Source organism: Cinclus cinclus, unplaced genomic scaffold (assembly GCF_963662255.1).
Source record: "Cinclus cinclus unplaced genomic scaffold, bCinCin1.1 SCAFFOLD_44, whole genome shotgun sequence".
Taxonomy (NCBI): Eukaryota; Metazoa; Chordata; class Aves; order Passeriformes; family Cinclidae; genus Cinclus; species Cinclus cinclus.
The window spans coordinates 355,380-498,069 of NW_026912222.1; the positions used below are offsets into that span (position 1 = coordinate 355,380).

The following is a 142,690-nucleotide window of genomic DNA, read 5'->3' on the forward strand; positions in this document are numbered from 1 at the left end:
AAAAAGGAACTCCCTGGATGTGCCACTCAGAACAGAACTCCCTCCACACCCCCCACACCCCCCTCCTAAATCTGGCTTTCAGCACTAACGGCCTCTTCCTTCTGCTGCAGGAAAGACAAAGTGAAAGTGTTGGGGTAGCACAGCTGGACACACCCATCCCTCAAAGCAGAGAACTGGAATCTTCTGGGGGCTTTCTGTGGTCCCCCCCATCCCAAACCACAGCCACTCCAGGGGCCTGCACTGGACCCTGGGTCTCCCCAAAATCTGGGGCACCCAGGAAAGGAGATGTGACCCACATGCCCACCCAGTCCTGGGACCCCCATTCCACTGTGAACCCAAACACAGGACTCCAATTCTTTAGGGTCCCCCTCTCCCTAGGATCCTCATCCTGGCACTCTCATTCCTTAGGACCTCCATTGCCCAGGATCCACTTTCCCTTCATCCCATGCCATCCCATGGGGCCCCATTCCCCAAGCACTCCAACTCCCACGGGCCCCCATTCAACTGGCACCCCATTCCAGGGACTTGCATGCCAACATCCAAAGTCCCTGGGGCCCATGTGTTGCGATCCACCAATACAAGCGGGGGGTTGTGATGGTTCATTTGATCTCGGGGTACAAAAGACACAACAGGGGACTACAGTATACTTGTCAGAATACTCACAGCAGAGCACTTTTTATTTTGTGCTAACAACACAGTTATGCAATAGAGGGGAAAGATAAAGGAAACAAAGTAAAGAGAGAGAAAGAAAGATGGTGTGGGAAATAGCTACAGAGGGATGGGATGATGTCCTCATGGCCTTCTGCCAATAGACGTGTCTTCCTTCCCAGGGGAGATCTCAAAAGGTTTCTCCAAAGAGTCACTTTTTATAGTTGTTGGGGGTTGGTTCTCTCCCTTTTTCCCTCTGTGGAATTTTCCCCATTGTCATGCTGAGATACCTGTTAACTGGGCCCTGGTGACAAGGCGGGGGGGGGGGGGGGGGGGGGGGGGGGGGGGAGGTGGGTGGGAGATGAGAGAGGGAAGAGGGAAACTCCGCGAGATTCAAACAGCCAGAAGAGGAAGCGGAAGGCTGGGCCTCAGCCCATTTTCCCCCGCGGAGTTTGGACAAGAAGGACGATCGCCACCTCCTGCCTCTCTCTCCCATCCCAGCATCAGGAAACCACTATTGGACCCTGCCCTGCTGTCTTCTCGCTGTGAACTACCACCATCCAGCACTCTGCTGAGCACCAGGACCCACACCGTGAGCGGAGGGCTCTCTCCGTCTCTCTCTCTCCCCCTGGGACAGCGCTGCCACCACCCCCAGCCCTCCTGCAGCTCTGCAGGATCTGCCCGCCCCCAGCACCGGGAACTGCAGCTCAGGGAAAAGGTGCCTGCAGCCAAAAAATACTGGGATTGACTTACTGTTCTGTTTGTGGGTAATTTCATAGCTGTTGTTGTTCTTGTTTGTCTTGTTAGATATACTAGTAAAGAACTGTTATTCCTACCCCCATATCTTTGCCTGAGAGCTCTCTTAATTCCAAAATTATAATAATCGAAAGAATCACTTTTTTTTTTTCAGTCCAAAGGGAAGCTTCTGCTTTCCTTGGCAAACACCTGTCTTTCAAACCAGGACAGATTTTGGCGCCCAACATGGGGCCCGAGGGTATTGAGAGAAAAGGGTGAAAAAGGAATAATAGTTCTTGAGTTACCTCAGTTTTGTGTTAGGTGGCATCATGTTGTCCAGCTTACCGTGGTTTGGGCTCCATGTGGCCACAGCTTTATCTCTCCCATTTGCAATCCCTTACTTGAACATGGGTCCTATAACTCAGGTTGCTGTAACTATTATCCAGTTCCTTTTGTGGGCTGATAACGTGAGAAATTCATGGATTTTTAACTTCCTCTGGAAGGTGAGCACATGGATTCAGAGCTATCACACTCTAACTGTATGTTTTTGGGGTTACTTTAATAATGGTACATACTGTGAGGATATGACACCAGGGAAAATTTTGTCCCAACCCCTTACACAGTTTTTTGGGTCTGCTACACCAGCTTTTGAGGGGTTCAAATCTCTTCTAAGCAGTCATGATATCATACAGTGGCTGACATTGCTAATGGGCCTTGTAAACCTGTTCTATTTAACATTCCGAGATGAGAGGAGATTGACTTGGATGAAAACCCTGATACTTCCCCCAAGGAACAGGGATTCTGCCCCAGAGCCTGGCCCTGCCCCAGAGCCTGGCTCTGCCCCAGAGACTAAGGACTCTGCCCCAGAGCCTGCCCCTGCCCCTGCCCCAGAGACTAAGGATTCTCCCCCAGAGACTAAGGATTCTGCCCCAGAGGTTAAGGATGTTGCCCCTGAGCCTGATTCTGCCCCAGAGCTCACCTCAGAAAGGAACCATCCAGAGTGGGTGGGGTTTCTAGTGAAGAAGATGGGCCAAATGCTGAAGGAGTACCTTTCCCCAGCTCTTGAGAAACTCTCCCTCTGCCTTAAAGAGGGAGAACCTGATGGTGCAGCAGTGGAACCCACAAATGTTACATCTCTCCAGGCTCCAGCTGAACTGCAAGGGCACTCACAGCCAGCAGCAGTTGCCCCCGTGGAAACTAGAAAGTCTAAGGTGAAAACAAAGCACCTAGATAATAATGATCAGAAAGCAGGGCCCTCACAACCAGCAGGGGAGCCAGAGGTTGAGATCGTCACGGAGTCCCTGTCATACGAGAGTCTCCGTAATCTGCGTAAAGATGTTGTACGAAGGGGCCGTGAGGCTTTTACAACGTGGTTACTGCGGGTCTGGGACCTTATGGGTACAGGTGTGCAGCTGGATGGCACTGAGGCAAGGAATTTGGGACCCCTGACCCAGGACTCAGGTGTGGATCATATATTCGTAAGGGAACGAGGCCCCCTTTCCCTCTGGGAGCGGCTTTTAATGAGTGTAAGAGAGAGGTTTGTCCATAGAGAGAGAATGCAGGAGCACCACCATAGAATGCGCTGGAAGATGGCTGAGGAGGGGATCCAACAGCTGAGAGAAGTGGCAATACTGGAGGTACTCTTTGGGAGGGGTGGACAACATGACAATGACCCCGACAAGGTCAGGTGTACAGGGCAGATGTTGTGGAATCTCGCACACCTGGGGCCATCTCAATACACCACATTCATTGCAGCCATTAATGCTGACACCAACCACGAGACAGTGGGTTCTGTTGCCAATAAGCTCAGAAATTTTGAGAGTATAATGAATGGCCCAATGCAGGCTCAGGTCTCTGCCGTGATTAGGGAACTCAGAGAGGAGTTCAAGGAGGAGATAAGAGGGGTGAGGGAGGAGATGAGGAAGGTCAATGCAGCACCAGTGCGAGTCACAGATCCCAGAGTTAGAGCCCAACGTCCCCCAGCTAGGGATAGAGGGTACACCCCACGAGCTGACCTGTGGTTCTTTCTGCGTGACCATGGGGAAGACATGAGGAGGTGGGATGGGAAACCCACTTCTGCCCTGGCAGCGCGGGTGCGTCAACTCAAGGAGGGAAACACTAACCAAAAGAGCTCCACTAAAGTGAAGGTAGCCTCAACTTCCCATAACCAAGATGCAGGGTATTACAAAAGGGAGGATGATTTGTCAGATCCCCTTGAGGGAACCTCCAACATGTATGCCCAGGAAGGAAATAATAACCAGTGCTAGAGGGGCCCTGCCTCTATCCAGGGAGAGGCACGGGAAAACCGGGTCTTTTGGACGGTGTGGATCCGATGGCCTGGCACATCAGAGCCACAAAAACATAGGGCATTAGTTGACACTGGTTCACAGGTCACCCTAATACCATCAGAACATGTTGGGGAAGAGCCTGTTTCTATTGCTGGGGTGACAGGGGGATCACAGGAATTGACTTTGATGGAGGCTGAGGTGAGCCTGACTGGGAAAGAGTGGCAGAAGCATCCAATTGTGACTGGCCCAGAGGCACCGTGTATTCTAGGCATAGACTTCCTCAGGAATGGCTATTACAAAGAGCCAAAGGGACTCAGGTGGGCTTTTGGAATAGCTGCTGTAGAGGCAGAAAACATTAAGCAATTGAACACCTTGCTTGGACTGTCAGAGAACCCATCTGTAGTGGGACTCCTGAAGGTGAAGGAGCAGCAAGTGCCAATTGCCACCTCCACAGTGCACCACCGGCAGTACAGGACAAATCGAGATGCCGTGATCCCCATCCACAAGATGATCCGTGAGCTGGAGGGCCAAGGGGTGGTCAGCAGAACCCACTCACCCTTCAACAGCCCCATCTGGCCTGTGCGCAAGTCTGACGGAGAATGGAGATTGACTGTGGACTATCGTGCATTGAATGAAGTGACTCCACCGCTGAGCGCTGCCGTGCCGGACATGCCGGAACTCCAGTACGAGCTGGAGTCCAAGGCAGCAAAGTGGTACGCCACCATTGACATTGCCAATGCATTTTTCTCCATTCCTCTGGCAGCAGAGTGCAGGCCTCAGTTTGCTTTCACCTGGAGGGGCGTGCAGTACACCTGGAACCGACTGCCCCAGGGGTGGAAACACAGCCCCACCATCTGCCATGGACTGATCCAGGCTGCATTGGAAAAGGGTGAAGCTCCAGAACATCTGCAATACATTGATGACATCATTGTGTGGGGGAACACGGCAATGGAAGTATTTGAGAAAGGAGAAAAGATCATCCAGATTCTGCTGGGAGCCGGTTTTGCCATCAAGAGGAGCAAAGTCAAAGGTCCTGCCCGAGAGATCCAGTTCCTGGGAGTAAAGTGGCAACACGGGCGGCGCCAAATCCCCACTGAGGTCATCAATAAGATCACCGCGATGTCTCCACCAACCAACAAGAAGGAAACACAAGCTTTCCTAGGTGCCATAGGCTTTTGGAGAATGCACATTCCTAAGTACAGCCAGATCGTGAGCCCTCTCTACCTGGTCACCCGGAAGAAGAACAAATTCCACTGGGGCCCTGAGCAGCAGCAAGCCTTTGCCCAGATCAAGCAGGAGATCGCTCATGCTGTAGCCCTCGGCCCAGTCAGGACGGGACCAGAGGTGAAGAATGTGCTCTACTCTGCAGCCGGGAACAAGGGCTTGTCCTGGAGCCTTTGGCAGAAGGTACCTGGTGAGACCCGAGGCCGACCTCTGGGATTCTGGAGCCGAAGTTACAGAGGGTCTGAAGCCAATTACACCCTAACAGAGAAGGAGATCTTGGCTGCTTATGAAGGAGTTCAAGCTGCCTCAGAGGTGATTGGCACAGAAGCACAGCTCCTCCTGGCACCCCGACTACCAGTGCTGGGGTGGATGTTTAAAGGGAAGGTCCCCTCTACCCACCATGCCACCGATGCCACATGGAGCAAGTGGATTGCCCTCATCACACAGCGCGCCCGTATCGGAAACCCAAATCGCCCTGGGATTTTGGAAATAATTACAAACTGGCCAGAAAGTGAAAATTTTGGTCTTCCCAATGAAGAGGAGCAAGAACAAGTGACCCGGGCTGATGAAGCCCCGCCATACAACCAACTGCCAGCAGATGAAACTCGCTACGCTCTTTTCACTGACGGTTCCTGTCGCATCGTGGGGATGAACCGGAAGTGGAAAGCAGCCGTATGGAGCCCCACACGACAGGTTGCACAAGCTACTGAAGGAGAAGGTGGATCAAGTCAACTTGCTGAACTCAAAGCCGTTCAGCTGGCCCTGGACATTGCTGAAAGAGAGAAGTGGCCAAAGCTTTACCTTTACACTGATTCGTGGATGGTAGCCAATGCTCTGTGGGGCTGGCTGGAAAGATGGAAAAAAGCTAACTGGCAGCGTAGGGGAAAACCAATCTGGGCTGCTGATGAGTGGAAAGACATTGCCAGTCGGGTAGAGAAGCTACCCATAAAGGTCCGTCATGTAGATGCCCATGTCCACAACAGTCGGGCTAATGAGGAGCACCAACACAATGAGCAAGTAGATCAGGCTGCAAGGATAGAGGTGTCACAGATAGACTTAGACTGGCAACACAAGGGAGAGTTGTTCCTGGCTTGATGGGCCCACGATGCCTCAGGTCACCAAGGTAGAGATGCTACCTATAAGTGGGCACGAGACCGAGGGGTGGATCTCACCATGGACAGTATTTCCCAGGTTATCCATGACTGTGAGACATGTGCTGCCATCAGGCAATCCAAGCGAGTGAAGCCCCTCTGGTATGGGGGGCGGTGGTCCAAATATAAGTATGGGGAGGCCTGGCAGATTGACTACATCACACTGCCTCAGACACACCAAGGCAAGCACTACGTGCTGACCATGGTGGAAGCCACCACTGGATGGTTGAAGACCTACCCTGTGCCTCATGCCACTGCCCGCAACACCATCCTGGGCCTGGAAAAACAAGTCCTTTGGAGACATGGTACCCCTGAGAGAATTGAGTCAGACAATGGGACTCATTTCAAGAACAGCCTCATAAAAACCTGGGCCAGAGAACACAGCATCGAGTGGGTGTACCACATTCCTTATCATGCACCAGCGGCTGGGAAAGTGGAACGGTGCAATGGGCTGCTTAAAACCACCTTGAAGGCACTGGGTGGGGGGACTTTCAAAAACTGGGAGATTAATCTACCAAAGGCCACATGGTTAGTGAACACCCGAGGTTCCACTAATCGAGCAGGCCCTGCCCAGTCTGAGCCCTTGAGAACACCAGATGGGGACAAGGTTCCAGTGGTGCATATGAGAGGTATGCTAGGAAAAACTGTTTGGGTGAACCCTGCCTCCAGCAAAGACAATCCAATTCGGGGGGTGGTTTTTGCTCAAGGGCCAGGTTGTACCTGGTGGATCATGCAAAGGGATGGAAAGACCAGATGCATACCCCAAGGAGACCTTGTTTTAGGGTGAACTACCTACAATACTGTGCCTGTATCTGTAACTGTATGGATGTCTATAATTTGAAGATTTTAATTTGATTTAGCATGATGGTAGGGGAAAATTCGGGGTGGATAATGTTGGTGGTTGGTTCTCTCCCTTTTCCCTCTGTGGAATTTTCCCCATTGTCATGCTAAGATACCTGTTGACTGGGCCCTGGTGACAAGGGGGAGGGGACGGGAGGGAAGAAGCAAGCCCCGCGAGATTCAAACAGCCAGAAGAAGAAGCGGAAGGCTGGGCCTCGGCCCATTTTCCCCCGCGGAGTTCGGACAAGAAGGACGATCGCCGCCTCCTGCCTCTCTCTCCCATCCCAGCATCGGGAAACCACCATCGGACCCTGCCCTGCTGTCTCCTCGCTGTGAACTACCACCATCCAGCACTCTGCTGAGCACCAGGACCCACACCGTGAGCGGAGAGCTCTCTCCGTCTCTCTCTCTCCCCCTGGGACAGCGCTGCCATCACCCCCAGCCCTCCTGCAGCTCTGCGGGACCCGCCCGCCCCCAGCACCGGGAACTGCAGCTCAGGGAAAAGGTGCCTGCAGCCAAAAAACACTGGGATTGAGTTACTGTTCTGTTTGTGGGTAATTTCATAGCTGTTGTTGTTCTTGTTTGTCGTGTTAGGTATACTAGTAAAGAACTGTTATTCCTACCCCCATATCTTTGCCTGAGAGCTCTCTTAATTCCAAAATTATAATAATCGGAAGAATCACATTTTTTTTCAGTCCAAAGGGAAGCTTCTGCTTTCCTTGGCAAACACCTGTATTTCAAACCAGGACAATAGTCTTTTCCTAAAGCAAGTGGCATCTGGCCAAGAGGTGGGGAGATTTATGGACTATTGTGAGGCACTCCAAGAAGCAGGTGCAAACGTGCCTGGTCCAGAGCACTGTACTGTGATGGTACAGTACAGCACGCATAATACACCTGCAAACAGTTACCTGGCAGCATCCACCTCAGCAAGGCCAGAACTGTCCAAACCCAACCAGGCCAGAACTCCTGTCTGAAGCGAGTGGGGTCCACAGGGGTCTTCTTGCGACAGTCGTGAGGCAAATGAGGGAATCTTCAGACCATCTCTTGCACCATGCTCTCCCTGGGAACTCCATTCATGGGCCCCCCATTGAATGGGGACCCCCATTCCCAGGTACACCAATCTCCTGGGCCCGACTCCTCAGGATCCCCATTTCTGAACCCCGATTCCCTTGGGACAACCCTCCCAGGAGCCCATTCCTGGGCTACTCCTTTCCCTGGGATTCCCATCCTTCACTCCCCACATTCCCTGATTGCCCCAGCCCTGGGAACACCTAACTGTGCCCCCACCCTGCCCCCACCACATGCCACCAACACAATGAGATGAGACCTGAGCTCGCTTCCTGTCCCTTCATCCAAAGAGCCGCCAGCAAGGGGACAGGTGGCCCTGGCAGGGAGTGACAGCCAGTGCCCATGGCAAGGGACACCGGGATGGCCGGGAAGGTGGCACTGCTCCTGTGGGGTGAGTGCCCCGGGCACGGGCCTGACGTGCCGGGGATGGGCCCTGGAGAAGCAGAGACCAGTGGGGAGAGGGCAAAGGGGGGCTGTGGGGTCCCCTGAGGTCCCCAAGGCCAGCAGAGCCACTGCATGGGCATGGACCCCAGTGTGACCAGAATCTTGAGGTGTCCCTGGGGACAGGAGCAGGGGGACAGGAACAGGGGAATTGGGAGGTGGGGGTGGGAAGAGGGGAACAGAGATTTGGGGACAAGGATGTGGCAAAAGCAACCTTGTGGCTGGGGCAGCTCTGGGGACAGGGACTGGAACACAGGAACAGGAGAACTGCGATATGGGAATGGGATTCAGGGAGAGGAATGGAGGGAAGGGGATGTGATGAATGGGATGTGGGATAGGGATGTGGGAACAGGAATAGGGGGATAGGGATGTGGGGACAAGGAAATGGCAACAGCTACTTTGGAGTGGGGGCACCTGGGGGGACAGGGACAGGTAAACCTGTGTCTTGCAGAGGGGCTATGGAGACAGGTACCATTGGAATGGGATCATGGGCACAGGGCTATGGGAATGTGGCCATAGGGATAGGTTCTGCAGGGCTAGTGGCGATGATCCATACGAGCATCAAGTGTCAGTGGTGTTGCCATGTCCAGCCTCAACTCAGGATAGCCACACTGTCCCCGTCCCCAGGGAATCGTTCACAAGAGGTGTGGCTGTGGACAGACGTGACATAGAGCTCTCCCCTAGCCTCTCCAGGCCTGTTGGGGATCATCCCTGAGCATTTTCCCATGAGAACTGCTGTCCTGTGGGGACAGTTTGGCCCACACACCCCAGGTCCCCCCTATGCCACTGTCCCTGCAGGGCCACCCCCACTCAGCCCTGTCCCTTCTCCCTTCCAGCCCAGACCCTCGGTCTCGCTGGTGAGTCCTCGGGGGATGCCATGTCCCCGCCCCACTGTCCCCAGCCCCGCGCTGGCCCTGGCAGTCTGGTGTCCCCTGTCACCGCAGGTGCCCAGACCACCCAGCTCCTCGTGCAGCCCCCCTGGACGCCAGCGGTGCTGTGGGACCGGGTGACACTGACCTGCCAGGGCTCAGGCACCGCCGGTGCCACCACCTGGTACAAGGACGGGCGGCGCTGGGGGCAGGAGGGACGCGACAGCTTCCTTGTCACCGAGAGTGGCACCTACACGTGTGACAGACCCGGCAGTGGGCTCAGCCCCCCCATGCACGTTGTAAATGGTGAGTGGTCTTTGTGCCCCCACCCTGGCACCTGCAGGAGCCCCGAGAGCTCTGGGTGAGCTCAGCTTTGTGGGTCACACCTCTCGTGTGACCAGAGCCTGTGCCCTGCACACGGGGACATCCCAGAGCAGCACTGGAGCATCCCCTGTACACACCAGTGCATCCCAGTTCGACGAGACCACCCTGTTGCAATGGGGGACCCCTGGTTCCTTCTGTTGCCTCCTGTCCCACAGCCACCCCAGTGCTGCAGGTGCCGGCGAGGGCGCTGCTGGAAGGGGACACGGTGACACTGCGCTGCCGGCTCAGGCAGAAGGAGTCGGTCCCTCTAGTGCGCTTCTACCACGATGAGGGGCAGTCACTGTGGTGGCAGCACCGTGGGACCGAGCTGTTCCTGTCTCCCCTGGAGCTGCAGCACAGCGGCCACTATCGCTGCAGCGTCGGGAGGAGCTCATCACTGTCAGTGTGGGATGTGTCTGAACAGGTGACAGTGACAGTGCATGGTAAGCACCCTCACACCCCACACCTAAGTACTCCCACAGCCCCTTCACAGCAGACTCAGGGTCAATTCCTGCACACCCAATCTCCTTCCCAGAGCTCTTCACGGTACTGGTGATGGAGGGTCCCCCCGAGCTCACCGAGGGGTCCTCCCTCAATCTCAGCTGCCTCAGCACCCCCAGCCCCCTGCAGCTCCCAGTCCCTCTCCTGTACATCTTCTACCAGGACAGGCAGTGCCCGCATGTCCTGGTGCCCGCCTTGGGGGTCTCCCACTTGGGGAATTACAGCTGCGATGTGAGCTTTGAGGTGGGAAGAGCAGCAACTGGACCACCGTCACAGTGTGCAGTGAGTGCAGGGATGGGCACAGGAAGCCCCCACAGCCCTCCCACGGGAACCCCTGTCCTGCCTGGGGACACCCATCCCTGACACCCTCCCCATGTCCTTCATCCATTCCTGTTTCCCTCCCTGGGTGTCACCAGTCCTCTCCACATGCCTGCCATCTCCCCCTGGCATACCACAGCCTTTTCCATGTTGCTGCTTCGTTTTCTGGTCTCATTTCTGTACCTGGCCTTCAAACCCCCCTTCCTGCACCCCTCTCTGAACCTCCCACATCCCTCTCGGAGGTTCTGCTCTCTCTCCTCAGTCTCTCCCTGAGGTCCCTCCATGGTCTCTGAGTACCTGCACTCCTCCTTTGGTCACCTTCTTTGACCCTGGATCCCCATCCCTCTCCTATCCCACCTCACCTGTGTCGCCCCACAGGGGTCCCACTCTCAAGTGTGCCCCTGTCGGTGCAGCCCCCCCGGGGGACAGGTGGCACTGGGGGACCACCTGGTGTTCAGCTGCACGGTGGCCATGGGGACAGATCCCCTGTCCTTCTCCTGGCACCAGGAGGGCTCGGGGGCACCACTGGGGACCAGCCCCCGCCTGGAACCACGGCATGTTGGGGAGAGTGACAGCGACCACTACCAGTGCCAGGCCAGCAAGGCGGACAGCATGGCTGAAAGCGTCCCCCTGAATGTGACAATCCTGGGTAAGTGGGACCCTTGGGCTGAGGGTGGCCCCACCCACAGCATCCACATCCTCCCCCACCAGGTCCCAGCCTGGTCTCTGTCCCTACAGTGCCCATGGCCAATGCCACCACCACCCCCGGTCCCCCGGCACTCCAGGTGCACCCAGGTGACCCCATGACCCTGTGCTGCTCGGTGCAGGTGGGCTCAGCCCCTGTCACCTTCACCTGGCTGCATGATGGGCAGGAGGTAGCCTGGGGTCCCCTCCTGGAGCTTGGGGACATCAATGTGGGACATTCGGGCACCTATCAGTGCATGGCCACCAACCAGCTGGATGGGCACCAGGTACTCAGCCCAGAGCTGGCCCTGGAGGTGACACCACAGGGACACTGGCTAACAGGTGGGGGGCAACACAGAGTCACTGGGGTATTCAGGACCCCCAGGTTCAGGGTGACCCCGGTGTGTTCCCCTCTGTCCCCAGCAGTGACTGTGAATGTCAACAGGACCCTCCTGTTCCTGCTCCTGTTCCTGGCTGTCATTGGGGGCTGTCGCTGGTGGTACCGCCGGGGTGGGTGACAATGGAAGTGGACAAGATCCTGCAGGAATTGGGGGGAAAACCCACAGACCGGGGGGACCATTGGGCATCACCTAAAGCCCCTGACCTGGGGGAAGCTGAGCCCCCAGTGACCTTTGCTTGGGGTGCTCACATGTTTGGGGACATTTTTGAGGGTCCTGGGGTGTCCTAAGAAGTGCCTTGAGGAATACTGGGATGTCATTGAAAGCTCCTAGGGGTTTTAGGGAGGTGTTGGAGAGTCATGCAGGGATCCTGGAGGAGTTTGGAGGGTTCCCTGCATTCCATTAATGGGGTTCTTTGGGGCTTGAGAGGTGCCCAGGGGCCCTGTGAAGATTCAGGGGTCCCATGGTTTGTTGCAGGGTCCTGGGGGGGGTTGGAGTACCTGGGTGGCTCAGGTATTCTAGGGCTCCTCAGGGCTGGTTTTGGGTGCAGGGGGCCTGGGAGCACAGTCGAAATCAGTGTCTGGTGGGAGCTATGGGGACCAGCGGCCATTTAAAGGTCCCAGGTGGGGTTGGGTTCCCCAGGGACCCCATGCTCACCCCCTCCCCTTTTTCTTGCAGCTGCCATGAAATCCCAGGACAGGTGTGTGGGGGCTCCAGCTGTGACTCTGTTTCCCCCTCCCCAGACACCCCTCCACACACCCTTATCCCCACAGGGCCCCCCCAGAGCCCCCAGCTCCCCTGGAAGAGGGGGAGGTGCTGGACACTGAGCAGGCAGGTGAGTATAGGGGATGGGTTGGGACATGGACATGGCACCCACAAGTGTCACCCCAAGTCAGCTCCCCAGAACCAATGTCTCTTACAGGCCCCCCCCTCACTGTCCCCTCAAGGAATCCCAGGTGACCCACATGGAACTGCCAGGACCCCACGGGTGACTTCAGGACACCAGTGGCACCTGTGAGAGCATGCTGTGACACTGGGGACACTGGGAGTCCCCATGCCATGGCTCCCGTGGTTGCCCATCCTGCCTGGGGTGATGATCACAAGCTGGGGCAGGGCTACACAGGGTACCCAGTGCTCCCCTTTCCCCCTCCTAGTGCTCCCAGTATACTCATGGCTCCCCACCTCTCCTCCCAGTGCCAGGAGAACACAGGACTTGTTGCCCTCTTCCTGGCACCAAAATGCAGCTTTTTGGTTCAACTGCCAGAGATGATGTTTCTTTGTTCAGCTCTGTCGGGCTTTAGGAATGAGATTCTCCAATTTTGGGCTGCCACTAAAAACCAGGGGCTGCTGACCCTCCTCCTGCCAGTGGAGGCACAAAAGGTAAAGGTCCCAAAGGGCTGAAAGAAGAACAATTTCCTGTAAACAGCAACAAGAGAACAAAAACAACAGCAACAAGGGTCAGAATTCAAAAGGTCACAAAAGGAACAATTTCCAGGGAAATCTCCCCAACAAGGAACAAACCTCAGACATTTCCCCCAGCTCAGTTCTTCCACTAGAGGAAGCTGGCAGGGTCCTGGATCTTCATTGCTCTGATGGCCAAAGTGGCCTTCAGGAGGCTCTGGATTTTAGTTTCATCTTTCCCAAACCTCTCCTCTGTGGTGTTCCCCACACGATGATGTCACAAAGGCCCTGGGCCAGGGGTGGGGGGGCAGGTGTCCAGAGCCTCCCCATTTTCCAGGGCAGTCAGGATCAGGCCATGGCAGTTGAATTCCTTCTGTCTCCACAGCAGCTCTGCCAAAGCCCAGCAATGTCCTTTAGCTCCCTGAAATCCCCTCTCCTCAGAGAATCAGTGCCAAGGATTCCTGGGGCCTCAGGGCCAGTCCCAACGGGCTGTTTTGGCCATTCCCAGCATTTTAAATGCTCAAAAAGGAGGGAAAATTTCCTCCCAATGCTCACAAAACCCTCCCCCCTCAGCCTAGGAACACTGCTCCCCCAGTTGGCTCATCCAGGTACAGAATTCGCCTCGCTCCCAGAGCTTCTACCACACGGGCAAATCAAAGAATTGGGAACTTGGGTCAGCTGGGACAGAGCCAAATCCCAGTCGGGATTTCTGCAGGATTCACCAGCCACCAGCAGGTCCTGACAGCCCCTCACACCCCTTGCACTTTGCTGCAGCTCAGAAATCCCTGGAATTAATCAGACTTCGCCAACCCAGAGCAAAGTGCAACAACAGGAGGATCCAGAGGGATCCCTGAAAACCAACACCCACGTTGAGATTTGAGGGATTTCAGCCCAAAAATAGCCACAAAATTTGAGGATATTTGGTTTTGAGAGAGAAGATGAGTTCCAACACAGCAGGAATATCAGGAATATTCCCATGGGGTCAAAGTTACAATTTTGGGTGTCAAAAAGCAGTAGCTGGAGAACACTGGGTCCAGGAATTGGAAGAAGCATCTCCAGGTTGAAATCCAAGTTTATCCCTAAAAATGCCCTTCTGGCCTCCCCAGGATGGTCCTTACATTGAAATCCAATGGGTTTATCCATAAAAATGCCCTTCTGGCCTCCCCAGCAGGGACCCCATGCTGAAATCCAAGGATTCCCCCTTTAGAGGCTCCTGTAAGATCCCCCCAAAATCCCCAGTGAGGGGTGGGAGGTTCAGTCCCCTTACTTTGGGACACCTCCCCCACAAATCCCAGTGAGGCTCAGCCCTCTCAGGACCCCTCAAAATCCCAATGAGGGGTGGGGGGCTCAGTCTGGGCTCACCCGCCTCAGGACCCCCCCCTCCTGGGCCCCCACACAACCCTCCTGAAGTCCCCATCAAGGCTGGGGGTCTCATTCCCCCATCACCACACCCTCACCAAGGGACCCTCAGCCCCTTCAGGACCCCCCAACACCTTCCAAAACTACCAAAGAACCCTCATAACCCCCTCAGGACCCCTCAAACCCTATCAAGGGCCAGGAGTCTCAACCTCTCCTCACCACTCCCTCAGCAAGGGACCCTCAGCCCCCCCAAGACCCCCAAATTCCCAGCAAGGGCTGGGGGTCTCAACCCCCCTCATGAAACCCTCAGCAAGGGACTCCCCAAACCCCTCCAAGGAGTCCTCTCCCTAATCCAAATGAATTCATTGAACTGTTAAAGTACTCATTCATTCTGATGCACAAAGAGGCTGGCCTGGAACAGAGGCTGGACAGAGTTCAAGGAATAAAACAGGAATTTATTAAAAGAATTCCAATTATACATTTTGGGCAGTACAAGAGGCTATACCCAAGATGGACCCAAGTCACGACTTTTCACACTTTTTAAAGTTTTGTTCCATTCATATATTGGGTTGTCCAATTCCAGCTCCAGGTTATGCAGTCCCATCCTCCCAGATTGCTCTCCTCAATTTGCAATTTATACTTTTTGTATAAATTACACTTTTTGGGTCTGAAGCTGCAGTGGCTTCCTTGGTTCTGGGACTGGAAAAGGATTGTTTTGTCTGACTGAACAGTGACGAGAACTTGCTAACGCTTTACATGAAGTTCAGAGTTACACACTAAGGCAGTACAGAATCTGGAAAATATTAAGCTAAAACTTAAGGCATTAATTCTGATCTCGGGAATGTGCTAAGGGTGTCGCTCCATGAACACGGTTCCATCAGGCACTGTTCCCTCGACTTTACAGACATCGTGATAGTCACGAGACTTCCCGAACTGCTCCCAAAAAATCCCTCCCCATTTCGCACGCAGAGAGTTATGTCACTCAGAATTTCTTGGATTCTTGTCTTTCATGTTTTCCGTGGAGTAAGACTGCCACCCTCCACTCGCTATTTTGAACTGCAGAGCGTGCTTTTGGGGGCTTGCTTCGATTTTATGCAATTCCATCATTGTTATAAGTATATATTATAATATTGGCCTTTCACAAACATTAAAACAAATGCTATATGTATAATGTTGGAAAATTTTGCTGTATTAATACAGTTTCTTTTAGTTCTGCTATTAACAAAACTTAGAAATAGTAGTGTGATAAATATATTTTTCTTGGAATATAACATGGTGATGCAAAAACCTTTTGTTCATGTAACTAACTCAGAGAATGGTAAAAAAAAAGATAATCAGGAAATTCTTCACATTTTTAGATTATTGGTGACACACCAGAACCCCGAGAAAATAATTTAATGATCTTCCATTATTGGAGGTGCAAAGCAAGATGGAGGCCAAAAAAAAATTAAAGAGAAAAAAGTTTATTTACAGGTTGGGGGGAATGATTTTAGTAAAGCATGAAGGTCTATGAACATGCAACAGGTTGATGCATTTAAAGAAGTGTTTTCTGAGATAGTGTGTGCTCTTGGCTGAATGTCAAGCACCCAGCCCTTATAATGTTTTGTTTTATTGTTTGCCTCTTACTGTCTTTTATTAAACCGTTTAAAATTTATCAGGAAAGCAATCCTCGTTTTTCACAGACGCCTGGAGGAAAAGGACGTTTCTTTTCCATAGGAACAAAAGCACAGAGCCCCAGTGCTTTAGGGGCAGATGAGAAGCAGCTCTCAACATGGCAAGGTCAGCTAGATCTGTCAGGCAGCCCACAGGAGCCCAAGCCAGCCAGACATGTTCCATGTTCCCTTGATTCTGTGAAAAATGAAGTCGTTTCCTGGCAGACTTTAAAAAGTTTAATAAAAGACAATAACAATAAAACAAAATGTTACAATGGCCAGATGCTTGGCATTCAGCCAAGAGCACACACTAACTCAGAGAACACTTCTATAAATGCATCAACATGTTGCATATTCATAGACTTTCATGCATTATTCAAAATAATCCCCTCCCCCCCCCCAACCTAGAAATCAACATTTTTACTTTTTTATTATTTTTCTTTGTGACTCCTTCTTGTCAGTGCACTCCCTGATAACAGAGATCAATAAATCCTTTCCCTGGAGTTCTGTTGTTCATCACCCCTGTCTTCATCCAGATAGGATGTGAAGAATTTTCTGATTATCTTTTTACTATTTTCTGAGTTAGTTACATGAACAAAAGCTTTTTACATCACCATGTTATAGTCCAAGAAAAATATATTTATCACACTACTATTTCTAAGTTTTGTTAATAGCAGAACTAAAAGAACCTATTAATACAGCAAAGTTTTCCAACATTATACATATAGCATTTGTTTTAATGTTTGTGAAAGGCCAATATTATAATATATACTTATAACAACGATGGAATTGCATAAAATCGAAGCAAGCCCCCAAAAGCACGCTCTGCAGTTCAAAATAGCGAGTGGAGGGTGGCAGTCTTACTCCACGGAAAACATGAAAGACAAGAATACAAGAAATTCTGAGTGACATAATTCTCTGCGTGCGAAATGGGGATATGATACCTTTTGATACCTTAAAGCTAAGGCATTGGTCTTACCTTTTTTTCCTGGAAATTCCAGCAAGTCCCAAAAATTTCTGCAGGCTTATGGTCACTTTTAAGAAGGTTTGTTCCTTGTCAGCTCCAATTAGGATGTCATCTACACATTCTAAAAGAAAAACACTGTTACCTTTTTCCCATTGTTCTACTTTTGCCAAAACCACCAAATAAAGTGGGCTTATTTTTGAATCCTTGAGGGAGCACTATGCAACTGCAACTTTCTTCCAGCCACAGGATTCTCTCATTCATAGGCAAAGATGGTTTGGCTCTGCTCATCTCTTGGGATATAAGAGAAAGCATTTTAAAGCCAAAATGGTAAAATAAGGGTTTGTTTCCAGCACTGAGGTTGACAAGCCATAAGGATTTGGTACAGCTGGGTGTATATCTGTGCATATTTGATTGATTGCTCCTAAACTTGTGCTAATCTGCACTCTCAAGAACAAGGCTTCTTTACCTGGAGAAAGGCATCTAAAAGCCAGATTGACATTGTCTGAGTATGCCAAATTGTAAGAATGTGTATGTCAGTGGTTCCAGACCTTTTTGTGCTTCTGTCTTTATGGGATATTTATTAATTCTTAATGGTTTAACTTTTGGTTCTGAGCTTTTTCTCTTAACTGGAGACACATTCTTTGCTTTGCCTCATTTTCCTGTGGCCCATGGGGACCACTGCATTTGAAATGGCATCCAGAATATTTTCTCCAATGTCCTCCAATGGTTTACACATTAACAGACAGATCTGAGATTTCCAGCCTATCTCAGGTGGAATGTGAAGCTGCATGGTATTCTCAGAAAAGGTTTATGGTTTTGTGCATTTAAGCTACAAAATATATCTCATCCCAGAAAGGGAAGGGGGCATTATGGCATATATAGAAATTGATGAGTTGTTTTAGTGTCACCAGCTATACATGCCATGGGTGGTAGGAGTGGCTACAAAGCTTATTTTCCTGCTGCCCCAAAAATCTGTACTGGAACTTTCCTCAGCAGGCCTTTTCAGCAAGTTACTTCTGAAAGTGTGGCTCCACTATAGATAAAAAAATCTAGTGTTTCATTCCCCAGCTTTACTGGAACCAGAATATCAGCTGGGTTTTTTCCTTATCAACTGATATTTTCCCCTGATCCCCCTCCCTCACTGTCAAAATCCTCCACCATCATAACATCTAACTCTTATAACTAACCCCTCCTCTCAACAAATAACACATTCAGGCTAAGAGTCCAAAACTCCAGACCATTCCTCTTCTTCCTCCTTCTCTAACATCTTTCTTTTTTCTTCTATGGTAAAAAAGTTTGGCCCTTAAGTAGCTACACTGCTCCCATCCCATTGATTGATTAAGGCCCACTGCCCAGTGTTTCCTTGTGACTTACATGGAGATTGATCCCAATGATCAGTTACACTGATAAATCTACACCTTTTGCAAAAGCAGTATGAAAAAGGAGCAACAGGGCACTTGCCAATCCAAGAATTCAATCCACCCATCCACCGTTGTTTGAATATCTCTGGAGCATTTTGGATTTGCTCACTGCCATAATGATGAAGAAGATTTGGAGGAATCCCTGATCATCTGGCTGGTGCCTGCAATGTGAGAGTTGGAAAAGGAAGTCAGGACTTTACAAGATGCAGAGGCAATCACACAAGATCTAATTATACTCCAGCACAGAGGTGCTATGAGCAGCAATGCAGTGTAGAATGACTGTAGAACAGCAATATGTGGTGGCACAAACAAAAGTACAGATAGGGGCAAAACAAGATTTCCATTTCCCAGTCATATTCACAGGATCCTGGGGAATGGGATGGAAATATTTTGAATGAGTCCTCAGACTCCAAGGTTGAGCTTTAGTCAGATTTAGCAGAAAGGGAGGTGGTAGAAGCACAACCCCTCCTACAAATGGAAGGGCAGAGGGATCTGTTAGATGGCGGGGTGCACTTATATTCCAAAATGGAATTTTTGGAGATCTATCAGCAGAAGAGAGGAGAAGACAAACTGATATGGATTTTGCAATCTTGGAATAGTGGGCCTGTCTCTGTCCACTTATTAACTGGTGAAAAAAATCTATTAAGCCCTACAGGCAGTTAAGGATCAGATATACCAGGGATGTGCTCAGTGACAAAGTATCAGGGGTCCTGTTTGGCAGGATATTGCCACCCCTATGTGGTATCAACAGTTGTGTGCAGCAGTTTTAACAGCATATACAGACACTGATGAATTAGTGCCATCCCTCAGAAGTTGATGTTCAAGGCAGAAGGTTTTAGTTTCCTGCAGCAGGTGGGGATGGCTCACGCTTTTAATTACAAGATCTAGTCTAGATGGGGCAGCAGTAACTAAAAGTATCAAAATACACCTTTTGAGAGAGGTGCCTGTTTCACTGAAGACCTTGATTACACCAGCCATCACAGAGCTACTAGTAATACAGGAGAGTCCTAGCAAATACCTTAGGGGAAATCTGGGCTGTAATTTCAGAACCAGCTGTGCAGGTGCTGAATGAAAATCACATGGCAAAACTGAAAACTTACCTCTTGTGTGATGAGGAAACAAATGTAGACTGATCTTGTGAAAGTCAGTGTCCCATGATCAGAAATAAATAGGAACTTAACAGCAAAATTTTTTCATCATTGACAAAGTCAATACCTATGCAAAAAAATTCTTCTCTTTCAACTCCCCTGTTACCTCACACCAAGACACTATCTGGAAAATGCTATAAAAGCAGAAATGTACCAGGAAGAAAGTTGTTTGGCAATGAAACAAGAAGAAGCCTCTGATACTTGAAAAAATGTTTTGATTGAGCAAGCCAAATTACACACTCCTAGGCAAGGAAACCCTTTCGAATTGAAAGTAACAATTATAGGCAATAAAATCTTATGGGGATTGCGGCAAACAACTGGGCTGAAAAGCCAGAAAAAAATCTCTAGGATTTTGGTTCAAGGCATTACAAGGCTCTGCTATATATTGTAACCCAACGAAAAAAATGAATTAAAGCTGTATTTTGGGCATTGCAGGAAACAGAAATAATTACAAGCCAAAATACTGTGACTATAACCCAAATATAAAACATGGTGAGGACTGAAATTCTTCCAGATGGTGTCCCTTCCAAAATGTTAGAATAAGTGGAATTGTTTACACCAATGGATTCTGTGGTGGGACTGCAACCTATTAACCATAGAAATGACCATTTATATAACAACCCCTGACAATGCAGTATAGTTCTGTACTCTGCATTTTCCCCTTCTACATCCTCTGCTAGTATCATATTCTCAAGTTCCTGTATTTTAGGTATATTTGATGATTTTTCTGTGCCTTATTTAGGGGGGATAGCACTGGAACTCTGTTACTGGTGTCACAAACCAAACATGAAATTGAAGTCCAATCTGTAAAAGGCAATTCATAGCCCTTCAATCTCTGTTGGCAATTATCCCATATCAAGTCCCCGAGCAATATCAGAACAACATTATGGAACAATATTAGCTGAAGGAACTGGGACAAAACTGTATGTATTACTGGACAGAGATGACACTCCTGTTTACCTCCCTTAAAACAAGCTGGTTCCTTGTGCTTTGTAGGCCACACAGCAAACACATACCATGAATACATTTCTGCAAGTACAGTATGTAAGAACTTGTGTGTAGGTTTTTACTGTAACTAATGTATTATTATTCTTTCAGAGTAGTGACTATGGAGCAGCTAGCATGTCATGTACCTTCACAGAAGGTTTAACTTGGACATCCAGGGCAGCTTGCCTTAAATTTGAGAGTAACTGCTCTGAGTAACTTTATAACACTGAGTACACTAACTAACTAACTAACTAACTAACTAACTAACTCCCACTTTGTCTCAGGCAGGATGGGAGCTTCAGACAAAATTTATTAGAGAAGCCCTCACCTTGTGTCACGAGGTTTAGAAATGATGCCCTGGCTTTCTAAACTCCTTCTCATAGAGGAGTCTGGGTGTGGCTAAATCAAATTCCTGGCCCAGATGTGGTCAAAGGTTTATGTCTGAAGGATCTAAAGCTGTAACCCCATCTTTATACAACTTTGTCTCACGGGATTAAGAAGGGCTAACCAAATATATAAATAAAATAAATTATTTCTTTAATTCTATTACAATAGTGATAATGCTTAGACAAAAATACCTTAGTCAGAATTATCTAGTACACTGGATAGATAGCTGTAACTTCTAGCATAATGCTCTGTTTTTGAAACAATATTGAAACAATTTCATTAAAGCTAGAAAAACCCCAATTTTAAAGTAGAGATTGATATTCCTTGCCTCGATCAGCAACTGTGGGCAAATCTCTTTTATGAGCCTCAAGGTGTAACCTTGAGGGGCATCCCCATTCATGGGAAAGGTCTTCACACACACCTTAGAGGGGTGCGCTACAAGTCCTTGCTGTGAAAATGTGTGACTGGCCTTTTATAGCATGTGACTGTCAGTCACATTCATTTTTAGATTATGCTTTGCTAGGCTTACTCAGCAAAATATGCTTTGCTGCTGAAAAAGGTGTGATCAGCTCTTTGATTTCTTTTGCTTGACAATTCTGCCTCTAACTTCCATACCAGGACCTGCACATCCCTGCTGCTCCTGCACTCAGGCAGGGAGCACCTGTTGTGTATATCCTTGTGTACTCTGTGCTTTCCTTCTTGGCTACATCAACTATCAGGTTCTCTGGATCCCAGAGTCTAAAGCTACATGGAATTGCTTTCACATAGGGCTGAGTTAGGAATATGTGTCAGCACAGGTAGCTGTGGCAGACCTTCCCCCTTACAACTGATAACTGGAATTTGGCAGGCAGCCGAGTGGCAGCCACGCTCCTCTTGCAGGCTGTACAATACACTGCACACACAGCCATGGTGCTCTGCAGGTTCCTTCTTCACCTTATACAACATCATACATTTTCATTCTCCCAGAGGGTGAAATGTCCATCAACTCCTCGCACAGAACAATGAGCCAGCACAGGAGCCATTGAGCACACTGCTTCTGTCAAGATACGCCAGTGCCATGCACTTTCCTTCTCAGATCTATGTACCATCACATTCTGTCACTACTGTAGACCTATTTGAAACCAAAAAGTTCTCAGCTGCTTCTCACACAGATAAATGTGGGCCAGGAAAAGAAGCTTTCTTGGGCCTTGCCCCTTATGTGTGGAAACTTGTATTCCCACCACAAGAGGCAACAAATTATGGTGTCCTTTAACATCCTGAGGGAATGCAACATTCTCAAAAAGATGGGTCAGACCTGAAGGGTGAGAAGAAGGTGAAAGGCTTGGAAAAATCATCCTCTCCCATTCTCCCAGTAGGCTGGATGGAGTCATTAACAAAGCCCCAGAAGTAGCATCCCAGACCTGGACAGGCAAACACATCCAAAATGATCTTCGTTGCCACTGATGTTGATTTTCCATAAACCAATATCACAAAGTGCATCCACAAAGCAATCTTGATTTTTGTCTCTCCCTGATCTAAAAAGGGACATCCACCATGGTGGGCAAATGGCTCCACATATAGGGGCACAAAGGTGCCACACCCACATGAATAGACCCAGAAGCATAGTGACCAGGGAGTTCTGTACCCAATATACAAATATTTTGGACAATATTGCTATTTTGTCACTTTTTCTTTCAAGCCCCTTCAGTTGTGTGCTAAATTTGTCTTAGTTTAAGACTATTAACAGGGTGGAGACTGAGAAACAAGCTACCTCTCCTTTAGTTTTAAGAACTTCCCTTTCAGTAGAACAAGAGACAACTGTGAGAAGATAAAAGTGAAAAAAATAGCAGCTTACTAAAAACCAAAACATCAATTAATAAGGAAACAGCAGTAACCAAAAATACAAAGGCTCTAAAGCAAAGACGGAAGCAGTCACCCAGGAAAAAGGCAACCAAAATGTCAGAGAAGCCCCTCTGCCAAAATGGGGCTGCCATACCCGACTGCATGGCCCAAGGGCAAAGACAATGGGACAGGGAAGTCCCCTCCCCCTGTATGGCAGTGTCCTGGTTTGAAAGACAGGTGTTTGCTAAGGAAAGCAGAAGCTTCCCTTTGGACTGAAAAAAATATGTGATTCTTCCGATTATTATAATTTTGGAATTAAGAGAGCTCTCAGGCAAAGATATGGGGGTAGGAATAACAGTTCTTTACTAGTATACCTAACACGACAAACAAGAACAACAACAACTATGAAATTACCCACAAAGAGAACAGTAACTCAGTCCCAGTGTTTTTTGGCTGCAGGCACCTTTTCCCTGAGCTGCAGTTCCCGGTGCTGGGGGCGGGCGGGTCCCGCAGAGCCGCAGGAGGGCTGGGGGTGATGGCAGCGCTGTCCCAGGGGGAGAGAGAGATGGAGAGAGAGCCCTCCGCTCACGGTGTGGGTCCCGGTGCTCAGCAGAGTGCTGGATGGTGGTAGTTCACAGCGAGGAGACAGCAGGGCAGGGTCCGATGGTGGTTTCCCGACGCTGGGATGGCAGGGATGGGACACAGACGGCGATCGTCCTTCTCGTCCGCACTCCACGGGGGAAATGGGGCCGAGACCCAGCCTTCCGCTTCCTCTTCTGGCTGTTTGAATCTCGCGGGGTTTCCCTCTTCCCTCCCGTCCCCTCCCCCTTGTCACCAGGGCCCAGTCAACAGGTATCTTAGCATGACAATGGGGAAAATTCCACAGAGGGAAAAGGGAGAGAACCAACCCCCAACAGGCAGCCTCAGTAAAAGACCATGCAGCCCAGGGGACAAAAGCAAGACGGAGGAGAAGTCCACTTCTGACAATGTAGTGGAGAGGGGGAAGAAAGGAAAAACAACACAGCAAAGGACTTTCCAGGTTTACAGAACTCCCTCTTCCCCCCAGAAAAAAACAACCAATGTGAAACAGGGACAAGAGTAAAACCTGGAAGAACCCCTTTCTTGTCAAGTTTGGGAGATGGGTGAGCAAGGCAGTGCAAGGCAATGGAGAGGAGGAAGGGCAAAGGAAGAACACAGAGGGGTCCATAAAGAAATGCAAGGTTGAGGTAGACACCGGAAGGCAAATCAAAGGAGGGGTAAGCCTTGCAAGAGAAGGCCAGGAATGAAAGCAGTGGACAGGTCAAGGGGAGGGATGGGTATGCAAGGTAGTACAAGGCAAGTAAGGGGTTGGGTTTACAAGGCAAAGCAAGCAAGAAGTATGTCCAAGGATTGCTTCCAGACAAAAGCTGCCAGGACAGACTGGTCTGCCTAGCACTGATCTCTTCTGGGCTTCCTCTCATCTGCACCTGAAACACTGGGCCTATGTGCTTTACTTCCTGTGGAAAAGAACTGTCATTCTTGACCAGGAGCTCATGGCCGAAATTTTGATTCCACCTCCAAAATGCAATGCATCCAAGGATTGCTCCCAGATGAAAGCTGCCCAAGCTGCCAGGACAGATGGTCTAGTGGCCTTGGCCACCCCTGGACAGCTTCTCATCTACACGTGAAACTTTGGGCCTATGTGATCTCCTTCCATAGCAGGGCATCTCACCCTCCCACAAGGGCTAATCCATTGCTTGTTAACCAGTCAGATAACTCAAACAGGACAAGCTGTCTTGTAGGGAGTTATTCTGGCACCATGGGTTTAACACTGGTCTGGCATCTCCCAACTGCCAATAAACATCTTACTGTTGAAGTGAGACCTGGCAATGTAAGCCAGATTTTTAACTGACAGACACCTCAATTTACAAATTTTAAAAGCCACACCAAGCTTTCACAAGGCAGAAATCTTCTATACATTTCCATGGAAATGTGTGGAGTTTCTCTTGTGAATAGGGACATCTGCTTCACAGTTACTCCCCAGGGGTTAAGTGAAGGAATCTGTGTACATTATTGTCATTTTGGTGGTAAGTTACATTTGCCTTCTAATCAATACTATTTCTTTTGCTAGCTATAATATCATTACCTTGTTATAGTACACTGTTTTATGTTATGTTACAATCTACTAGTAGGTCTTTAGTTTTCTGTTGTCAATTGAATTGACAAATTGTCTATTTCTATTGTCTGATTAGGATCTTTCATCTGTTGTCTCTTGTCTGTTTAATAAATAACTAATTTTTATAAATAGATCTGATTTGCCATCATTAAAACTTGCAGTTCAGAGTGATCCCTTAAATTTAAACTGTTACCAGAATCTGAGGCTAAGGCAGGACTTGTCTGAAGCTCCCACTCGTCACAGGAAGCCTTTCTATGATGTCATTATCATTCAGGAGCCCATAGCCAAAATTGGATTCCACCTCCAAAATTCTATATAACCAAGGATTACTCCCAGACAAAAGCCAGATTCGTTCTCTGCGAGGTAACCACCCTTGAAATTTTGATCCCACCTCCAAAATTCATTATGTCCAAGAATTACTCCCAGACAAGAGGAGTAAGGACAGAAAGATCTTCCTGTGGGGCCAGGGGTACAGTTTTCAGTGCCTGGCTTCCCCCACCAGGCATTCCTTCCTCCCCTGAGTGCAGAAGAGACCAAATCCAGCAGAGTCAATACCAGCTGAGTCCAACCAAGCCAACGGAGAACTCAGCTGATGTCAAAAGGGCCCACTGGGAAGAAGCAGTGAAAAGCCAAAACTGACCTATACAGACACTGTTGCTGTCACTGAGAGGGAGCAGGGCAACTGATACTGCAGGTCTGCAGCTCACTAGGCAATGCCAGCACATCCCCATCTGTCATCAGAAACACTCCATAAGCCCCTGACATCCCGGGTTTTTTAGTTCCAGGAGGGAAGAGTTGAGCCAAGAGAACCTCACCAACATCTTGTCTTTGTTCTCCTGGGCCACATGAGCTGTTAAGGGAAGCAGCAGCTATTTTATCTTTGTTACAAGGGGCTACTTAACACCTTGATTTTTGCTGTTTAAAACATTTTGCTTTATTTTGAACAAATGTGTTTCCATCCTGTATATCTCATTCCATTGCTTTGTGATTTTATTTTTTAATAAATTGTTGTCTTTAAGTCATCATCTGTGATTTACTGTCCCTCCCTTGACAGCAGGAGGGGAAGGACAGTGGCTTGTTTGGAGTTTAGCTCCTCGTTGGTTGTTGAAACCAACACAGACACCTTTTGGGGGTGTAAATCCTCTGTGACTCCCTCATCCTCCTCACACCTGCTCTTCTGCTGCACCACTGCCTACCCCCCACTCTGACATTTGGATGTCCCAATAGACATGATCTCACCCCAACCTCCCAAAGAGGCACAAAACAAGACAAAGAGCTCTGACCACCAGATCATTCTTTTCAACAATGCCATTCAAAATGGACAAACTCCCCCCCCTACAAAAGAAGGAGAGGAGGTATCATCCCCCTAACAGCTCGAGTCATTGCACTGCTGCTGCACACCACACTTGCTTGGTCAATAAAACTGGAACTGAAGTGTAAAACTTTAAAGAGTAAAATAAAAAGAACAAATCACAGTAATTCACTTCATCCTGAGGAGGGGTGTGTGTGGTTATACACATCCAGTAAAATACTTCTATGACAGAAATTTTTGATTGTCCTTTTGCATTAACTGAACTTGCACAACTGTAAACTGGTACCAATAAATTTTCCATCCCCAAAATACACGGTTTTACCCTGACTAGGGGTTTTTGTGTTACAGAGTTAGGAGGGATATCTGGCCAGCTGCACTGCCCAAGAGAGGTGCTGCTGGGACACACACTATTGGAAGTGAGACCATTAATGCAGAAGAAATGCCAGCAATTTTTGGAAGACGTGCTACGCTGGGGTCTCTTTCCAACCAAAGTTAAAACTCCACACTGGAGGGCAGCGGTCTTCAATCCCTCAATGGAGCTTTCAGAGGGCAGAGGAGTCATCCTCAACAGAAGCCCCATCGGCTAACTGTACAATTTCTGCAGCTGGCAGGTCACTCTCCATCATGTGCAAGAAAACTCCCCAGTCAGAATCACACTGGATACCACAGAGGTCTTCCACAACCCTACCCTCAAAAGCTCCACAGCCTTCCCACAGCCTTCTGCAGGAGAGCAGAAGGCTGCAGCCATCATTGCTCGTGGTATTAGTTACCAGAAGACAGAAAACTACCACTGCACTTGTGAGAAATCACCAGCCCTGAGCTACTCTTTGTTATGGCCCAGAACAGCTCAAATACTCATCCAGTTGAAAAGGCTGCCCACACAGCACCTACAAAGCCAAAGGTAAATACTTAACACAGATGTCACACATATCTCTGCTCTTAGATACTGACCCAGCCAACAAGCACATCACCTTCTTGGAACCCCTCGTAAAAGCGTGTGGCTTCAACCCTCCTTAAACCAAGTCAGAGTCTTCCAGAATACAGTTATGTGGGTGGCAATGGAGCTGTGTGATCTCCTCTTCTGGCCTGAAAGCCATCACACCAAGATAGGTGCTTACTGGGGAGAATGAAACATTTTCCAAAAATGCTCTTGCTTCACAGAAAAAGGTCTGAGGTTCTAAGAGCCAGGACAGGTGTTGTATCAGTCTTTCAAGACTGTGAACAGCCTGCCCTGGCTGCAGCAAACCACTCAGAGAGATGGGGTGGGGCGGGGTGGGGTGGGAGAGAGAATAGTTAAGTGGCCTCAGTGGCCACCAGGGATTGGACCTCTGTCTTGCTTTTCATGGTCTGCAGCTTGGAGAATTTCTTCCCGAGGCAGCAGGAAAAGAAAAAAGTGGTGGTAGGAAGAGGTGTTGGAACAGGCTGGGAGTGGGGACCTCCAATGAAAGGCTTTGAGGCAGAACACGCAGCCAGTGAGAGGGGCCTGGACTGGTGCTCACTGGCTGCACATCTATCTATGTGTAAGGGGCTAAATGTGTACAGAAGAGGACCCAGGGATCTTTTCCCACCAGTGGCAGCTGCCAGAGAAACAAGTGCACAGGGAAGGTCTCAAGGCCTCCTGCTTCCTGGACATGCCAGAAGGTTTATTACTGACTTTGCACAAGAGAATTCATTTTTGCTTAACTTCTGCAGCATGTGAAGCACTAGGGACTCCTTGAATTTCAGGCCTAGAGAGATTGCTTTGTCTCACCAAAATGTAAAGGTAGTTACACACAATAAGAAGTTCAGAGTTATATACCAAAGCAGCAGAGCATTCGAAACATATAACAGCTAAAATCTGCAGGAGTCCCATAAATCAGCCGCTTACCACAACCTGTGCACCCTCCTGTGCAAGGTACGTGATGGTGGCAGAGGTGAAGTTGAAGTACCCAGCTTTGAGAGGCCGTAGGACCACGGTGTGGGACACGTTGCTCGCTCTGGGAGCCGGGCGTTAAGGGAAACACTTGTATTTCATCCCAGGAAGAAAAGTGAGGAGACGGGAAAGAGCAGCCCTGAGTCAGGTGCAAAAGTCAGTGCTGCTGACAAATCTGAGTGCTCGTGGTCACAGACAGCCAGACCCACCTGAGGCTGACACAGCTGCTCCTCACATATGTGTGTGAGGAGCAGTATTTGTACAGAGGAGGGTCCTGAGGCACTTCTCCCACCAGAAGCACCTGCCTGAGAGACACTGGCACAGGGGAGCTCTCAGGGCTTCCTGCAGCGTTGGAGACGCCCAGAGTTTTGTTATGCTCCCGGCTTCGCACTAGCGAGGTCGGGACACGTCCTGTTCCGCGGGCAGCAGAAGGCGGCAGCCTGTCTCGGGGGAATGACTCAAGCAGGAAGGGACACTCTGGGGTTCTGTGCACCTGCTTCTTGAGGAATTGAGCCCTGCTCCTTCTCCTTCACTCCTCCTTCACCGCTTTGCACATCCACCACGGACCTGGGCAGGCTGCTGGCGCGTGCAGAGCAACTTGTCGCGCCGAGACACACCCGCTGCTCTTCTCCAGACCCTCACGAGAGCCCCGGCCCAGCACGATGCGCCGCCCGCCTCCTTCCCCGCACTGTGCCACCAGTGGGCGACGGGGCAGCGCAGGAGGCGTGCTTGCGCAGGCGCGGAGTCCCTACGTGTGCACGGCTCTGGACTGCATTTCCCAGGGGGCATAGGGCGTCCCTGAGGCGTGGTTCACGTGAGTCATTTCCGCCGCGGCTGGGCTGACTCGTCTTTGCGGCGTTGGCGGCGGGAGAGACGGTGAGGAGTGGGAGGTCCGGGGTATCTCGAGGCGGTGTCCTCGGGCCTCTGGACCGAGTGGGGGGCGCTGGGAGGGTCTGTAGGAGACGTCCGGTCGAGGGTTCTGAGGGGCCGGGAAGGACCGGCCGGTTTGTGGCACTGCAGCGTCAGACTCGGGGTCTTCCATGGGGCAGCGGTGGGTGAAACCGGGCGGTTCCCTCTTGAGAGGTGTCCCTGAGCCCCTCTGGGCCCCTGGGCTTCGCGAGCGGACAGCGAGGAGCAACCTGGGCTGCATGTGCTGGTGTGCGGCTGCAGCAGGGCAGGGCAGGGCTGGACTGAGGGGAAGGAAGGGGCTTCTGGCACCCGCACTGGGACGGGCTGGGCAGGCGGGTCCGTGCCAAGCCCACGAGATTCAGCGAGGCCAAAGGCAGGTGCTGCACCTGCAGTGAAATACAACCAGACTGGGGGAGAATGGATGGAGAGCGGCCCTGAGGACAGTTTTGGGGGGATGGGTTGACAAGAAGCTCAGCATGCCGTGGCTGAGCTAATGTGCACTGGGGACCCAGAAAGCCAACGCGGTCCTGGGCACATCCCCAGCAGCTTGGGCAGCATGTGAAGGGGGGGACTGTGCCCCTCAGCAGAGCACTGCTGAGACCCTGCCCTGCAGAGCTGCCTCCAGCTCTGGACCCCTAGCACAGGAAGGACGTGGAGCTGCTGGAATGAGTCCAGAGGAAGCCACGAAGATGATCTGGGGGCTGCTCTAGATGATCTAGATCCTCTGCTCTGGAGACAGGTTGGGAGAGCTGGGAGTGTTCAGCTTAGAGAAGTAAAGGCTCCAGGGAGACCTCAGAGCTCCATCCACTGCCTAAAAGAGCTGCAAGAGAGCTGGTGAGGAACTTTGGACGAGGGGCTGGAGTGACAGAACAAGGCTTCCCCCTGCCAGAGGGCAGAGTCAGATGGGATAGTGGGAAGCAATTGGTCCCTGAGGGGGAGGTAAGTCACCGGCACAGGTTGTCCAGAGAAGCTGTAGCTGCCCCATCCCTGGAAGTGTTGAAGACCAGTTTGGATGGGTCTTGGAGCGACCTGGTCTAGTGGAAGGTGTCCTTGCCTGTGACAGGGGGGTGCAAATGGATGGTCTTTACAATCCTGTCCAACCTGTGGAGGGCGGAGGCCCTGATACTGAAGCAGATTTTGCATTTAAAAGCCCCATCAAGTGTCCTCCCTGGTCACATCTGTAGCATTCCTGTTTCCTTTTGTCCTCTCAACTCAGAGGCACTGTGTTTGGGTAAGTCAGGCCACGTGGACTGAAGCAGGGATTTGTGCAGGGGATCATAAAAGCCACTGGAGGGAGTTGGTGGTTCTTCAGTGGCTGGAAAGAGGAAAGAATAAACGTTGGAAGTGAGGAGCTGGTGCTTTCTGAAAAGAACTAACTCTGGTGTGTAAGACAGGGCTGGAAAGATGCCAGGACAGTTAACAGTTAGTTGCTAAAACGGATTAAATTGTTAATTGCCACAGCTTTTGCTCTGGAAGTTACTGGAAGAGGCTTAGTGATCTGACAGTTTTGCCCATTACTGAGATGTGCAGGGCTGGAGGGTTGGACTCGATGATCCTTGTGGGTCTCTTTCAACTGAGGATGTTCCATGATTGAGTAAAGGGGAGTGATACTGGCCAGGGCTTTGAAAGGGGAGAAGACCATTGGCTTGTTTTCCAAGGCTGCAGATGTGGGACACTGCTGTGCCAATTCTTACATCCCCACAGGCAAGTGTTCAGAGGTTTCGAATGATCAGTGCCATTCCATTTCCATGTGTTTGTAGATGAAGCTTGTGCTTCTTGCCGTGTTTGCCCTGGTGTCTGTGGCTCACTGCGAGGATGGTGCCAGGCTCCTGGCCTCCAAATCCTTGTTAAACAGATACGCAGTGGAGGGCAAGGACTTGACTTTGCAGTACAACATCTACAACGTTGGCTCCAGGTAAGCCCTGTGGAGGCTTCAGTACTGACCACGAGCAAATGTTCTCTGTGTGGCTGCAGGGTACAAGGTGATTTCTGAGCTCCATGATGTGCTGTTGCTTTTGCTCCCTCTAACTCTGAGCTTTCCAGCAGGATTGACCCTGAAATTTGCCTTTTCCTTCCTCTTCTGTCGCCCCTGCTTTTACCTCGTGGCTGCTCAAGCTGTCAGTCCAGCATGGTATAGTTCCTGTGGTGTCCTGGTGACACTCTGCTCCCCACGCATGCAGCTCCCTTTCTTGGCTTTGTGAGCTCTTTTTCACCTTTATTCTTTTTAATGAAAATTCCTTTTTGCTATCAGGACTTAACTAAGGACCTGACAAAGATAAAACAGAACTTCCACGATGCTGGTAAAAAGCTTCATTCACAGAATGAAAAGCTGATTGGACAAAATTAGACACTGTTAAAGAGCTTTGCGGTTTTGTTCTTTAGTTTTTTGGGGGTTTTTTTTTAGGCAGAATAACGCATGCTGAGTATAGTACTGCTAAGAGAAGAATATATGGGGCTGTAATGTTGGATTCATACACCATTAATGAGATACTGTGATTTTATATGTGGGATTTGGTTATTATTTAGGCCACCATGTGTAGCCATGGCATGGTATCAGAAGTTCAGCAAACTGCCAAATCCTGTTGTGGAAAAAGCAGTGGTTTTCCTGTCCTTGTGGTTGTTTCTCTCAGCTTTGTCTTCCTCTTTGTGCAGTCTCCCCGTAGGACACCTCAGCCCTCCTCCCCGTCTTCTACTGGTGACATTTCATCTTTCAAAAAGCAGTTCTTCCATTTGGTCAGGATGGAACTGTCAGCGCACTTTGCTGCAGAGCCTGTGAGCAGATGGCAAATCTTAAGATTCCTGTCTCACCCTTCTCTTTGTTGTGTTTAGCGCTGCCCTAGATGTGGAGCTGTCGGATGATTCCTTCCCCCCAGAAGATTTTGGCATCGTCTCTGGCATGCTTAATGTCAAGTGGGACAGGATTGCTCCGTATCTTTCAATGTTTTGAAATGTCCCCCAACTCTCTTTCTTGCCCCTGAGCATCCTGCAGCTTCAGGCATATCTTCACCTGCTGTCTCTGAAATTGCTTCCAGAGCCTGGACAGGGTGCCAAGTCCAAACCCCTGCCCTTCTGGATGGCACAGTGTAAAATTAAAGTTCCTTGCAGACAGGACCAGGTCCTGGGGCAGATGCTCTGCCTGTGGAGGAGCAGCTGTGTCAGCCTCAGGTGGGTCTGGCTGTCTGTGACCACGAGCACTCAGATTTGTCAGCAGCACTGACTTTTGCACCTGACTCAGGGCTGCTCTTTCCCGTCTCCTCACTTTTCTTCCTGGGATGAAATACAAGTGTTTCCCTTAACGCCCGGCTCCCAGAGCGAGCAACGTGTCCCACACCGTGGTCCTACGGCCTCTCAAAGCTGGGTACTTCAACTTCACCTCTGCCACCATCACGTACCTTGCACAGGAGGGTGCACAGGTTGTGGTAAGTGGCTGATTTATGGGACCCCTGCAGACAGACCAGAGCGCGCTCCTGGAGCTGCGTGGTTGGGGATGATGCGTGTCCGCGTGCTCTCACCCTGCCCGGGTTCGGAGTGAGGAGGAAAGGTGGCAAAGCCTGTCTTTTCCCTGCCTTTTCCAGGTTGGCTTCACTAGTGCTCCCGGGCAGGGAGGAATCCTGGCTCAGCGTGACTTCGACAGGAGGTTCTCCCCTCACTTTGTAAGTACCTGTCAATTGATAATGGAAAAATGCTGCGCGGCAGCTGCAGCCCAGTGCGGTGGCTTCCCGCTCGCACGTGGTGTGTGTGGCTTGCTCTGCAGTCACCTGGAGAGTTCCAGCTGGAGCTGGAGTCAATTCCTGTCAGTTCTCCAGAGGACTGTCACAGAAGCAGCTGAGTTTCCATCTCAGCTCCCTGTGTCAAGGAGCTGCACTGTGGGATTTGAGCCAGAAAATCTGAGAGTAGAATCTTAGAACCTCCTAGGCTGAAAGGGACCCACATTAGGGTCGTGGAGTCCAACTCCTGGCCCTGCAGAGGACAACCCCAGGAATCCCAACCATGCGCCTGTTGGCCCTGTCCAGACTCCTTGAGCTCTTGTCCAGCTCGGTGCTGAGACAGCTTTCATGTGAAGCCTTTTCCAGTGCCTGAGAGACCATCCTCTGGGAGAAGAGCCTTTTCTTAATATCCAGCCTAATCCTGCCCTGACACTGCTGCGGGTGCTCCCTCGGGTCCTGTCACTGGCCACTGAGGGCAGAGGTCAGCGCCTGCCCCTGCGCTTCCTCGCATGATGAAGCTGCAGACAGTGTGAGGTCTCCCCTCACTGTCCTCCTCTGACCTTACTGCTCTAAGACTCCTGTGGCCTGGACTGTTTTGACTTTTCTCCAACGCTTAATTTCTCCTTCTAGCTGGACTGGGCGGCATTTGGCGTGATGACCCTGCCGTCCATCGGGATCCCCCTGCTGCTCTGGTACTCGAGCAAGAGGAAGTACGACACCCCCAAGACCAAAAAGAACTGAGCAGAGTCAAATGCCACCAGCAGCCCAGAGCTCAGGAAAGGACAACCCTGAACCGCCAAGAACAGCGGCTGGATCGGGATGGCACCGTCCCCTGAGAGGAGCTGCCTGTGCCCCGCTTTCAGCCCTCTCGGCAAAGGATTCCGTGGCTGCAGCAGCAGCAGCAGCAGCAGCGATGAGGTGTTCTCTGTGTTCTAGTGGAGAAACAAGCAAACAGAAAAAAGAGCAACCAAAAGTCCCAGACTGCCTTGTCCAGCCCCTTTGGAGGCGGAACCCCTCTCTCCCCTGCAGCTGCAGCAATCCATACCTAGGAGCAGTGTGTCAGTGCCCAGGGGGGCCTGTCTGTGGGGCTCTGGCCCCTGTGCTGCCTCCAGCTCTCATTTGCCTGCTGCAGGTTTCTGCAGGGTGTCATATCTCGGGGTCCTCTCCGGGTGCTGCCTGCCCTGTGGGACGGAGCTTGCTCTGGTCCCACCACAGACCTGATTCGATAGAGCATGTCAGAGCTGCTGCTTTGCCCAAATGGCGCACTAAGGGAGGTCCCTGTTATGGTGTTCTTAGGGTAGCTTTTATGTGTTTTGTTGAGCAGAGAACTGTTTTTTGTTGTTCTGCACAAAGTTGAGCTATGTCAAGGTATTGATAATTTTGTAATAATATAAAAGGAACACCATGACAGAAGCCTTCCTTGTACCACCTTGTGTTGTTTTAAAGAGAAATTCCAGAAGAAAAACTCTAATAGAAGTCTTTTTCTCAAAAGGGAGAGGGCTTCAAGTAGTCCTCTTTTTTCTCCCAATGAGAATGAAAAAAACCCGTTTATTAAGAAAATGAAATCAAAAATAAGAACAATAAAAAGGGTGCCTGCAAGGCACAGGGAAAAATGAAAGGAAATAAAAGGAAAAAAAATTAGAAACTTATACCCCACTTTGCTACCTTGCTGAGAGGCAGAGGTGGTGACTGTCCTTCAGTGTTTATGGGGATGGGAGGAGAAAAAGAGTCCAAAGCAGTTGTGAACGTTTTGGATTTCTGGTGTGGGTGTTCTTGCAGCAGCTAGGGTTTGTCGATTTTAATGTCCTTTCTCATGTTGGTTCAGGGCTGTCCTGCTGGGCTCCCAGCCCAATCAAAAAAGAAAAAAAAAAAAGCCAAAACTGTTGAAATTTTAAAAAAACCAAAAACAATATGCTGAGAGGCTAGGGCATGGGAAAAAAACTTTTTGCTTCCTCACCCTATCCCCCAGATCCATCTTAAAGCAACAGCATTCATTTTCTGGTCATAAAGCTGACAATAAGGGAATAAAACATCATCATAAAATCACCCCAAGACACCTTGTTTGTACCATTGTGCTCGCAAAGCCAGGTTGCCTGAGGAATGCAGCGAGCTGTAAATCTCTTCAGCCAGGCTCACAACAGATTTCTGCTTCCATGGGTTCTTGTAGAATCAGAGTAAAGTGATAATGGAGTAAAAGCATAACAGACTGCTTTTGTTCAGAAGGGACCTTAAAGACTAAGTCCAGCCCCCTTCCACTAAACCAGGTTGCTCTAAGCCTTCTCCCAGCAGGCCTTGAACACTGCCAGGAAATGAGGAGTGTTCACAGCGTCTCTGGGCCACTTTGTGTCAGTTCCTCACCACCTTCACAGGGAGGAATTTCTCCCCAGTATCTCATTCTCTGGACTTGCCCCAGAGCTGGAGGCAGCTCTGCAGGGCAGGGTCTCAGCAGTGCTCTGCTGAGGGGCACAGTCCCCCCCTTCACATGCTGCCCAAGCTGCTGGGGATGTGCCCAGGACCGCGTTGGCTTTCTGGGTCCCCAGTGCACATTAGCTCAGCCACGGCATGCTGAGCTTCTTGTCAACCCATCCCCCCAAAACTGTCCTCAGGGCCGCTCTCCATCCATTCTCCCCCAGTCTGGTTGTATTTCACTGCAGGTGCAGCACCTGCCTTTGGCCTCGCTGAATCTCGTGGGCTTGGCACGGACCCGCCTGCCCAGCCCGTCCCAGTGCGGGTGCCAGAAGCCCCTTCCTTCCCCTCAGTCCAGCCCTGCCCTGCCCTGCTGCAGCCGCACACCAGCACATGCAGCCCAGGTTGCTCCTCGCTGTCCGCTCGCGAAGCCCAGGGGCCCAGAGGGGCTCAGGGACACCTCTCAAGAGGGAACCGCCCGGTTTCACCCACCTACTGCTGCGCCCACAGGAGATCCCAACCGTTGGAGGGATTGTGAGGACAGAGAGAAGCTGATTGCAGCAAACCTGGCAGGGTCCTGGCCCCTCCAGACCACCCCCACAACGGGACTCTGCCCCAAAACCTTGCCCCACTCCTGGGCAGAGCTTTTCTGTCACACCCTCCTACTCTAAGAGATTAAACACAGAAAGAGCCTGAAACAATGTATTTATTTTGAGGAAAAGGGAACTTTCATTCTGGAACCCATCCTCCAGTGCAGGAACCCCCAACAGCCACTGCCTTCTCCCCATGGCCAGGGTATTTTCCATCCCTCACAGATTTTAAACAATCTTTTCCAGACTCAGCCTTGAGATCAGGTGACTGCAGTGAGCTCTTCCGCCTGTCAAGGTCAAGGCAGCTGGTTCTCCCCTGCGAAGATTCAACATCTTACTCCTGGGCTGCCTCTGGTGCCGCAGACTGCTTGCTTTGGTTGTCACCCTTCTTTTTGTGTCCCGAAACAATGTCGTCAATGCGGAGGAGGAGAACTGCAGTCTGCAGAGAAACCCACACCCAGTGCTCATCTGGAGCTCATCACAAAAGACAAAACCCAACCTGCCCTGCTTTCACACCACACAACCATCAGCCTGGGTTAAAATGGTTCAGTACAGGAGAGGGACCAGTGCCTTACAGGCTTGTGGGAGCAGCAAGGGGCTGCTTTCCCACCACCATGGAAACAAGGACACCCATTTTTTCTTGTCGACTGACATAGAACGGACACAGTATCCCTTCGATGAGCAGCCTTTTATCTAATGCCAGCAGAGTACCGGCAGGATCTATAAGGAGAAGGGCAGCTGAGACATTGCAGCACAAGCCAGCAAAAGGCATAAAGCTCCCACGACCACTGATGATTCCAGCATGCTGCTTGCACGGGATTGCTCAGGCACAACTCCATCTGGCATTGGAAGCACTGAAAATACTCTGCACCAGTTGCAGGAAAAGGTGGGATGAAACATGATGAAATTTAGCTGCAGGATCAAAAACCCTGGGAAAGCCTGAGTCTGGGCTCCCACATCCCTCATTACCCCACCTCCAGCAACAAGCTCAGACACCCGCATGCCCTGCACTGGGTGTGTGATGCCCACCCAAATACCCCAGCATACAGGGAAGGATGTCTTCCTCTCCCAAGTGATACCCACAGAGGCTCTGAAGTTTCCCCACCTCTGCTTACCTCCACGGCTGTTTTGTAGGTCTGAAGTTTGACAGCCAAGGGCTCCCAGATCCCCAGCTCCTTCATGTCAACCAGGGCTCCAGTCTCCCCATTCACCCCCCATGTCTGGCTCCCTTCCTGTGCGTGCTTGGCCTGGAAGCAGAAAGACAGGTCATCACCACCAGTGGGGTGAGATGGTAAATTCCCCTCAGCAGTCTCAAATTGACCACGGGTTCAGGAATATTCATTAGAATATTCTTGATTTTGGAGTTTATACAAGAACACGTTACTGATAGCACGACAAGGGCACTGTTCTGAATGGTGACTGATCCGAGAGTGAGCTAGGAAAGGGCTGGCTCTCTCCTGGAGCCCCTGCCACATGCCTTACCCTGAGTGAAGTCAGAACACGGATTGTACTAGCGCCACAGTTCTGGATCAGCGTCCGGGGAATGACTTCCAGAGCCTGGGCCACTGCACGGTAGGGCCACTGCTCCACACCTGTCATGCCCTTGGACCTCTCTGTCAGTGCATGGGAAACGGCCATTTCAGTGGCTCCCCCACCTGGCACCAGCTGTGGGTCCATAAGGACATTGCGGCACACCTGCATGGCATCCTGCAGGTTGCGCTCCACCTCCTGTAATAGATACAGAATCACAAAATTGTTGAGGCTGTAAAGCCCTCTAACATCACGTCAGAAAATTCCCCCAGCACTGCCAAGGCTCCCACTAACCCAAGTTCTAAAGTGCCACATCCATACATCTGATAAATGTCTCCAGGGATGGTGGTTTCACTACTGCCCTGGGTACCTTGTGCCAGTGCCTGACCACTCTTTCCATGAAGAAATTTCCCCTAATTTCCAATCTAAACCTCCCTTGGTGCAACTTGAAGCCACTTCCTCTTGCCATGTCTCTTGTTACTAGGGTGAAGAGCCTGACTCCCAGTGACCTAGACCCTTCTGTCAGGTAGGACTAAACAGGGAGCAATAAGGTCCTTGCTGAGCCCCCCAGCTCCCTCAGCTGCTCCTTGTGCTCTAGACCTTTCCTCAGCTCCACCACCCTTCTCATTATTAACTCAACCACCACACTAGCTGAAAGCCCAGCCCACAGTCTGCTGGCCATGACTCACCACAAAGGTGGCTGGCTCCACAGGAGGTGAAGCAGCCCATGCACTCGCTTACCGCAAGGATTTCCTTGCTGGCTCCCCGCAGGATGATGGTGCAAGCCTTAGGATCTTTGCAATCAGTGATGAAAGCAAAATATTCGTCTCCTATTTTTTTCACTTCAAAGAGCCTAGCACCAGTTCCCACATCCTCCTGCCGGAGCTCATCTGTGCGACTGACGATGCGAGCTCCACAGGCCCTAGGACACCAAAGCATGACATCAGACATTCACAAATCAGAACTGAGAAAGAGATCAGAACAATTCCATGTCATGCACAGTAGGAATGGGCTCCAGACAGGAGCCAACACCTACCTGGCAATCCGGTTGTTGTCAGTCTTCCGCACCCTGCGGATGGCGGTGATGTTGGCTCTCATCAGGTAGTGCTGGGCCAGGTCTGAAACCAGGTTTGTGCAATTTCAGTAATGACTCAGCAGTATCATGTTAAACTTCATCTGTTTATCAGTGAACAATCCCAGCTATTTTATTTCCAGTCTTTGAAGCAAAAGGAATTACAGGAAAAAAGCATCTAAAGTATAGCTTTTTAAACCAGGCTGCAAGGCAAAATGGTAACACAGCTCTCCAGGGGTTAAGACTCAGCTTCATTTGTTTTGGTATCTTTCCCAAATGCTGAAAAAGCAAAATATTATTGTAAGGGTCTACTTTCACAAAGCAACATCAAGGATGAACTTAATGCCTGCAGTAAACACCTATTCACTATAAAGCTAAAATAAAACCCAAACCCAGTTCAGCACCAGGTTTGGGAGGAGTTGTATTGGTTTGTTGTCATGGGGTTTTTTGTAGTTTTGGTTGGGTTTTTATCAGGCTCCTGAGCAGTGCATTTAACACCATTAACCTCACTGAAATGAATTCAGCACCAAGGATGACATGTGCTATTACCAGAAACTCCTTTTTCTGTGATGACCAGATCTGGCTTGACTCTTATCAGATCCTCACACATCTGCTGAATGTACTCTTCCTCCATCTGCAGGATACGGGCAAAGTCTTCCTCCCGAGTAATTTCAATATCAGTCTGTACAAAAGAGGTGTAAACAGCTTAAGAGTGTTCATTCCAACTTTCACTGTATTAAAAATACCTCCCCCAGCTTCAAGCAGCTCAACTCTTTCAGATAGTCAGGGAAAGAGTCAGGGATGGAAAAACACTGATCAAATAAACTGTGACATTGTGTCTGTTGAGCATTAACCTTAGTTCAAGCTCAGAAATATTTCTTTGGCTCTTGACCAGTACTTAGATGCACAAATCACTGTAGCTGTTTCAATGAGTCAAAACGCTGTAGCCTCACTCCTATTTTTCTGAACCCCACAGCAGAATTAAGCCTCACATTCAACAGGGCTTTGAAAGGTAGAACACAGAAAACCTTTCAGCACTTGCACTTTTAACAAGACACCTGCATTTGTTCATTTTACTCACTGTAAATCAAGACTGGCAGATGTCTCCAACAGGACTCACTTTACCTGGCTCTCTCCTTTCTTGTACTCCAGTGAACAATCCAGAAGGACAATGCGTGGATTCTTAATAAGGCGACGCATTCTGGGATGGGTTACATCTTTATTCACCATGATTCCACGCAAAACGCATGAGTCTTCACTAAAACCACCTGGAATCTGACAGACACAAGGAGGGGAGAAAATGAGGGGAGGTCAATGCAGTCTACAAAAACTTGTGTATCTGAAAGTATCTCCTGAAGCTGTCTCACATACAGAAAAGGGAAAATGTCTCCCAAGTAATCATGGTGCATCCAGACCACTATACAAGTATAATTTTAAGCAAATGCTGACTTAGATTTTAGGTGAGAAGCCATGAAAGAACTTCAGAAACTTCTAACATCCTACTGTCTGGCAACATTTCGTTTTCCATCTTCCAAATCCAATTGAAATTATCTTCTTAACAGGTACTCTAAAACAGTTGAAATAGCAGCCTCTGTTGGCATTATAAATGAGCATGGATGATGCGACTGACTAAAATATCTTCAAGGATTATGTCTGTGGACTGCAGAGAAGTAACACAAAATTCCTCCCAATGCATTCTGCAATAAACTAGTTCAGAAACAAGAAAGGGGTACAAGAATAAGAAACAGTTCAGGACAAACTCACCTTTTCTACTTTTGCATATTTCTTAATATCGATTTCCTTTCTACCATTTTCTTCAAACTCCACAGTCTTAACAGCTTCAAGAGCAATGCTACAGGCCAAGTCAGACCAGCAGTTTATTGCCTTGGTGTTTATCGCACTCTTAATTATTTTAAGCATCATCTCTTTATTGTTCACATCCACTGGAGTGCTGAGATGAAGGAAAAACCAAAGAGCAAACTGAGTGTTAATTCCAAGCAACAAAAATCTAACCCTTTTGACTCCTCCTCCAATTTTCCTAAGTTGTATTTGACTAACACAACTGCCTGAAGGAGCAGCTTGAAGCAGTACAGAAAGTCCACATCCCTCCTCTCTAACTTCTGTCAGCCCATACTTACCCAATCTTCTTTAGAATACTGATCATGTCATCAAGAGCCTTACGATAAGCCCAGATGATCACAGTTGGGTGCATCTGCTGTTCAAGAAAGTGTTCAGCAACAGAGAGCATCTCTCCAGCTAAAAAGAATTAAAAATACCCCCAAGTAAGTTAGCAGGATAATCAGTAGTCAAGAAAAGAGAGCATATACCAGAGAAAATATAACTTCTATCCATGCAGAGAGCTCTAACATCACTTGTACCTTTCTTTACACTTAACAGTGTTTATCACGGGGAAAGAACACCTTCCCAAAGTGTGCAGCTGATCATATCAGGGTCTTATGAACCTAGCATGCTCTTACATAGTAAAAAAAAACCTCTCCATCTCAAGATTAGTAAATAACTAAGATGTGTCTCATCATGGGCCCTGGTTAGGAAAAAAACAGGTGAACTTCAGCCTTTATGCAAAGTGTCTGAGTCAGTCTCCTTACCAAGGATAATGACAGATGTGGTCCCATCTCCAACTTCTTCATCCTGAGTGCGGCTGATCTCTATCATTGATTTTGCAGCTGGATGCTGGACTTGAATCTATGTAGAAGCAAGGGGTATGGATTTGTCCCAGAATATTAAAGCCAAAACATCTCATGTAACTCAATGGAACAAATATCAAACATTTAATACAATCAAAGGCATTCTGCCAACCACAGCAAGGCTTTTCCTTCCCAATTGAGACCAAAACCAATCCCTTGTAATTGACAGTAATGGGTCTCTTTACTGCTTTTCAGGCATTACAGTTTTTAGAATGTTCTTTTAACAGCTCTTGCACCAGACAGATGACGTGATTTCTAGGTCTCATCATGTGGCACTGTGAACACCACTATCTACTCAAAAGGTCTCAATGCAGTTGATAATAGCTCCAATTACTAAAGAATTTGCATCAGTCTTGTAGACACTCCGTGAAAACTTCCCACTCTAGGATCAAACCTACATTTCTGCAGAGCAAGAACACTTGCTGGATATGTTCATTTCTCCTCAGAAAGAACCTTTCTAGGTGCAGATAGTTAGCACTTGCTGTCTCTCAGGACAGGTAAGGAGATCACACAGCTCCACTGTCACCCAATATTCAGACACATACTGACTTAATGTTAAACAAGACAATCCTTTAGGAAACACTTACTTCTCTGAGAATAGCATTGCCATCATTAGTCATCACAATCCCACCCATGGGGTCCAAAAGCATCTGCAAGCACGAAGAGAACCAATGATTGACTGCTCTGTCCCATGTCTGTCTCACTTCTAGTCAGCTGCAGCACAGGTGTTGCAGCACAAATTCTTACCTTCATCATTGCTCTCGGTCCTAAACATGTTCGGATAATGTCAGCAATAGTCTAGGAGGAATCAAAGAAATTACATAATACAGGAGGGCATCAAAAAGTCTAAAAAACCCCATAGTGACATCAGCAGCCCCCACAAAATTTAGGTGATCCAACAACTGTGCTGTGGTTGAGATGCAGCCAAGGTTAAGAATTGTGTGGAAATCAGAATATGGGGATTACCAAGACACGGAAACACACTAAATTATCTTAATCAGATGTCAAAACTGAGACACTTTCAGACTTTTTGGAGAAAGGGAGTTTGGTTGGTTAAATCTCTCCATGGTTATTTATATGGTACCCATTACATGAACAATGCAGATACTTTATTTCTATACAGAATTTTTATGTAATACTAAAAAAATCTTCTGCTAACATAGAAAATTGTTGCTTCTTCTTCTACTCCATATTCATACAGAACAGAGAAAATATGCTTCACATTCAGTTTTCCCTTTGAAATATATAAATACCCCCCCCCCCCCCCCCGAAAAAAAAAAAAAAAAAAAAACAGAAAAATAACAGCCTGAGAATTTGGTACCTTTGCAGCAGTGATGTTTCCAGTCTGGACTTTTCTTCCAGACTCACGTTTTGTATTCTGACCTAAAGCATACAGAAAAAAAATAAAATTAATCAAGTACAAAGCAACAAGAATCAGTAAGTCACCTCTTAGTCACACATTCAACATGTGACCAGTTCGAAATTCAGAGTTTAACTACAAATACTGCAGCAATGATGAGAAATACATTGATAGATTGTCAGTGAAAAACAACATTCCCTATTATAACAGAACTCCTCAATAGCATCCTGAGACAAAGCTTTGCAACTCTGAAACAGGACCTATTACTCCAGAAAATCAAACTGCTGTGACTCACTAAGATCTGTCAGATCTCTCAAAGCCAAGGAGCTGCTACTGTACAGTAGTGTTCAGTAAAAAAAGTTACAGAGGCTCATGCACAGCAAGCGGAACTGAGTGAACATAAAGTCAATACATCCATGTTGCCTTGTACATGAGGGTGACCAAGTGGCTCACAACCACAGCTGGAGACCAGCTGTCAACAAACTCAGCCCTAGAGCATATTTGGGCTCAGGGATACTTTTCTGGCATTACAAGCCAGGCCCAAGCATGCCCAGATTTACTCAGGAGCAGATGCATGCACACACAAAGGTGTAAGACAGAACAAAAGGAACCAACAGTACAAGAGCAGTACCAAGTCTCAGGCAAGCAGGCTTATAGAAAAGGGGCATTGAGCTACCAGTCTGCCTACTGCGTTAATAGAGTACAGAACGGATGAAGAGAATGAGATACAGAAAAAAAAAAAAAAATCCTTGAGAGCACCTCATGTTGATAGATATGACAGAACCATAGAATGCTTTGGGCTGGAGGGGACCTTAAAAGACTACCTTGTTCCAAAGCCCTCTCACGAGCAGGGACACCTATCCTATCACTACAGGCCCTTGTCCAAAGTCCCTCTACCTCTTTTGGAGCCCCTTTCGGCAGTCGAGGAAGGTCTGAGGTCCCTCTGGAGCCTTTAGTTCTTCAGGCTCCACACCCCCAGGTCTCCCAGTCTGACTCCAGAGCAGAAAGGCTTCAGCCCCTGGAGCATCACAGTGGACTCCGTTAGACTCGCTCCAGTAGTTCCATGTTCTTAACATATTAGAGTCCCAAGAACTGGGGTGCACATGGGGTTCAAACGAGGCAGTACAAAGCAACATGCTGAGAAAGACGCGAAAACAGCCGAGAGCACGAAATGCCGCCAGAAAAGGCCTCAATGCAGCGGGGTTCTTAGATCTCCCGCACAGAGGCTGTGGGCAGGGAGCTGCGAGGGGAAGCTCGGGCCGCGCCGGTGGCGGCAGCGATCCCCACTGGATCCCCGGCAGGACAGGAGGCCCTGGCCGGAACGGCCCGGCCATGAGGAGACCCAACATGGCGGCGAAATCAAGCGAGCGGCAAAGCGAGGCGGGGGTCCGAAACGCTCATACCGTCGCCCTCCGACCCAGAAGTCCGGGCCGGGCCGGTGGAACTTACTGAGAACCAGGACGGGGCGCGGGCCCATCATCGCGGCGGCTCGAGTGCGGCGGAACCTTCTGGAGCCTCGGAAGTGTCCCTTCGCAAAGCCGCAACGCCGCGCAATGCCTCCCACCCCGCGGTCAATGGCGCGTGAGCGCCCCGCCCGATCAGAGTAAACGCCCAGCGAGTTCCGGCCGGGAAGTGACGCTAAACACGGGTGCGGTGCACGCCGGGCCCGCGGCCGTGGGGAGGAGACGCGGCAGGGCCCGCGGGGCGGCGCTGTGTCGCTGCCGCCTCCCCGTCCCATCAGGAACGCACTGGGTCCGACATACCACGGGAGACCTCGGCTCCGAAAAGCGGATCTCAGTGCCCTCCCCCTCGGTCAGTACGGTGGTCTCGCACAGCCCGCACTACAGGACGCCAGAAAAAAGACAGATATTGAGGAGGCAGCGCCTGCCTGATAGGGCCAGCCGTGCCCGGGTCCCGGCGCAGCAGCACCTCCTACTAGAACAAGCTAAGCCCGTGCCCCAGGCTCCCGTGTCTGCTCCAAGCAAGGCTCTTAGCGCTCTTCAGGCGCCGGCGGCCATTTTGTATCCTGCGCGGTTCATTGTCATCCAAAAAACCTGAGGGTCATATAATGCCATGGGGAAAGAGTTGGTGTCATAGGACACAACCTGAGCCACTATCAGCAGAAAGCTGAAGCAGGTCTAGGGGAGGGGGGAGTGGGTGCGTGTAGTTAAACAGAGCATCCCCAGTGCAGGAAGTTTTCCCCCAGCCTCGGCACCTGATTATTGAGGAATTTACCTGATCCTCCTCCCTGCCCTCCACCCTCATTGCTTTACAAGCCCACCATGGACCTGGGCAGGCTGGTGGGTCAGAGAACAGCATCAACAGGGCAAAGCAGCAGCTCTGACATGCTCTATCGAATCAGGTCTGTGGTGGGACCAGAGCAAGCTCCGTCCCACAGGGCAGGCAGCACCCGGAGAGGACCCCGAGATATGACACCCTGCAGAAACCTGCAGCAGGCAAATGAGAGCTGGAGGCAGCACAGGGGCCAGAGCCCCACAGACAGGCCCCCCTGGGCACTGACACACTGCTCCTAGGTATGGATTGCTGCAGCTGCAGGGGAGAGAGGGGTTCCGCCTCCAAAGGGGCTGGACAAGGCAGTCTGGGACTTTTGGTTGCTCTTTTTTCTGTTTGCTTGTTTCTCCATTAGAACACAGAGAACACCTCATCGCTGCTGCTGCTGCTGCTGCTGCAGCCACGGAATCCTTTGCCGAGAGGGCTGAAAGCGGGGCACAGGCAGCTCCTCTCAGGGGACGGTGCCATCCCGATCCAGCCGCTGTTCTTGGCGGTTCAGGGTTGTCCTTTCCTGAGCTCTGGGCTGCTGGTGGCATTTGACTCTGCTCAGTTCTTTTTGGTCTTGGGGGTGTCGTACTTCCTCTTGCTCGAGTACCAGAGCAGCAGGGGGATCCCGATGGACGGCAGGGTCATCACGCCAAATGCCGCCCAGTCCAGCTAGAAGGAGAAATTAAGCGTTGGAGAAAAGTCAAAACAGTCCAGGCCACAGGAGTCTTAGAGCAGTAAGGTCAGAGGAGGACAGTGAGGGGAGACCTCACATTGTCTGCAGCTTCATCATGCGAGGAAGCGCAGGGGCAGGCGCTGACCTCTGCCCTCAGTGGCCAGTGACAGGACCCGAGGGAGCACCCGCAGCAGTGTCAGGGCAGGATTAGGCTGGATATTAAGAAAAGGCTCTTCTCCCAGAGGATGGTCTCTCAGGCACTGGAAAAGGCTTCACATGAAAGCTGTCTCAGCACCGAGCTGGACAAGAGCTCAAGGAGTCTGGACAGGGCCAACAGGCGCATGGTTGGGATTCCTGGGGTTGTCCTCTGCAGGGCCAGGAGTTGGACTCCACGACCCTAATGTGGGTCCCTTTCAGCCTAGGAGGTTCTAAGATTCTACTCTCAGATTTTCTGGCTCAAATCCCACAGTGCAGCTCCTTGACACAGGGAGCTGAGATGGAAACTCAGCTGCTTCTGTGACAGTCCTCTGGAGAACTGACAGGAATTGACTCCAGCTCCAGCTGGAACTCTCCAGGTGACTGCAGAGCAAGCCACACACACCACGTGCGAGCGGGAAGCCACCGCACTGGGCTGCAGCTGCCGCGCAGCATTTTTCCATTATCAATTGACAGGTACTTACAAAGTGAGGGGAGAACCTCCTGTCGAAGTCACGCTGAGCCAGGATTCCTCCCTGCCCGGGAGCACTAGTGAAGCCAACCTGGAAAAGGCAGGGAAAAGACAGGCTTTGCCACCTTTCCTCCTCACTCCGAACCCGGGCAGGGTGAGAGCACGCGGACACGCATCATCCCCAACCACGCAGCTCCAGGAGCGCGCTCTGGTCTGTCTGCAGGGGTCCCATAAATCAGCCACTTACCACAACCTGTGCACCCTCCTGTGCAAGGTACGTGATGGTGGCAGAGGTGAAGTTGAAGTACCCAGCTTTGAGAGGCCGTAGGACCACGGTGTGGGACACGTTGCTCGCTCTGGGAGCCGGGCGTTAAGGGAAACACTTGTATTTCATCCCAGGAAGAAAAGTGAGGAGACGGGAAAGAGCAGCCCTGAGTCAGGTGCAAAAGTCAGTGCTGCTGACAAATCTGAGTGCTCGTGGTCACAGACAGCCAGACCCACCTGAGGCTGACACAGCTGCTCCTCCACAGGCAGAGCATCTGCCCCAGGACCTGGTCCTGTCTGCAAGGAACTTTAATTTTACACTGTGCCATCCAGAAGGGCAGGGGTTTGGACTTGGCACCCTGTCCAGGCTCTGGAAGCAATTTCAGAGACAGCAGGTGAAGATATGCCTGAAGCTGCAGGATGCTCAGGGGCAAGAAAGAGAGTTGGGGGACATTTCAAAACATTGAAAGATACGGAGCAATCCTGTCCCACTTGACATTAAGCATGCCAGAGACGATGCCAAAATCTTCTGGGGGGAAGGAATCATCCGACAGCTCCACATCTAGGGCAGCGCTAAACACAACAAAGAGAAGGGTGAGACAGGAATCTTAAGATTTGCCATCTGCTCACAGGCTCTGCAGCAAAGTGCGCTGACAGTTCCATCCTGACCAAATGGAAGAACTGCTTTTTGAAAGATGAAATGTCACCAGTAGAAGACGGGGAGGAGGGCTGAGGTGTCCTACGGGGAGACTGCACAAAGAGGAAGACAAAGCTGAGAGAAACAACCACAAGGACAGGAAAACCACTGCTTTTTCCACAACAGGATTTGGCAGTTTGCTGAACTTCTGATACCATGCCATGGCTACACATGGTGGCCTAAATAATAACCAAATCCCACATATAAAATCACAGTATCTCATTAATGGTGTATGAATCCAACATTACAGCCCCATATATTCTTCTCTTAGCAGTACTATACTCAGCATGCGTTATTCTGCCTAAAAAAAAACCCCCAAAAAACTAAAGAACAAAACCGCAAAGCTCTTTAACAGTGTCTAATTTTGTCCAATCAGCTTTTCATTCTGTGAATGAAGCTTTTTACCAGCATCGTGGAAGTTCTGTTTTATCTTTGTCAGGTCCTTAGTTAAGTCCTGATAGCAAAAAGGAATTTTCATTAAAAAGAATAAAGGTGAAAAAGAGCTCACAAAGCCAAGAAAGGGAGCTGCATGCGTGGGGAGCAGAGTGTCACCAGGACACCACAGGAACTATACCATGCTGGACTGACAGCTTGAGCAGCCACGAGGTAAAAGCAGGGGCGACAGAAGAGGAAGGAAAAGGCAAATTTCAGGGTCAATCCTGCTGGAAAGCTCAGAGTTAGAGGGAGCAAAAGCAACAGCACATCATGGAGCTCAGAAATCACCTTGTACCCTGCAGCCACACAGAGAACATTTGCTCGTGGTCAGTACTGAAGCCTCCACAGGGCTTACCTGGAGCCAACGTTGTAGATGTTGTACTGCAAAGTCAAGTCCTTGCCCTCCACTGCGTATCTGTTTAACAAGGATTTGGAGGCCAGGAGCCTGGCACCATCCTCGCAGTGAGCCACAGACACCAGGGCAAACACGGCAAGAAGCACAAGCTTCATCTACAAACACATGGAAATGGAATGGCACTGATCATTCGAAACCTCTGAACACTTGCCTGTGGGGATGTAAGAATTGGCACAGCAGTGTCCCACATCTGCAGCCTTGGAAAACAAGCCAATGGTCTTCTCCCCTTTCAAAGCCCTGGCCAGTATCACTCCCCTTTACTCAATCATGGAACATCCTCAGTTGAAAGAGACCCACAAGGATCATCGAGTCCAACCCTCCAGCCCTGCACATCTCAGTAATGGGCAAAACTGTCAGATCACTAAGCCTCTTCCAGTAACTTCCAGAGCAAAAGCTGTGGCAATTAACAATTTAATCCGTTTTAGCAACTAACTGTTAACTGTCCTGGCATCTTTCCAGCCCTGTCTTACACACCAGAGTTAGTTCTTTTCAGAAAGCACCAGCTCCTCACTTCCAACGTTTATTCTTTCCTCTTTCCAGCCACTGAAGAGCCACCAACTCCCTCCAGTGGCTTTTATGATCCCCTGCACAAATCCCTGCTTCAGTCCACGTGGCCTGACTTACCCAAACACAGTGCCTCTGAGTTGAGAGGACAAAAGGAAACAGGAATGCTACAGATGTGACCAGGGAGGACACTTGATGGGGCTTTTAAATGCAAAATCTGCTTCAGTATCAGGGCCTCCGCCCTCCACAGGTTGGACAGGATTGTAAAGACCATCCATTTGCACCCCCCTGTCACAGGCAAGGACACCTTCCACTAGACCAGGTCGCTCCAAGACCCATCCAAACTGGTCTTCAACACTTCCAGGGATGGGGCAGCTACAGCTTCTCTGGACAACCTGTGCCGGTGACTTACCTCCCCCTCAGGGACCAATTGCTTCCCACTATCCCATCTGACTCTGCCCTCTGGCAGGGGGAAGCCTTGTTCTGTCACTCCAGCCCCTCGTCCAAAGTTCCTCACCAGCTCTCTTGCAGCTCTTTTAGGCAGTGGATGGAGCTCTGAGGTCTCCCTGGAGCCTTTACTTCTCTAAGCTGAACACTCCCAGCTCTCCCAACCTGTCTCCAGAGCAGAGGATCTAGATCATCTAGAGCAGCCCCCAGATCATCTTCGTGGCTTCCTCTGGACTCATTCCAGCAGCTCCACGTCCTTCCTGTGCTAGGGGTCCAGAGCTGGAGGCAGCTCTGCAGGGCAGGGTCTCAGCAGTGCTCTGCTGAGGGGCACAGTCCCCCCCTTCACATGCTGCCCAAGCTGCTGGGGATGTGCCCAGGACCGCGTTGGCTTTCTGGGTCCCCAGTGCACATTAGCTCAGCCACGGCATGCTGAGCTTCTTGTCAACCCATCCCCCCAAAACTGTCCTCAGGGCCGCTCTCCATCCATTCTCCCCCAGTCTGGTTGTATTTCACTGCAGGTGCAGCACCTGCCTTTGGCCTCGCTGAATCTCGTGGGCTTGGCACGGACCCGCCTGCCCAGCCCGTCCCAGTGCGGGTGCCAGAAGCCCCTTCCTTCCCCTCAGTCCAGCCCTGCCCTGCCCTGCCCTGCTGCAGCCGCACACCAGCACATGCAGCCCAGGTTGCTCCTCGCTGTCCGCTCGCGAAGCCCAGGGGCCCAGAGGGGCTCAGGGACACCTCTCAAGAGGGAACCGCCCGGTTTCACCCACCGCTGCCCCATGGAAGACCCCGAGTCTGACGCTGCAGTGCCACAAACCGGCCGGTCCTTCCCGGCCCCTCAGAACCCTCGACCGGACGTCTCCTACAGACCCTCCCAGCGCCCCCCACTCGGTCCAGAGGCCCGAGGACACCGCCTCGAGATACCCCGGACCTCCCACTCCTCACCGTCTCTCCCGCCGCCAACGCCGCAAAGACGAGTCAGCCCAGCCGCGGCGGAAATGACTCACGTGAACCACGCCTCAGGGACGCCCTATGCCCCCTGGGAAATGCAGTCCAGAGCCGTGCACACGTAGGGACTCCGCGCCTGCGCAAGCACGCCTCCTGCGCTGCCCCGCCGCCCACTGGTGGCACAGTGCGGGGAAGGAGGCGGGCGGCGCATCGTGCTGGGCCGGGGCTCTCGTGAGGGTCTGGAGAAGAGCAGCGGGTGTGTCTCGGCGCGACAAGTTGCTCTGCACGCGCCAGCAGCCTGCCCAGGTCCGTGGTGGATGTGCAAAGCGGTGAAGGAGGAGTGAAGGAGAAGGAGCAGGGCTCAATTCCTCAAGAAGCAGGTGCACAGAACCCCCGAGTGTCCCTTCCTGCTTGAGTCATTCCCCCGAGACAGGCTGCCGCCTTCTGCTGCCCGCGGAACAGGACGTGTCCCGACCTCGCTAGTGCGAAGCCGGGAGCATAACAAAACTCTGGGCGTCTCCAACGCTGCAGGAAGCCCTGAGAGCTCCCCTGTGCCAGTGTCTCTCAGGCAGGTGCTTCTGGTGGGAGAAGTGCCTCAGGACCCTCCTCTGTACAAATACTGCTCCTCACACACATATGTGAGGAGCAGCTGTGTCAGCCTCAGGTGGGTCTGGCTGTCTGTGACCACGAGCACTCAGATTTGTCAGCAGCACTGACTTTTGCACCTGACTCAGGGCTGCTCTTTCCCGTCTCCTCACTTTTCTTCCTGGGATGAAATACAAGTGTTTCCCTTAACGCCCGGCTCCCAGAGCGAGCAACGTGTCCCACACCGTGGTCCTACGGCCTCTCAAAGCTGGGTACTTCAACTTCACCTCTGCCACCATCACGTACCTTGCACAGGAGGGTGCACAGGTTGTGGTAAGCGGCTGATTTATGGGACTCCTGCAGATTTTAGCTGTTATATGTTTCGAATGCTCTGCTGCTTTGGTATATAACTCTGAACTTCTTATTGTGTGTAACTACCTTTACATTTTGGTGAGACAAAGCAATCTCTCTAGGCCTGAAATTCAAGGAGTCCCTAGTGCTTCACATGCTGCAGAAGTTAAGCAAAAATGAATTCTCTTGTGCAAAGTCAGTAATAAACCTTCTGGCATGTCCAGGAAGCAGGAGGCCTTGAGACCTTCCCTGTGCACTTGTTTCTCTGGCAGCTGCCACTGGTGGGAAAAGATCCCTGGGTCCTCTTCTGTACACATTTAGCCCCTTACACATAGATAGATGTGCAGCCAGTGAGCACCAGTCCAGGCCCCTCTCACTGGCTGCGTGTTCTGCCTCAAAGCCTTTCATTGGAGGTCCCCACTCCCAGCCTGTTCCAACACCTCTTCCTACCACCACTTTTTTCTTTTCCTGCTGCCTCGGGAAGAAATTCTCCAAGCTGCAGACCATGAAAAGCAAGACAGAGGTCCAATCCCTGGTGGCCACTGAGGCCACTTAACTATTCTCTCTCCCACCCCACCCCGCCCCACCCCATCTCTCTGAGTGGTTTGCTGCAGCCAGGGCAGGCTGTTCACAGTCTTGAAAGACTGATACAACACCTGTCCTGGCTCTTAGAACCTCAGACCTTTTTCTGTGAAGCAAGAGCATTTTTGGAAAATGTTTCATTCTCCCCAGTAAGCACCTATCTTGGTGTGATGGCTTTCAGGCCAGAAGAGGAGATCACACAGCTCCATTGCCACCCACATAACTGTATTCTGGAAGACTCTGACTTGGTTTAAGGAGGGTTGAAGCCACACGCTTTTACGAGGGGTTCCAAGAAGGTGATGTGCTTGTTGGCTGGGTCAGTATCTAAGAGCAGAGATATGTGTGACATCTGTGTTAAGTATTTACCTTTGGCTTTGTAGGTGCTGTGTGGGCAGCCTTTTCAACTGGATGAGTATTTGAGCTGTTCTGGGCCATAACAAAGAGTAGCTCAGGGCTGGTGATTTCTCACAAGTGCAGTGGTAGTTTTCTGTCTTCTGGTAACTAATACCACGAGCAATGATGGCTGCAGCCTTCTGCTCTCCTGCAGAAGGCTGTGGGAAGGCTGTGGAGCTTTTGAGGGTAGGGTTGTGGAAGACCTCTGTGGTATCCAGTGTGATTCTGACTGGGGAGTTTTCTTGCACATGATGGAGAGTGACCTGCCAGCTGCAGAAATTGTACAGTTAGCCGATGGGGCTTCTGTTGAGGATGACTCCTCTGCCCTCTGAAAGCTCCATTGAGGGATTGAAGACCGCTGCCCTCCAGTGTGGAGTTTTAACTTTGGTTGGAAAGAGACCCCAGCGTAGCACGTCTTCCAAAAATTGCTGGCATTTCTTCTGCATTAATGGTCTCACTTCCAATAGTGTGTGTCCCAGCAGCACCTCTCTTGGGCAGTGCAGCTGGCCAGATATCCCTCCTAACTCTGTAACACAAAAACCCCTAGTCAGGGTAAAACCGTGTATTTTGGGGATGGAAAATTTATTGGTACCAGTTTACAGTTGTGCAAGTTCAGTTAATGCAAAAGGACAATCAAAAATTTCTGTCATAGAAGTATTTTACTGGATGTGTATAACCACACACACCCCTCCTCAGGATGAAGTGAATTACTGTGATTTGTTCTTTTTATTTTACTCTTTAAAGTTTTACACTTCAGTTCCAGTTTTATTGACCAAGCAAGTGTGGTGTGCAGCAGCAGTGCAATGACTCGAGCTGTTAGGGGGATGATACCTCCTCTCCTTCTTTTGTAGGGGGGGGAGTTTGTCCATTTTGAATGGCATTGTTGAAAAGAATGATCTGGTGGTCAGAGCTCTTTGTCTTGTTTTGTGCCTCTTTGGGAGGTTGGGGTGAGATCATGTCTATTGGGACATCCAAATGTCAGAGTGGGGGGTAGGCAGTGGTGCAGCAGAAGAGCAGGTGTGAGGAGGATGAGGGAGTCACAGAGGATTTACACCCCCAAAAGGTGTCTGTGTTGGTTTCAACAACCAACGAGGAGCTAAACTCCAAACAAGCCACTGTCCTTCCCCTCCTGCTGTCAAGGGAGGGACAGTAAATCACAGATGACGATTTAAAGACAACAATTTATTAAAAAATAAAATCACAAAGCAATGGAATGAGATATACAGGATGGAAACACATTTGTTCAAAATAAAGCAAAATGTTTTAAACAGCAAAAATCAAGGTGTTAAGTAGCCCCTTGTAACAAAGATAAAATAGCTGCTGCTTCCCTTAACAGCTCATGTGGCCCAGGAGGACAAAGACAAGATGTTGGTGAGGTTCTCTTGGCTCAACTCTTCCCTCCTGGAACTAAAAAACCCGGGATGTCAGGGGCTTATGGAGTGTTTCTGATGACAGATGGGGATGTGCTGGCATTGCCTAGTGAGCTGCAGACCTGCAGTATCAGTTGCCCTGCTCCCTCTCAGTGACAGCAACAGTGTCTGTATAGGTCAGTTTTGGCTTTTCACTGCTTCTTCCCAGTGGGCCCTTTTGACATCAGCTGAGCTCTCCGTTGGCTTGGTTGGACTCAGCTGGTATTGACTCTGCTGGATTTGGTCTCTTCTGCACTCAGGGGAGGAAGGAATGCCTGGTGGGGGAAGCCAGGCACTGAAAACTGTACCCCTGGCCCCACAGGAAGATCTTTCTGTCCTTACTCCTCTTGTCTGGGAGTAATTCTTGGACATAATGAATTTTGGAGGTGGGATCAAAATTTCAAGGGTGGTTACCTCGCAGAGAACGAATCTGGCTTTTGTCTGGGAGTAATCCTTGGTTATATAGAATTTTGGAGGTGGAATCCAATTTTGGCTATGGGCTCCTGAATGATAATGACATCATAGAAAGGCTTCCTGTGACGAGTGGGAGCTTCAGACAAGTCCTGCCTTAGCCTCAGATTCTGGTAACAGTTTAAATTTAAGGGATCACTCTGAACTGCAAGTTTTAATGATGGCAAATCAGATCTATTTATAAAAATTAGTTATTTATTAAACAGACAAGAGACAACAGATGAAAGATCCTAATCAGACAATAGAAATAGACAATTTGTCAATTCAATTGACAACAGAAAACTAAAGACCTACTAGTAGATTGTAACATAACATAAAACAGTGTACTATAACAAGGTAATGATATTATAGCTAGCAAAAGAAATAGTATTGATTAGAAGGCAAATGTAACTTACCACCAAAATGACAATAATGTACACAGATTCCTTCACTTAACCCCTGGGGAGTAACTGTGAAGCAGATGTCCCTATTCACAAGAGAAACTCCACACATTTCCATGGAAATGTATAGAAGATTTCTGCCTTGTGAAAGCTTGGTGTGGCTTTTAAAATTTGTAAATTGAGGTGTCTGTCAGTTAAAAATCTGGCTTACATTGCCAGGTCTCACTTCAACAGTAAGATGTTTATTGGCAGTTGGGAGATGCCAGACCAGTGTTAAACCCATGGTGCCAGAATAACTCCCTACAAGACAGCTTGTCCTGTTTGAGTTATCTGACTGGTTAACAAGCAATGGATTAGCCCTTGTGGGAGGGTGAGATGCCCTGCTATGGAAGGAGATCACATAGGCCCAAAGTTTCACGTGTAGATGAGAAGCTGTCCAGGGGTGGCCAAGGCCACTAGACCATCTGTCCTGGCAGCTTGGGCAGCTTTCATCTGGGAGCAATCCTTGGATGCATTGCATTTTGGAGGTGGAATCAAAATTTCGGCCATGAGCTCCTGGTCAAGAATGACAGTTCTTTTCCACAGGAAGTAAAGCACATAGGCCCAGTGTTTCAGGTGCAGATGAGAGGAAGCCCAGAAGAGATCAGTGCTAGGCAGACCAGTCTGTCCTGGCAGCTTTTGTCTGGAAGCAATCCTTGGACATACTTCTTGCTTGCTTTGCCTTGTAAACCCAACCCCTTACTTGCCTTGTACTACCTTGCATACCCATCCCTCCCCTTGACCTGTCCACTGCTTTCATTCCTGGCCTTCTCTTGCAAGGCTTACCCCTCCTTTGATTTGCCTTCCGGTGTCTACCTCAACCTTGCATTTCTTTATGGACCCCTCTGTGTTCTTCCTTTGCCCTTCCTCCTCTCCATTGCCTTGCACTGCCTTGCTCACCCATCTCCCAAACTTGACAAGAAAGGGGTTCTTCCAGGTTTTACTCTTGTCCCTGTTTCACATTGGTTGTTTTTTTCTGGGGGGAAGAGGGAGTTCTGTAAACCTGGAAAGTCCTTTGCTGTGTTGTTTTTCCTTTCTTCCCCCTCTCCACTACATTGTCAGAAGTGGACTTCTCCTCCGTCTTGCTTTTGTCCCCTGGGCTGCATGGTCTTTTACTGAGGCTGCCTGTTGGGGGTTGGTTCTCTCCCTTTTCCCTCTGTGGAATTTTCCCCATTGTCATGCTAAGATACCTGTTGACTGGGCCCTGGTGACAAGGGGGAGGGGACGGGAGGGAAGAGGGAAACCCCGCGAGATTCAAACAGCCAGAAGAGGAAGCGGAAGGCTGGGCCTCGGCCCCATTTCCCCCGTGGAGTGCGGACGAGAAGGACGATCGCCGTCTGTGTCCCATCCCTGCCATCCCAGCGTCGGGAAACCACCATCGGACCCTGCCCTGCTGTCTCCTCGCTGTGAACTACCACCATCCAGCACTCTGCTGAGCACCAGGACCCACACCGTGAGCGGAGGGCTCTCTCTCCATCTCTCTCTCCCCCTGGGACAGCGCTGCCATCACCCCCAGCCCTCCTGCGGCTCTGCGGGACCCGCCCGCCCCCAGCACCGGGAACTGCAGCTCAGGGAAAAGGTGCCTGCAGCCAAAAAACACTGGGACTGAGTTACTGTTCTCTTTGTGGGTAATTTCATAGTTGTTGTTGTTCTTGTTTGTCGTGTTAGGTATACTAGTAAAGAACTGTTATTCCTACCCCCATATCTTTGCCTGAGAGCTCTCTTAATTCCAAAATTATAATAATCGGAAGAATCACATATTTTTTTCAGTCCAAAGGGAAGCTTCTGCTTTCCTTAGCAAACACCTGTCTTTCAAACCAGGACACTGCCATACAGGGGGAGGGGACTTCCCTGTCCCATTGTCTTTGCCCTTGGGCCATGCAGTCGGGTATGGCAGCCCCATTTTGGCAGAGGGGCTTCTCTGACATTTTGGTTGCCTTTTTCCTGGGTGACTGCTTCCGTCTTTGCTTTAGAGCCTTTGTATTTTTGGTTACTGCTGTTTCCTTATTAATTGATGTTTTGGTTTTTAGTAAGCTGCTATTTTTTTCACTTTTATCTTCTCACAGTTGTCTCTTGTTCTACTGAAAGGGAAGTTCTTAAAACTAAAGGAGAGGTAGCTTGTTTCTCAGTCTCCACCCTGTTAATAGTCTTAAACTAAGACAAATTTAGCACACAACTGAAGGGGCTTGAAAGAAAAAGTGACAAAATAGCAATATTGTCCAAAATATTTGTATATTGGGTACAGAACTCCCTGGTCACTATGCTTCTGGGTCTATTCATGTGGGTGTGGCACCTTTGTGCCCCTATATGTGGAGCCATTTGCCCACCATGGTGGATGTCCCTTTTTAGATCAGGGAGAGACAAAAATCAAGATTGCTTTGTGGATGCACTTTGTGATATTGGTTTATGGAAAATCAACATCAGTGGCAACGAAGATCATTTTGGATGTGTTTGCCTGTCCAGGTCTGGGATGCTACTTCTGGGGCTTTGTTAATGACTCCATCCAGCCTACTGGGAGAATGGGAGAGGATGATTTTTCCAAGCCTTTCACCTTCTTCTCACCCTTCAGGTCTGACCCATCTTTTTGAGAATGTTGCATTCCCTCAGGATGTTAAAGGACACCATAATTTGTTGCCTCTTGTGGTGGGAATACAAGTTTCCACACATAAGGGGCAAGGCCCAAGAAAGCTTCTTTTCCTGGCCCACATTTATCTGTGTGAGAAGCAGCTGAGAACTTTTTGGTTTCGAATAGGTCTACAGTAGTGACAGAATGTGATGGTACATAGATCTGAGAAGGAAAGTGCATGGCACTGGCGTATCTTGACAGAAGCAGTGTGCTCAATGGCTCCTGTGCTGGCTCATTGTTCTGTGCGAGGAGTTGATGGACATTTCACCCTCTGGGAGAATGAAAATGTATGATGTTGTATAAGGTGAAGAAGGAACCTGCAGAGCACCATGGCTGTGTGTGCAGTGTATTGTACAGCCTGCAAGAGGAGCGTGGCTGCCACTCGGCTGCCTGCCAAATTCCAGTTATCAGTTGTAAGGGGGAAGGTCTGCCACAGCTACCTGTGCTGACACATATTCCTAACTCAGCCCTATGTGAAAGCAATTCCATGTAGCTTTAGACTCTGGGATCCAGAGAACCTGATAGTTGATGTAGCCAAGAAGGAAAGCACAGAGTACACAAGGATATACACAACAGGTGCTCCCTGCCTGAGTGCAGGAGCAGCAGGGATGTGCAGGTCCTGGTATGGAAGTTAGAGGCAGAATTGTCAAGCAAAAGAAATCAAAGAGCTGATCACACCTTTTTCAGCAGCAAAGCATATTTTGCTGAGTAAGCCTAGCAAAGCATAATCTAAAAATGAATGTGACTGACAGTCACATGCTATAAAAGGCCAGTCACACATTTTCACAGCAAGGACTTGTAGCGCACCCCTCTAAGGTGTGTGTGAAGACCTTTCCCATGAATGGGGATGCCCCTCAAGGTTACACCTTGAGGCTCATAAAAGAGATTTGCCCACAGTTGCTGATCGAGGCAAGGAATATCAATCTCTACTTTAAAATTGGGGTTTTTCTAGCTTTAATGAAATTGTTTCAATATTGTTTCAAAAACAGAGCATTATGCTAGAAGTTACAGCTATCTATCCAGTGTACTAGATAATTCTGACTAAGGTATTTTTGTCTAAGCATTATCACTATTGTAATAGAATTAAAGAAATAATTTATTTTATTTATATATTTGGTTAGCCCTTCTTAATCCCGTGAGACAAAGTTGTATAAAGATGGGGTTACAGCTTTAGATCCTTCAGACATAAACCTTTGACCACATCTGGGCCAGGAATTTGATTTAGCCACACCCAGACTCCTCTATGAGAAGGAGTTTAGAAAGCCAGGGCATCATTTCTAAACCTCGTGACACAAGGTGAGGGCTTCTCTAATAAATTTTGTCTGAAGCTCCCATCCTGCCTGAGACAAAGTGGGAGTTAGTTAGTTAGTTAGTTAGTTAGTTAGTTAGTGTACTCAGTGTTATAAAGTTACTCAGAGCAGTTACTCTCAAATTTAAGGCAAGCTGCCCTGGATGTCCAAGTTAAACCTTCTGTGAAGGTACATGACATGCTAGCTGCTCCATAGTCACTACTCTGAAAGAATAATAATACATTAGTTACAGTAAAAACCTACACACAAGTTCTTACATACTGTACTTGCAGAAATGTATTCAAGGTATGTGTTTGCTGTGTGGCCTACAAAGCACAAGGAACCAGCTTGTTTTAAGGGAGGTAAACAGGAGTGTCATCTCTGTCCAGTAATACATACAGTTTTGTCCCAGTTCCTTCAGCTAATATTGTTCCATAATGTTGTTCTGATATTGCTCGGGGACTTGATATGGGATAATTGCCAACAGAGATTGAAGGGCTATGAATTGCCTTTTACAGATTGGACTTCAATTTCATGTTTGGTTTGTGACACCAGTAACAGAGTTCCAGTGCTATCCCCCCTAAATAAGGCACAGAAAAATCATCAAATATACCTAAAATACAGGAACTTGAGAATATGATACTAGCAGAGGATGTAGAAGGGGAAAATGCAGAGTACAGAACTATACTGCATTGTCAGGGGTTGTTATATAAATGGTCATTTCTATGGTTAATAGGTTGCAGTCCCACCACAGAATCCATTGGTGTAAACAATTCCACTTATTCTAACATTTTGGAAGGGACACCATCTGGAAGAATTTCAGTCCTCACCATGTTTTATATTTGGGTTATAGTCACAGTATTTTGGCTTGTAATTATTTCTGTTTCCTGCAATGCCCAAAATACAGCTTTAATTCATTTTTTTCGTTGGGTTACAATATATAGCAGAGCCTTGTAATGCCTTGAACCAAAATCCTAGAGATTTTTTTCTGGCTTTTCAGCCCAGTTGTTTGCCGCAATCCCCATAAGATTTTATTGCCTATAATTGTTACTTTCAATTCGAAAGGGTTTCCTTGCCTAGGAGTGTGTAATTTGGCTTGCTCAATCAAAACATTTTTTCAAGTATCAGAGGCTTCTTCTTGTTTCATTGCCAAACAACTTTCTTCCTGGTACATTTCTGCTTTTATAGCATTTTCCAGATAGTGTCTTGGTGTGAGGTAACAGGGGAGTTGAAAGAGAAGAATTTTTTTGCATAGGTATTGACTTTGTCAATGATGAAAAAATTTTGCTGTTAAGTTCCTATTTATTTCTGATCATGGGACACTGACTTTCACAAGATCAGTCTACATTTGTTTCCTCATCACACAAGAGGTAAGTTTTCAGTTTTGCCATGTGATTTTCATTCAGCACCTGCACAGCTGGTTCTGAAATTACAGCCCAGATTTCCCCTAAGGTATTTGCTAGGACTCTCCTGTATTACTAGTAGCTCTGTGATGGCTGGTGTAATCAAGGTCTTCAGTGAAACAGGCACCTCTCTCAAAAGGTGTATTTTGATACTTTTAGTTACTGCTGCCCCATCTAGACTAGATCTTGTAATTAAAAGCGTGAGCCATCCCCACCTGCTGCAGGAAACTAAAACCTTCTGCCTTGAACATCAACTTCTGAGGGATGGCACTAATTCATCAGTGTCTGTATATGCTGTTAAAACTGCTGCACACAACTGTTGATACCACATAGGGGTGGCAATATCCTGCCAAACAGGACCCCTGATACTTTGTCACTGAGCACATCCCTGGTATATCTGATCCTTAACTGCCTGTAGGGCTTAATAGATTTTTTTCACCAGTTAATAAGTGGACAGAGACAGGCCCACTATTCCAAGATTGCAAAATCCATATCAGTTTGTCTTCTCCTCTCTTCTGCTGATAGATCTCCAAAAATTCCATTTTGGAATATAAGTGCACCCCGCCATCTAACAGATCCCTCTGCCCTTCCATTTGTAGGAGGGGTTGTGCTTCTACCACCTCCCTTTCTGCTAAATCTGACTAAAGCTCAACCTTGGAGTCTGAGGACTCATTCAAAATATTTCCATCCCATTCCCCAGGATCCTGTGAATATGACTGGGAAATGGAAATCTTGTTTTGCCCCTATCTGTACTTTTGTTTGTGCCACCACATATTGCTGTTCTACAGTCATTCTACACTGCATTGCTGCTCATAGCACCTCTGTGCTGGAGTATAATTAGATCTTGTGTGATTGCCTCTGCATCTTGTAAAGTCCTGACTTCCTTTTCCAACTCTCACATTGCAGGCACCAGCCAGATGATCAGGGATTCCTCCAAATCTTCTTCATCATTATGGCAGTGAGCAAATCCAAAATGCTCCAGAGATATTCAAACAACGGTGGATGGGTGGATTGAATTCTTGGATTGGCAAGTGCCCTGTTGCTCCTTTTTCATACTGCTTTTGCAAAAGGTGTAGATTTATCAGTGTAACTGATCATTGGGATCAATCTCCATGTAAGTCACAAGGAAACACTGGGCAGTGGGCCTTAATCAATCAATGGGATGGGAGCAGTGTAGCTACTTAAGGGCCAAACTTTTTTACCATAGAAGAAAAAAGAAAGATGTTAGAGAAGGAGGAAGAAGAGGAATGGTCTGGAGTTTTGGACTCTTAGCCTGAATGTGTTATTTGTTGAGAGGAGGGGTTAGTTATAAGAGTTAGATGTTATGATGGTGGAGGATTTTGACAGTGAGGGAGGGGGATCAGGGGAAAATATCAGTTGATAAGGAAAAAACCCAGCTGATATTCTGGTCCCAGTAAAGCTGGGGAATGAAACACTAGATTTTTTTATCTATAGTGGAGCCACACTTTCAGAAGTAACTTGCTGAAAAGGCCTGCTGAGGAAAGTTCCAGTACAGATTTTTGGGGCAGCAGGAAAATAAGCTTTGTAGCCACTCCTACCACCCATGGCATGTATAGCTGGTGACACTAAAACAACTCATCAATTTCTATATATGCCATAATGCCCCCTTCCCTTTCTGGGATGAGATATATTTTGTAGCTTAAATGCACAAAACCATAAACCTTTTCTGAGAATACCATGCAGCTTCACATTCCACCTGAGATAGGCTGGAAATCTCAGATCTGTCTGTTAATGTGTAAACCATTGGAGGACATTGGAGAAAATATTCTGGATGCCATTTCAAATGCAGTGGTCCCCATGGGCCACAGGAAAATGAGGCAAAGCAAAGAATGTGTCTCCAGTTAAAAGAAAAAGCTCAGAACCAAAAGTTAAACCATTAAGAATTAATAAATATCCCATAAAGACAGAAGCACAAAAAGGTCTGGAACCACTGACATACACATTCTTACAATTTGGCATACTCAGACAATGTCAATCTGGCTTTTAGATGCCTTTCTCCAGGTAAAGAAGCCTTGTTCTTGAGAGTGCAGATTAGCACAAGTTTAGGAGCAATCAATCAAATATGCACAGATATACACCCAGCTGTACCAAATCCTTATGGCTTGTCAACCTCAGTGCTGGAAACAAACCCTTATTTTACCATTTTGGCTTTAAAATGCTTTCTCTTATATCCCAAGAGATGAGCAGAGCCAAGCCATCTTTGCCTATGAATGAGAGAATCCTGTGGCTGGAAGAAAGTTGCAGTTGCATAGTGCTCCCTCAAGGATTCAAAAATAAGCCCACTTTATTTGGTGGTTTTGGCAAAAGTAGAACAATGGGAAAAAGGTAACAGTGTTTTTCTTTTAGAATGTGTAGATGACATCCTAATTGGAGCTGACAAGGAACAAACCTTCTTGAAAGTGACCATAAGCCTGCAGAAATTTTTGGGACTTGCTGGAATTTCCAGGAAAAAAAGGTAAGACCAATGCCTTAGCTTTAAGGTATCAAAAGGTATCATATCCCCATTTCGCACGCATAGAATTATGTCACTCAGAATTTCTTGTATTCTTGTCTTTCATGTTTTCCGTGGAGTAAGACTGCCACCTTCCACTCGCTATTTTGAACTGCAGAGCGTGCTTTTGGGGGCTTGCTTCGATTTTATGCAATTCCATCGTTGTTATAAGTATATATTATAATATTGGCCTTTCACAAACATTAAAACAAATGCTATATGTATAATGTTGGAAAACTTTGCTGTATTAATAGGTTCTTTTAGTTCTGCTATTAACAAAACTTAGAAATAGTAGTGTGATAAATATATTTTTCTTGGACTATAACATGGTGATGTAAAAAGCTTTTGTTCATGTAACTAACTCAGAAAATAGTAAAAAGATAATCAGAAAATTCTTCACATCCTATCTGGATGAAGACAGGGGTGATGAACAACAGAACTCCAGGGAAAGGATTTATTGATCTCTGTTATCAGGGAGTGCACTGACAAGAAGGAGTCACAAAGAAAAATAATAAAAAAGTAAAAATGTTGATTTCTAGGTTGGGGGGGGGGGAGGGGATTATTTTGAATAATGCATGAAGGTCTATGAATATGCAACATGTTGATGCATTTATAGAAGTGTTCTCTGAGTTAGTGTGTGCTCTTGGCTGAATGCCAAGCATCTGGCCATTGTAACATTTTGTTTTATTGTTATTGTCTTTTATTAAACTTTTTAAAGTCTGCCAGGAAACGACTTCATTTTTCACAGAATCAAGGGAACATGGAACATGTCTGGCTGGCTTGGGCTCCTGTGGGCTGCCTGACAGATCTAGCTGACCTTGCCATGTTGAGAGCTGCTTCTCATCTGCCCCTAAAGCACTGGGGCTCTGTGCTTTTGTTCCTATGGAAAAGAAACGTCCTTTTCCTCCAGGCGTCTGTGAAAAACGAGGATTGCTTTCCTGATAAATTTTAAACGGTTTAATAAAAGACAGTAAGAGGCAAACAATAAAACAAAACATTATAAGGGCTGGGTGCTTGACATTCAGCCAAGAGCACACACTATCTCAGAAAACACTTCTTTAAATGCATCAACCTGTTGCATGTTCATAGACCTTCATGCTTTACTAAAATCATTCTCCCCAACCTGTAAATAAACTTTTTTCTCTTTAATTTTTTTTTTGGCCTCCATCTTGCTTTACACCTCCAATAATGGAAGATCATTAAATTATTTTCTCGGGGTTCTGGTGTGTCACCAATAATCTAAAAATGTGAAGAATTTCCTGATTATCTTTTTTTTTACCATTCTCTGAGTTAGTTACATGAACAAAAGGTTTTTGCATCACCATGTTATATTCCAAGAAAAATATATTTATCACACTACTATTTCTAAGTTTTGTTAATAGCAGAACTAAAAGAAACTGTATTAATACAGCAAAATTTTCCAACATTATACATATAGCATTTGTTTTAATGTTTGTGAAAGGCCAATATTATAATATATACTTATAACAATGATGGAATTGCATAAAATCGAAGCAAGCCCCCAAAAGCACGCTCTGCAGTTCAAAATAGCGAGTGGAGGGTGGCAGTCTTACTCCACGGAAAACATGAAAGACAAGAATCCAAGAAATTCTGAGTGACATAACTCTCTGCGTGCGAAATGGGGAGGGATTTTTTGGGAGCAGTTCGGGAAGTCTCGTGACTATCACGATGTCTGTAAAGTCGAGGGAACAGTGCCTGATGGAACCGTGTTCATGGAGCGACACCCTTAGCACATTCCCGAGATCAGAATTAATGCCTTAAGTTTTAGCTTAATATTTTCCAGATTCTGTACTGCCTTAGTGTGTAACTCTGAACTTCATGTAAAGCGTTAGCAAGTTCTCGTCACTGTTCAGTCAGACAAAACAATCCTTTTCCAGTCCCAGAACCAAGGAAGCCACTGCAGCTTCAGACCCAAAAAGTGTAATTTATACAAAAAGTATAAATTGCAAATTGAGGAGAGCAATCTGGGAGGATGGGACTGCATAACCTGGAGCTGGAATTGGACAACCCAATATATGAATGGAACAAAACTTTAAAAAGTGTGAAAAGTCGTGACTTGGGTCCATCTTGGGTATAGCCTCTTGTACTGCCCAAAATGTATAATTGGAATTCTTTTAATAAATTCCTGTTTTATTCCTTGAACTCTGTCCAGCCTCTGTTCCAGGCCAGCCTCTTTGTGCATCAGAATGAATGAGTACTTTAACAGTTCAATGAATTCATTTGGATTAGGGAGAGGACTCCTTGGAGGGGTTTGGGGAGTCCCTTGCTGAGGGTTTCATGAGGGGGGTTGAGACCCCCAGCCCTTGCTGGGAATTTGGGGGTCTTGGGGGGGCTGAGGGTCCCTTGCTGAGGGAGTGGTGAGGAGAGGTTGAGACTCCTGGCCCTTGATAGGGTTTGAGGGGTCCTGAGGGGGTTATGAGGGTTCTTTGGTAGTTTTGGAAGGTGTTGGGGGGTCCTGAAGGGGCTGAGGGTCCGTTGGTGAGGGTGTGGTGATGGGGGAATGAGACCCCCAGCCTTGATGGGGACTTCAGGAGGGTTGTGTGGGGGCCCAGGAGGGGGGGGTCCTGAGGCGGGTGAGCCCAGACTGAGCCCCCCACCCCTCATTGGGATTTTGAGGGGTCCTGAGAGGGCTGAGCCTCACTGGGATTTGTGGGGGAGGTGTCCCAAAGTAAGGGGACTGAACCTCCCACCCCTCACTGGGGATTTTGGGGGGATCTTACAGGAGCCTCTAAAGGGGGAATCCTTGGATTTCAGCATGGGGTCCCTGCTGGGGAGGCCAGAAGGGCATTTTTATGGATAAACCCATTGGATTTCAATGTAAGGACCATCCTGGGGAGGCCAGAAGGGCATTTTTAGGGATAAACTTGGATTTCAACCTGGAGATGCTTCTTCCAATTCCTGGACCCAGTGTTCTCCAGCTACTGCTTTTTGACACCCAAAATTGTAACTTTGACCCCATGGGAATATTCCTGATATTCCTGCTGTGTTGGAACTCATCTTCTCTCTCAAAACCAAATATCCTCAAATTTTGTGGCTATTTTTGGGCTGAAATCCCTCAAATCTCAACGTGGGTGTTGGTTTTCAGGGATCCCTCTGGATCCTCCTGTTGTTGCACTTTGCTCTGGGTTGGCGAAGTCTGATTAATTCCAGGGATTTCTGAGCTGCAGCAAAGTGCAAGGGGTGTGAGGGGCTGTCAGGACCTGCTGGTGGCTGGTGAATCCTGCAGAAATCCCGACTGGGATTTGGCTCTGTCCCAGCTGACCCAAGTTCCCAATTCTTTGATTTGCCCGTGTGGTAGAAGCTCTGGGAGCGAGGCGAATTCTGTACCTGGATGAGCCAACTGGGGGAGCAGTGTTCCTAGGCTGAGGGGGGAGGGTTTTGTGAGCATTGGGAGGAAATTTTCCCTCCTTTTTGAGCATTTAAAATGCTGGGAATGGCCAAAACAGCCCGTTGGGACTGGCCCTGAGGCCCCAGGAATCCTTGGCACTGATTCTCTGAGGAGAGGGGATTTCAGGGAGCTAAAGGACATTGCTGGGCTTTGGCAGAGCTGCTGTGGAGACAGAAGGAATTCAACTGCCATGGCCTGATCCTGACTGCCCTGGAAAATGGGGAGGCTCTGGACACCTGCCCCCCCACCCCTGGCCCAGGGCCTTTGTGACATCATCGTGTGGGGAACACCACAGAGGAGAGGTTTGGGAAAGATGAAACTAAAATCCAGAGCCTCCTGAAGGCCACTTTGGCCATCAGAGCAATGAAGATCCAGGACCCTGCCAGCTTCCTCTAGTGGAAGAACTGAGCTGGGGGAAATGTCTGAGGTTTGTTCCTTGTTGGGGAGATTTCCCTGGAAATTGTTCCTTTTGTGACCTTTTGAATTCTGACCCTTGTTGCTGTTGTTTTTGTTCTCTTGTTGCTGTTTACAGGAAATTGTTCTTCTCTCAGCCCTTTGGGACCTTTACCTTTTGTGCCTCCACTGGCAGGAGGAGGGTCAGCAGCCCCTGGTTTTTAGTGGCAGCCCAAAATTGGAGAATCTCATTCCTAAAGCCCGACAGAGCTGAACAAAGAAACATCATCTCTGGCAGTTGAACCAAAAAGCTGCATTTTGGTGCCAGGAAGAGGGCAACAAGTCCTGTGTTCTCCTGGCACTGGGAGGAGAGGTGGGGAGCCATGAGTATACTGGGAGCACTAGGAGGGGGAAAGGGGAGCACTGGGTACCCTGTGTAGCCCTGCCCCAGCTTGTGATCATCACCCCAGGCAGGATGGGCAACCACGGGAGCCATGGCATGGGGACTCCCAGTGTCCCCAGTGTCACAGCATGCTCTCACAGGTGCCACTGGTGTCCTGAAGTCACCCGTGGGGTCCTGGCAGTTCCATGTGGGTCACCTGGGATTCCTTGAGGGGACAGTGAGGGGGGGGCCTGTAAGAGACATTGGTTCTGGGGAGCTGACTTGGGGTGACACTTGTGGGTGCCATGTCCATGTCCCAACCCATCCCCTATACTCACCTGCCTGCTCAGTGTCCAGCACCTCCCCCTCTTCCAGGGGAGCTGGGGGCTCTGGGGGGGCCCTGTGGGGATAAGGGTGTGTGGAGGGGTGTCTGGGGAGGGGGAAACAGAGTCACAGCTGGAGCCCCCACACACCTGTCCTGGGATTTCATGGCAGCTGCAAGAAAAAGGGGAGGGGGTGAGCATGGGGTCCCTGGGGAACCCAACCCCACCTGGGACCTTTAAATGGCCGCTGGTCCCCATAGCTCCCACCAGACACTGATTTCGACTGTGCTCCCAGGCCCCCTGCACCCAAAACCAGCCCTGAGGAGCCCTAGAATACCTGAGCCACCCAGGTACTCCAACCCCCCCCAGGACCCTGCAACAAACCATGGGACCCCTGAATCTTCACAGGGCCCCTGGGCACCTCTCAAGCCCCAAAGAACCCCATTAATGGAATGCAGGGAACCCTCCAAACTCCTCCAGGATCCCTGCATGACTCTCCAACACCTCCCTAAAACCCCTAGGAGCTTTCAATGACATCCCAGTATTCCTCAAGGCACTTCTTAGGACACCCCAGGACCCTCAAAAATGTCCCCAAACATGTGAGCACCCCAAGCAAAGGTCACTGGGGGCTCAGCTTCCCCCAGGTCAGGGGCTTTAGGTGATGCCCAATGGTCCCCCTGGTCTGTGGGTTTTCCCCCCAATTCCTGCAGGATCTTGTCCACTTCCATTGTCACCCACCCCGGCGGTACCACCAGCGACAGCCCCCAATGACAGCCAGGAACAGGAGCAGGAACAGGAGGGTCCTGTTGACATTCACAGTCACTGCTGGGGACAGAGGGGAACACACCGGGGTCACCCTGAACCTGGGGGTCCTGAATACCCCAGTGACTCTGTGTGGCCCCACCTGTTAGCCAGTGTCCCTGTGGTGTCACCTCCAGGGCCAGCTCTGGGCTGAGTACCTGGTGCCCATCCAGCTGGTTGGTGGCCATGCACTGATAGGTGCCCGAATGTCCCACATTGATGTCCCCAAGCTCCAGGAGGGGACCCCAGGCTACCTCCTGCCCATCATGCAGCCAGGTGAAGGTGACAGGGGCTGAGCCCACCTGCACCGAGCAGCACAGGGTCATGGGGTCACCTGGGTGCACCTGGAGTGCCGGGGGACCGGGGGTGGTGGTGGCATTGGCCATGGGCACTGTAGGGACAGAGACCAGGCTGGGACCTGGTGGGGGAGGATGTGGATGCTGTGGGTGGGGCCACCCTCAGCCCAAGGGTCCCACTTACCCAGGATGGTCACATTCAGGGGGACGCTTTCAGCCATGCTGTCCGCCTTGCTGGCCTGGCACTGGTAGTGGTCGCTGTCACTCTCCCCAACATGCCGTGGTTCCAGGCGGGGGCTGGTCCCCAGTGGTGCCCCCGAGCCCTCCTGGTGCCAGGAGAAGGACAGGGGATCTGTCCCCATGGCCACCGTGCAGCTGAACACCAGGTGGTCCCCCAGTGCCACCTGTCCCCCGGGGGGGCTGCACCGACAGGGGCACACTTGAGAGTGGGACCCCTGTGGGGCGACACAGGTGAGGTGGGATAGGAGAGGGATGGGGATCCAGGGTCAAAGAAGGTGACCAAAGGAGGAGTGCAGGTACTCAGAGACCATGGAGGGACCTCAGGGAGAGACTGAGGAGAGAGAGCAGAACCTCCGAGAGGGATGTGGGAGGTTCAGAGAGGGGTGCAGGAAGGGGGGTTTGAAGGCCAGGTACAGAAATGAGACCAGAAAACGAAGCAGCAACATGGAAAAGGCTGTGGTATGCCAGGGGGAGATGGCAGGCATGTGGAGAGGACTGGTGACACCCAGGGAGGGAAACAGGAATGGATGAAGGACATGGGGAGGGTGTCAGGGATGGGTGTCCCCAGGCAGGACAGGGGTTCCCGTGGGAGGGCTGTGGGGGCTTCCTGTGCCCATCCCTGCACTCACTGCACACTGTGACGGTGGTCCAGTTGCTGCTCTTCCCACCTCAAAGCTCACATCGCAGCTGTAATTCCCCAAGTGGGAGACCCCCAAGGCGGGCACCAGGACATGCAGGCACTGCCTGTCCTGGTAGAAGATGTACAGGAGAGGGACTGGGAGCTGCAGGGGGCTGGGGGTGCTGAGGCAGCTGAGATTGAGGGAGGACCCCTCGGTGAGCTCGGGGGGACCCTCCATCACCAGTACCGTGAAGAGCTCTGGGAAGGAGATTGGGTGTGCAGGAATTGACCCTGAGTCTGCTGTGAAGGGGCTGTGGGAGTACTTAGGTGTGGGGTGTGAGGGTGCTTACCATGCACTGTCACTGTCACCTGTTCAGACACATCCCACACTGACAGTGATGAGCTCCTCCCGACGCTGCAGCGATAGTGGCCGCTGTGCTGCAGCTCCAGGGGAGACAGGAACAGCTCGGTCCCACGGTGCTGCCACCACAGTGACTGCCCCTCATCGTGGTAGAAGCGCACTAGAGGGACCGACTCCTTCTGCCTGAGCCGGCAGCGCAGTGTCACCGTGTCCCCTTCCAGCAGCGCCCTCGCCGGCACCTGCAGCACTGGGGTGGCTGTGGGACAGGAGGCAACAGAAGGAACCAGGGGTCCCCCATTGCAACAGGGTGGTCTCGTCGAACTGGGATGCACTGGTGTGTACAGGGGATGCTCCAGTGCTGCTCTGGGATGTCCCCGTGTGCAGGGCACAGGCTCTGGTCACACGAGAGGTGTGACCCACAAAGCTGAGCTCACCCAGAGCTCTCGGGGCTCCTGCAGGTGCCAGGGTGGGGGCACAAAGACCACTCACCATTTACAACGTGCATGGGGGGGCTGAGCCCACTGCCGGGTCTGTCACACGTGTAGGTGCCACTCTCGGTGACAAGGAAGCTGTTGCGTCCCTCCTGCCCCCAGCGCCGCCCGTCCTTGTACCAGGTGGTGGCACCGGCGGTGCCTGAGCCCTGGCAGGTCAGTGTCACCCGGTCCCACAGCACCGCTGGCGTCCAGGGGGGCTGCACGAGGAGCTGGGTGGTCTGGGCACCTGCGGTGACAGGGGACACCAGACTGCCAGGGCCAGCGCGGGGCTGGGGACAGTGGGGCGGGGACATGGCATCCCCCGAGGACTCACCAGCGAGACCGAGGGTCTGGGCTGGAAGGGAGAAGGGACAGGGCTGAGTGGGGGTGGCCCTGCAGGGACAGTGGCATAGGGGGGACCTGGGGTGTGTGGGCCAAACTGTCCCCACAGGACAGCAGTTCTCATGGGAAAATGCTCAGGGATGATCCCCAACAGGCCTGGAGAGGCTAGGGGAGAGCTCTATGTCACGTCTGTCCACAGCCACACCTCTTGTGAACGATTCCCTGGGGACGGGGACAGTGTGGCTATCCTGAGTTGAGGCTGGACATGGCAACACCACTGACACTTGATGCTCGTATGGATCATCGCCACTAGCCCTACAGAACCTATCCCTATGGCCACATTCCCATAGCCCTGTGCCCATGATCCCATTCCAATGGTACCTGTCTCCATAGCCCCTCTGCAAGACACAGGTTTACCTGTCCCTGTCCCCCCAGGTGCCCCCACTCCAAAGTAGCTGTTGCCATTTCCTTGTCCCCACATCCCTATCCCCCTATTCCTGTTCCCACATCCCTATCCCACATCCCATTCATCACATCCCCTTCCCTCCATTCCTCTCCCTGAATCCCATTCCCATATCGCAGTTCTCCTGTTCCTGTGTTCCAGTCCCTGTCCCCAGAGCTGCCCCAGCCACAAGGTTGCTTTTGCCACATCCTTGTCCCCAAATCTCTGTTCCCCTCTTCCCACCCCCACCTCCCAATTCCCCTGTTCCTGTCCCCCTGCTCCTGTCCCCAGGGACACCTCAAGATTCTGGTCACACTGGGGTCCATGCCCATGCAGTGGCTCTGCTGGCCTTGGGGACCTCAGGGGACCCCACAGCCCCCCTTTGCCCTCTCCCCACTGGTCTCTGCTTCTCCAGGGCCCATCCCCGGCACGTCAGGCCCGTGCCCGGGGCACTCACCCCACAGGAGCAGTGCCACCTTCCCGGCCATCCCGGTGTCCCTTGCCATGGGCACTGGCTGTCACTCCCTGCCAGGGCCACCTGTCCCCTTGCTGGCGGCTCTTTGGATGAAGGGACAGGAAGCGAGCTCAGGTCTCATCTCATTGTGTTGGTGGCATGTGGTGGGGGCAGGGTGGGGGCACAGTTAGGTGTTCCCAGGGCTGGGGCAATCAGGGAATGTGGGGAGTGAAGGATGGGAATCCCAGGGAAAGGAGTAGCCCAGGAATGGGCTCCTGGGAGGGTTGTCCCAAGGGAATCGGGGTTCAGAAATGGGGATCCTGAGGAGTCGGGCCCAGGAGATTGGTGTACCTGGGAATGGGGGTCCCCATTCAATGGGGGGCCCATGAATGGAGTTCCCAGGGAGAGCATGGTGCAAGAGATGGTCTGAAGATTCCCTCATTTGCCTCACGACTGTCGCAAGAAGACCCCTGTGGACCCCACTCGCTTCAGACAGGAGTTCTGGCCTGGTTGGGTTTGGACAGTTCTGGCCTTGCTGAGGTGGATGCTGCCAGGTAACTGTTTGCAGGTGTATTATGCGTGCTGTACTGTACCATCACAGTACAGTGCTCTGGACCAGGCACGTTTGCACCTGCTTCTTGGAGTGCCTCACAATAGTCCATAAATCTCCCCACCTCTTGGCCAGATGCCACTTGCTTTAGGAAAAGACTATTGTCCTGGTTTGAAAGACAGGTGTTTGCCAAGGAAAGCAGAAGCTTCCCTTTGGACTGAAAAAAAATGTGATTCTTCCGATTATTATAATTTTGGAATTAAGAGAGCTCTCAGGCAAAGATATGGGGGTAGGAATAACAGTTCTTTACTAGTATACCTAACACGACAAACAAGAACAACAACAGCTATGAAATTACCCACAAACAGAACAGTAACTCAATCCCAGTGTTTTTTGGCTGCAGGCACCTTTTCCCTGAGCTGCAGTTCCCGGTGCTGGGGGCGGGCGGGTCCCGCAGAGCTGCAGGAGGGCTGGGGGTGATGGCAGCGCTGTCCCAGGGGGAGAGAGAGAGACGGAGAGAGCTCTCCGCTCACGGTGTGGGTCCTGGTGCTCAGCAGAGTGCTGGATGGTGGTAGTTCACAGCGAGGAGACAGCAGGGCAGGGTCCGATGGTGGTTTCCCGATGCTGGGATGGGAGAGAGAGGCAGGAGGCGGCGATCGTCCTTCTTGTCCGAACTCCGCGGGGGAAAATGGGCCGAGGCCCAGCCTTCCGCTTCTTCTTCTGGCTGTTTGAATCTCGCGGGGCTTGCTTCTTCCCTCCCGTCCCCTCCCCCTTGTCACCAGGGCCCAGTCAACAGGTATCTTAGCATGACAATGGGGAAAATTCCACAGAGGGAAAAGGGAGAGAACCAACCACCAACAATATCCACCCCGAATTTTCCCCTACCATCATGCTAAATCAAATTAAAATCTTCAAATTATAGACATCCATACAGTTACAGATACAGGCACAGTATTGTAGGTAGTTCACCCTAAAACAAGGTCTCCTTGGGGTATGCATCTGGTCTTTCCATCCCTTTGCATGATCCACCAGGTACAACCTGGCCCTTGAGCAAAAACCACCCCCCGAATTGGATTGTCTTTGCTGGAGGCAGGGTTCACCCAAACAGTTTTTCCTAGCATACCTCTCATATGCACCACTGGAACCTTGTCCCCATCAGGTGTTCTCAAGGGCTCAGACTGGGCAGGGCCTGCTCGATTAGTGGAACCTCGGGTGTTCACTAACCATGTGGCCTTTGGTAGATTAATCTCCCAGTTTTTGAAAGTCCCCCCACCCAGTGCCTTCAAGGTGGTTTTAAGCAGCCCATTGCACCGTTCCACTTTCCCAGCCGCTGGTGCGTGATAAGGAATGTGGTACACCCACTCGATGCTGTGTTCTCTGGCCCAGGTTTTTATGAGGCTGTTCTTGAAATGAGTCCCATTGTCTGACTCAATTCTCTCAGGGGTACCATGTCTCCAAAGGACTTGTTTTTCCAGGCCCAGGATGGTGTTGCGGGCAGTGGCATGAGGCACAGGGTAGGTCTTCAACCATCCAGTGGTGGCTTCCACCATGGTCAGCACGTAGTGCTTGCCTTGGTGTGTCTGAGGCAGTGTGATGTAGTCAATCTGCCAGGCCTCCCCATACTTATATTTGGACCACCGCCCCCCATACCAGAGGGGCTTCACTCGCTTGGATTGCCTGATGGCAGCACATGTCTCACAGTCATGGATAACCTGGGAAATACTGTCCATGGTGAGATCCACCCCTCGGTCTCGTGCCCACTTATAGGTAGCATCTCTACCTTGGTGACCTGAGGCATCGTGGGCCCATCAAGCCAGGAACAACTCTCCCTTGTGTTGCCAGTCTAAGTCTATCTGTGACACCTCTATCCTTGCAGCCTGATCTACTTGCTCATTGTGTTGGTGCTCCTCATTAGCCCGACTGTTGTGGACATGGGCATCTACATGACGGACCTTTATGGGTAGCTTCTCTACCCGACTGGCAATGTCTTTCCACTCATCAGCAGCCCAGATTGGTTTTCCCCTACGCTGCCAGTTAGCTTTTTTCCATCTTTCCAGCCAGCCCCACAGAGCATTGGCTACCATCCACGAATCAGTGTAAAGGTAAAGCTTTGGCCACTTCTCTCTTTCAGCAATGTCCAGGGCCAGCTGAACGGCTTTGAGTTCAGCAAGTTGACTTGATCCACCTTCTCCTTCAGTAGCTTGTGCAACCTGTCGTGTGGGGCTCCATACGGCTGCTTTCCACTTCCGGTTCATCCCCACGATGCGACAGGAACCGTCAGTGAAAAGAGCGTAGCGAGTTTCATCTGCTGGCAGTTGGTTGTATGGCGGGGCTTCATCAGCCCGGGTCACTTGTTCTTGCTCCTCTTCATTGGGAAGACCAAAATTTTCACTTTCTGGCCAGTTTGTAATTATTTCCAAAATCCCAGGGCGATTTGGGTTTCCGATACGGGCGCGCTGTGTGATGAGGGCAATCCACTTGCTCCATGTGGCATCGGTGGCATGGTGGGTAGAGGGGACCTTCCCTTTAAACATCCACCCCAGCACTGGTAGTCGGGGTGCCAGGAGGAGCTGTGCTTCTGTGCCAATCACCTCTGAGGCAGCTTGAACTCCTTCATAAGCAGCCAAGATCTCCTTCTCTGTTAGGGTGTAATTGGCTTCAGACCCTCTGTAACTTCGGCTCCAGAATCCCAGAGGTGGGCCTCGGGTCTCACCAGGTACCTTCTGCCAAAGGCTCCAGGACAAGCCCTTGTTCCCGGCTGCAGAGTAGAGCACATTCTTCACCTCTGGTCCCGTCCTGACTGGGCCGAGGGCTACAGCATGAGCGATCTCCTGCTTGATCTGGGCAAAGGCTTGCTGCTGCTCAGGGCCCCAGTGGAATTTGTTCTTCTTCCGGGTGACCAGGTAGAGAGGGCTCACGATCTGGCTGTACTTAGGAATGTGCATTCTCCAAAAGCCTATGGCACCTAGGAAAGCTTGTGTTTCCTTCTTGTTGGTTGGTGGAGACATCGCGGTGATCTTATTGATGACCTCAGTGGGGATTTGGCGCCGCCCGTGTTGCCACTTTACTCCCAGGAACTGGATCTCTCGGGCAGGACCTTTGACTTTGCTCCTCTTGATGGCAAAACCGGCTCCCAGCAGAATCTGGATGATCTTCTCTCCTTTCTCAAATACTTCCATTGCCGTGTTCCCCCACACAATGATGTCATCAATGTATTGCAGATGTTCTGGAGCTTCACCCTTTTCCAATGCAGCCTGGATCAGTCCATGGCAGATGGTGGGGCTGTGTTTCCACCCCTGGGGCAGTCGGTTCCAGGTGTACTGCACGCCCCTCCAGGTGAAAGCAAACTGAGGCCTGCACTCTGCTGCCAGAGGAATAGAGAAAAATGCATTGGCAATGTCAATGGTGGCGTACCACTTTGCTGCCTTGGACTCCAGCTCGTACTGGAGTTCCAGCATGTCCGGCACGGCAGCGCTCAGCGGTGGAGTCACTTCATTCAATGCACGATAGTCCACAGTCAATCTCCATTCTCCGTCAGACTTGCGCACAGGCCAGATGGGGCTGTTGAAGGGTGAGTGGGTTCTGCTGACCACCCCTTGGCCCTCCAGCTCACGGATCATCTTGTGGATGGGGATCACGGCATCTCGATTTGTCCTGTACTGCCTGTGGTGCACTGTGGAGGTGGCAATTGGCACTTGCTGCTCCTTCACCTTCAGGAGTCCCACTACAGATGGGTTCTCTGACAGTCCAAGCAAGGTGTTCAGTTGCTTAATGTTTTCTGCCTCTACAGCAGCTATTCCAAAAGCCCACCTGAGTCCCTTTGGGTCTTTGTAATAGCCATTCCTGAGGAAGTCTATGCCTAGAATACACGGTGCCTCTGGGCCAGTCACAATTGGATGCTTCTGCCACTCCTTCCCAGTCAGGCTCACCTCAGCCTCCATCAAAGTCAATTCCTGTGATCCCCCTGTCACCCCAGCAATAGAAACAGGCTCTTCCCCAACATGTTCTGATGGTATTAGGGTGACCTGTGAACCAGTGTCAACTAATGCCCTATGTTTTTGTGGCTCTGATGTGCCAGGCCATCGGATCCACACCGTCCAAAAGACCCGGTTTTCCCGTGCCTCTCCCTGGCTAGAGGCTGGGCCCCTCTAGCACTGGTTATTATTTCCTTCCTGGGCATACATGTTGGAGGTTCCCTCAAGGGGATCTGACAAATCATCCTCCCTTTTGTAATACCCTGCATCTTGGTTATGGGAAGTTGAGGCTACCTTCACTTTAGTGGAGCTCCTTTGGTTAGTGTTTCCCTCCTTGAGTTGACGCACCCGCGCTGCCAGGGCAGAAGTGGGTTTCCCATCCCACCTCCTCATGTCTTCCCCATGGTCACGCAGAAAGAACCACAGGTCAGCTCGTGGGGTGTACCCTCTATCCCTAGCTGGGGGACGTTGGGCTCTAACTCTGGGATCTGTGACTCGCACTGGTGCTGCATTGACCTTCCTCATCTCCTCCCTCACCCCTCTTATCTCCTCCTTGAACTCCTCTCTGAGTTCCCTAATCACGGCAGAGACCTGAGCCTGCATTGGGCCATTCATTATACTCTCAAAATTTCTGAGCTTATTGGCAACAGAGCCCACTGTCTCGTGGTTGGTGTCAGCATTAATGGCTGCAATGAATGTGGTGTATTGAGATGGCCCCAGGTGTGCGAGATTCCACAACATCTGCCCTGTACACCTGACCTTGTCGGGGTCATTGTCATGTTGTCCACCCCTCCCAAAGAGTACCTCCAGTATTGCCACTTCTCTCAGCTGTTGGATCCCCTCCTCAGCCATCTTCCAGCGCATTCTATGGTGGTGCTCCTGCATTCTCTCTCTATGGACAAACCTCTCTCTTACACTCATTAAAAGCCGCTCCCAGAGGGAAAGGGGGCCTCGTTCCCTTACGAATATATGATCCACACCTGAGTCCTGGGTCAGGGGTCCCAAATTCCTTGCCTCAGTGCCATCCAGCTGCACACCTGTACCCATAAGGTCCCAGACCCGCAGTAACCACGTTGTAAAAGCCTCACAGCCCCTTCGCACAACGTCTTTACGCAGATTACGGAGACTCTCGTATGACAGGGACTCCGTGACGATCTCAACCTCTGGCTCCCCTGCTGGTTGTGAGGGCCCTGCTTTCTGATCATTATTATCTAGGTGCTTTGTTTTCACCTTAGACTTTCTAGTTTCCACGGGGGCAACTGCTGCTGGCTGTGAGTGCCCTTGCAGTTCAGCTGGAGCCTGGAGAGATGTAACATTTGTGGGTTCCACTGCTGCACCATCAGGTTCTCCCTCTTTAAGGCAGAGGGAGAGTTTCTCAAGAGCTGGGGAAAGGTACTCCTTCAGCATTTGGCCCATCTTCTTCACTAGAAACCCCACCCACTCTGGATGGTTCCTTTCTGAGGTGAGCTCTGGGGCAGAATCAGGCTCAGGGGCAACATCCTTAACCTCTGGGGCAGAATCCTTAGTCTCTGGGGGAGAATCCTTAGTCTCTGGGGCAGGGGCAGGGGCAGGCTCTGGGGCAGAGTCCTTAGTCTCTGGGGCAGAGCCAGGCTCTGGGGCAGGGCCAGGCTCTGGGGCAGAATCCCTGTTCCTTGGGGGAAGTATCAGGGTTTTCATCCAAGTCAATCTCCTCTCATCTCGGAATGTTAAATAGAACAGGTTTACAAGGCCCATTAGCAATGTCAGCCACTGTATGATATCGTGACTGCTTAGAAGAGATTTGAACCCCTCAAAAGCTGGTGTAGCAGACCCAAAAAACTGTGTAAGGGGTTGGGACAAAATTTTCCCTGGTGTCATATCCTCACAGTATGTACCATTATTAAAGTAACCCCAAAAACATACAGTTAGAGTGTGATAGCTCTGAATCCATGTGCTCACCTTCCAGAGGAAGTTAAAAATCCATGAATTTCTCACGTTATCAGCCCACAAAAGGAACTGGATAATAGTTACAGCAACCTGAGTTATAGGACCCATGTTCAAGTAAGGGATTGCAAATGGGAGAGATAAAGCTGTGGCCACATGGAGCCCAAACCACGGTAAGCTGGACAACATGATGCCACCTAACACAAAACTGAGGTAACTCAAGAACTGTTATTCCTTTTTCACCCTTTTCTCTCAATACCCTCGGGCCCCATGTTGGGCGCCAAAATCTGTCCTGGTTTGAAAGACAGGTGTTTGCCAAGGAAAGCAGAAGCTTCCCTTTGGACTGAAAAAAAAAAAGTGATTCTTTCGATTATTATAATTTTGGAATTAAGAGAGCTCTCAGGCAAAGATATGGGGGTAGGAATAACAGTTCTTTACTAGTATATCTAACAAGACAAACAAGAACAACAACAGCTATGAAATTACCCACAAACAGAACAGTAAGTCAATCCCAGTATTTTTTGGCTGCAGGCACCTTTTCCCTGAGCTGCAGTTCCCGGTGCTGGGGGCGGGCAGATCCTGCAGAGCTGCAGGAGGGCTGGGGGTGGTGGCAGCGCTGTCCCAGGGGGAGAGAGAGAGACGGAGAGAGCCCTCCGCTCACGGTGTGGGTCCTGGTGCTCAGCAGAGTGCTGGATGGTGGTAGTTCACAGCGAGAAGACAGCAGGGCAGGGTCCAATAGTGGTTTCCTGATGCTGGGATGGGAGAGAGAGGCAGGAGGTGGCGATCGTCCTTCTTGTCCGAACTCCGCGGGGGAAAATGGGCTGAGGCCCAGCCTTCCGCTTCCTCTTCTGGCTGTTTGAATCTCGCGGAGTTTCCCTCTTCCCTCTCTCATCTCCCACCCCCCCCCCCCCCCCCCCCCCCCCCCCCGCCTTGTCACCAGGGCCCAGTTAACAGGTATCTCAGCATGACAATGGGGAAAATTCCACAGAGGGAAAAAGGGAGAGAACCAACCCCCAACAACTATAAAAAGTGACTCTTTGGAGAAACCTTTTGAGATCTCCCCTGGGAAGGAAGACACGTCTATTGGCAGAAGGCCATGAGGACATCATCCCATCCCTCTGTAGCTATTTCCCACACCATCTTTCTTTCTCTCTCTTTACTTTGTTTCCTTTATCTTTCCCCTCTATTGCATAACTGTGTTGTTAGCACAAAATAAAAAGTGCTCTGCTGTGAGTATTCTGACAAGTATACTGTAGTCCCCTGTTGTGTCTTTTGTACCCCGAGATCAAATGAACCATCACAACCCCCCGCTTGTATTGGTGGATCGCAACACATGGGCCCCAGGGACTTTGGATGTTGGCATGCAAGTCCCTGGAATGGGGTGCCAGTTGAATGGGGGCCCGTGGGAGTTGGAGTGCTTGGGGAATGGGGCCCCATGGGATGGCATGGGATGAAGGGAAAGTGGATCCTGGGCAATGGAGGTCCTAAGGAATGAGAGTGCCAGGATGAGGATCCTAGGGAGAGGGGGACCCTAAAGAATTGGAGTCCTGTGTTTGGGTTCACAGTGGAATGGGGGTCCCAGGACTGGGTGGGCATGTGGGTCACATCTCCTTTCCTGGGTGCCCCAGATTTTGGGGAGACCCAGGGTCCAGTGCAGGCCCCTGGAGTGGCTGTGGTTTGGGATGGGGGGACCACAGAAAGCCCCCAGAAGATTCCAGTTCTCTGCTTTGAGGGATGGGTGTGTCCAGCTGTGCTACCCCAACACTTTCACTTTGTCTTTCCTGCAGCAGAAGGAAGAGGCCGTTAGTGCTGAAAGCCAGATTTAGGAGGGGGGTGTGGGGGGTGTGGAGGGAGTTCTGTTCTGAGTGGCACATCCAGGGAGTTCCTTTTTTGCCTCCTGTCTCCTCTTCTGGCTTTTTGGGTCTCACAGTTTCTCCCCCTTCCACTCCCCCCTGCCCTCCCGTTTCCCCTTGCCACTAGGGCCTAGTCAACAGGCTTTTTAGCATGACAATGGGGAAAATTACACAGAGAGAAAAGGGAAAAAAAAAACAACCCCAACACCCCCACAAAGTTACAGGCTGGGGATGGTGTGGCTGGACAGTACCCAGGTGGAAAGGGAACTGGGGGTACTGGTCAACAGCTGACTGAACATGAGCCAGCAGTGTGCCCTGGGTCAGGAAAGGTGTGGCCAGCAGAAACAGGGAGGTCGTTCTTCCCCTATAGTCAGCACTGGTGAAGCCAAGGAACAAGGAACCTCAAGGCTCCTCCAGCCCTCCTCCCCAACAGCTCTGAGGCCAAGGAAGGATGGAAAACACCATCTGCTCAAAAACAGTATTTACTGGAAAATTTAGTCAATGCAAACGGAATCTCAAATCTCTGGGGAATTGCAGCTGGTTCCTTGTGGGGCTAGGCCTAGGAGGGGGCTGTGCTGGCTTGGCTCTGGGCCCTGTGCTCCACCTGGGCACAATACTTTTCGGGCATTCCGGTGGCTCTGTAGAGGAAAGAATCCATCAGGTTCCCGATGGATCTGGCACCGTGGCCCTGCAGCAGGTCCCGTTTGCTCAGGGTGCAGAGGGAGCTGGGAGGTGCCACAGGCTGGGACACCAGGAAGGACTCAGGGAGCCCAGGGAGCCCAGGGAAGCAGCACTGGCATCCCCTGACCTGAACTCCTGCAACTTCTGCTGCCTGAGCTGGGCGAGGTGCTGCCTGCGCTGCTGGACCTCCTGCTCCTGCTGCCAGCCCTCCTCAAAGACGGCTGCCCGCTCACGCTGCCGCTGATGCTGGAGCTCCTGGATCTGCCGCCGCAGATCTTCAGCATGGGCGTGCTGCTGGAGCTCCCTCTGTTCCCACTGCAGCTTCTCCCGCTCCAGCTGCTCCTGGTGGGCCCTGTGGGAGAGCTGGGCTGGGTCAGGGACCCTGCCACAACACACCACACCTGGCAGAACACCTGGGCTGGCACTGGAGCCCCCAGAGCCACCAGCTGGAACTGGGAGCCTCCTTGGCCACCGCCTCAGCCATCCCTCGGTCCTGTGTGCCTCACCTGAGCAACCTCTGGAATTCCTGGCGGTCCTGCTCCATCTGCATGGCCAAGTGCTTTTCCTTCTGGGCCACCTGCTCCAGCCGGTCCTGCCTCAGCTGCTGCTCCATCTTAGCCTTCCTCTGTGTCTTCTCCATCTCCTGCCGCCGCCATTCCCGGTCTGCAACCTCTTGGTTCCTCTTGGCTCTCAGAGCATCCTGCCCAAACAGGGGACACTGCTGGACTTCCCTCTGGGGCAGCTCTGGAAGCCCTTGGGCGTGGCTTTGGCTCTGCTGGCACCACTCCAGGACATCCCCTGACTCCAGGGGCTGGTCCTGCAGACCCCCCACATCCAGGGCTCTGCCCTTTTGCTGGGCTAGGGACAGGGACAGTGGCAGGGGAGCACGTCACCTGTGCCTGGGCCACTCACCTGCTCTGCCTGCCAGTCCTGGGCCTGCTTCTGCATGGCCCTGAGCCGGGCCAGCTCCTTCTCCTTCTCCAGGCGCTGTTGTTTCTGCTCCGCCTCCAAGGCAGCCTCACGCTCCTAAGGGGGACAGAGCCCCAGGATGGTACAGAGCCCCAGAGTGTGGGACAGAGCCACAAGCAGTGGGACAGAGCCCCAGGATGGGACAGAGCCACAGGGTGTGGGACAGAGCCACAAGCAGTGGGACAGAGCCCCAGGATGGGACAGAGCCCCAGGGTGTGGGACAGAGCCACAAGCAGTGGGACTGAGCTGCAGGATGGGATAGAGCCCCAGGGTGTGTGACAGAGTCACAAGGAGTGGGATGAAGCCCCAGGGTGTGGGACAGAGACCCAGGGTGTGGGACAGAGCCTCAGGGTGGGACAGAGCCCCAAGGCAGCTCCTGGAGCCCCTGCCCAGCCCACCAGGAGCCCACTGCTCTTACAGCCTTCTGCTGCTGATGCTCCAGCACCCGCTTGTCCTCCAGCCTCTCCCTCTCCCGCTCTTTATCCTTCAGCCTCTGGCTCTCCACACTGAAACGTTTAATCTCAGCTTGGATTTGCTTTAGTCGCTGCTGTTTCTGCTGCCAGGCCTGGAAGTGCCATGCAGGGTTGGAGGCCACCAGGCTAAGTGGTCCCTTCACCTCCTCCTCATTCAGGCAGGGAGGCTTTGGGCCACTTCCCAGGGATGCCACCAAGTCCCCACGGGACCAGAGCTGTGATCCTGCTGGCTGCTGTGCCCACTCCTGGAGTGTGGCTGATCCAACACTGCCAATCCCCTTCTAGCCAGGTGGGAACCTCCATGCACCCCTCCTGTTCCCCTCTCCCACCTTCCGATCCTCCTTCTTCATCTGCTCCAGGTGCTCCAGCTGCCTCTGGCCTTCCTGGTACAGCTCCTTGGCCCTCAGTGCTCGCTGCTCTGCATTCTGCTCCATCTGCTTCACAATGTCCTGCCTGGCTCTGGGAATACAAGAGCAGGAAGGTGCCCTCCAGCCCCATCCTGCTCCCCATCGTGGGAATGCTGCATGGACATGGCTGGTGTGGTTGGAATGGGCCGGATGCCTCCATGGGCAAGAGGGAGCCTTCTGCCCACCTGATCAGCTCCCGCTTCCTGCAGCGCTCCAGCTCCTCCTGCACCTCCATGCCCTTCTCCTGCTCCATTTCCAACATCTTGTCCAGGCGCTTCTCCTCCTCCTCCAGTTCCTTGTGGATCATCCGCTTCTCCAGGACTTGCTTGTCCAGGATCATGTTGCACTTGGCATTGAGGAACAGCTGTGGGGACAAGAGGTGTCTGTGGCTTGGAGCCGTACTGTGACACAGGAGCAGGGAGGGCAGGGGAAGGAGAGGAAGAGCTGGGAGCATGAGGAGCAGGGGAGGCTGAGGCAGTGCCAGGTGACAGCAGGCAGCGCTGGCCTCACCGTGTTCAGTTCTTGCATCTCTTCCTCCTGCTCCAGCCTCATCCTCATCGCCCGCTGCACCAGTGTCTGCTCCTCCTGCTGCAGCTCCTCCTCCACATCTCTCTGATGGTCCCTCTTGTCCTCCAGTTCTGCCTTTCTCTGCTCCTCCATCTGGGCCTTTTTCAGGGCTTCCTGCAGGGACAGAGAGCACTGCCCAATCCTAGGCACCTTCCCTGTGCTCGCAGGGGTCACACTTCAGGTGCTGCATTCCCAGCACAGTGTGGGGACATGACGACCTCCTGGAGACCTGGCACAGCCATGAGCACCCCTTCCCACAACTCTGGGCTGACACCCTGTGCCCTTGGAAGGCTGGGAGCGCTGGACACAATTCCAGAGATGCTGCAGTGGAGCCCTGAGCCCTGCAGCCTTCCCCGTACCCCAAAACATGGGTAGCAGCCCCTCGAACCCATCTGTGAAGCAGGAAAAGAGGAAAGCAGGAGGGGAGATGCCCACAAAAGCAACGTCCTGTCTGGTTTTCAGGGTCTTCAGCCTGTCCCAACGCTCCACGTCTGCTGGGGCTCGAGCTGCTTCCTTGATCCTCTCATATTCCTTTTCTCCAATGATGAGACATGGTTGAGGCTTCTCCTGGGGAATGCTGGGGAACATAGGGAGAGAGTTCAGTGGCACAGAGATCCCAACATTTCCCGGTGTTCCCTGAGCTGCCTGAGCTGCCCCCTCGGCCACCAAGTCAGCCCAGAGCAATGCAGGAAGCTCTGGGAAAGCCGTGGGGACCTGACTGTCTGGTTTTGGGGAGAGGCAGGAAGGGAAAGTGTGGTGAAAGTGGCACCAGGCTGGGATGCTGGGGGTGGCCAGGGCACACTGCCAATTCCTGCTCCCCAGAGATTTTGGGATACTGCACTGACACCCATTCCCCCAAAACCCCTCAGGGCTTGGGCACAGTCTTACACGAGGTCCCAGATCAGGTCCTTGGTGATAATTCTGGTGGTCTTTGGTTCGGATCTGATGGAGTGCGGGGATCCCTTAGGATCTTTAGGCACATCCTGAAGGGTCACAGTGGGGCTGCTGGTGTCCATGCCCTGTGGGAAAGGATGATGTGAGGGACCTGAAACCCCCTCACACAGTGCTCCTTGGACTCCAACTGATCCTGGGAGGAGCTCTGGACCCTGAGGGGCATGACCGAAGGGGCCAGAGGGGTTTAGGGTCGGGGGAGACCAGTATCCCGGCTGAGAACCCCTGGGGGGAGACCTTGGGAAGGACAGATGGAAATCCCGGTGGGTGAAGCTGCTGACGGCGGACAAGGTAAGACCCCTGGGAGGAGCCCCCGGCACGGAGGGACTGGGACCCTGTGCTGGCACTCGCAGCTGCCATTGCGCTGTCAGTGCCGGTGCTGCCATGGAGTGTGGGAGGTGTGACAATGTCCCTGAGCCGACTGTCACAATGTGATGGAACCGATGGCTGGGATGTGTCTGAACCCATTATGACAGTGTGCCCCAAGCCACTGTTGCAACATGTCGGGACTGACTATTGCCAGGCAGCTTCCCCCAACAGCTCCCGGGACTCACGGGATGTCCTGGAGCAGATGCTGGACGGGGGACAGGGGGGGTGGTGTGGAACCTCCGGTAGCTGGGAAGAGCAGATCCAAGGGATGGTGGAGATGGAATTGCGGCAACTGAGAGGAGCCCGAGGCTGCATGAGGAGCAGCCCTGCAGGGAGGAAGGAGGGGCACAAGGGACTCCGGAAATTCCCTGGCAGCCCGTGGGGTTCCCCAGGCAGCAGAGACTCCCCAGCAGCCCTGAAGGAGCACCCGTCAGAGCAGGGGGTGCCTGAAGGGGCTGTGAGCCTGTGGGAAGCCCCACTGGAGCACTGGGAACAGAGCTGCAGCCCACTGGAAGGGCTTATGTTGGAGAAGTCTCTGAAGAAGGGTCTCCTGTGGAAGGCACCTTGTCTGAGCAGCAGCAGAAACAACCTGTGCTGAACTGACCAGGGCCCCATTCCCACATCCATGTGCTGCTGGAGGGAGAAGGGAGAGCCTGGGAAGGAGTTTGTGCTGGGGAGAAGGTGTTTAGAAGGATTTATCTGACGTCCCCTTATCCTGCTCCGATTTTGTCAGCAATACATTCAATTAATATCTCTGATTCTGAGCCTGTTTCTCCCGTGGCAGGATTTGATGAACGATCTCTCCTGGTCCTTGTATCAGCCCAGGAACCCTTTGTTCAATTTTCTCTCCCCGTTCAGGAGCAGAGGGCTGGTGGTTGCGGGGCATCTGGCTACTGCCCATCCATGGCAAGGCAGGAAGGAGGAGGGTCCTGGTCAGGTTGTTGAGCAGATTGTTGTTGTCTTTGCAGCAGTTCTGGGGCTCTCTCAGTCCCTTGGGAACAGGCACCAAATGATCAATTGCTGCATTTTGGCACTGGTTCCCTCGCAGCTGCTCCTGCAGGGGGCTTTTCCAGCCAGCCCTGCTCTGAAAACCATCAAAGGCCCTCACAGAGCCACTGCTTGGGCTCACACGGGGTTTTGTACTTCTTGCAGGGCTCAGCAAACCACAGCCAGGCCATTTTCCCCCCACAGAATTCTCACCTTTGCAGCAGCTCAAAAGCTGCCAGAATCAAAGGCAAGGGGGTGGGGGGAGCCTCAGGTCCTGGCTGCCACCTGGGGCTGGCCAGAGCAGGGCTGGCCAATGCCCATCCCTGAGCAGTGGGCCTGGGCCATGGCCGGGCCCCACACCTGGATGGCCACTGGCTCCCAGCAGGAGGACTTTGGGAACTCCTTCCTGCCTGGGGCTCCATTCCCAAGCTGCTCTTGCCAGCTCAGATCCTGCAGGGGAGGAGCAAGAACAGAGAAGTCTGGAACACGATTTCTCCCCAAAACAAATAAACCCAAAGTATCCCAACCCCTCAGGACAGAAACCCCGTGGAGGGATTGTGGGGAGCAGGACAGGGCAGGGGAGGCCCCCCCAAGAGCTTCACAAGTGTTTCATGTGGAGGGTCTCTCCCATCTCCTGGTTGCCAGCACTGAGGACCTGCAGGGGTTTTGGGTGTGGGGGTGGGATTTTGGTGTTATTGGGGTGTCTGTGCCCTCCCTGACTGACACCAGCCCGTGCCCATCTGTCCCCAGTCAGGCCTGATAGGGATTTTCACTCACAGAATGATCTTGGTTGGCTGTGGAATGGGGCTAAGATGCTGCACCTGTGAGGTCTGCCAAATGGGGATTGAGGGCTCTCAGATGGACGGAGGCAGCCGATGAGGGGCTATAGAGTGGGTAGTCACACCCCAAGTTGGGGCACCCAAGAGGTCACAGAGGTCACAGTGCCCCACTGAAGGCAGAGAGGGTTGGAAGCCCCTCCACCCCTTCCCCGCCCCAACCCGGGACAGGGGTCTCCATGATGTGCCCTACCCTGGACAGGGACTTCCTCAGGGAAGGTGTCCAGGGACCCTGCCCAGAATCGCCATCCTTCAGGACAGGATCTCCCCTGCTGGGATGTGTCATCACTGGAACAAAATCCACCCAGAATGTGCCATCCCCCGAACAGGTTCCCTTCAGAACAGGAACCCCTGGATGTGCCCTCCCAGGACAGAACCCTCAGTGTGACTTTCAGCACAAACAGCCTCTTCCTTCTGCTGCAGGAGAGAGAAAGTGAAAGTGCTGGGGGGGACACAGCTGGACACCCCTATCCCCCGCAGTCTCCCCACCCTTCCCTGCAGACCCCCCACCTCCTTTTCTCCCACCCTAGGGTTCCCCCAACCCATTTCCTGCTCAGGCTCTCCTCAGGATTTCTGAGCCAGGAACTGGGGGTGGGGGGGCATGGCACAAAAGTGAAGAAAATGAGGAAAAGAGAGAAATAAATAGAGGAAAAAGTCAAAAGCAGGAGAGGGCACAGAAGCAGACCTACCTCCTCAGGACCCCCATGTGATGCCTGCCCAGGAAACAAGCACCCCAGTGGGGGCAGAATTGGGCCCTGGGTCACCTCAAAATCTGAAGGCACCCAGGGAAGGAGCTGTATTTCATGGGCCTGCCCATGCTTGGGACCCCCATTCCCCTGGGAACCCATCCATGGGATCATCATTGCTTCTGTCTCCCCTTCCCTTGGACCCTCATCCCAGGACTTCCATTCCCCAGGATCTCAATTTCCAAGGACGCCCAACCCAGTAATTTCAGCCCTTGGGACCCCCCCTTCCCTTGTGGATCATGATTTCCCCAGAACGCCCATTCCCCTGGGACCCTCATCCCTGGGAGTCATCACATGATCACAAATCCCTGGAGGCCACATTGTTCTGGGGCCTCCATCCCTGAGTCTGAATCCACCCTACCCCTGGGACCCTGATTTCCATGGGACCCCATCCCTGGCACCCCAGTGCCCTCGACATCCATCCATCACTGCCTCAGCCTCCAAATTCTGACAACACCTTGCCTACATCCTGTCCATGCCCCTCCCCCACCAAGGACCACCTACACACGAGGACAAGACCTGAGCTCGCTTCCTGTCCCTTCATCCGAAGAGCCACCAGCAAGGGGACAGGTGGCCCTGGCAGCGAGTGACAGCCAGTGCCCATGGCCAGGGACACCGGGATGGCCGGGAAGGTGGTGCTGCTCCTGTGGGGTGAGTGCCCCGGGCACGGGCCTGATGCCCCAGGGATGGGCCCTGGTGAGGCAGAGACCAGTGGGGAGGGGGCAAAGGGGGGCTGTGGGGTCCCCTGAGGTCCCCAAGTCCCACAGAGCCAGTGCCTGGGCATGGACCTCAGTGTCACCAGGGTCTTGGACTGGGCATGGGGACATGGACAGGGGAACAGAGATGTGGGGGAAAGGATGTGACAAAAGGAAGCTTGTGGCTGGGGCAGCTCTGGAGACAGCAGATATGCGGGGACAGCAGGTATGCAAGGACAGGGACAAGGGCTATGTCCCATGTAGATGGCGCATGGGGACAGGTGCCAAAGGAATGGGATCACGGGCACAGGGCTATGGGAATGTGGCCATGGGGACATGTGCTGTAGGGATGGTGGAGGTGACCCGTGCATGCATGGGGTGTCCACAGTGTCCCCATGTCCTGCCTCAGACCACGGTGACCCTGGTGTCCCTGTCCCCCAAACCTCTGTGCTACACCAGTGTCCTCGGGGGAAAAGACAGTTTGGGGACAGACACCACCCCAGGTCCCCCCTATGCCACTGTCCCTGCAGGGCCACCCCCACTCAGCCCTGTCCCTTCTCCCTTCCAGCCCAGACCCTCGGTCTCGCTGGTGAGTCCTCGGGGGATGCCATGTCCCCGCCCCACTGTCCCCAGCCCCGCGCTGGCCCTGGCAGTCTGGTGTCCCCTGTCACCCGCAGGTGCCCAGACCACCCAGCTCCTCGTGCAGCCCCCCTGGACGCCAGCGGTGCTGTGGGACCGGGTGACACTGACCTGCCAGGGCTCAGGCACCGCCGGTGCCACCACCTGGTACAAGGACGGGCGGCGCTGGGGGCAGGAGGGACGCGACAGCTTCCTTGTCACCGAGAGTGGCACCTACACGTGTGACAGACCCGGCAGTGGGCTCAGCCCCCCCATGCACGTTGTAAATGGTGAGTGGTCTTTGTGCCCCCACCCTGGCACCTGCAGGAGCCCCGAGAGCTCTGGGTGAGCTCAGCTTTGTGGGTCACACCTCTCGTGTGACCAGAGCCTGTGCCCTGCACACGGGGACATCCCAGAGCAGCACTGGAGCATCCCCTGTACACACCAGTGCATCCCAGTTCGACGAGACCACCCTGTTGCAATGGGGGACCCCTGGTTCCTTCTGTTGCCTCCTGTCCCACAGCCACCCCAGTGCTGCAGGTGCCGGCGAGGGCGCTGCTGGAAGGGGACACGGTGACACTGCGCTGCCGGCTCAGGCAGAAGGAGTCGGTCCCTCTAGTGCGCTTCTACCACGATGAGGGGCAGTCACTGTGGTGGCAGCACCGTGGGACCGAGCTGTTCCTGTCTCCCCTGGAGCTGCAGCACAGCGGCCACTATCGCTGCAGCGTCGGGAGGAGCTCATCACCGTCAGTGTGGGATGTGTCTGAACAGGTGACAGTGACAGTGCATGGTAAGCACCCTCACACCCCACACCTAAGTACCCCCACAGCCCCTTCACAGCAGACTCAGGGTCAATTCCTGCACACCCAATCTCCTTCCCAGAGCTCTTCACGGTATTGGTGATGGAGGGTCTCCCCGAGCTCACCGAGGGGTCTTCCCTCAATCTCAGCTGCCTCAGCACCCCCAGCCCCTTGCAGCTCCCAGCCCCTCTCCTGTACAGCTTCTACCAGGACGGGCAGAGGTTGGGGGCCCACAGGGGTCCCCACAGCTCCTGGTGCCCGCCTTGGGGGTCTCCCACTTGGGGAATTACAGCTGCGATGTGAGCTCTGAGGTGGGGGCTGTGTGGAAGAGCAGCAACTGGCTCAGCGTCACAGTGTGCAGTGAATGCGGGGATGGGCACAGGGAGCCTCCTGAGTCCTCCCAGGTCTCCCATCCCTGCTCAACCCTCTGTGTGCTGCCCTGCCCTCCCAGCTGTTTCTGGGTCTCCCCATCATCTTCCCTGGTGCCTGCATCCATTGCCGAGGTCACTTCATTGTCCAATATTGTCCTCCTGGTCCCACCATCCCTGTCTTGGTCCACAAACTCTTCCCTGCAGTTCCCTTAAACCCTCTCCATGTATCTCATTGCTGAACCTCCCAACCTTCCCTGGGGTCCCTGCACACCTTTCCAAGCCTCCCTCCCATCAATGTACCCCCTTCTTCCACACTGGGATTCCCCCACCCCTCTCTGATCCTCAACCTCTCTGAATCCCTCACTGCTCCTTGGTGTCCCCCACTCCTCCCATGTCCCCAGTCCCTCCTGTGTCCCCCTGCAGGGGTCTGGCTCATGGGGGTGTCCCTGTCGGTGCAGGCCCCAGGGGACTGGTGGCACTGGGGGACAGCCTGGTGCTGAGCTGCATGGTGGCCATGGGGACAGGTCCCCATCCGCCTCTTGGCACTGGTGGGACTTGGCCGTGCCACTGGGCACTGGCCCCCATCTGGAGCTGCAGCACACTGGAGACAATGACAGCGGCCACTACCAGTGCTGGATCAGTGATGGGGACAGCATGGCCGCGAGCCCCGCATTGAATGTCACTGTCCTGCATGAGCAGGGCCCTTGGACTGAGAGTGACCCCACCCACACCATCCCTAGTTCCATACATTCCCATTCCACCTCATGCCCCCTGCACCAGCCACAGCCCTGCACACAGATCCCACCACTGGGTGTGACAGACCAGGCAAACTGGGACCATCTGGCTCCAGGTATCCACACCCAGGACATCCAAGCCATGCATCCTTAAGCTCAGCTGTCACATCCCCCACTCCACATCACGTCACATTCACCCTGCTGGGTGTGACCCTCCCAGGGCACTGAGACCCTTGGCTTGGGGGTGATGCCCTCATTGATGTGCCTCTTGGCACCCAGCACATCTCATGCATGCCATTCCGTGTCCCCCACCAGGTGACAGCCATCACCACCTATGGACACAGCATCCCTCATCCCACCCACACCTCACCCTCATGCCATCCTCATCCCCCACCCCTCATCCATCACATGCACTCATCCCACACCACATGATGACCCCCAGCACCATGGGGCCACTGTCCTGAGTGAAGGAGACCCTCTGTCTTCTGGTGCCACCATGCATGGTGCCAGCTCCTCCTGCTGGCCTCAGCCATGTCTGTGTCCCCACAGTGCCCGTGGCCAATGCCACCATCATCCCTGGCCCCCATCACACCAGGTGCACCCAGGTGACCCCGTGACACTGTGCTGATTGGTGCAGGTGGGCTCAGCCCCTGTCACCTTCACCTAGCTACCCGACAGGCAGGATGTGGCCTGAGATCCCCTCCTGGAGCTTGGGGATGTCGATGTGGGACATTCGGGCACCTACCAGTGCATGGCCACCAACCAGCTGGGACAGGACGGGCACCGCGTGTTCCGGGCACTCAGCCCAGAGCTGGCCCTGGAGGTGACACCACAGGGAACCACTGGACACCTCTGGATCACAGGTGGGGTCACATGGGGTCATTGAGATTGCAGGAGCCCTGGAGTGACAGGTGACCCTGATGTGTCCCTTCTGTCCCCTGCAGTGGCCGCAGGGCCTGGTGGGTCCCTCCTCTTCCTGGTGCTGCTCATGGGTGGAGCTGTGGGCAGGCACCAGTGGAACAACACGAGTGGGTTACAATGGGGACATTGGCAGCCCTGGGGAACTGGAGGCCAGTTAAATATGGGGGTGATGGGGTAGCACCCACAGCCCCTGGCTTGGCCACTGCTGAGCACTCAGGAACTTTGCTCAGGGTCCTGAAGAATTTGGGGTGGTGTTGGTGGGCCTTGCAGGGATTTTGGGGGTTCTTTCAGTGATCCTGAGGGAATTCAAAGGGTCCCCCTCCCAGCCAGGCATGAACATCTGGAGGCTCAGGGGCTATAGAGCACTGGGGTGATTCAGGGGTTCTGGGGGGCACCGGGGATACTCTTGGGGAAATTGAGAGTACAATGGAGTTTCAGGATTCATGAGAGGGGTCAGGGCCCTGGGGACCCCACAGTTACCCCTCCCCTCTTTCCTTTTCAGGTGCCAGGAAGCAGCAGGAAAGGTGAGTGGGGAGCTCAAACCACACTCTTGCCTTTGACCCCAACCCCTAAGACCTCTCATCTCATCCCGCATATCCTATTTTTTCCCTTAGGGCCCCCTCAGAGCCCCCGGCCCCCCCAGAGGAGGGGGAGGTGCTGTACACCCATGTCGTGATCACCAAGCAGATGGGGGGTGAGTCCAGGCTGGGACACATGCAGAGGCACATGTCACCCATGAGTGTCCCCCCAGCCAGATGCCAAAGCCAGTGTCTCTCACAGCATCCCCCCATGCCACCACACTCCAGGATCCCCAGGTGACCTACGCAGAGCTGCCAGCAACCCATGGGCAACCACGGGAATCTGGGGACATCTACGGGAATGTGCTGTGACACTGGGGACATGGCTGGGCACTGGGAGTAATGGGGGCATTGGGGGACCCCACCCATGGGCAGCCACACCTGGGCACCACCCCCTCCCCCCCCCCATTGCTTCCATGGGTTCCCAACCTTCATGGGTAGGTGGGCACAAGGGGAGGGTCACAGGCTGAGGCTGCACAGGGCAGCCAGAGATCCCCACGCCCCCAGAACCCCCAGGGGCTTCCTCACTCCCCTTCCACATCCAATTGCTCCCAGAACCTTCCGAGACTTCCCCATTCCCTCTCCACTGTGCTGCCAGTACCCCCAGGGGCTTCCTATTTCCCTTCCAGTGCCTCTCCATTGCTCCCAGTAGATCCAGGTGGTTCCCATTCTCTCTCTCAGTACCCCTGTACTCCCAGTGCCTCTGCAATGCCCCTCTCAGCACTCCCAGCACACCCACGGCTCCTCATCTCTCCTCCCAGTGCCAGGGGAACACAGGACTCGTTGCCCTCTTACTGGCACCAAAATGCAGCTTTTTGGTTCAACTGGCAGTGTTGGTATTTCTTTGTTCAGCTCTGTCGGGCTTTAGGAATGGGATTCTCCAATTTTGGGCTGCCACTAAAAACCAGTTCTCTTGATTCCCTTCTCCCCTGTCTCAAACCCCTCCTATGGTGTGTTCCTTACACAATAGTGACACAAAAGCACTGGAGGGGTTCTGGAGCCTCCCCCTTTTCCAGGGCAGTTGGGATCAGGCCATGGCACAGGGTGGGGTGTCAGGGACAGGAAAAGTTTGATGTCTTGAGACATTTTGGAACACCTGTGTGTGGCAGGGCTGGGTCAGGCCTTGCTTTTGGTGACACAGGGCCCCATGTGTCAGTCAGTCTGTCAGCCATGGCACACTAGGGACACAGTGACCTTCTGCCAAACCCAGCTCCTAAGTGGTCGAGTGACCAGGAGTCCCAGCTTGGGACAAGACCCTTGGTGGCCCCAGGGCTTTAAAGGCAGAGCATGAGGTGGCCAAGTGTCTGACTCCATCTTCTCTTGGAGTGTCTGCCTCATCCACACTGGAACCCAGGAGATGGAAACTGTCTTGGTTTAAAAGAGAAATGTCTGCCAAGGAAAGCAGGATGGAAATGGAAATGGAACGGCAAGAGGACCTGTCCCTCCAAATTGTTATAACTGTGAAAATTTTGGGGCTTCCAGGCAAAAATACAAGAAAAGGAATAACAATTAATTGCCAGGAAATTTATAGAACAGAACAGAACAAACAACACCTGAACAGAAATTTCCAACCTGCTCAGGGCTGTTTGTTCATCTTTGGTGTAGTTATAGAGCACTTCCGGCCAGCAGGGGGAGCTGCTGCAGGGAGCACTTCCGGCCAGCAGGGGGAGCTGCTGCAGGGAGCACTTCCGGCCAGCAGGGGGAGCTGCTGCAGGGAGCACTTCCGGCCAGCAGGGGGAGCTGCTGCAGGGAGCACTTCCGGCCAGCAGGGGGCGCCCCGGTGCCAGCTCCAACCCCTTAGGGGCCATGGCGGCCTCAGCCCTGTCAGGGATGACGGGAAATTGCTCCTTTTGCAAACTCATGGGCAGCAATCGGTCCTGGCATTACCACCAGCAACAGGCAGAAGAGACGAAGGCAGCAAGATGGATCCTAGTGCCCAGTGGCAGCGTAGCAGTATCCCGGGGCCAGGCACACACCCTGCGCAACCCCTGCCACCGCTCCCCCTGATCCGGAAAGGAAAGAAGGCAGCACCTCACCCCAGGCAGGTCTTAACAGCAAGTGTTCAAGTGTTCAACAGCACCTCCCGTGCCTTTGCACCACAATCCCTGAAAACCCTCAGCCTTTCACTGCCTTTTCCCCCTTCAGCCCTGCCACAGCAGCTCGGGGAATGTTCAATTGCCCTGGGATGTTGAGGAAAGCAGGCGCTCCTTGCTGGCACTGCCAGGGTTCCTCAGGGGGCTCCAGAGCACCTTTGGAGCTGCTGCTCTTCCTGGGCCACTGCTGGTCCCGTCACAGCAGCCACAGCGGGAGGAGGAGGAGGGGGCGGAGCCGACCCTTAACGAGCTGTTGTAATTTGTGCTGCGGTTTCTGAAGTTCAGCTGTGTTGCTAAACCATCTCTGTGCACAAACACATGGCTCTGCTGCCTCTTCTGTGGATTTTGCGCTACCGTGGCAGCACTGGACACATTTTGGGGCTCAGATGCCCCCAGCTCAGCCCAGAACTTTTTTGGCTGCCAGGAAGGTTTCATGGAGATTCTCACCTTTGGCACTGCACAGGGATGGCACTGGCCAGACCTGCTAAGTCCACCCCTGCTGGCAGCCTGGACATGAGGTTCCCCCCCACCCCCTTGGCTTTGATTCTGGCAGCTTTTGAGCTGCTGCAGTGGTGAGAATTCTATGGGGAAAAAGGCCTAGCTGTGGTTTGTTGAACCCTACAAGAAGCACAAAACCCCGTATGAGCCCAAGCAGTGGCTCTGCGAGGGCCTTTGATGGTTTTCAGAGCAGGGCTGGCTGGAAAAGCCCCCTGCAGGAGCAGCTGCGAGGGAACCAGTGCCAAAATGCAGCAATTGATCATTTGGTGCCTGTTCCCAAGGGACTGAGAGAGCCCCAGAACTGCTGCAAAGACAACAACAATCTGCTCAACAACCTGACCAGGACCCTCCTCCTTCCTGAGCTCAGCAGACAGAGCTGAACAAAGAAAAAGCATTTCTCCTGGCTTAATCCAAAAGTTGTGTTCTGTGTCTAAGAAGAGGGACATGGGTCCTGTGCCCCCTTGCACTAGGGGAGGAAATGGGGAGCCCCTAGGTGTACTGGCAGCAGTGGGAGCACTGGTACAGGTTGCTCAGGGTAGCCCCACACGGGACCTGCTACTTGTGGCGAACTCCAAGGCAGAGGGGGCACCCATGGGAGCCAAGGGAGGGAGAATGTGGACACATGGGGGGTGCCCTCAGGCAGGGACCTGCAGTGCCCCCATTGTCTCCAGTGCCCACAGTGCCCACCTGTGCCCCGAGCATCACAGCACATTCCCGTAGATGTCCCCAGATTCCCGTGGTCAGCCATGGGTTGCTGGGAGCTCAGTGTAGGTCACCTGGGGATCCTGAAGTGCGGTGGCATGGGGGGACGTTGTGAGAGACACTGGCTTTGGCATCTGGCTGCGGGGACATGAATGGGTGACGTGTGCCTCTGCATGTGTCCCAGCCTGGACTCACCCCGTCTGCTTGGTGATCACAACATGGGGGTGTTATAGCTTGGGTTTGCTAATTTTTAATTAATTTAATTTAATTTTATGAATTTATTATTAATTAATTTTAAATAATTTATTTTTTGTTATGAAATAGCATTAGGAGTAGAAACAAAGCAGGTTCAAAACCTAACAGGGGGTTAAGAAAAACTTTATTAATAACACAAAGGAAAATAATAATTTCAGAATAGATCTTCTGACTACTCCCTTTTCCCCCTTTGTCACATTTTAACAACATACAGACATTTCAGTCAATTTCCTTACTTAAATAATCTTTTTCAGTTCACTTTAGGGAGAGGAGTTTCTTCTTGTTTAGCTATAAGGATTTTTTATCAAGAGAGGAAATAACCAGTTTTCTCCTGGCTCCACTTTTTTCATTAATAACAGCCACCCAGGATCTGCTATCATGAATTTCTTCCCACTTCAGTCTTCTCAGAACTGAGTTGAGGCCATGTTAAAAAATCATGGGGTATTACTTTTAAGGATGAGCTACTTAAAGGGAAAAGTTTTTTTCATCTCACTTCTGTCTGTGTTCATACTTTATTCCCAGGAACAGAGATTCTCCTTTTTCCCTCAGGGCAAAGGATTTTCCAAACACTTTACACTTCACTCCACCCCCCCACCTCCCCAATGTCTTTTTTTTCATAGTTGAAAGGAACTTTTTTCACGTAGTACAGTCCACACCTATAACTTACAAAAAAGATATTTCAGCCAACCTTCATGGCATTTCTTCATTCTCCTTCCATCTAGAAATTTAGCTTTTGCTTTATTGACTTTAGTGTATCCTTTCTGTTCTTCTTCCTCTTACCCAAGAAAAGATGGAAAGTCTGTAAGTCTTATCTGAGCATTAGAAAAGTTAAAACATCACACAGAAGTTGCAGGGGTTGGGCCAGGCCAAGCTGGAGCTGTGTCAGGATCTCAGGTTGCCCACGCCACGCTGAAGGTGGGAAAGCTGGACGAAAACTACAAGGTCGAGTCAGAGGAGAAATCAGTAGCAAGCTTCTGACTCCATATCTACCTTCCGATGCTAACTGCATTCAGTTCCAGCTGCGGGCCAGGGGTTCTGCCTCTGCCTGGCCCAGCACACAAAGCCGTGGGGGGCTCTCCCAAACCAGGCCCAGCTGCCTCCCCCCAGGCTGTGAGGGTGACTGGGCGGGCTTGGCCACCCCACGGCTACTCCGAGCTGGGGCACAGCAGGGCCCAGCCGAGCCACGGCCACACCAGGAAAAGGTGAGAATCCCAGCAATGGGCCTCTCCTCCCCTTGGCCACTGGGGCCCTGCCGGAGTTCCCCATGTCTCTCTGACTTCCTTCGGCTACCTAGGAGGCCAGAGAGATGGGCGATTTTTATCTGGCATGGACAAAGGCAAAAGATTAGAGGAGGCTTTCCTTCCCAGGATGATCCAAGTTTATTGTCCTGAAGAGTTCCAGGGAAAAAGAGAGATAGCATGGGAAACGTGGGGTATTTTCAACCCCAGCTCAGGGGCGGAGGAACCCCGGATCACAGCCACTCAGGGCTGGCCAGGGGAAAGGGAGGGGTTAAGGGAAGGGGAGAACCACGCAACAAACCAAGAGGGGAAAGAGAACAAACCCTCCTCAGTGCAACACAAAACCATAAACGTGCACTACAACATCTCCTCCTTTTTTGTTTAATAAGTTAGAAGATAGGCATCGGTTTCATTCTGATTCAGAATATGACAATATTGGATTCGGTTCATCACTGGGATGAGTGGGAGGTAGGTTTTTCTAAAAGGAAAAAGCAAACATATTTTAAAGCATATTAAACTTTGGTGTGCTTGCTAGAGGTAAACCAAATTCCAAGGAGATGTTTTCTTCCCGGCGGCGTCTTCTTTCTGCCCTTTGTTCCACTGGAATATCAAACCATGCAGGTGTGGCAGCTTTCCCAGGACAATAAATTTAAAGGGCAGCTCGGGGTGATACCAGTGAGCTTGCCTAGTGGTCAAAGCCTTTTCTGCTTTTTCTATGACTGTTTTTGCCTCTGGGGTCAGTTCTCTGGGAGAATCCATCTCTCTCTCCCCCTTTAATAAATTGAGGAGGGGGCCTAGGTCCTCATTGGTGAGGCCTAGCGAGGGCCTGACCCAGTTCAAAGACCCACACAAGGAATGGAGATCTGCTAGGGTTTTTGGATTGTTATTAATTACCAGTTTCTGCGGCACAATGGTACACACAGTTATTTCCAAGCCCAGGTACCTCCAAGGTGGCATCCTTTGGACCTTGTCCTCCTTCAATGGAAATCCAGCAGGTTAAAACTTTAACCACTAGGTCAAGTGTGTCTTGGAGTATAGTGTCATTGGGGGCACACACAAGTGCATCATCCGTGTAGTGTAGGATAATGGCCTCCCCCTTTTCAGCACGCACTGGAGAAAGCAACGAGGTTACATACCACTAGCAGATGGAGGGACTGCACTTCATTCCCTGGGGAAGGACTTTCCAGTGGTACCTCTTTATTGGGGCTTCTCGATTGGTGTTGGGGACTGAGAAGGCAAGCCGTGGGGCATCCTTTGGGTGGAGGAGAGTTTGGAAGAAACAGTCCTTGATGTCCAGGACAGCCAATTGCCAATTTTGGGGAAGCATTGTTGGAGAAGGCATCCCAGGTTGGAGTGACCCCATGTTTTCAATTACTTTGTTTATCTCCTGGAGATCATGGAGAAGACGCCTCTTGTCTTTCTCTGGTTTCTTTATCACAAAGACCGGGGAATTCCAAGGGCTAGTTGTTTCTTCTCTGTGGCCCTTTGCCAATTGCTCCTCTACGAGCTCTTCAAGCGACTTAAGCTTTTCTTTGCTAAGCGGCCACTGGTGTACCCAAATTGGAGTGTCATTTAACCATGTTAACTTATGGGCAGGGTGCTCTACAGTGGCTGCCATTAAAAATCCTGGGGAGTCTTAGGGATAACTAATTTGACCCCCCACTGGGACATGGTGTCTCTCCCCCATAGGAGGCACTTATAGTCTGTAACAAATGGACGGACACTGCCCAATTTTCCATCTGATCCCTCAATCTGCACAAAGCTTTTTGAGATTTTTGCCAATTTCATCCCTCCTATACCCTAGATTTTGCCTGCCTTGGGTTGCAGGTCCCAATGTGACGGCCACATCCTTTCGGGTATGATTGTCACATCTGCCCCTGTGTCGAGCACCCCTTCCACATCGAGATGGTCTAATCCACAGGTCAGGTTGCATGCCATAGAGGGTTTGTCCTCACCCACCACTTCTGCCCAGTAGAATTCAGGTGATTTTCCATCTACTGGGATCTCTGCTGGAATAGGAATTGCCTGGGCAATGATTTGCCCTTCAACCAAATAGAATGGTGTTTGGGGACATCTTGCCAGGAGAATGAGGCTACTTATGTTTCCCTTGATGGTCATGGGAGCCACCTCTATTTCCAGGGGTGTGCGTGCTGTGTCCCCAGTAACAAAATACTCACTGTCCAGTTCCCTGTGGTTTAATGTCACGTCCTGTCAGTTGTCTGGCAGGTTAACTTCAATGATTATCCAGTCAGTAGACCTGAAATGAAAACCTTTGGTAGTTATAAGCCTAAAATGGCCTCACAGCTGCTTAACCTTTTTAAACAAACATTCATTTTGCATCCCCACACCCTGTTTCCCTTCCTACCCCTTTTTGGTCAAGAGAGAGGCTTCTGCCAGTGCGGAGCCCGCAGCATTTATATCTTTGCATGCAGTTATGTCAGTTACAGGGACGTGCTTTAAATTCAGGTTTTTTGTTGGTTGAGTTTGTTTTGTTGTTGGCTTTGTGGACAGTCTCTGGCAAAGTGTCCTGGGTTTCTGCAGTGGAAGCAGATGATGTACTGAAGCTGCTCTGGTGTCATGGGCTGCTTCTTTACTCCTGATGTTACGGCTGTTGCAGCTCTTGGGTTTGGCAGTCCAAGCTTTCTTTCTGGTCCACTAAGCAGCTCGGCGTTTCTGGTACATGCCTCTATAATCTCTGGTAAAGTAGGTGGGGGCATTGGAGGCAGGCCCAGGATCACTCTGCGACAGGCCTCATTAACATTTCTCTGGGCCAACTCCTTAATGAGTTCTTCTTGTGCTAAGGGATTCTGCACTTGTCTTTGGATCTGTTCTCCAAGGCGATCAACAAACTGTAAAAAGGGCTCAGAAGCAAACTGTTTAACATTAGTATAACTACCCATGGTCTCTCAAGCAGGCAGCTGGTTAAAAACCTTTTCACAGATTTTTGTTAGAATACATTTTGTTAGTAGTCTGACTTGATCGTCAGGGTTAGACCACTCCCCTTCCCCACATAAATGTTCTAAAGTTATGGGACTTCCATCTGTATCTACTGCGTTTTGGCTATCTTGTAGCAGTTCCTTTAGCAATCCCTTCAGAGATCTCTTCCAAATGTTTTCCCACATATCAAACTCTAAGGGGCTCAGGAGACACTTGAAAAAATCTCGAAGATCAGCTGGAACTAATTCATTGGATGTTAGGGTAGCTTTCAACATCCCTTTAAAGATTTCACTATTATGGCCAAATTCTTTTTGAATTTTACAAAGTTCCCTAAAAGTTTGATATGAAAAATTTTGGAATTGTCTAATTTCATTTCTCCTTCCTGTATATATAACAGGAGCAACTGATGGTATGTTTTTTTGTTCCAGGTTCTGATCCCTGGGTTCCTGATTCCCAGGGTTTCCCCTCACCCCCCCACCCCCGGGAGGGCTGGGAGGTGGGACACACCCCCCGCTGCCCCCCTGAGGCAGCCGGGAGCACGGCCACCCCTTCCCCCGCAGAGTGGACATGGCACCCTCCAGGTCAGCCCAGAGCAACGCTATTCCCTGCTCGGCAGCTGCAGCAATCTGGGGAGGAGAGGATTCTTTCCCCTTGGGAACTGGGAAGGGTTTCACCCCACCCCGCATGGCAGCCGGGTGGTGGGAACCCCCCTCGCCAGTCCCCAGACTCGCAGCAGCTTGGAGGAGGACCCGTTCCTCCCCCACCCCCATAGGGTTCCGGGAGCTGCTGGCCATCCCCCCCCACGCCGGACCCGGGAGGCTGCCAACTCCCACCTGCCACGTTGACTGGGAATGGGTTTATTTCCCCTGCTTGGGAATCCGGAGGGACAATTCTCCCCGCCCCGCAGGGTCTGTGAGAGGGGATGGTTCCACCCCACTCCCCGCAGCAGCTCAGAGGGCAGGCTCCCTCTTCTCCGCCCCCATGGCGACCCTGAGGGCAAGCATAGGAAACAGTAGGGGGGTGGCTGGAGCCTCCCGAGTGGGAAGGGGGATAGTGGGAACCTGGATTGCAACACATGGGGGCGGGGCCGCAGGGTGACGTCATGCAGGGCAGGTACCTGGAGGAGGGTGGGGGCGGGTCTGAGGGACAGAAAAGGTCATTGGAGGAGAAAGGGTTGGGGCAGGTACAAGCGGGAAATAGGAATTTTGGGAAGAAGGAAGGCAACCTGGGGGATCAAACACGTGGCCACCGCCATGGTGGACTCCCCCCTGGTATTCAGAGACCCCCAGGGAATCGGCCACATGGTCTGGGTACTGTTCTGGGAAACTATGGCAGGCTTCCTGAACATCTTGGGGAGACCCATGCGTCCTTTTCAATTCAGGGGCAGAGGGGGAGAGAGGAGAAGGGACAGGGAAAGTCAGAGGGGTTTCCTGTGGCTGTCTTTTCAGTTCTCTCTTAATCAATTCTTGGCGAACTTTTAGGAACATTGGGAGGAACTGAGAAGTGATTCCTCTCCATCTTCTCTTTTTGAAGTTAAAAGATCCCCAATTTTGTCCCAAGAGGAGCTTGAATTTACATTCTGCAGGGTAAACTGAGGGAACTGAATAGATAGCCAGCACACAAAATACTTCAAACATCTTTTAGAAGTCCTAACATTTCCACTATGTAAAATTTCCCGAATCTGGGAATATAAACTCCTCTGTGCGGTAGACAATTTAGAGCCCATATTGTTAAATGCAAACTGTGCAAACAATCTACCTTTTCTTGCAGTCAGAAAAACTGGAAAACAGGAAGCTGTTCCCCCCAACCCCAGGTTAGAAGGGCTCTGCTGCCACACACGTGTTCCAGCTGACCCCCCCCCCCCCCTCCCCCCCGCTCTGCCGCAGCACCGGCTGCACCACCCCCTGTCACTGGGGTCCTTTTGGGGTCCCTGCCTGCTGCAAGGGTCACTCACCCCTTCCTGGAGGCTTGGGTCGTCCAAACTGCTCCAAAGAGAAGTCCTTTGTCATAAACTGACTTGTTTGGCTCACAAACAAGCTACCAGTTTGTCCCTTTCTAGCAGAATATTGCGCAGAAAGCAAAAATTTCATGATAGAAAGGAGCTAAGCAATCTAAAAGGCTTAATGAATCCTTAGATAGGACTCCAGACAGAGCATGAGGCTTTCAAACTTCTGTGAGAAAGCCTTCATGTTGGAAGGCCAACCCGTCGGATCTCCCCTGGTCTCTCTGACCTGCCCCGGCTAGCTCGGGCTCAGAGATATAGGGGATTTTTTATCCAGCATGGACAAAGGCAAAAGATTAGAGGAGGCTCTCCTTCCCGGGATGACCCAAGTTTATTGTCCTGAAGAGTTCCAGGGAGAAGAGAGAGCGAGCATGGGAAACGTGGGTTATTTTCAACCCCAAACCGGGGGAGGGGGAGGAACCCTGGGTCACAGCCACTCAGGGCTGGCCGGGGGAAAAGGGAGGGGTTACAGGAAGGGGAGAACCACGCTACAAACCGAGAGGGGAAACAGAACACACCCTCCTCAGTGCAACACAAAACCATAAATGTGCATTACAACACACTCCCAGGGACACAGTCCTATCTCCGCAACGAGGTGTCCTGAAAATCAGGGTTCCTGTTTGGGCGCCACCTGTGGGGGTTTTTTAATACTTAAGATGCAAGACTCGAGGGCAGTCTCCCCGACCAACCTCTAAAGGTCCCCTGATATTAGGGCTAAGGTGGCAAAACGAGGAATGGGTCCATACTACAACTCTGGAACGAAATACTTTAATAACCATAAAAGAAAATGTGGGATGAGGCCCAAAACACGTGCATACACGAAATACAAGCATACAAATACATGTGCATACACAAAGACAAGGCTGAGGGAAAAATCCAGGGTATTTATAAGGGATGATGAGAGGTGGGTCCAGGGTGAGAATCCAATGGGTAAAGGGAAAAGTGGTGCAAGGGAGGAGTAATAGAGGGAAGGGGCCAATAAGGTAGGACGGGTGGAACAATGTGGTGAACATAAACCAATGGGGGTACAAGGATACAAGAGCTTTCCAGAACTGGGAGGAGAAAAGGGATGACGAGGCGAGCAATGGGAAATGAGGGTTATAAAGCTTTACCATAAAGTTTTCAAAATCTTTGACAACATTCTTGGGAACTATTATAAACTTAAACAAATGCCCTCCAAGGTCTGGGACCGAGGGGAAACTCCTCACCAAAAACACTAGTCTGGCTTGGGATGTCAGCCAGTTCGATTCCTACACTTGGCCACCTGGGCACACTGCTGGCTTATGTCCAGCATGCTGTCCACCATTTCCTCCAGGATCCTTTCTGCCTGGCCGAAGTCCAGCCACTCTCTCCTCAGCCTCTAGCACTGCAGGGGATGTTGTGGCCAAAGTGCCAGACCCAGCATTTGGTATTTTTAAATCTGACCTTGTTGTATTTGGGACTGGATCCAGACTGCCCAGGTCCCTCTGCAGAGACCTTCTACCCTCCAGCAGATCCACACACACACAGCTTGGTGCCACCATGATTTCAAGAGGCCCTAGAGTGTCACGATGGTTTCCATGACTCCAGGAGGCCTCCCAGTGTCGCAATGTCCCTTTGGTTCCATGGGATCCCTTGGTGTCACAATGTTCCTTGGACCCTTGTTCCCTGCAGTGTCACAATGGCACCTTGGTCTCCAAAAGGCCTGCAGCATTGCAGTGGACCCTTGGTTCTATGAGGTCTCGCAGTGCAGCAATGCTCTCCTTGGTTCCACAGTGTCACAATGGCCTTTTGGTCCCAAGGGGCACCACGGTGTCAAACATGTTTCCTTCATTCCATGAGTCGCTGAGGAAGAACAGTGGCCCCTTAGTTCCATGGGGCCCTTCAGTGTCACAATGGCCCCATCATTACATGAGGTCCTGCTTTGTCACAATGCTCTGCATGGTTCCACAAGGCCCTGCAGTGTCACAGTGGCCTCTTGGTTCCATGAGGAACCAGTGCCACCATGGATTCCTTGGTGCTGCAGTGTCACAAAGGAGCCCTGGTTACAAAAGATCCTGCAGTGTCACAATGGCCCCTTGGTTCCACAAGGCCCTGCAGTGTCACAGTGGCCTCTATTGTTCCATGAGGATCCAGACTGTCACCATGGACTCCTTGCTTCCATTTATCCCCACAGTGTCACAATGGCCCCTTGGTTCTATGGTGCCATGTCATACACAGTGTCACTATGGTCCTCTCAGTTCCACGAGGCCTCGCAGTGTCACAATGGCCCCTTGCTACCCCAGGGCCCTGCAGTGTCAAAATCATCACAGAATCACCCAGGCTCGGAAAGAACATTGAGAGCATCAAGCCCAACCTGAGACCCAACACCACCTTGTCACCCAGACCATGGCACTCAGTGCCACAGTCAGTCTTTCCTGAAACACTTCCAGGTACGGGGACTCATCCACCTCCCTGAACAGCCCATTCCAATGCTCAATCAATATTTTGGTGAATAATATTTCCTCATGCTCAGCCTAAATGTCTCCTGGTGCAGCTTAAGATTATGTCCTCTTGTCCTGTCACTGTTCTGTGGGAAAAGAGCCTGATACCGATACTGTCAGGGAGTTGTAGAGAGTGATGGGGTCTCCCCTGAGCCTCCTTTTCTCCAGGATAAACATCCTGAGCTTCTTCAGACACGCCTTACAACACTTGTGTTCCAGACCCCTCACCAGCTCTGTTCCCTTCTTTGGACACACTCCAGCTTCGCCATATCCTTCCCATACTGGGAGGCCCAGAACTGGACACGGCACTCGAAGTGCTGCCTGACCAGTGCTGAGTACAGGGGAAGAATCACTGCCCTGGTCCTGCTGGCCACACCGTTCCTGATCCATAGGAGTGCCCTGGGTTGGATGAGGGAAATGGTGGGGAGGGGGTGGGTAAGAAGTGTGATTGACTGTCACCCATGAAGGGTCTTGATTTTCATATCTACACAGACTGCATTAGAAAGTTCCGGGGGTCAATATCAGCAGGACATTGCTGTTATCCATCTAGAAACAGGAAAGGGAAACTTAAATAACGTAAATAAATTTTAAAAACACTTCTGAAATCTGTGTAATTAACCACAGAAGACTTGAAAACCTAAATTATTCCCAGGGTCATTGGTTGTTTGGATGTATTGAACAAATGTTTATGAGTCTTTGTCACTGAATTCCTGAACTGAATAGCTCCAGGAAAAAAGAGGCCTATGGAGCAGCAAAATTCATCAGCTTCCTCCAAATCATTGTGGATCCATCCTCATCAGAGCAGGAATGAGCAGAAATGGGCCCAGCTTTGTGGCTGCCCCAGCTTTGGGATAGGCCCTGGGCCTGGAGCAGGAGCAGCTCTGGAGGGCCCCAAGGCCAGGGCTGTTGTGCTGGCCTGGGCAGATGGGATGGCAGGAGGGGCTGCAGAGCTCTCAGGAGCTCAGGGAGAGGGCAGCAGGGCACACAGGGAACCTTCTTTGGCCTTGGCCAAGCACCTTCCCCCATGGCTGGGGCTCAGTCCTCTCTGAGCTCCAGCTGCTGCTGTGCCCTTGCCAGGGGCTGAGGCCATGGGGCTGCTGAGCCCAGGTTTGCCCTGGGCTGAGTTTGGCTGTGGCCAGCTCCATCCTCCTGCAGGGCTCAGAGCCTGTTCCCGGCCATAGCCCGCCCTGCCCGGCCTCTCTGCTGGCCCAGAGCCCAGCAAAGCCTGGGGCAGGGCTGTCAGTGCAGGCCCACAGGTGCCACAGGCTCTGCAGGAGCTGGCAGGGCTGCTCTGGTCACCATGGCAGAGGGGCCGTTCCCACCCGCAATGCTCCTGTCCTCGCCTGGGCCGGAACAGGGGTTGGGCCACCATGGCTGGGGCAGCAAGCCAAGAACAGAGGCCAGGGTAGCTAATCCCTCAGACAAGTGTTGTGGAAGAGGTTATTTTGAGTGTCTCCACAGCTCAGGAATCCAACAGGGAGGAGAAGCCACAGAGATCCTGCAGAATGAGGGGGATTTAAACCCCGTCCAGGGTGTTCTGAGGAGTAAAGACAACTCTGTGCTGGGAAGCTGTATGAGTGCCCCTACTGCAGGATGAGCTTCATCTGCTGCTCCAACCTCATCCCTCACCTGGGGACCCACATTGGTCAGAGCCCTTGTTACCCACGTTCCCTATGCTTTACATTGGGAAGACACCTGACTGACAGTACTTTTATTTTGGACCTAATTTTCTTCTGATTCCTTCTCAGCCTTTTAAAACACCTGATATGAGGGGGAAAAAAAAAGAAATTGATCAAAGATATTTAAAGTCACACTGGTTTAATGATATTTGAAGAGGAATTTAGGGGACATATTCTGGAGGATTTTTCGGTTCTTAGTGGATTTTGGGCAGTGTTCGCCATCTCTTTGCATTCCAAAACCCAAGAGGCATCGATCTGTCTTCTCAAAAAGACTCAATCCACCTGCAGACATCTCAATTCTACAACCAAATGACTCCATCCCACCTCAAAACTGCTTGTTCCTACCTCAAAAAACTCAATCCCATCCCAAGATCACTAGATTCCACAGCCTCCATGGTAACATAGGGTTTGAAGAGGCTTGGGAGAAGTGGGATCCAAATTTGGAGAGGTGGTATCAGGATTGCATGGGACATGGTGGATGCGGCGTATTTTGACAGTAAATAAAACTTTCAGAATTATTGATTTCTGTCTCATTAAATTCCAGCCATGTCCAGCTCTCTTTTCAGAGGGCCACCTTCTCAGTTGATTGTGTTTATGTCCTCCTTTCTCTCCTGCCTCTCTTTGCCTCCTCTGTTTCTCTCACAGTATCTCCCTTAACCCCAGGGCAGCTCCCACCAAAGACCCTCCCCTGATTTAATTCCCAATCCAGGAGATGCAACAACCATGGGTGCAGTTACAAAGGAAGGTGGTGAAATGACCCTGTAAGATCTTGCTCCACTTGGCTTTTGACTTTTTCATAAGAGCTTTGCCTTCAAGGGCAGGGACATCTTTTCCTTGCTGGGAACTGGCATTCCAGACACTGGGACTGTGTTTGGGGTTGGTTCTTTCCCTTTCCCCTCTGTGGAATTTTCCCCACTGTCATGCTAAGATACCTGTTGACTGGGCCCTGGTGGCAAGGGGGAGGGGAGAGAAGAGGGAAACCCAGTGAGATTCAAACAGCCAGAAGAGGAAGCGGAAGGTGGGGGGCTCGGCCCATTTCCCCCGCGGAGTTCGGACGAGAAGGACGATCGCCGCCTGTGTCCCATCCCTGCCATCCCAGCGCCGGGAGTCATCCTCACTGCTGTTTTTTCTCACCATAACCTACAACCATCCAGCACTCTGCTGAGCACTGAGACCGACACCATGAGTGGAGGGCTCTCTCCATCTCTCTCTCTCCCAACTGGGACAGCACTGCCATCACCCCCAGCCCTCCTGCAGCTCTGTAGGACCTACCCGCCCCCAGCATCGGGAACTGCAGCTCAGGGAAAAGGTGCCTGCAGGCAGAAAGGACTGGGACTGAGTTACTGCTCTGTTTGTGGGTAATTTAATAGCTATTGTTGTTCTTGTTTGTCTTGTTAGATATACTAGTAAAGAACTGTTATTCCTACCCCCATATCTTGGCCTGAGAACTCCCTTAATTTCAAAATCATAATAATCTGTGGGAAGGAAAGATCACATTTTTCAGTTCAAAGGGAGGCTTCTGCTTTCCTTAGCAAACACCTGTCTTTCAAACCAGGACAGAGTCTGTGCCACAGATCCCAGAGGGGCATTCCTGAGGCTCCCAGGGTGCTGCTCCTGCCGTGCCTCCCAAGGAGCTGTGCAGGGCCAGGGGACAAGGTCCAGCAGCTGTGTTGGTTCTGCAGTGCCACAACAGCCCCTGGTTCCATGAGTTTCCATATTGTCAGCAGCAGTTCCTTGGTTCCAATGATGTTCTGCTGGGTCACAATGAATGTTTGGTTTCATGAAGTTCTGCAGTGTCACCATGGCCTACCTCGTTCCATGAGCTTCCCTAGTGCCAAAATGGACTCCTTGGATGGGCAGTATAACAATGGAGCATTGGCTCCATGCAGCTCCACCAGGCCAGCATGGACTCTTTGGTTCCATGAGGTTCCCGTGGTATCACCACGGTCTCCTGGGATCCACAGTGTCACAATGGACCACAGGATATACATGGCCCGTCTGTGTCACAATGGCCCTTGCTTCCATAGGTCCCCAGTGTCACAATTAACTCCTTGCTTCCATGTGGCACCCTCAGTGTCAAAATGGCCACCTTGTTCCATAAGGAATACAAAAGCTTTGCATAAACCTTGAGCAAATCCTGCTTAACATATCTGGGAACATTTGTGCATTCAAAAGAGGTTAAAGGTGAGGATAGCACCAGCAGCTTCCATCTGCTACAGAGATCCAGGGAAAGAGAATTCAGCTGAGATTCACAGTGACATTCAGAGGGACAGAGAATTCAGCTGAAAGAGTCTGAGAATTCTGCTTACAGAGATCATTTCTGGGCACGCTGCCCTTGTAGGAAGGTGACATCATTCCCGGCAGCCTGTTCTAAGCATGTGGTTCCTTAGTGAGATTTGTTCTTTAGGAAACCTGCTCAGGTTTTCCATGCTTTCCTTACAAATAGGAAAACATTTCCCAGTGTTATAAATGTTATTCTATCTGTCCAATTTACCAAACAACAAAAATAAATTTAGCAGCATTTTTTTAATAGCAGCAATTGTATATAAATTAATACAATCAAATATATTAAGTACACGTATTTAAAAATATACAAGTTTGGCAGTGAATAATTCAGTATAATTAAGGTTCATAGAAAGCATATGCAAAACCGACCGGGGATATGGGGGTGGCTCCGCCCTTCCTCACGTATCAAACAATTAGGACAAAATCCGCACTTGTATACTATATGCTAATACATATTAATACAGAACTTTCTGGAAAACTACTCCTAGTTTCTATTCCTAAAACCTAAGTCATTATATTGTGCTGTACATGCTCCACTAATAGTTAGGGGTCTCTTATCCTTTTGGGGGTCTTATTTCCAATGAAGGCTCTTTGTCTTCATCACCGTCCACTATGTAACCTTGCAGGTAGCGCAGGCACACGAAGCTTGGTGTTATGTAATTTCAAGTTCCATGCTTGGAGTCTTCCCAATTTGGACCATACCAAGGTCAAAATTTTTATTTCTAGATGTGGCTTATCAAACCTACATCTTTCTACTACTCCATCCAAACATCTGAGGGTGTCCTTCTGCTTTTTCCTCACTATTTCCTTTCTTTACTTTGTAACGATTATTTCCTATTAATACAAGTAAAATTTCCCCAATATAGCCACAATTTAGTTAGCACAAATCACACTTTTTACAGCCAGATTTCCTGAAGTGACCCTGGATCAATATCAGTCACTGAATGCTGCAATCACCTCTACTCTACAGAGTACAGTAATAAAAGACACCATTTAAAATAGGAATGTGCATTTCTTAGAAGTTCTTTGACATATTTCTCCATAAATGGATTTGAACCATTCCTAAAGAACTGCACCAGACCAGCGGGAAATCAAGGCAGAGCCATGGTTTGTTAGGAAAGCTCTCAAGAACTCTAAATCAGAATCAAAGTCCTTTTAGTTTCTTTTAGTTTTAATGGGTCCCACTGAGTGACATGACTGAGAAAGTGTCCCAGGTTCCAGTCAGAACAGGAAATTGCAGGCAGTGTGTCTTGGTTTGAAAGACAGGTGTTTGCCAAGGAAAGCAGAAGCTTCCCCTTGGACTGAAAAAAAATTCTGATTCTTCCGATTATTATAATTTTGGAATTAAGAGAGCTCTCAGGCAAAGATATGGGGGTAGGAATAACAGTTCTTTACTAGTATATCTAACACGACAAACAAGAACAACAACAGCTATGAAATTAGCCACAAAGAGAACAGTAACTCAGTCCCAGTGTTTTTTGGCTGCAGGCACCTTTTCCCTGAGCTGCAGTTCCCGGTGCTGGGGGCGGGCGGGTCCCGCAGAGCCGCAGGAGGGCTGGGGGTGATGGCAGCGCTGTCCCAGGGGGAGAGAGAGATGGAGAGAGAGCCCTCCGCTCACGGTGTCGGTCCCGATGCTCAGTAGAGTGCTGGATGGTGGTAGTTCACAGCGAGAAGACAGCCAGGCAGGGTCCGATGGTGGTTTCCCGACGCTGGGATGGCAGGGATGGGACACAGACGGCGATCGTCCTTCTCGTCCGCACTCCATGGGGGAAATGGGGCCGAGACCCAGCCTTCCGCTTCCTCTTCTGGCTGTTTGAATCTAGCGGGGTTTCCCTCTTCCCTCCCGTCCCCTCCCCCTTGTCACCAGGGCCCAGTCAACAGGTATCTTAGCATGACAATGGGGAAAATTCCACAGAGGGAAAAGGGAGAGAACTAACCCCCAACACCCTGATATCAACTTGCTTTGTAACCATGTTGCTCAGCCCTCAAAGAGTGTCTTTAAGGAAAGAGGAGCAGGCTGGCTGAATTTCAGAGATGTGAGCTTGCATTAGCAATTCAACACACTTGTTAGACCACTCTGGATTAAATAGCAGTTCTTGTTGGCCCAAATTCCTTATTATATATGGACCAACATCATAAATTTTGGATCCAAGTTTGGTTTGGGCTGCTCGACTGCTTACATCTAATTTTGTTGCTGCAATAGATTCCATAGTTGTCGTTGTTGTGATAGGTATGGGATTTATTCTAAATTTAAATGGGAGTCCAATAGTATCCCAGGCCAAAGGCTCACTGTTTCAACAGCCTGTGCAATTGTAAAATTATACCAACAGTCCAATTTACTTGGACTGTTTACTTGGCAACTGCATGTCTCAAGTCCTCCTGTAGGGGCATTTGAAACACAAATTTGGGTTGCTTTCTTATGGGTAGTCCCATTAATCCTCCAGCATCCTATTTTCATTCTCTCTCCTATAGTTCCTTGAAGTGACCACCCAACTCACCATCTTGTTCCTATCCATTGCCATTCAGGCTTTTCATATATTTCATTTCCATGCACGACCACAGTTGGTAGGTTTTGATTTTTTATATCAGAATAATTTCCAATGTAGCCAGTGTACCAAATAAAGGCTTTGGACCAAGACCATTCAATATTGCTCTGGCTACAAGTACTTTCCAATTCTGGGATTATAATTATGGCGATGAACAGAATTGCAGTTAAATTATTGAAAAAAAATGCTCCAAACCACAATATACTGATTTTCTTCTGATATATTCTAATGTCAGCTCATCATCACCCAGGGTTACTTTTCAAGGGGCATCTGGAGCATTCTTTACCTGGCTGTGGTGAATCCAATCACTCTGTTCTTTGATCTTGATTGCTGTGAAAGTGGTGAGAAGCATTTGGAATGGACCCACCCACTGTGGCTCCAGAGTTCTCTCTGTGAAAGACTTAACATACACATCATTTCCAGGCTGTGCGTCATGCACTGGTCCATCTGTCCCTCTGCTCCAAGTTCCAGCCACATGTTTCTCAATTTTTCTGAGTTACTTACTTAAAGCTATCATACAGGCAATCAGCCTTTCTTCCCCCACTTTTACCACAAAAGGGTAGACAATCCCTTTTGAACTCCATATGTTCTCCCAAAAAGCATTTCAAAGGAACTTAGTTTTCTTTGGCTCTCGGCTTGGTTCAGATCCACATCAATACCAGTGGGAGAGATTGAGGCCAGGGTAAATTAGCTTCTTGTCCTAGCCTCACAATTTGCTGCTTAATTTAATGATTCATTTTCTCTACTTGGCCACTTGGCTGGGGATGATATGGGGTATGGATCTCCCAGTCTACGCCCAGGTGAGGACTGATTAGGTGTACTATTTTTTGAAATAAAATGTGGCCCTGTATCTGAAGATACTGTGGCTGGAACTCCGCAGTATGCTATTATCTCTTGTAACAATACCCTGGTTACCTCCCAGGCTTTGGCAGTTCTGGTGGGAAAAGCCTCTGGGCACCCTGAAAAGGTATCTGTAAGCACCAGCAAATATCTATATCCCTCTTTTCTGGGGAGTTCTGAAAAGTCGATTTGCCACTGTTGTCCAGGCCCATGGCTGTGGAGACACTGAGAGGCATTCCCACTTAGGGAGATGTAAAAAGCTTTTCTCACAGCAAATTCCAATGTACTCCTGTTCTGTTCCCTTGGTCTCCCTGTGTCCCTTCCCTGTCCCTCAGTCTTTCAGTCACTCCCACCCTGTTTCCTCATTGGCTCCCATGCCCTAACCCCAGCTTTGTGCCCCCCTCCCCATGTCCCCTGGTAATTGGTCTCTGATGCTCCCCCCACCGCAAACACCCATGGACTTGAACCTGGACCCTCACCATAAGCTTTGCCTCTGCCTTTGCCTCTGACCCTGGACTATCCACGTGTGTGGCTGAAATAAACATCTCTGTGGAACCCATACAAAGGCCCTTCCTGCTTTTTTACCTGGAACCATCTTAACAGCTATCCAGGACACTCCAACACATGGCTTTTACCAACTTGACCAAGTTTTGGTTTAGGGGTATTCTTGGGTTTGATCTGGAGGCAAATGCCACACTGCCAGGTTACCTGAATGACAGTAGAGTAGAAATTTCTGGGTGTATTTTTTTCAATTAGATAGTAATGCAGGTCCGCCCACTGTGTTTTCTGGTGTTAATAATGACCAGAACAGATGAGAAGGGATGGCCATCGTCCCTTCTGCAGTAACAGCCCATCCCTCTTGTTCCTCCTTGATCCCTAATTAGTTTTTGATGCATTCTGGTATATACTGGCTTACCTTCAAGGGAGACCTGTCCATCTGGAATTAAAGTTGCCTCAATCCTCATCTCACCTTTTGCTGCTTCTTTTGCCTCTCTGTCCACCAGCTCATTTCTTCCTCCAATTCTGAGCTCACCTTCTGGTGTGTTTTAATGTGCATAATTGCTACCTGCTCAGGTAGCTGAATTGCTTCCAGTAGCAGAAATATTTCCTGTGCATATTTGATGTTTATCCCTTGTGAATTCAACAGTCCCCTTTCTTTCCAGATGGCTCCGTGTGCGTCTACAACTCCAAATGCATAATCCGTGTCTATATAAATGTTTCATGATCTCTAGAGTGCGGGTTAGAACGATTATCTCAGCTTTTTGTGCAGAGGTATCTATTGGCAAGGTCCGGATTCTATTTCCTCTTTGCAGGTGGTAACTGCATACCCAACATGTCGCTGTCCACTGATGACATAGCTGTTCCCATCAGTGAACCAGGTTTCTGCATCATCCAAAGGGGTGATCTGGGCAGCTGGAGGAGGAGGCTTCAATAGTCTCCAGGCAGTCGTGGTGTACTGGCTCCCCTTGATTTCCACTAAGGAAAGAAGCTGGGTTGATAATGTTAGTCACAATTATCTCTACATCATCTTGTTCTACCATGACGGCTTAGTATTTCAGGAACCTTTGTGGGGAGAGCCAGTGCCTGCCCTTTATTTCCAAGACTGCACACACTGTGTGAGACATCAATACAGTCATTTTCTGCCCCAAAATTAGTTTGCGTGCCTCTTGAATATTCAGCACCACTGCTGCCATGGCTCTGAGCCATTCCAGCCATCCCTTGGCTCCTGTGTGTAGTTGCTTGGAGAAGTAAGCAACTGCTCTCCAGTACAGACCCAGGTCCTGGGCCAGTATCCCCAGGGCAATTCCCTGTTTCTCATGGAGGAACAAAAACAATGTTTTACTCACATCTGGGAGTCCGAGAGCTGGAGCTGACATGAGAGCATTCTTCAGCTGGTGAAAGGCCAGCTGGTGAAAGCTCTTTTGTCCACTGGAGTTCTCTGTCCCCATTTGTAGTGAGTGCATACAGAGCTTTCACAAGTATGCCGTAGTCATAAATTCATAATCAGCACCACCCTGTCATTCCTAACAATGTCCACAGTTCCTTTACTGTCTGAGGTTTCAGGGTTTGGCAGATTGCTCCCTTTTGATCTTGCCCCAGAATCTGTTGTGCCACACTAATTTCATAACCCAGGTAAATTACCTTTTGCTTCACTACCTAGGACTTTTTCTTTGATACTCTGTATCCCTGAAGTCTTAGAAAGTTTAGGAGGCTCACCGTCTAGGCTACACAAGCCTCTTTGGGTGGCTATGAGGAGATCATCAACGTACTGCAGTGGCTTTCCCTCTTCTTGGAGAGCCTCCCAGGATTCCAGATCTTTGTCAAGTTGTTCTCCAAACAAGGTAGGAGAGTTTTCAAATCCCTGAGGCAACACCATCCCTGTTAGCTGGGATTTGCGCTCACTTTTAGGGTTTTCCCATTCAAATGCAAATATTCTTTGGCTTTCCTCATGGAGAGGGAGGCAAAGGAAGGCATCTTTCATGTCTAAAATGGTAAACCAGGTTAGCAATGCTGTTAGGCAAGTTAGCAAAGCTTTTGGGTTAGCTACCATGGGATAGAGATCTTAAGTTATTTTGTTAACAGTTCTTAGATCATGTGATAGCCAATATGACCCATCAGGTTTTCAGCCGGTAATATGGGGGTGTTGAACTCAGATGGATGCTCTTTTAAATACCCTAATTGCAAAAAGTTTTCAACTGTTGGACTAATTCCTTCCATATCTTCCTTTTTCAAGGAGTAATGTTTAATTCTAACTGGTTGTTTTCCTTCCTTCAGCTTAATTACTATAGGAGTTGCATTTTTCGCCCTCCCTGGTACATTAGAAGCCCACACTCCAGGGAACACTTGATTTATTATTTCTTCACTAATTTCTCCCTCCATTTGAAAGGCTGTTAACATTAAGCTGAATGCCTCTATGTACTGTTCATCATTTACCTCCAGAATAACCTCCTCATTTTTAAATTTAATGGTTGCTTGTAATTGTTCTAACAAGTCTCTCCCCAAAAGGTGTCTCAAGGAACTGGACAGGTAAAGAAATTTATGAATGCCCCATTGCTTTCCAAGCCTATACTTCAATGGTTTGCAAAAATATGCTTTTTCAGGTTGGCCAGTTGATCCTATTACTGTAACATAATCTTTTCCCTACAGGTTCCAGAGTTTTATTCAGACCCTAATATGTTGCCCCCATGTGACCCAGAAATTCCACTTCTTCCCCTTTTCCCCCCAACTTCAATTTTAAAACCAGTGGATCTCCTGGGGCAAGATCTACCGGACCTCCTCAGTCTTCTTTCACATGTGCAATCACTTTTCCCTTTTCCTGGTTCTCCCTTTTCCTGAGGGCCACCCCAACTTCATTCTGGGCATTGATTTTTCCAGTGACCATATTTCTTACAGATCACACACTGGTCTCTGCCCAGCCAGGACAGGCCTTGTCTAGGTGGTCCCTGTCTGCGTCTTCCTCCCTCCCTCTCACTTACAACAGCTACAAACTTCCTCATTCCTTCTTTATATCCTTCTTCCCACTTTCTAAAGACTCTCCATACCTCATCCACAGAGTCTCTATGTTCCTCCCACCTCCTCCCCCGAAGCTTTTGAAGTTTATGTTTTATGTCACCCGTAGACTGTGCCAGGAATAAATTGACCAGCTGCTGTATCCCTATGTCAGACCCAGGGTCCAGTGATGTGTGGCAGCACATTGCATCCCTTAACTAATCGAGGAATTCCAGTGGTGACTCAGAGGGTCCCTGCTTGATTTCATATAAACTTGACCAATTCATAGTTTTGGGAATGGTCCTTTCCATTCCGTTTGCAATCCATTCCTGATAGCTTTCCAACTTTCTCAATTCTGCTGATCTGTTTGGGTCCCACTGTGGATTTTGGACTGGGAAATAATTTTTCACATCTAATTGTTGGGTTTTATAATAATCATTTACCAGATCCCCTGCCATTTTTATATTTAATTGCTTCTCTGTCTCAGTCAGTGCATCCAATAATAACTGCATATTGCTCCAATCTGGATTATGATGTTTTATTATATATCACAGATGTTTAGCCGTGTTAACTGGATCGCTGAAGTCAGTTTTAGCAACCTTTCCCCATGCCTTCAAAAATATTGTGGAGGAGACAACTTTAACCAATACCGTTCCTGCCTCTGGTCCCACTGCCTCTTACAGAGGTGCCTGTCATATGTGTGTCTTTCGTCTAGTCTGGCGTGTGTTCAGAGGGGGTCTGCATCCTCTGAGTCTGCATCCTCATCCTCAGCAATTTCCTGTCTTATGTGGAGAGGTTTGAGCAAATCATCAGCCAGTTCTTGTTCCTGGGCCACAGTCTGGTAAACCTTATCCAATTTTGTACATCTTCGCCCTGTACTGCAGGCTGAACAACACTGCTTGAGCTTTCCTCTCTTAGTCTTATTCTGCTTCTATAGGGCCAATACCAGAGGGTCAGATGACCCCACAATCCCTTTGGGGTGATTTTGAAGGGAGGAAACATATCAGCACATGACAATTCTGTCCACTTCCCCTCCCTCCTAAGAAATAGCATGAGCTGTAATAATGTGTTATATCCAAAGTTCCACTGGGTGGCCACTTCTCTCCATCGTCTAATTTATATAAAAGACACCAGTCCTTGCAGAATCTAATAAGGTCTCTATCATTTTCTGTCCCCCATGTCCAGCAACATCTTTCCAACGTGCAATAATACAGCCTAGCAGACTGGCTTTAGAAATCTCTTACTTTGTCCCGTTCCCATTATGTCCTTCTTCTGGTCCTGTCCCATTTCCACCCAAACATTTCCGCACACATTTTCATTGTTTCGTCCCAGTATTCTTCCAATACACAATCGTAATTTGCGGACACCCAATGTGACTTTCCACCCACAGACTTCAGAAATTTAGGTGTGGCCTCAACTTGACTGACATAAATTTTCAATTCTCACTGGGGCATATGCCCTGCTGGTTATTAAAGCAACAATACCAATGTCTTTCACCATCTCTACCTTATAATAAAACCTATGCCAGATGCCAACCGCCTGATCCTCTGACTGCTTTAAGTCTCCTACAAAGACAAGCTAAAAAAGTTATTCTGTTCCCCCCATCTGGAATTCCCAAAGTCCCTACTGCAGGTTGTTCCCAGTCCAAAGCTACCAACCTCCCCGCAGAGGTTTTGTATATCCCTCCTAGATAGACCCATTCATTCCTTCTTTCTATCCGATGATTTTCTGCATCAATAAATTCCCAGGGATCAAGTCCAAACCACTCCTGAGGAGAGACTCCTTCAATTTAACTATCCACAATTAAAACCAACGCTAATCACTCCATGTTCAGGCACAACACTCCTCCATCCACACTTGCACTTGCCCCACACTGACCCCCATCGCTTTTCTTTTCTCCAGCTCAATTGTCCAAGGTCAGAAACATGGATAGAGCTGCACACTCATTCTGAGGGGATGCCCTGTCTCTGTCCTTTGGGAATTTCAGTTTCAGACCAATTCCGGCCTTGAACCACTTGGTCTCACCCAGTTCCTGACAATTTGGTCTGCAGATTTGCTGAGGTCCCATCCAACCTCAGCTCCCTGATGGTCCCGGGACGATGCTGCTCCTGGTTTCAGAATGGGCCGGAGAGGATATTTATGGGACAGGAGCCCTCTGGGGGTGTAGGGCACCTGACGCTTGCAAGGTGCACGAGCACATCTCATTAGCTGGGGCATTTGAGTACTTGAAGAAATGTCCTAGTTTTCCCACCAGGAGAGAAGTTTCCTGGATATGTACTGATGGCAGGAGAAGAAATCCTGCTCTTCCCCTCTACCTGTGTTACCACTATGCTGTGAATTATTTCATGTCCCTCTTCATTTGGGTGTTTCCACCTCTCCTGTTGAAATGGCCATGTCTAAGGATGTCTCTTCACTAGACCAGCTAGTTCTATGGCCTTCCCACTGCTCCCAGCTTTCCTCCTCCAGTTGTTTTCCGATAATTTCACATCAGTCTTAGTTGTGTTTTCATTTGTCATAGAATCACCCTCTTCTAATGTCTTTGTCTAAAACTGTTCTTGTATGGAAATCCTTTGAGCATGGTGGATACATCAGATACTGCTTTGACATTGCACAGAGCCGAGGGAAGAATTTTGATGTTTCTTAAATTATATCATAGGTACATTTCTTATGTCTGCCATGAAAAGAAACCTTTTGGTTCCTCTGAGTCTCAGCACATCTCATTAGTTGGGGCATTTGAGTACTTTAAGAAACGTCCAAAGGACACCAACCTGATGAGTTGTGGTGCCCACTGCACTGGTGGCTCTTGCACCTCCCTCCATAGCCACAGCAGAGCTCCCTTTTCCCACAAAGTCCCTGGCAATGCAGGGATGAAGGAAACAGGACAGGCTGTGGGGATCAGGGGCAGGGCACGGCCAGGGATTTGGGGTGGTTGTGAGCCCAGGGCAGGAGCCAGCCCTTGGCCTTGGTGAACCTCATCCAATTGTCCTGGGCCCATGGCTCCAGCCTGGCCAGATCCCTGTGCAGAGCTTCCTGCCCTGCAGCACAGCCACACTCCCAGCCAGCTTGGGCTCCCCTGGACACTGACTGAGGGTGTCCTCCATGGCCTCGTCCAGATCAGCAAGGAACACATTGAACTGCCCTGGCCCCAGTCCTGAGCCCTGGGGACACCCCTGGATGTGGCTCCATTGCCCAGCACTCCTTGGGCTGCACTTCTCTTTTCCATGGAGCTGGGCCTGCCTTTGCTTCTGTTTGCTGACCATCAATGAACATTCCTCTATGTCTGGGGCAGCTCCTTCTCCAAGGAAAGCAGGTAGGAGTTGGTGCCAATGAGCTGAAAGCTGCAGGCACAGCCTGGACTGGAGGAAGCTCAGATTTGCACAAGGCTGCTCTGAGTGCCAGGGGTTGGATGAGGGAAATGGTGGGGTGAGGGTAGGGACAGAGTGTGACTGATTGTCAGCCATAAAGGGTCTTGATGTTCATATCTGCTCAGAGTGCATGAAGTGGTGCTGGGGATCAATATCAGCTGGAGGTTGCTGAGATCAATCTATAAACAGGAAAAGAATACAAGAGGAAAAATATCCTCTTCCTCATTGATTTTAAATGAAATATGTCACAAATTGAGTGAAAGCTTAGACAAATCCTGCCTTATGCTCAGGTTTCTGGCAGTAGCTCTGTTTCAGGATACCTGAACTGCAAATTGCCTTTCCTGAGAAGTTCTTTAAAATGGCAAATTATGTCTAGTATAAAATGAATTATTTATTTTGAATGGACTCAAGATTAACAGACCAGAGACTTTAAATGTACTATTTAGTGTACAGGATAACAAAAATGTACAGGCAGATACAAAGCCAGTGCACAATAAAATTATCTATATTACAGCTAGTGAAGAAATAGCAGAGATCAGGAGTCAATGTAACAACTTACCATTGAATTGATGAGGGAGTCACACATGGAGCCCTTCCACTCAGATTCCAGAAGAGGAACCACAAAGATTCATCCAGATTTGGGAGGGAAACCCTACCTGTTTCCAGGGACTATGCAGACGAATTCTGCTTCTGTGTAGCTTTTACAGTTTGTAAAGTGAAGTGTGTCTCACTCAGAAGTCCAAGGCTTATGTCCCTTCAGTCTACTCTCAAGGCAGGATGTTCATGGTCAACCGGGAATTCCACCTCCCTGGCACAGAGATAATTCAGGACAGGACAGATGTCCAGCCTGGGTTATCTCAGCAATTCCTGCAAGGGGGAAGACACCCTGAGTTATGGCCCAGCTGATGGACAGAACAGATGAGTTCAGCTGTGCCATAGGGGAAGTCCTGCTGCAGGATCCTCATGGAACCAAGGAGCCCTTGTGACATGGCAAGGCCTCAGGGAACCTAGGGAGTCCAAAGGTCTCAAACATTCCTTGCAGGGTTCTGCCTTGGGGAAGTGGAACCTCCTTGGTGGCACCTTGGGCTTGGCACACACCTGAGGAATGTGTCTGTTTTCAATGGAGAAATTTAGGAGTTCTAGATTGCTTCCTGAAAAGAAAAGGGTAAAACAACCTCTGCCTGTGTGCAGCCAGTTGTTGAGGGTTAGTTCTCTCCCTTTTTCCCTCTGTGGAATTTTCCCCATTGTCATGCTAAGATACCTGTTGACTGGGCCCTGGTGACAAGGGGGAGGGGACGGGAGGGAAGAGGGAAACCCCGCGAGATTCAAACAGCCAGAAGAGGAAGCGGAAGGCTGGGCCTCAGCCCATTTCCCCCGCGGAGTTCGGACGAGAAGGACGATCGCTGCTTCTCCTCCATCTCCGCCATCCCAGAGTCTGGAAACCACCATCGGACCCTGCCTGGCTGTCTTCTCGCTGTGAACTACCACCATCCAGCACTCTACTGAGCATCGGGACCGACACCGTGAACGGAGGGCTCTCTCTCTCCATCTCTCTCCCCCCCTGGGACAGCGCTGCCATCACCCCCAGCTCTCCGGCGGCTCTGCGGGACCCGCCCGCCCCCAGCACCGGGAACTGCAGCTCAGGGAAAAGGTGCCTGCAGCCAAAAACCACTGGGACTGAGTTACTGTTCTCTTTGTGGCTAATTTCATAGCTGTTGTTGTTCTTGTTTGTCGTGTTAGATATACTAGTAAAGAACTGTTATTCCTACCCCCATATCTTTGCCTGAGAGCTCTCTTAATTCCAAAATTATAATAATCGGAAGAATCACAATTTTTTTTCAAGTCCAAGGGGAAGCTTCTGCTTTCCTTGGCAAACACCTGTCCTTCAAACCAATACAGATTTTGGCCACCCAACGTGGGGCCCGAGGGCATTGAGAGAAAAGGGTGAAAAAGGAATAACAGTTCTTGAGTTACCTCAGTTTTGTGTTAGGTGGCATCATGTTGTCCAGCTTACCGTGGTTTGGGCTCCATGTGGCCACAGCTTTATCTCTCCCATTTGCAATCCCTTACTTGAACATGGGTCCTATAACTCAGGTTGCTGTAACTATTATCCAGTTCCTTTTGTGGGCTGATAACGTGAGAAATTCATGGATTTTTAACTTCCTCTGGAAGGTGGGCACATGGATTCAGAGCTATCACACTCTAACTGTATGTTTTTGGGGTTACTTTAATAATGGTACATACTGTGAGGATATGACACCAGGGAAAATTTTGTCCCAACCCCTTACACAGTTTTTTGGGTCTGCTACACCAGCTTTTGAGGGGTTCAAATCTCTTCTAAGCAGTAATGATATCATATAGTGGCTGACATTGCTAATAGGCCTTGTAAACCTGTTCTATTTAACATTCCAAGATGAGGGGAGATTGACTTGGATGACAACCCTGATATGTCCCCCAAGGAACAGGGATCCTGCCCCAGATCCTGGCCCTGCCCCAGAGCCTGGCTCTGCCCCAGAGACTAAGGATTCTACCCCAGAGCCTGACCCTTACCCGGCCCCTCCCCCTGCCCCAGAGACTAAGGATTCTGCCCCAGAGACTAAGGATTCTGTCCCAGAGCCCGCCCCTGCCCCTGCGCCAGAGACTAAGGATTCTGCCCTAGAGACTAAGGATTCTGCCCCAGAGGTTAAGGATGTTGCCCCTGAGCCTGATTCTGCCCCAGAGCTCACCTCAGAAAGGAACCATCCAGAGTGGGTGGGGTTTCTAGTGAAGGAGATGGGTCAAATGCTGAAGGAGTACCTTTCCCCAGCTCTTGAGAAACTCTCCCTCTGCCTTAAAGAGGGAGAACCTGATGGTGCAGCAGTGGAACCCACAAACGTTACATCTCTCCAGGCTCCAGCTGAACTGCAAGGGCACTCACAGCCAGCAGCAGTTGCCCCCGTGGAAACTAGAAAGTCTAAGGTGAAAACAAAGCACCTAGATAATAATGATCAGAAAGCAGGGCCCTCACAACCAGCAGGGGAGCCAGAGGTTGAGATCGTCACAGAGTCCCTGTCATACGAGAGTCTCCGTAATCTGCGTAAAGATGTTGTACGAAGGGGCCGTGAGGCTTTTACAACGTGGTTACTGCGGGTCTGGGACCTTATGGGTACAGGTGTGCAGCTGGATGGTACTGAGGCAAGGAATTTGGGACCCCTGACCCAGGACTCAGGTGTGGATCATATATTCGTAAGGGAACGAGGCCCCCTTTCCCTCTGGGAGCGGCTTTTAATGAGTGTAAGAGAGAGGTTTGTCCATAGAGAGAGAATGCAGGAGCACCACCATAGAATGCGCTGGAAGACGGCTGAGGAGGGGATCCAACAGCTGAGAGAAGTGGCAATACTGGAGGTACTCTTTGGGAGGGGTGGACAACATGACAATGACCCCGACAAGGTCAGGTGCACAGGGCAGATGTTGTGGAATCTCGCACACCTGGGGCCATCTCAATACACCACATTCATTGCAGCCATTAATGCTGACACCAACCACGAGACAGTGGGTCCTGTTGCCAATAAGCTCAGAAATTTTGAGAGTATAATGAATGGCCCAATGCAGGCTCAAGTCTCTGCCGTGATTAGGGAACTCAGAGAGGAGTTCAAGGAGGAGATAAGAGGGGTGAGGGAGGAGATGAGGAAGGTCAATGCAGCACCAGTGCGAGTCACAGATCCCAGAGTTAGAGCCCAACGTCCCCCAGCTAGGGAGAGAGGATACACCCCACGAGCTGACCTGTGGTTCTTTCTGCGTGACCATGGGGAAGACATGAGGAGGTGGGATGGGAAACCCACTTCTGCCCTGGCAGCGCGGGTGCGTCAACTCAAGGAGGGAAACACTAACCAAAAGAGCTCCACTAAAGTGAAGGTAGCCTCAACTTCCCATAACCAAGATGCAGGGTATTACAAAAGGGAGGATGATTTGTCAGATCCCCTTGAGGGAACCTCCAACATGTATGCCCAGGAAGGAAATAATAACCAGTGCTAGAGGGGCCCTGCCTCTATCCAGGGAGAGGCACGGGAAAACCGGGTCTTTTGGACGGTGTGGATCCGATGGCCTGGCACATCAGAGCCACAAAAACATAGGGCATTAGTTGACACTGGTTCACAGGTCACCCTAATACCATCAGAACATGTTGGGGAAGAGCCTGTTTCTATTGCTGGGGTGACAGGGGGATCACAGGAATTGACTTTGATGGAGGCTGAGGTGAGCCTGACTGGGAAAGAGTGGCAGAAGCATCCAATTGTGACTGGCCCAGAGGCACCGTGTATTCTAGGCATAGACTTCCTCAGGAATGGCTATTACAAAGACCCAAAGGGACTCAGGTGGGCTTTTGGAATAGCTGCTGTAGAGGCAGAAAACATTAAGCAACTGAACACCTTGCTTGGACTGTCAGAGAACCCATCTGTAGTGGGACTCCTGAAGGTGAAGGAGCAGCAAGTGCCAATTGCCACCTCGACAGTGCACCACCGGCAGTACAGGACAAATCGAGATGCCGTGATCCCCATCCACAAGATGATCCGTGAGCTGGAGGGCCAAGGGGTGGTCAGCAAAACCCACTCACCCTTCAGCAGCCCCATCTGGCCTGTGCGCAAGTCTGACGGAGAATGGAGATTGACTGTGGACTATCGTGCATTGAATGAAGTGACTCCACCGCTGAGCGCTGCCGTGCCGGACATGCTGGAACTCCAGTACGAGCTGGAGTCCAAGGCAGCAAAGTGGTACGCCACCATTGACATTGCCAATGCATTTTTCTCCATTCCTCTGGCAGCAGAGTGCAGGCCTCAGTTTGCTTTCACCTGGAGGGGCGTGCAGTACACCTGGAACCGACTGCCCCAGGGGTGGAAACACAGCCCCACCATCTGCCATGGACTGATCCAGACTGCACTGGAAAAGGGTGAAGCTCCAGAACATCTGCAATACATTGATGACATCATTGTGTGGGGGAACATGGCAATGGAAGTATTTGAGAAAGGAGAAAAGATCATCCAGATTCTGCTGGGAGCCGGTTTTGCCATCAAGAGGAGCAAAGTCAAAGGTCCTGCCCGAGAGATCCAGTTCCTGGGAGTAAAGTGGCAACACGGGCGGCGCCAAATCCCCACTGAGGTCATCAATAAGATCACTGCGATGTCTCCACCAACCAACAAGAAGGAAACACAAGCTTTCCTAGGTGCCATAGGCTTTTGGAGAATGCACATTCCTGAGTACAGCCAGATCGTGAGCCCTCTCTACCTGGTCACCCGGAAGAAGAACAAATTCCACTGGGGCCCTGAGCAGCAGCAAGCCTTTGCCCAGATCAAGCAGGAGATCGCTCATGCTGTAGCCCTCGGCCCAGTCAGGACGGGACCAGAGGTGAAGAATGTGCTCTACTCTGCAGCCGGGAACAAGGGCTTGTCCTGGAGCCTTTGGCAGAAGGTACCTGGTGAGACCCGAGGCCGACCTCTGGGATTCTGGAGCCGAAGTTACAGAGGGTCTGAAGCCAACTACACCCCAACAGAGAAGGAGATCTTGGCTGCTTATGAAGGAGTTCAAGCTGCCACAGAGGTGATTGGCACAGAAGCACAGCTCCTCCTGGCACCCCGACTACCAGTGCTGGGGTGGATGTTTAAAGGGAAGGTCCCCTCTACCCACCATGCCACCGATGCCACATGGAGCAAGTGGATTGCCCTCATCACACAGCGCGCCCGTATCAGAAACCCAAATCGCCCTGAGATTTTGGAAATAATTACAAACTGGCCAGAAGGTGAAAATTTTGGTCTTGCCGATGAAGAGGAGCAAGAACAAGTGACCCGGGCTGATGAAGCCCCGCCATACAACCAACTGCCAGCAGATGAAACTCGCTACGCTCTTTTCACTGACGGTTCCTGTCGCATCGTGGGGATGAACCGGAAGTGGAAAGCAGCCATATGGAGCCCCACACGACAGGTTGCACAAGCTACTGAAGGAGAAGGTGGATCAAGTCAACTTGCTGAACTCAAAGCCGTTCAGCTGGCCCTGGACATTGCTGAAAGAGAGAAGTGGCCAAAGCTTTACCTTTACACTGATTCATGGATGGTAGCCAATGCTCTGTGGGGCTGGCTGGAAAGATGGAAAAAAGCTAACTGGCAACGTAGGGGAAAACCAATCTGGGCTGCTGATGAGTGGAAAGACATTGCCAGTCGGGTAGAGAAGCTACCCGTAAAGGTCCGTCATGTAGATGCCCATGTCCCCAAGAGTCGGGCTAATGAGGAGCACCAACACAATGAGCAAGTAGATCAGGCTGCAAGGATAGAGGTGTCACAGATAGACTTAGACTGGCAACACAAGGGAGAGTTGTTCCTGGCTCGATGGGCCCACGATGCCTCAGGTCACCAAGGCAGAGATGCTACCTATAAGTGGGCACGAGACCGAGGGGTGGATCTCACCATGGACAGTATTTCCCAGGTTATCCATGACTGTGAGACGTGTACTGCCATCAAGCAAGCCAAGCGAGTGAAGCCCCTCTGGTATGGGGGGTGGTGGTCCAAATATAAGTATGGGGAGGCCTGGCAGATTGACTACATCACACTGCCTCAGACACACCAAGGCAAGCACTACGTGCTGACCATGGTGGAAGCCACCACTGGATGGTTGAAGACCTACCCTGTGCCTCATGCCACTGCCCGCAACACCATCCTGGGCCTGGAAAAACAAGTCCTTTGGAGACATGGTACCCCTGAGAGAATTGAGTCAGACAACGGGACTCATTTCAAGAACAGCCTCATAAGCACCTGGGCCAGAGAACACGGCATCGAGTGGGTGTACCACATTCCTTATCATGCACCAGCGGCTGGGAAAGTGGAGCGGTGCAATGGGCTGCTTAAAACCACCTTGAAGGCACTGGGTGGGGGGACTTTCAAAAACTGGGAGATTAATCTACCAAAGGCCACATGGTTAGTGAACACCCGAGGTTCCACTAATCGAGCAGGCCCTGCCCAGTCTGAGCCCTTGAGAACACCTGATGGGGACAAGGTTCCAGTGGTGCATATGAGAGGTATGCTAGGAAAAACTGTTTGGGTGAACCCTGCCTCCAGCAAAGACAATCCAATTCGGGGGGTGGTTTTTGCTCAAGGGCCAGGGTGTACCTGGTGGATCATGCAAAGGGATGGAAAGACCAGATGCATACCCCAAGGAGACCTTGTTTTAGGGTGAACTACCTACAATACTGTGCCTGTATCTGTAACTGTATGGATGTCTATAATTTGAAGATTTTTAATTTGATTTGGCATGATGGGAGGGGAAAATTCGGGGTGGATAATGTTGAGGGTTAGTTCTTTCTTTTTTTTTCCCTCTGTGGAATTTTCCCCATTGTCATGCTAAGATACCTGTGGACTGGGCCCTGGTGACAAGGGGGAGGGGACGGGAGGGAAGAAGCAAGCCCCGCGAGATTCAAACAGCCAGAAGAGGAAGCGGAAGGCTGGGTCTCGGCCCCATTTCCCCCGCGGAGTTCGGACGAGAAGGACGATTGCCGTCTGTGTCCCATCCCAGCGTCGGGAAACCACCATCGGACCCTGCCCGGCTGTCTTCTCGCTGTGAACTACCACCATTCAGCACTCTGCTGATCATCAGGACCGACACCGTGAGCGGAGAGCTCTCTCTATCTCTCTCCCCCCCTGGGACAGCGCTGCCATCACCCCCAGCTCTCCTGCGGCTCTGCGGGACCCGCCCGCCCCCAGCACCGGGAACTGCAGCTCAGGGAAAAGGTGCCTGCAGCCAGAAAGGGACTGGGTCTGAGTTACTGTTCTGTTTGTGGGTAATTTCATAGCTGTTATTGTTCTTGTTTGTCTTGTTAAATATACGAGTAAAGAACTGTTATTCGTACCCCCATATCTTCGCGTGAGAGCTCTCTTAATTCCAAAATTATAAAAATCGGAAGAATCACATTTTCTTTCTGTCCAAGGGGAAGCTTCTGCTTTCCTTGGCAAACACCTGTCGTTCAAACCAGGACAGGCTAACAATCTAATGATCCCTTGTGGCACCAGGGGGCCTAAAAGGGCCAGGGATGGATTGTTACAGCATGGGGACCAGTAGAAGCAAGGATCTATTATGCCACCATGGAGGCCAAGAATCAAATGATTCATTGTGACATCAAGTGGCCGAAAAGGGCATGGGATGCATTGTGACACCACAGAGGTTAAGAGAAGCAAGGAACCATTGTGACCCAAGGGAGGCTAACAATCTAATGATCCCTTGTGACACCAGGGGTTGTAATAGGGCCAGGGATGAATTGTGAAAGCATGGGGCACAATAAAAACATGGAAATATTATGTCACCAGAGAGGCCAAGAATCAAATGATTCATTGTAACACCAAGTGGCCTAAAAGGGCAGGGGATGCATTGTGACCCCACAGGGGTAAAGAGAAGCAAGGAACCATTGTGACCCAATTGAAGCTAACAATCGAATGATCCCTTGTTACACCAATGGGCCTAAAAGGGCCAGTGATGGATTGTTACAGCACGGGGACCAATACAACCAAGGATCTATTATGCCACCGTGGAGGCCAAGAATCAAATAATTCCTTGTGACATCATGTGGCCTAAAAGGGCATGGGATGCATTGTGACAGCACAGGGGTTAAGAGAAGCAAGGAACCATTGTGACCCAATGCAGGCTAACAATCTAATGATCCCTTGTCACAAAAGGTGTTTTAAAAGGGCCAGGGATGAATTGTGAAAGCATGGGGCCCGATTAAAACCTGGTACAATTATGCCACCATGGAGACCAAGAATCAAATGATTCATTGTGATATCAAGTGGCCTAAAAGGGCATGGGATGCATTGTGACACCACAGGGGTTAAGAGAAGCAAGGAACCATTGTGACCCAATGCAGGCTAACAATCAAAGAATCCCTTTTGACACCAGGGGGCGTAAAAGGGCCAGGGATGAATTGTGACAGCAAGGGGCCCAATAGAAACAAGAAACCATTATGACACCATAGAGGCCAAGAATCAAATGGTTCATTGTAAGACCAAGTGGCCTAAAAGGGCTTGGAATGCATTGTGACACCACAGAGGTTAAGAGAAGCAAGGAACCATTGTAACCCAATGCAGGCTAACAATCTAATGATCCCTTGTGGCACCAGGGGGTATAAAAGGGCCAGGGATGGATTGTTACAGCACGGGGACCAATAGAAGCAAGGATCTATTATGCCACCGTGGAGGCCAAGAATCAAATAATTCATTGTGACATCATGTGGCCTAAAAGGGCATGGGATGCATTGTGACAGCACAGGGGTTAAGAGAAGCAAGGAACCATTGTGACCCAATGGAGGCTAATAATCCCAGGATCCCATTTGACACCAGGGGGCGAAAAAGGGCCAGGAATGAATTGTGACAGCATTGGGCCCAATAGATACAATGAACTATTATACCACCATGGAGGCCAAGAATCAAATAATTCATTGGGACATCAAGTGGCCTAAAAGGGCATGGAATGCATTGTGACACCACAGAGGTTAAGAGAAGCAAGGAACCATTGTGACCCAATGGAGGCTAACAATCTAATGAACCCTTGTGACACCAATGCGCCTAAAAGGGCCAGGGATGAATTGTGAAAGCATGGGGCCCAATTAAAACCTGGTACAATTCTGCCACCATGGAGGCCAAGAATCAAATGATTCATTGTGACATCAAGTGGCCTAAAAGGGCATGGGATGCATTGTGACGCCACAGAGGTTAAGAGAATTAAGGAACCATTGTGACCCAATGCAGGCTAGCAATCTAATGATCCCTTGTGACACCAATGGGCCTAAAAGGGCCAGGGTTAAATTGTGAAAGCACGGGGACCAATAGAAGCAAGGAGCTATTATGCCACCGTGGAGGCCAAGAATCAAATAATTCATTGTGACATCATGTGGCCTGAAAGGGCATGGGATGCATTGTGACACCACAGAGGTTAAGAGAAGCAAGGAACCATTGAGACCCAAGGGAGGCTCACAATCCAATGATCCCTTGTCACACAAGGTGTTGTAAAAGGGCCAGGGATGAATTGTGAAAGCATGGGGCCCAATAGAAACAAGGAACCATTATGACTCCATGGAGGCCAAGAATCAAATAATTCATTGTGACATCAAGTGGCCTAAAAGGGCATGGGATGCATTGTGACACCACAGAGGTTAAGAGAAGCAAGGATCCATTGTGACCCAATGCAGGCTAACAATCTAATGATCCCTTGTGGCACCAGGGGGTATAAAAAGGGCCAGGGATGGATTGTTACAGCACGGGGACCAATAGAAGCAAGGATCTATTATGCCAGAATGGAGGCCAAGAATCAAATGATTCATTGTGACATCAAGTGGCCTAAAAGGGCATGGGATGCATTGTGACAGCACAGGGGTTAAGAGAAGCAAGGAACCATTGTGACCCAATGGAGGCTATCAATCTAATGATCCCTTGTGACACCAGGGGTTGTAATAGGGCCAGGGATGAATTGTGAAAGCATGGGGCACAATAAAAACATGGAAATATTATGCCACCATGGAGGCCAAGAATCAAATGATTCATTGTGGCATCAAGTGGCCTAAAAGGGCATGGGATGCATTGTGACACCACAGGGGCTAAGAGAAGCAAGGATCCATTGTGACCCAATGCAGGCTAACAATCTACGAATCCCTTTTGACACCAGGGGGCACAAAAGGACCACAGATGAAGTGTGACGGCATGGGGACCTATAGAAGCAAGGAACCATTATGACACCATTAAGGCCAAGAATCAAATGGTTCATTGTATGACCAAGTGGCCTAAAAGGGCTTGGAATGCATTGTGACACCACAGAGGTTAAGAGAAGCAAGGAACCATTGTGACCCAATGCAGGCTAACAATCTAATGATCCATTGTGACACCAGGGGTTGTAATAGGGCCAGGTATGAATTGTTACAGCATGGAGCCCAAAAAAATCATGGAAACATTATGACACCATATGGGCCAAGAATCAAATGATTCATTGTAACACCAAGTGGCCGAAAAAGGGCATGGGATGCATTGTGACACCACAGGGGTTAAGAGAAGCAAGGAACCATTGTGACCCAATGCAGGCTAATAATCTAATGATCCCTTGTGACACCAATGGGCCTAAAAGGGCCAGGGATGAATTGTTACAGCACGGGGACCAATAGAAGCAAGGATCTATTATGCCACCATGGAGGCCAAGAATCAAATGATTCATTGTGACATCAAGTGGCCTAAAAGGGCATGGGATGCATTGTGACACCACAGGGGTTAAGAGAAGCAAGGAACCATTGTGACCCAATGCAGGCTAACAATCTAAAGATCCAATGTGACACCAGGGGTTGTAATAGGGCCAGGGATGAATTGGGAAATCATTGGGGCCAATAGATACAAGGAACTATTATGCCACCATGGAGGCCAAGAATCAAATGATTCATTGTGACATCAAGTGGCCTAAAAGGGCATGGGATGCATTGTGACACCACAGGGGTTAAGAGAAGCAAGGAACCATTGTGACCCGATGCAGGCGAACAATCTAAGAATCCCTTTTGACACCAGGGGGCGTAAAAGGACCACGGATGAACTGTGACAGCATGGGGCCCAATAAAAACATGGAACCATTATGACACCATGAAGGCCTAGAATCTATTGGTTCATTGTAAGACCAAGTGGCCTAAAAGGGCATGGGATGCATTGTGACACCACAGAGGTTAAGAGAAGCAAGGAACCATTGTGACCCAATGCAGGCTAACAATCTAATGATCCCTTGTGACACCGGGGATATAAAAAGGGCCAGGGATGGATTGTTACAGCACGGGGACCAATAGAAGCAAGGATCTATTATGCCACCATGGAGGCCAAGAATCAAATGATTCATTGTGACATCAAGTGGCCTAAAAGGGCATGGGATGCATTGTGACACCACAGGGGTTAAGCGAAGGAAGGATCCATTGTGACCCAATGGAGGCTAATAATCCCAGGATCCCATTTGACACCAGGGGGTGTAAAAGGGCCAGGGATGAATTGTGACAGCATGGGGTCCAACAAAAACAATGAATCATTATGACACTGTGGAGGCCAAGAATCAAATGATTCATTGTGACATCAAGTGGCCTAAAAGGGCATGGGATGCATTGTGACACCACAGGGGTTAAGAGAAGCAAGGAACCATTGTGACCCAATGCAGGCGAACAATCTAAGAATCCCTTTTGACACCAGGGGGAGCAAAACGACCACGGATAAACTGTGACAGCATGGGGACCTATAGAAGCAAGGAACCATTATGGCACCATGAAGGCCAAGAATTAAATGGTTCATTGTAAGACCAAGTGGCCTAAAAGGGCTTGGAATGCATTGTGACACCACAGAGGTTAAGAGAAGCAAGGAACCATTGTGACCCAATGCAGGCTAACAATCTAATGATCCCTTGTGGAACCAGGGGGTATAAAAAGGGCCAGGGATGGATTGTTACAGCCCGGGGACCAATAGAAGCAAGGATTTTATGCCAACATGGAGGCCAAGAATCAAATGATTCATTGTGACATCAAGTGGCCTAAAAGGGCATGGAATGCATTGTGACACCACAGGTGTTAAGAGAAGCAAGGAACCATTGTGACCCAATGCAGGCTAACAATCTAATGATCCCTTGTGACACCAATGGGCCTAAAAGGGCCAGGGATGAATTGTTACAGCACGGGGCCCAATAGAAACAAGGAACCATTATGACAACATTGAGGCCAAGAATCAAATGATTCATTGTAACACCAAGTGGCCTAAAAGGGCATGGGATGCATTGTGACACCACAGAGGTTAAGAGAAGCAATGAACCATTGTGACCCAATGCAGGCTAACAATCTAATGATCCCTTGTGACACCAGTGGGTATAAAAAGGGCCAGGGATGGATTGTTACAGCACGGGGACCAATAGAAGCAAGGATCTATTATGCCACCATGGAGGCCAAGAATCAAATGATTCATTGTGACTTCAAGTGGCCTAAAAGGGCATGGGATGCATTGTGACACCACCGGGGTTAAGAGAAACAAGGAACCATTGTGACCCAATGGAGGCTAATAACCACAGGATCCCTTTTGACACCAAGGGGCCAAAAAGGGGCAGGGATGAATTGTGAAAGCATGGGGCCCAAGTAAAACCGGGTAGAATTATGCCAGAATGGAGGCCAAGAATTAAATCATTCATTGTGACAACAAGTGGCCTAAAAGGGCATGGGATGCATTGTGACACCACAGGGGTTAAGAGAAGCAAGGAACCATTGTGACCCAAGGGAGGCTAATTATCCCAGGATCCCATTTGACACCAGGGGGTGTAAAAGGGCCAGGGATGAATTGTTACAGCATGGGGCCCAATACAAACAAGGAACCCTTATGACACCATGAAGGCCAAGAATCAAATGATTCATTGTGACATCAAGTGGCCTAAAAGGGCATGGAATACATTGTGACACCACAGTGGTTAAGAGAAGCAAGGAACCATTGTGACCCTATGCAGGCTAACAATCTAATGATCCCTTGTGACACCAATGGGCCTAAAAGGGCCAGGGATGAATTGTTACAGCACGGGGCCCAATAGAAACAAGGAACCATTATGACACCATGGTGGCCAAGAATCAAATGATTCATTGTGACATCAAGTGGCCTAAAAGGGCATGGGATGCATTGTGACACCACAGGGGCTAAGAGAAGCAAGGAACCATTGTGACCCAATGCAGGCTAACAATCTAATGATCCCTTGTGACACCAATGGGCCTAAAAGTGCCAGGGATGAATTGTTACAGCACGGGGACCAATAGAAGCAAGGATTTTTATGCCAGAATGGAGGCCAAGAATCAAATGCTTCATTGTGACATCAAGTGGCCTAAAAGGGCATGGGATGCATTGTGACACCACAGGGGTTAAGAGAAGCAAGGATCCATTGTGACCCAAGGGAGGCTAATAATCCCAGGATCCCTTTTGACACCAGGGGGCGTAAAAGGGCCAGGAATGAATTGTGACAGCACGGGGCCCAATAAATACATGGATCTATTATGCCACCATGGAGGCCAAGAATCAAATGATTCATTGTGACATCAAGTGGCCTAAAAGGGCATGGGATGCATTGTGACACCACAGGGGTTAAGAGAAGCAAGGATCCATTGTGACCCAATGGAGGCTAATAATCCCAGGATCCCATTTGACACCAGGGGGTATAAAAGGCTCAGGGATGAATTGTGAAAGCATGGGGCCCAATAAAAACAAGGAACCATTATGTCACCATGGAGGCCAAGAATCAAATGATTCATTGTAAGACCAAGTGGCCTAAAAGGGCTTGGAATGCATTGTGACACCACAGAGGTTAAGAGAAGCAAGGAACCATTGTGACCCAATGCAGGCTAATAATCTAATGATCCCTTGTGACACCAATGGGCCTAAAAGTGCCAGGGATGAATTGTTACAGCACGGGGACCAATAGAAGCAAGGATCTATTATGCCAGAATGGAGGCCAAGAATCAAATGCTTCATTGTGACATCAAGTGGCCTAAAAGGGCATAGGATGCATTGTGACACCACAGGGGTTAAGAGAAGCAAGGATCCATTGTGACCCAATGGAGGCTAACAATCTAATGATCCCTTGTGGCACCAGGGGGTTTAAAAAGGGCCAGTAATTAATTGTGAAAGCATAGGGCACAATAAAAACATGGAATTATTATGACACCATAGAGGCCAAGACTCAAATGATTCATTGTGACACCAAGTGGCCTAAAAGGGCATGGGATGCATTGTGACACCACAGAGGTTAAGAGAAACAAGGATCCATGGTTACCCAATGCAGGCTAACAATCTAATGATCCCTTGTAACACAAGGTGTTGTAAAAGGGCTAGGGATGAATTGTTACAGCATGGAGCCCAAGAAAAACATCAAAACATTATGACACCAGAGAGGCCAAGACTCAAATGATTCATTGTAACACCAAGTGGCCTAAAAGGGCATGGGATGCATTGTGACACCACAGGGGTTAAGAGAACCAAGGATCCATTGTTACCCAATGGAGGCTAACAATCTAATGATCCCTTGTGACACCAATGGGCCTAAAAGGGCCAGGGATGAATTGTGAAAGCATGGTGCCCAATTAAAACCTGGTACAATTACGCCACCTTGGAGGCCAAGAATCAAATGATTCATTGTGACATCATGTGGCCTAAAAGCACATGGGACTCATTGTGACACCACAGGGGTTAAGAGAAGCAAGGAACCATTGTGACCCGATGCAGGCTAACAATCTAATGATCCCTTGTGGTACCAGGGGGTATAAAAAGGGCCAGGGATGGATTGTGACAGCACAGGGTCTATTAGAAGCAAGGATCTATTATGCCACCATGGAGGCCAAGAATCAAATGATTCATTGTGACATCAAGTGGCCTAAAAGTGCATGGGATGCATTGTGACACCACAGGGGTTAAGAGAAGCAAGGATCCATTGTGACCCAATGGAGGCTAATAATCCCAGGATCCCATTTGACACCAGGGGGCGTAAAAGGGCCAGGGATGAATTGTGACAGCATGGGGCCCAATATAAACAAGGAACCATTATGACACCATGGAGGCCAAGAATCAAATGATTCATTGTAACACCAAGTGGCTAAAAAGGGCATGGGATGCATTGTGACACCAAAGAGGTTAAGAGAAGCAAGGAACCATTGTGACCCAATGCAGGCTAACAATCTAATGATCCCTTGTGGCACCAGGGGGTATAAAAAGGGCCAGGGATGGATTGTTACAGCACGGGGACCAATAGAAGCAAGGATCTATTATGCCACCATGGAGGCCAAGAATCAAATGATTCATTGTGACATCAAGTGGCCTAAAAGGGCACGGGATGCGTTGTGATACCACAGGGGTTAAGAGAAGCAAGGAACCATTGTGACCCAATGCAGGCTAACAATCCCAGGATCCATTGTGACACCAGGGGGCGTAAAAGGGCCAGGAATGAATTGTGACAGCATGGGGCCCAAGGAAAACTTGGAGACATTATGAAACCATCGAGGCCAAGACTCAAATGATTCATTGTAACACCAAGTGGCCTAAAAGGGCATGGGATGCATTGTGACACCACAGGGGTTAAGAGAAGCAAGGATCCATTGTTACCCAAGGGAGGTTAACAATCTAATGATCCCTTGTGACACCTGGGGGCCCAAAAGGGCCAGGGATGAATTGTGAAAGCATGGTGCCCAATTAAAACCTGGTACAATTACGCCACCATGGAGGCCAAGAATCAAATGATTCATTGTGACATCAAGTGGCCTAAAAGGGCATGGGATGCATTGTGACAGCACAGGGGTTAAGAGAAGCAAGGAACCATTGTGACCCAATGCAGGCTAACAATCTAAGAATCCCTTTTGACACCAGGGGGCGCAAAAGTACCACGGATGAACTTTGACAGCATGGGGACCTATAGAAGCAAGGAACCATTATGACACCATGAAGGCCAAGAATCAAATGGTTCATTGTAAGACCAAGTGGCCTAAAAGGGCTTGGAATGCATTGTGACACCACAGTGGTTAAGAGAAGCAAGGAATCATTGTGACCCAATGCAGGCGAACAATCTAATGATCCATTGTGACCCCAGGGGTTGTAATAGGGCCAGGGATGAATTGTGAAAGCATGGGGCACAATAAAAACATGGAAATATTATGACACCACAGAGGCCAAGAATCAAATGATTCATTGTAACACCAAGTGGCCTAAAAGGGCATGGGATGCATTGTGACACCACAGAGGTTAAGAGAATCAAGGAACCATTGTGACCCAATGCAGGCTAACAATCTAATGATGCATTGTGACACCAGGGGGTAAAAAAAGGGCCAGGGATGGATTGTTACAGCACGGGGACCAATAGAAGCAAGGATCTATTATGCGACCATGGAGGCCAAGAATCAAATGATTCATTGTGACATCAAGTGGCCAAAAAGGGCATGGGATGCATTGTGACAGCACAGGGGTTAAGAGAAGCAAGGATACATTGTGACCCAATAGAGGCTAATAATCCCAGGATCCCATTTGACACAAAGGGTGTGTAAAAGGGCCAGGGATGAATTGTGACAGCATGGGGCCCAATAGAAACAAGGAACCATTATGACACCATGGAGGCCAAGAATCAAATGATTCATTGTGACATCAAGTGGCCTGAAAGGGCATGGGATGCATTGTGACACCACAGGGGTTAAGAGAAGCAAGGAACCATTGTGATCCAATGCATGCTAATAATCCCAGGATCCCATTTGACACCAGGGGGCGTAAAAGGGCCAGGGATGAATTGTGACAGCATGGGGCCCAATAGAAACAAGGAGCCATTATGACACCATGGAGGCCAAGAATCAAATTATTCATTGTGACATCAAGTGGCCTAAAAGGGCATGGGATGCGTTGTGACGCCACAGAGGTTAAGAGAAAGAAGGATCCATTGTTACCCAATGCAGGCGAACAATCTAATGATCCCTTGTCACACAAGGTGTTGTAAAAGGGCCAGGGATGAATTGTTACAGCATGGGGCCCAATTTAAACCTGGTACAATTATGCCACCATGGAGGCCAAGAATCAAATGATTCATTGTAACACCAAGTGGCCTAAAAGGGCATGGGATGCATTGTGACACTACAGAGGTTAAGAGAAGCAAGGAATCATTGTGACCCAATGCAGGCTAACAATTTAACGATCCATTGTGACACCAGGGGGTATAAAAAGTGCCAGGGATGGATTGTTACAGCGCGGGGACCAATAGAAGCAAGGATCTATTATGCCACCATGGAGGCCAAGAATCAAATGATTCATTGTGAAATCAAGTGGCCTAAAAGGGCATGGGATGCGTTGTGATACCACAGGGGTTAAGAGAAGCAAGGAACCATTGTGACCCAATGCAGGCTAATAATCCCAGGATCCCATTTGACACCCGGGGGCGTAAAAGGGCCAGGGATGAATTGTGACAGCATGGGGCCCAATAGAAACAAGGAACCATTATGACACCATGGAGGCCAAGAATGTAATAATTCATTGTGACATCAAGTGGCCTAAAAGGGCATGGGATGCATTGTGACACCACAGAGGTTAAGAGAAGCAAGGATCCATTGTGACCCAAGGGAGGCAAACAATCTAATTATCCCTTGTCACACAAGGTGTTGTAAAAGGGCCAGGGATGAATTGTTACAGCATGGGGCCCAAGAAAAACATCAAAACATTAGGACACCAGAGACGCCAAGACTGAAATGATTCATTGTAACACCAAGTGGCCTAAAGGGGCATGGGATGCATTGTGACACCACAGAGGTTAAGAGAAGCAAGGATCCATGGTTACCCAATGCAGGCTAACAATCTAATGATCCCTTGTGACACCTGGGGGCCCAAAAGGGCCACGGATGAATTGTGAAAGCATGGGGCCCAATTTAAACCTGGTACAATTATGCCACCATGGAGGCCAAGAATCAAATGATTCATTGTGACATCATGTGGCCTAAAAGGGCATGGGATGCATTGTGACACCACAGGGGTTAAGAGAAGCAAGGAACCATTGTGACCCAATGCAGGCTAACAATCTAATGATCCCTTGTGGCACCAATGGGCTTAAAAGGGCCAGGGATGAATTGTTACAGCATGGGGCCCAAGAAAATTATGGAATAATTATGACACCATAGAGGCCAAGGCTCAAATGATTCATTGTAACACCAAGTGGCCTAAATGGGCATGGGATGCATTGTGACACCACAGTGGTTAAGAGAAGCAAGGATCCATTGTTACCCAATGCAGTCTAACAATCAAATGATCCCTTGTGACACCTGGGGGCCCAAAAGGGACAGGGATGAATTGTGAAAGCATGGGGCCCAATTAAAACCTGGTACAATTACGCCACCATGAATGCCAAGAATCAAATTGTTCATTGTAAGAGCAAGGGGCCTAAAAGGGCTTAGAATGCATTGTGACACCACAGTGGTTAAGAGAAGCAAGGAACCATTTTGACCCAATGCAGGCGAACAATCTAATGATCCATTGTGACACCAGGGGTTGCAATAGGGCCAGGGATGAATTGTGAAAGTATGGGGCACAATAAAAACATGGAAATATGACACCACAGAGGCCAAGAATCAAATGATTCATTGTAACACCAAGTGGCCTGAAAGGGCATGGGATGCATTGTGACACCACAGAGGTTAAGAGAAGCAAGGAACCATTGTGACCCAATGCAGGCTAACAATCTAATGATCCCTTGTGGCACCAGGGGGTATAAAAAGGGCCAGGGATGGATTGTTACAGCACGGGGACCAATAGAAGCAAGGATCTATTATGCCACCATGGAGGCCAAGAATCAAATGATTCATTGTGACATCAAGTGGCCTAAAAGTGCATGGGATGCATTGTGACACCACAGGGGTTAAGAGAATCAAGGATCCATTGTGACCCAATGGAGGATAATAATCCCAGGATCCCATTTGACACAAAGGGTGTGTAAAAGGGCCAGGGATGAATTGTGACAGCATGGGGCCCAATAGAAGCAAGGATCTATTATGCCACCATGGAAGCCAAGAATCAAATGATTCATTGTGACATCAAGTGGCCTAAAAGGGCATGGAATGCATTGTGACACCACAGAGGTTAAGAGAAGCAAGGATCCATTGTGACCCAATGGACGCTAATAATCCCAGGATCCCTTTTGACGCCAATGGGCCTAAAAGGGCCAGGGATGAATTGTGAAAGCATGGGGCCCAATTAAAACCTGGTACAATTATGCCACCACGGAGGCCAAGAATCAAATGATTCATTTTGACATCAAGTGGCCTAAAAGGGCATGGGATGCATTGTGACACCACAGGGGTTAAGAGAATCAAGGAACCATTGTGACCCAAGGGAGGCTAACAATATAATGAAGCCATGTCTCACAAGGTGTTGTATAAGGGCCAGGGATGAATTGTGAAAGCATGGGGCCCAAGAAAAACATGGAAACATTATGTCACCATAGAGGCCAAGAATCAAATGATTCATTGTGACATCAAGTGGCCTAAAAGGGCATGGGATGCATTGTGACACCACAGGGGTTAAGAGAAGCAAGGAACCATTGTGACCCAATGCAGGCTAACAATCTAATGATCCCTTGTGACACCAATGGGCCTAAAAGGGCCAGGGATGGATTGTTACAGTACGGGGTCCAATAGAAGCAAGGATCTATTATGCCACAGTGGAGGCCAAGGATCAAATAATTCATTGTGACATCAAGTGGCCTAAAAGGGCATGGGATGCATTGTGACACCACAGGGGTTAAGAGAAGCAAGGAACCATTGTGACCCAATGCAGGCTAACAATCTAATGATCAATTGTGACACCAGGGGTTGTAATCGGGCCAGGGATGAATTGTGAAAGCATGGGGCACAATAAAAACATGGAAATATTATGACAGCATAGAGGCCAAGAATCAAATGATTCATTGTTAGACCAAGTGGCCTAAAAGGGCATGGGATGCATTGTGACCCCACAGAGGTTAAGAGAAGCAAGGAACCATTGTGACCCAATGCAGGCTAACAATCTAATGATCCCTTGTGGCACCACTGGGTATAAAAAGGCCAGAGATGGATTGTTACAGCACGGGGCCCAATAGAAGCAAGGATCTATTATGCCACCATGGAGGCCAAGAATCAAATTATTCATTGTGACATCAAGTGGCCTAAAAGGGCTTGGGATGCATTGTGACACCACAGGGGTTAAGAGAAGCAAGGAACCATTGTGACCCAATGGAGGCTAATAATCCCAGGATCCCATTTGACACCAGGGGGCGTAAAAGGGCCAGGGATGGATTGTGACAGCATGGGGCCCAATAGAAACAAGGAGCCCTTATGACACTGTTAGCATATACATATACATTTAATAGTTAGTGGTAGTAATGCTAAGGCTGCAGTTTGTAGCTAGTGCAAGGTAGGCCCTGGGAACTAAGCCAGGGAATGTGCTGAACTACAGAATAATGAGTTAAGGGCCAGTGGGGCGAAGAAGGACCAACTGGTTATTTATAGGAACAGTAGGGAATTTACTGATGAAGTACAATAAACAGGTGTGGGATTAATCTATAGTTCTAGTTTAGACAAGCATGTAGGATTTATAACCGTTAGAAAGGTATCTTATTGTCTTAACTTAGGCAGGCGTGCAAGAGTTATAACCTTTAGAAATGTTATCTCGAAAATGACTGCTGCCTTTGATGTGAAGCATGTGGACCATAGCATGTAGCCATGGTGAAGCAAGATTTGTAAAAGGGTATCAAACTGTGTAAGATTCACTAAGGGGTTGGGACTTTGACTTTGGACGCTAGTCCACAGGTCCCCGGGCCCAGAATAAAGCACCGCACAAAACAACTTTGTTGATTTGTGTTTTACTCTTTGGGATCGGGCAGCAACACCATGAAGGCCAAGAATCAAATGGTTCATTGTAAGACTAAGTGGCCTAAAAGGGCTTGGAATGCATTGTGACACCACAGAGGTTAAGAGAAGCAAGGAACCATTGTTACCCAATGCAGGCTAACAATCTAATGATCCCTTGTGACACCAATGGGCCTAAAAGGGCCAGGGATGGATTGTGAAAGCATGGGGCCCAATTAAAACCTGGTACAATTATGCCACCATGGAGGCCAAGAATCAAATGATTCATTGTGACATCAAGTGGCCTAAAAGGACATGGGATGCATTGTGACTCCACAGGGGTTAAGAGAAGCAAGGAACCATTGTGACCCAATGCAGGCTAACAATCTTATGATCCATTGTGACACCAGGGGGTATAAAAAGGCCCAGGGATGGATTGTTACAGCACGGGGACCAATAGAAGCAAGGATCTATTATGCGACCATGGAGGCCAAGAATCAAATGATTCATTGTGACATCAAGTGGCCAAAAAGGGCTTGGGATGCATTGTGACAGCACAGGGGTTAAGAGAAGCAAGGATCCATTGTGACCCAATAGAGGCTAATAATCCCAGGATCCCATTTGACACAAAGGGTGTGTAAAAGGGCCAGGGATGAATTGTGACAGCATGGGGCCCAATAGAAACAAGGAACCATTATGACACCATGGAAGCCAAGAATCAAATGATTCATTGTGACATCAAGTGGCCTGAAAGGGCATGGGATGCATTGTGACACCACAGAGGTTAAGAGAGGCAAGGATCCATTGTGACCCAATGGAGGCTAACAATCCAATGATCCCTTGTGACACCAATGGGCCTAAAAGGTCCAGGGATGAATTGTGAAAGCATGGGGCCCAATTTAAACCTGGTACAATTATGCCACCATGGAGGCCAAGAATCAAATGATTCATTGTGACATCAAGTGGCCTAGAAGGGCATGGGATGCATTGTGACACCACAGGGGTTAAGAGAAGCAAGGAACCATTGTGACCCAATGCAGGCTAACAATCTAAGAATCCCTCTTGACAACAAGGGGCGCAAAGGACCACGGATGAATTGTGACAGCATGGGGACCTATAGAAGCAAGGAAGAATTATGACGCCATGAAGGCCAAGAATCAAATGATTCATTGTGACATCAAGTGACCTAAAAGGGCTTGTAATGCATTGTGACACCACAGTGGTTAAGAGAAGCAAGGAACCATTGTGACCCAATGCAGGCGAACAATCTAATGATCCATTGGGAGACCAGGGGTTGTAATAGGGCCAGGGATGAATTGTGAAAGCATGGGGCACAAGAAAAACATGCAAATATTATGACACCATAGAGGCCAAGAATCAAATGATTCATTGTAAGACCAAGTGGCCTAAAAGGGCATGGGATGCATTGTGACACCACAGGGGTTAATAGAAGCAAGGAACCATTGTGACCCAATGCAGGCTAACAATCTACTGATCCCTTGTGACACCAGGGGGCCGAAAATGGCCAGGGATGGATTGTTACAGCACGGGGACCAATAGAAGCAAGGAACTATTATGCCACCATGGAGGCCAAGAATCAAATGATTCATTGTGACATCAAGTGGCCTAAAAGGCATGGGATGCATTGTGACACCACAGGGGTTAAGAGAAGCAAGGATCCATTGTGACCCAATGGAGGCTAATAAACCCAGGATCCCATTTGACACCAGGGGGCTCAAAAGGGCCAGGGATGAATTGTGAAAGCATGGGGCCCAATTAAAACCTGGTACAATTATGCCACCATGGAGGCCAAGAATCAAATGATTCATTGTGACATCAAGTGGCCTAAATGGGCATGGGATGCATTGTGACACCACAGGGGTTAAGAGAAGCAGGGAACCATTGTGACCCAATGCAGGCTAACAATCTAAGAATCCCTTTTGACACCAGGGGGCGCAAAAGGACCACGGATGAACTGTGACATCATGGGGACCTATAGAAGCAAGGAACCATTATGACACCATGAAGGCCAAGAATCAAATGGTTCATTGTAAGACCAAGTGGCCTAAAAGTGCTTGGAATGCATTGTGACACCACAGAGATTAAGAGAACATGGTACCTTTGTGACCCAATGGAGGCTAACAATCTAATGATCCCTTTTGACACCAATGGGCCTAAAAGGGCCAGGGATGAATTGTGAAAGCATGGGGCCTAATTAAAACCTGGTACAATTATGCCACCATGGAGGCCAAGAATCAAATGATTCATTGTGACATCAAGTGGCCTAAAAGGGCATGGGATGCATTGTGACACCACAGGGGTTAAGAGAAGCAAGGAACCATTGTGATCCAATGCAGGCTAACAATCTAATGATCCCTTGTGACACCAGGGTGCCGAAAATGGCCAGGGATGGATTGTTACAGCATGGGGACCAATAGAAGCAAGGATCTATTATGCCACCATGGAGGCCAATAATCAAATGATTCATTGTGACATCAAGTGGCCTAAAAGGGCATGGGATGCATTGTGACACCACAGGGGTTAATAGAAACAAGGAACCATTGTGACCCAATGCAGGCTAACAATCTAAGAATCCCTTTTGACACCAGGGGGCTCAAAAGGACCACGGATGAACTGTGAAAGCATGGGGACCTATAGAAGCAAGGAACCATTATGACACGATGAAGGCCAAGAATCAAATGGTTCATTGTAAGACCAAGTGGCCTAAAAGGGCTTGGAATGCATTGTGACACCACAGGGGTTAATAGAAGCGAAGAACCATTGTGTCCCAAGGGAGGCTAGCAATCTAATGATCCATTGTGACACCAGGGGTTGTAATAGGGCCAGGGATGAATTGTGAAAGCATGGGGCACAAGAAAAACATGCAAATATTATGACACCATAGAGGCCAAGAATCAAATGATTCATTGTGACATCAAGTGGCCTAAAAGGGCATGGGATGCATTGTGACACCACAGGGGTTAAGAGAAGCAAGGATCCATTGTGACCCAATGGAGGCTAATAAACCCAGGATCCCATTTGACACCAGGGGGCTCAAAAGGGCCAGGGATGAATTGTGAAAGCATGGGGCCCAATTAAAACCTGGTACAATTATGCCACCATGGAGGCCAAGAATCAAATGATTCATTGTGACATCAAGTGGCCTAAAAGGGCATGGGATGCATTGTGACACCACAGAGGTTAAGAGAAGCAGGGAACCATTGTGACCCAATGCAGGCTAACAATCTAAGAATACCTTTTGACACCAGGGGGCGCAAAAGGACCACGGATGAACTGTGACATCATGGAGACCTATAGAAGCAAGGAACCATTATGACACCATGAAGGCCAAGAATCAAATGGTTCATTGTAAGACCAAGTGGCCTAAAAGTGCTTGGAATGCATTGTGACACCACAGAGATTAAGAGAACATGGTACCTTTGTGACCCAATGGAGGCTAACAATCTAATGATCCATTGTGACACCAGGGGTTGTAATAGGGCCAGGGATGAATTGTGAAAGCATGGGGCACAATAAAAACATGCAAATATTATGACACCATGAAGGCCAAGAATCAAATGATTCATTGTGACATCAAGTGGCCTAAAAGGCATGGGATGCATTGTGACACCACAGGGGTTAAGAGAAGCAGGGAACCATTGTGACCCAATGCAGGCTAACAATCTAAGAATCCCTTTTGACACCAGGGGGTGCAAAAGGACCTTGGATGAACTGTGACAGCATGGGGACCTATAGAAGCAAGGAACCATTATGACACCATGAAGGCCAAGAATCAAATGGTTCATTGTAAGACCAAGTGGCCTAAAAGGGCTTGGAATGCATTGTGACACCACAGGGGTTAATAGAAGCGAAGAACCATTGTGTCCCAAGGGAGGCTAACAATCTAATGATCCATTGAGACACCAGGGGTTGTAATAGGGCCAGGGATGAATTGTGAAAGCATGGGGCACAAGAAAAACATGCAAATATTATGACACCATAGAGGCCAAGACTCAAATGATTCATTGTAACACCAAGTGGCCTAAAAGGGCATGGGATGCATTGTGACACCACAGGGGTTAAGAGAAGCAAGGAACCATTGTGACCCAAGGCAGGCTAACAATCTAAGAATCCCTTTTGACACCAGGGGGCGCAAAAGGACCACGGATGAACTGTGACAGCATGGGGACCTATAGAAGCAAGGAACCATTATGACACCATGAAGGCCAAGACTCAAATGTTTCATTGTAAGACCAAGTGGCCTAAATGGGCATGGGATGCATTGTGACACCACAGGGGCTAAGAGAAGCAAGGAACCATTGTGACCCAATGCAGGCTAACAATCTAATGATCCCTTGTGGCACCAGGGGGTGTAAAAATGGCCAGGGATGGATTGTTACAGCACGGGGACCAATAGAAGCATGGATCTATTATGCCACCATGGAGGCCAAGAATCAAATGATTCATTGTGACATCAAGTGGCCTAAAAGGGCATGGGATGCATTGTGACACCACAGGGGTTAAGAGAAGCAAGGAACCATTGTGACCCAATGGAGGCTAATAAACCCAGGATCCCATTTGACACCAGGGGGCTCAAAAGGGCCAGGGATGAATTGTGAAAGCATTGGGCCCAATTAAAACCTGGTACAATTATGCCACCATGGAGGCCAAGAATCAAATGATTCATTGTGACA

At 50.2% G+C, this 142,690-nt stretch overlaps 3 protein-coding genes and 4 pseudogenes across 4 annotated transcripts; 3 read left to right on the plus strand and 4 right to left on the minus strand.

Annotated features, from left to right (window-relative positions):
- The first annotated feature begins 8,314 nt into the window (after positions 1-8,314).
- LOC134057621 (Fc receptor-like protein 2) lies at positions 8,315-26,492 on the plus strand (annotated as a pseudogene).
- Positions 26,493-28,886: 2,394 nt separating this feature from the next.
- Positions 28,887-34,079, plus strand: LOC134057627 (translocon-associated protein subunit beta). The gene is made up of 6 exons (XM_062514602.1): positions 28,887-28,926; positions 30,720-30,874; positions 31,789-31,887; positions 32,270-32,378; positions 32,535-32,612; positions 33,297-34,079. The coding sequence occupies exons 2-6, from the start codon at positions 30,720-30,722 to the stop codon at positions 33,405-33,407; spliced, it is 552 nt and encodes a 183-aa protein (XP_062370586.1). The 5' UTR covers positions 28,887-28,926; the 3' UTR covers positions 33,408-34,079.
- Positions 34,080-35,760: 1,681 nt separating this feature from the next.
- On the minus strand, positions 35,761-44,203 carry CCT3 (chaperonin containing TCP1 subunit 3). 2 transcript variants are annotated; one of them, XM_062514598.1, is made up of 14 exons: positions 43,779-44,203; positions 42,291-42,352; positions 41,717-41,767; positions 41,557-41,619; positions 40,871-40,967; positions 40,403-40,520; positions 40,029-40,215; positions 39,390-39,539; positions 38,814-38,946; positions 38,229-38,310; positions 37,934-38,114; positions 37,145-37,390; positions 36,778-36,909; positions 35,761-36,101 (listed from the first exon to the last, which is right to left on the minus strand). In XM_062514598.1, exons 1-14 carry the CDS (start codon positions 44,065-44,067, stop codon positions 35,997-35,999), a joined length of 1,896 nt encoding a protein of 631 aa, XP_062370582.1. In that variant the 5' UTR covers positions 44,068-44,203; the 3' UTR covers positions 35,761-35,996. The 2 variants fall into 2 exon arrangements, with proteins under 2 accessions (XP_062370582.1, XP_062370584.1); XM_062514600.1 differs by lacking the exons at positions 41,557-41,619; positions 41,717-41,767.
- Positions 44,204-44,658: 455 nt separating this feature from the next.
- LOC134057626 (translocon-associated protein subunit beta) lies at positions 44,659-49,693 on the minus strand. The gene is made up of 6 exons (XM_062514601.1): positions 49,654-49,693; positions 47,701-47,855; positions 46,688-46,786; positions 46,197-46,305; positions 45,963-46,040; positions 44,659-45,278 (listed from the first exon to the last, which is right to left on the minus strand). Exons 2-6 carry the CDS (start codon positions 47,853-47,855, stop codon positions 45,168-45,170), a joined length of 552 nt encoding a protein of 183 aa, XP_062370585.1. The 5' UTR covers positions 49,654-49,693; the 3' UTR covers positions 44,659-45,167.
- A 14,437-nt stretch (positions 49,694-64,130) lies between these two features.
- On the minus strand, positions 64,131-70,265 carry LOC134057622 (Fc receptor-like protein 4; annotated as a pseudogene).
- An 8,825-nt stretch (positions 70,266-79,090) lies between these two features.
- On the minus strand, positions 79,091-82,939 carry LOC134057620 (cilia- and flagella-associated protein 45-like; annotated as a pseudogene).
- A 109-nt stretch (positions 82,940-83,048) lies between these two features.
- LOC134057623 (Fc receptor-like protein 2) lies at positions 83,049-90,546 on the plus strand (annotated as a pseudogene).
- Positions 90,547-142,690: the final 52,144 nt, after the last annotated feature.

Coding starts and splice junctions, on each gene's coding strand:
- CCT3 (XM_062514598.1), bottom strand. CDS start 44,067: ATGGGACGGGGAGGCGGCAGCGACACAGCGCCGCCCCGCGGGCCCTGC. Junction 38,947..39,389: donor ACAAGAAAGGAGAGAGCCAG/GTAAAGTGAGTC, acceptor TCTTTTGTACAG/ACTGATATTGAAATTACTCG. Junction 36,102..36,777: donor CCTACAAAACAGCCGTGGAG/GTAAGCAGAGGT, acceptor GTTTCTCTGCAG/ACTGCAGTTCTCCTCCTCCG.
- LOC134057626 (XM_062514601.1), bottom strand. CDS start 47,855: ATGAAGCTTGTGCTTCTTGCCGTGTTTGCCCTGGTGTCTGTGGCTCAC. Junction 46,306..46,687: donor AAGTGGGACAGGATTGCTCC/GTATCTTTCAAT, acceptor CCCGGCTCCCAG/AGCGAGCAACGTGTCCCACA. Junction 45,279..45,962: donor GGAGGTTCTCCCCTCACTTT/GTAAGTACCTGT, acceptor TTCTCCTTCTAG/CTGGACTGGGCGGCATTTGG.
- LOC134057627 (XM_062514602.1), top strand. CDS start 30,720: ATGAAGCTTGTGCTTCTTGCCGTGTTTGCCCTGGTGTCTGTGGCTCAC. Junction 30,875..31,788: donor ATCTACAACGTTGGCTCCAG/GTAAGCCCTGTG, acceptor TGTTGTGTTTAG/CGCTGCCCTAGATGTGGAGC. Junction 32,613..33,296: donor GGAGGTTCTCCCCTCACTTT/GTAAGTACCTGT, acceptor TTCTCCTTCTAG/CTGGACTGGGCGGCATTTGG.